This window comes from Tamandua tetradactyla, chromosome 8 (genome assembly GCF_023851605.1).
Source record: "Tamandua tetradactyla isolate mTamTet1 chromosome 8, mTamTet1.pri, whole genome shotgun sequence".
Classification (NCBI taxonomy): Eukaryota; Metazoa; Chordata; class Mammalia; order Pilosa; family Myrmecophagidae; genus Tamandua; species Tamandua tetradactyla.
In genome coordinates this window covers 98659230-98803408 of record NC_135334.1, presented here as the reverse complement: position 1 = coordinate 98803408, position 144179 = coordinate 98659230, and the positions used below count along the sequence as shown (strand labels likewise).

The 144179-nt window shown below is 35.8% G+C and overlaps 1 pseudogene; it reads left to right on the top strand.

Moving 5' to 3' along the window:
* Positions 1-77756: 77756 nt before the first annotated feature.
* On the top strand, positions 77757-136439 carry LOC143645253 (methylcytosine dioxygenase TET1 pseudogene; annotated as a pseudogene).
* The last annotated feature ends 7740 nt before the right edge of the window (positions 136440-144179 follow it).

Genomic DNA, 144179 nt, shown 5'->3' with positions numbered 1-144179 from the left:
ATTTCTGTTGGTATATTCAGCATTAGTTGTCTCAGCTCCTGTATCTCATTTGAACTATTGGTTTGTTCCTTTGACTGGGCCATATCTTCAATTTTCTGAGCGTGATCCGTTATTTTCTGCTGGTGTCTGGGCATTTGATCAGATTTCCCTGGGTGTGGGACCTGGCTGGTTGAAAGGTTTTTCTGTGAAATCTCTGGGCTCTGTTTTTCTTTTCCTGCCCAGTAGATGGCGCTCGTGGCACTCGTCTGTCTGCGGGTCCCACCAGTAAAAGATGCTGTGGCTCCTTTAACTTGCCAATCCGAATCTTGCAGTCGGCCCGGGAAACCGCGCGTGGAGGGGGGGTCGCCGGCCACCACGGCTTGGGGGAGTGCTGGTCCAAATTGCCCAGCTGGCCCGAGACGCCAAGCGTGGCGGGAGGGCCCCGCTATCCAACGTTCCCAGTCAGACCGGGAAGCCACGTGTGTGGAAGGGACCCCAGTTGCCAGCCTCCCCGGCCCAGGAAAGCATGCGCCCCTCAGGTATCTCACCGCAGCGGATTCTCCCTGCCCGTTCAGCCGTTCCAGAATGGGGTATGCTGTCTTTTTGGTCTCTGTCATGGCTCCGGGAGCTGTTTCATATTGTTTCTGTTTCTTTAGTTGCTGTTCTGGAGGAGGAACTAAGACCCGCACGTCTTACTAAGCCGCCATCTTCTCCAGAAGTCGACTATGATTTTTAAAGAATTTATTTTTCATTTCCTTCTTTTCCTTAAATATGGCATTATAACTATCATCTAAGCCTTTATTCTCTTTTTTTCATATCTAAGTTTAACTCCCATATAACAACTGCACTAACAACTGGTAGACAGATCTAGTCAGAGTTCAGCTATTACCAAGAATTTCCAATTAAGACACTTATGAGTTCATTGTGCTTTATAAGATTACAAATGCAATATCAGACCCTTTATTTGCTGGCTGTCCATCTGCTTCCACTATAATTCAAATCCAGAGGGGAATATAGTCTTGAGCTGGAAGAGATAAGTGCTATGAGGTGCTAAACACATATTTTTCTTATTATTATGGTTTAATCTCATCAGTGATATCGCTTTGATGCAGAGAGACCTACATAGAGGTGGGGGAAACAAAACGTTGAAAATTTTTTCTATGAAAATGACTAGAGAGAGGATGGAATCTTTCAGACTATATTTACTCAACAAAATAAAATGAAAATAGAAATAATGTGAAGGGAAACAGAGCTTATATTTTAAAAGCATTTGAAGATTAAAGAAAGGTTCCAAAATAGAAACCATTCTACAAATGACAGAATTGACAATTCATGGAGTATTTATTAAAATGGTTAACTTTACATTTTTGAAAAAGGTGAGTTTTCTATGAAATGAAGTAATTGGCTTTTGTCAATCCTACTTTAAGTGTGTTCCCTAAAGATGTGCAACTGTCATATGTGGTTTAATAATGATAGAATTCACTGTACTTTTAATTATCAGAATTTGTCAAATGCAGAGGATAGGGAACTTTTTTATAGTGTGCAAGAAGAATAACTGATACAAACATTTGCATATTTACCTTCAGTTTTCCATGATTGGAAAGAACACTGAGATAAAATAAAAATGAAGGTTTTCTCCTACCTGCTCTGCCACCATAATTTTATTAATCAGGGTTTAATCACAGAATCAGAACTATTAGAATACACGCACACACATATACAATTTGTTACAGGGATTTTATCTTCCACAGTTTAGAAAGGTGGTTAAATAGGGTGTGGAAGGTTGTTTATTCTCTTCCTGGTACTGTAGTCTAATGGCAGGCAGCAAGGAAAGGTGGAAACTAAGTGGGGAAAGCAAAGATTAAAAGGAAATTTACATTGTTGTCTAAATTTCTCCAAGTCTCCAACTTTGATGATATGCCTGCACTGCAGGAGAGGCTGGTGCCCTTCATTGCAGAGAAAAACACACACCTAGTGCAGGAGTCAACAAAGCTGCAGGAGGAGATGGAGCAGGAACTGGAGATGCTGCAGGCCCAGGTGCTATCCACACCAGCAGATAAACGTAACACACCCAAGTTGCCTTGTACCTGGTGATCTGCTTTGATGTCATGAGTGTAAAAAGAATGTGACTAGTATTCCACTACTGCCTTCCAGTTGTTGAACAAAATATCATGTTGGCTCACACTAACCTGGAAAGATGAAGGGAAGGTGTTTCTGGAAATGTAGATCTAGCCTAGCTAAGTTGACACCACAAATTTCACCACAATTCACCCTTTGTCAGCTTTCCATTTAAACATGCCTCTATCAGCCTTAATTAAAATAATTTATAAAGAAAACAGCAAAATCATACTTCCAAATGATATAATGCAGCACTGTCTTTTATGACCTTCTCCCCAAACTAATATATAAAATCCCTTCATCCATCCTTGGGATATATCCATTCCTTTTCTAGCAGTCACATTCCCTTTCTGATATCTTAGTAAATTAAATACTGAAGTATAAAATTAATTACTATGTATACTTAAGCTACATAGTAAGCAAATATAAGAGGGGAAGGAAAAAGTTAATATGCTGTATATGCATATCAAAATAAGGAAAAATACTCATCACTATTACAATTCTCATTTCTGTTATTTGTCATGTGGTCATACTTGGTATTTAGAACTACCTTGCTCTAACCCCCTTTACCTTCAGCAAGCACAATGGATAGTTATGATTTAGTTTAGGCCATTAGAGTCCCTCCTATACTAGCCTGCTTTCATTTTCCATTGACTTTAATCACTGGGTATGGGAGCACTAAGAGATACACACAGGATCTCCTGTATTTCGAACATATTACTCCTCACCCCTAATTTTGTCTAAGCTTCTCATGATAATCAGTCACCCCAGCAATAACACTAATGCTCTTCTTTGCCTCTTTATTCACTGGTGTGAGGAGCCCAGAGAAGCCAGATGGTAGTCTTCAGTTTAAAAGAACTATTGCTATAAACCCAAGTCAAAGCATTCCTCCCTTGGGAGCTGAGACTTCTAGAACAGCAGTGCTCAAAGGTGTGACAATGGGGAGGACAAGTGTTAGTAGATCTTTGGAGGTAATAGTGAGAAAGCTACTCCTTTTTCTTCCTTGTTTCCTGGACTCCTGAATCCTGAATATGAGTGATATAGCACCATATGCTATTTCATTGGTCAATGCTGGTCATTGATATGGACCATATACTACATCTTGGAGAACATCATACCAGTCCCACAAAGTATTACCACCCAAATGGCATGTCACAAGACTATTTGCCATTATGTCATGCCAGTTGCTTGAAGATAAGGCGAATCGTGATAATGGCCGTGATATCAAGATGGTGAATAATGTATTCCTTAAATCCATGACAAGAAGATTTGGCTGAAGCATTGCAGGCAAGGAAAATAAAATCCATATCTAGAGTAAGTATCTATTTCTTTGAGAACAAAGCACCATTTTTCCCCTGATGGAAGAATATAAGTGAATGTTCTGGCTGACTTTTCTGCAAAAATACTTTGTAGACACCATCCTGCCACCCACTGGTCTGTTGTTCTCATTATTCATGCAAAGACATTCATATTAAAATTGACTTCTCATGCATTGTGCGCTTATCTGCTGCTGACCTTGATGTCATACTAAAATCCTAATCTTTTTTCTGTTCCATGACATCTCAGTCGAGGACTGTAGAAATTCTTTTGACTGACACTAGAGAAGACACAATGAGAAGAGAAAGTTGTCCAGAAGTATATTTTCATGTAAATATGTTTGGCAGCACTGAAGATAAAAATAAATTTTGTCCATTCTCAGGTTTAACTTGAGGATTTAAGGAACTTGATTCCTTTAGATAGGCCAAATCCTATATCCTACCTAATTGCAGCAGCAGGTGAGTACACACAAGTTTATTGTTAAAATAATAATAAAAGGAAAATAACACAGATTGCAGTGGAACTATTATATTGTGATCAATATTTTAATTAGAACTCCATTTGTAACAGTGTAGCTGTTGTCATTAAGATATGTAAACCATTGTTTTTAGATCATGCTTTCTTTGTTTAAAAAGAGATGACAAAAATGTTTTAAGACAGTAAGGAAAAACAGAACTGCATAACTTTTTACCAGTGAACATTTTGGAAAGGTATTCAATGAGAAACAAACAAATGGTGCTTCTTCAAATATTTGTGTATAATCACAGAGCAATTTCATGTCCGTCTTTCTTCACTTTTCATTCAACTTTCTAACTGCCTTATAATCATTCATTCTTTGAGCAAACATTTATAAAGAAGTTACTCTGTACCAGTTGCTAATGCTAAAGAAAGAAAGGAATGTCATTCTTTCAAGAAATAAATGTTTGTTTTGAAAGAAAAGACTCTTGTAAGTATACATACATTAACGAAAAGGGCCTATTGAAACTATTTCAAGGCAAAACCCTGTACACACTAATGGCATTTTATTAGTGTTGATAATAAAAGAAAACTAAGTTCACCTAAAGCACTAAGGCAAATTGCATTTTCATCCGTGGGCCTGCAAACTATTCAACTCACCACCTCCTATCTTTAAAGTATAGGATCCAATTGTTTGAGAGTAGTGACTGGTGGTGGAGGATAATTGCTATGGTATTTCCTTTTAATATATGCTGCCCAGGCACGGAGCCCTGCTCAGCCACTGTGTATACATTTGATTGAAAATCATGTGGTTGAAATTGCTTGGTAGAGTATACGTGCAATCAGTATGCATTAAAAAGAATATACTGAAAATAATTTCTAAGCCAATATCCTCTTCAAATCCTGTCAACACAACTTCAAAGTATCTTCCTAATTAGTTTGCTCCTCTTTAACCAAATTGTCACTCTGAGTCAGTTTCCCTAATTCCATTCTTTCTCAAAGTTCATCACCCACACACGGATTATCTTTTCAAAGTACAGATCTAAATTTCCTTGTTATTCATATCTTCTTACTAAATACAGGAGGTCACCTACATTCCTTGGCAAAGTACATGAGGTCCTCCTCATGTCTAGAACTAGAACTCTAGGTTCCCTTTTGAATTTCTCTCTTCCTGCCCACTTGCTCTGAACTTTCTCCACCCTCCTGTAATAGTTGCTATTGCCAGAAAACATGGTGGCCTCATAGACCTTTGCCTCTGCATTTACTCCTTCCTTGCCTAGAACAGTATATGCCTTACCTTGTCCAGCTTGTAAACATCTAATCATTCTCCTTACCTTCATTCTATGATTTCTTCATTTATTAATCACCAACTATTAGTGGGTGAATCACGCCCCCCCTCAAAAAATAATCTGTTGAAGTCCTAAACCACAGGCCTGTGAGTGTGACCTTTTATGGACATTAAGTCATTTCATATGAAAGTACTTGAACTAAAATGATGCCAGATTAGATTAGGATGGGCCCTAATCCAGTATGCCTGGTGCCCTTGTAAGAAGAGAAAATTTGGACACACATACAGACCCAGAGAAAATACCATGTGAATATGGAGACACAGGGGAGAATGCCATGAGAGGACTGAGGCAGAGACTGAAGCCCAAGATTGCCAGCAATCCACAAGAAGCTAGGGAGAAGCAAGGAAGGATGATCACCTACAGATTTTGAACTTCTAGGCTCCAGAACTATGGGACAATAAATTTCTGTTGTTTTAAGCCATCACGTTTGTGGTACTGATGGTGGCCCTAGGAAATTAAAACACCAGCTAAGTCTTAATTAGTGGACTTGGAATGGAGGAAACCAAGATGATTACAACACATTTCCTACATTCAAGAGGATATGCAGGAAGATAAGTTTATAAATATAGAATTATAGCTTTATGGAAAAACTTGTATTAGAATCATGATAAAATGATATGTGACTAGAGGAAGAATGATGGAAAGTTCGAAAGAAGTGACTTTTGAGTTAAAATTTAAAATAGTATAAGACATGAGTGTGAGGAAAAATGAAGTTCAGAAAGTATGCCCCAGACAGAGGGAATACCTGCAAAAGTATAAGGGAAAGAACTGCAGAAATGGGGTAATCTGGCATGATATTTTTTTCAATTTGCTAAAGGTGCCAAAATGCAATATACCAGAAATGGGGTGGCTTTTACAATGGGGATTTAATAACTAACAATTTAAAGATGTTAGGCCATGAAAATGTCTAATTCAAGGCATCAATAGGGCAATATCTGGTCTCTGAAGAAAGGCTGCTGGCATCTGGGACACTTCTGTCACATGGAAAGTCATATGGCTGGCATCTGTGGGTCTTTCTCTCTTCATCGCTTCAGCTTCTGGCTTCAGTAGCTTCCTCTCTCAGCTTCTGTGAGTGTATCCTTATCTCTCAGCTTCTCTGAGCTCTTAATTTCATCTCTTAGCTTCTGTTTGTGTTTTAACCTCTTATAAAGGACTCCAGTAAGCAGTTTAAGATCCATCTTGAATGAGATGGGTCACAGCTCAATTGAAATAACCTAATCAAAGGTCCCACCTTCAATAGATTTGCAACCGAAGAAACAAAAGAATATGGCCTTGGATGGGCCACGGTGGCTCAGTGGCAGAGTTCTTGTCTGCCATGCTGGAGACCTGGTTTCAACTCCAGGTGCCTGCCCATGCAAAAAATAAAAAAAATAAAAGAAGGATATGGTCTTTTCTGGGGTGCATTTCAGCTTCAAGCACCACAACTTTACTGACAGTTAAATATGAAGTAGAGGCACTCAGAAAGGTATACAGGCTCAACTTTCTATTTCTAACTATCAAGATCCAATTTCTAAGGCACAATTTTGTAAGTTTCTTCAATTTTTCTTCTTTTTAAGCCAATAACACTCTCCAGACATATATGTTGCAATACCTGTCCTTGTTACTATAAGTATTTATTTAAATCTCTGCCTCCTTCACCAGCCAGTGAGGTACTACAGAAGAGGGACCCTGGCTTATTTCACTTTCTTAGTTCAGTATTAATGTAATGTCTGACCAAAAGTTAAAGTCCATTAGGAATTTGGTGAATTAATGGTGTATGAGAGGTAAAATGTTATATTTCAGAGTCTGTCCATCTTAAATCTGATATCGAGGCAACAATTTTTTCTATCTCTGTCATTTAAACTGTCATTTACAGCATGTTTTATGTATATAGACAAATAATATACTTTTGAGGTAGAAATTTTTATAATTACAGATATAAAATAATGTTAAAACCTGAACTCAAAAAGCTTGGAAAAACTCTCTAATTTTTTTGTAAAATATTACAAAATAATAAATATTTTTTAAATATTTTAGGATATCTCTAATTGCTTTCCTGCCTGTACCGATTAACTTGTGTTTGCTTCAAAAGTAAAGAAAGTGGAAATATTTTATTGTGGCTGATTTGAATTGCTAATTATAATTATATAATTATGAATGTTTTATTTCATAACTAAATAAAATAAATTCTAGGAAATTTGAGTTTACAGGGAATTTTATAAAATAAAACAAGTAATTCCACTCATTAATTAGAGTTCTTGTGAAATTTGTAAAAATAAATAAATAACATCCATGCTCTTTTGGAAGGACAAACTGAGTAAACAGTTGACAAATCACAAAATAATATATTAACTACGTAAACTTACAATGGAATTTCTATTTCAGATCCAGAAATCTGTCTTTATGTGAATATATTTGATATGTACCAACTGTACTTGTTTGATAAGCAAATACCTCTTCTTTACAACTCATTGGCTAAAAGCTTTTCATGAGACCTCTAGCCACAAAAATCTAATACGCAGACTTGTATCTACTGGAAATAAACAGAAGTCTCCCATATCAATTTCCCAATTTCACACATAAAGTTGAAAGAGCCCTGAAAATATGAATTGAATTTCAACTTAGGCATTAGAAAAATGCAAAAGTGGTTAGAAATCAGAAGCTGAGGTATGAGCATTACCTAACTCTACTAAAACTGTATATTCACTTCCCTCTGTTTTTTATCTTCTGTACATGAGCTGACCACAACCTCTCTCTCCAAACCTATATTCCTCCACCCCTCTTTCCACTGAATTTGCCCCCGTCTGCATTTACCTTCCCTTGTTGCCACTGGCTCATTGCTATGTGTGGTATTGCTAATGTGCTTATAAACTAGCAGGGAAGGGGTAGGAAATACTTGGAAAAGTTTGCACATGTTTGCATCATTCCAGCTTGTAAATAAAAATCTAGGATTTAGTTCTTTTGAGTTTGAATATCAGATAAAAAGAAATACAATCACAGCTAATGATAAGCATTCTTAGGTTTAAGTGTGCAGTACATACTAGTTTCCTGATGCAGTTTATTCTGCATCTTCTCCTTTCCAATCCTATGGATGTGAGTTCTTGCAATTTCATGTTGTGAGAGGGATATAAGTGGTAAAGAGGGATATGGATTTTTCTTTGCAATTTTGAGCTTACAAAATCTTGGTAAAACCTGTTTTTTGGCCCTGAGATATGTTCTACCTTCTTCGTGTGGAATATGCGATAAAATCTACTGTTTTAATCGATAATGGAGTCTTTCATAATTTTTGTTGCATAGGTCAGTAGGAGCTGTAGATACAGAGAAAAACGGATCCTGGAAGTCATAACACCTTATTCTACAATGGATCAAATATGTATTTATTAATTAATAGTAAATCCAACAATATATCTGTCTAGATAAAGCCATGCAAATAACTGGAAACACAACTCAAGTTATCAATGATGCACTAGTAATGTAGTTCCATGGGAAAATAAAACACTGTATCAAATAATATGAGCATAGGCAATGTGCAAAATGTAAGTTAACCTGCAATCCCACCGAGATCAGAAATGTTAATCTCTAAAGACCCAAGATCCCTGCAGGATCATTTCTAACTTACACTCTCCATCCAGGTACAAAAGACCAGGCTGTCATTTGTGCACCCACTGGAATTTTTGTCTATTTCTTTCATAATACCTAAAAAAAATTTGCTGAAGGTATGTTTTCATGTGTCATCTCCTCACCAGATGTCTTTTTTTTTTTATCTTATATGCTAAGACATAAGCATTTTAACTAGTGCATTGTAGGATTTCAGGAAAAAAATTAATTGTAAATCTTATTTGATTAAAGACCTGAGCAACTAAAAGCTCTGAAATGTCCATCTGCAGATTAGAAACAGTAGTCACATAAGGAACCCTAATATTGTTTCCTTTCTGACACTAATCATTCTCCAGCCTGTATAATGTACAATATCAAGGGTAAGTATGACTTTATTTTTGGTCAAGAATTACCATGTATTATTAATGACTGTTGCGTGGGTGGAGCAGACAACTTCTGTGATATTTGATCATTTTATGCCCTTCTTTCTCATGAAAGTAATGCTCAAGGAGAAGTCCCTGGCACCATGTTTGTGCTTCAGATCTCACTTCTCCCAGACCATAAATGATAGTGTCTTTGATTGGAGCCAGAGTTCTACATCTTTCTGGAATTTGAAATTGCCATAGGTCCTAACTAGTCTCTAGGAGGCACTAAATTGGGAAGAGATATAAGCCACAGTTTGGAACAGACATGTGTCCATGAAGTGGGAAAGATAATAAGTACAGTGAGAATGAATGAAGCAAAAAAAAAAACAGAGAAGAGAAAAGCACAGATGAAACAGAACATGGAAGCACAGAAATGTGGGAAGAAAATTTGCTGTTTTTTTTTCATCCATCCTTCCTGTTATGGAGCTATGTGATTTAAAGCCATAGACCATTGTAAAATTTCTTTTTATGTCTCCTTAAAGAGATTTTCTGTTGCTACCATAAACTCTCTTGGCTAACTAAGTGTCACATATCGCGGTGCATTTCAATAATACTTCAAATGAATTTCATGATGAAACTCATTGATAACTTTAGGGTTTTCAGTGTCATGAGACATATTTTAAAAAGAATGAACTAAGCTGATTCTGGAAAAGTTGGAAACCATTTCAAGGAGAATAACCCATAAGTTTTTTTTTTAATTTTTTTAAAACATAACAACACACAAACATGAACATTCTTATCATATGATCATTCCATTCTTGGTTTATAATCAATAACTCATAATATCATCACATAGTTGTATGTTTATCACCATGATCATTTCTCTGAAAATTTGCATCAATTCAGAGAAGAAATAAAAAGAAAACAGAAGGGCGGGCCGCGGTGGCTCAGCGGGCAAAGTGCTTGCCTGCTATGCCGGAGGACCTCGGTTCGATTCCCGGCCCCAGCCCATGTAACAAAAACGGAGAAACAGAATACAATAAAACAAGAAAATGTTTAAAAATGTTTCCCTTTCTTCCTTCCTTCCTTCCTTCTATCCTTCCTTCCTTCTCTCTGTCTTTCCTTTAAAAAAAAAAAAAAAAAAAAAAAGAAAACAGAAAAAGATTCATATGTACCATACCCCTTACTCCTCCCTCTCGGTGATTGCTAGTATTTCCATCTACCCAATATATTTTAGCCTTTGTTTCCTCTATTTTTCTTCTATACCCCTTACCACTCCCTTTCATTGATCACTAGCATTTCAGTCTACTAAATTTATTTTAACATTTGTTCCCCCTATTATTAACACATAAGATTTTAAAAGAAGAAGGAAAGTCTTAAATAAATTTTCTCATTGTGTGCATCAGTAAGATACAATAAAGGACAGATTTCTCCAATACTCATATATTCTTGTTAATAGGAGCCCAATTTTGTTCAAGGAAATATGCCCAGCCATAGAGCTAAATCAATTTTGATTTCTGTCTTTTGACAAAGACTATCATGCAAGAGAGATAGCCAAGCGACCAATTCTGAAGTAGGAGATGTAAGATGCTTCTTGGAAAGCCTTTTATCACTACTGTTGAAGAGGAACCCATTTTTTGTCTGCTGTCTTTCCTTTTATTTGTGATGCTGGTTGGAAGATATCATTGTGGGAGCTGTGATATCCATCTTGCACCGATGAGGGAAAGGTTGAGGGAAGCACCAATAATGTCAATCCAGAGTAGTGATATGACTGTCCCTCTGAAGGACCCCAGAAATACTTTCCTCTGAAGAGACTTTCATCTTTACCCCATATCCAGACCACTTACAATAGTCAATCAGAGTTTCAGCTACCATGTATTCCTAACTAGCACACAGAAACTAGGCAAACAACCTAAAATGAGAAAGAAGAAGGAAAGAAAATAGAAGGAAGAAATGAAAGAAGGGAGGAAGGGAGAGAAGAGAAGGAGGGAGGGAGGAAAGAAGAGGAATCCATTTTAAAGAGATCATAACACCAGTGACTCAAGGTTATTATAATTAGATGACCTGTTTACAAATCACTTAATAAAGTATCTGGCCTCTATTAAGCACTGTTTAAAAACCGTCAACAATATTTAAATGATAAATTATTGAATTTTTTATTCAAATAAATTGCCACGAGGCAGGGAGAAATTCTGCAAACAGTCCCTACAGTTACTTGAACCTCTGATTACTACAAGTCATTACATTTGGAGAGAACTGTTGATCTGCTTCAAATAATGTTCAGAGAACATCTAAAAAACAATTCAAGTTTTAACAGCTCTAGAAAAGCAGAGCTGTAGGCCTCAGTAAGTCAGCAAATCAAAGGAACAAGCTCAATTGACAGCATGTCCACGGAAGAAGGGGCAATGTTAATGCTCATTGCCAGGAGTCCTTCAGTCAGTGTTCAGCAGATGGCACAAATTAGAAAGCCAGACAAGGCCTCCTATGGTGAGCTAATGATGCAAGTGCTTCTTCCATCCTGTCACTCAACACACCAAAGATAAAAGCAACCCCTTATGCTTTTTCTCAGCAATGCTCTATGGTCTTTGAATTTCTAACGTAAGGAGAGTCGCATTCAATTAGTGCTTGCACACTAGTGAATGCTTCATTCAAGGGGTATATTCGTGTATCTCCCATTGCCGCTGAGGAGTTACTATCATCCCAATGTGAAAGACAAGCACGTATGTGATGGTTGATCTTTTAGAGATCATCTGGTCTACCTATCACTGTATGGCTTTTCGAAAAGACACAAAAATCTACAGGAAAAAAAGATTAAAAGTCAGTCTAATTAACAGCCCGCCCCTAAATAGATGGCAGAGGGAGAAATTTCATGGTTCTGTTCCCTCATAGAAGCTTTGGATAACCAGAAAAACCTGGCAGACACTTCTTTCTCAAAAGTCCAGAAACCAGTTAAAAGACTTTGTTAACAAGGCAAGTGATGACTCAAGAAGTCTACTTAAAAGAGGAAAGATCTTCTGGCACACAGGTCGGCTCCTCTTCTGTCCCACACTGGCTTGGCACAGAGTCACCCACACCTGATGGAGATCCCTGATTCTGATCTCAGAGGAATAGAGTAATCCCCATCCAGGTACTGGGAATAAGTATGTTTGGCCAGATCAGTCAGGTGGTAGCCTAAGGGACTCTCTGTCCCAGGACTTGTCCAATCTGTAGAAGGCAGCTCACCAAAATTTCCTACAGAATTCAGTAAGAGCAGACAAGTGGCTTCCTGAGGCAAGGGATTTCTGGTTGCAGGACGTACAGTGCAGTGCCCAATGAGAAAACTGTTTTCTAAGGAAAATGTGAAATTCATATTCATAAAGGGAGTTATGCCCAGGCCTATGTGCATATGTTAAGACAAGATGCATGTACAGAAAGCATCAGCTTAGATCCAATGCTTTGAATTGGAGCTAGTCTCTAACCTTTCCGCATGGATATTTCCTGAGGAGAGTAATGCACAGATCAGTTTCAAAGACTGAGAAAGATATTTTCTTTGCTTTTTGTTTATTTATTGTTGTTGTTGTTGTTGTTAGCCCCTGAAATTCAAGGAAAGCTGTCATAACACGATTTGGATACAAATTTAAGGAACAGACAATTTAGTATCTAAATTACAGTGATCACACATTAAAATATCGAAATGTCCCAGTTTCAACAAAAAAATTACAGAATATACAAAGAAATGGGAAATGATGGCTCAGGCAAATGAGAAAATTAAAACATTAGAAACTGTGATGAGGAGGCCAGACCTGAGACATACCACATAAAGACTCAGAAACAAATGGGAAAACAGGGACAAAGCACTAAAGGAAGTCAGAGAAAAGATAGATGAACAAAAGAGAATAACATAAGAGAGTTGGAAATTATGATAAGGAGCCAAACAGAGCTAAAGACCACAGTATCAGACATTAAAAATTCCTGGAGGGGTTCACCAGCAGATTGGAGCTGTCAGAAGAAAGAATCAATGAATTTGAAGACAAAGCAATTGAAATCATCCTATCTGAGAGCAGAAGTAAGAAAGAAGAAAAGTGAACAGAGTCTGAGGTACCTTTGGGTCACTATCAAGCATATCAATTCATGCTTTATAACAGTCCCAGAAAGAGAGAAACGAGCAGAGAGATAATGGCTCAGACATTCTCATATTTAATGAAAGACAGGAATGCACATATCCAAGATACTTGATAAACTTGATATAGGACAAACCTGAATAATCATATGCCACAGCATATTATAATCAAACTGTACAATGCCAAAGTAAAAAGAGAATTCTCAAAGCCACAAGAGAGAAGCAAGATGCCACATCCAAAGGGGTGTCAATAAGACTAAGTGCCAATTTCTCATCTGAAACCAGTGCCAATTTCTCATCTGAAACCGTGAGGGCAAAAAGGCAGTGAGATGTCATAGTCAAAGTGCTGAAAACAAAAAACTGCCAGCCAAGAATTCTATTTCCAGAAAAAATTTCAAAAATAAGGGCAAAATTAAGACGTTTCCACCTAGACAGAAGTTGAGGGAGTTCATCACCATTAGACTGGGCCTATAGGAGATGCTAATGAAAGTTCTACAGGCTAAAGGACAGGACAATAGATGATTGATGGAAGTCGCATCAAGAAATAAAGATCTCTTACTAAGGATTATGACAGGAATAAATATAAATGCCAGTACCATTTTATTTTTGGTCTACAACTCCACTTTTTACTTCCTATAGGATTTAAAAGGCAAACACACAAATTTTAATGAGAAATCAGAGGTTTGGGTCTTACATTGTATAAACATATAATGTATGACAAGAACTAACCTAAAGGTAGGGGAAAAGGAGGGGCATAGGAAACACGGTTTATGAATAATACTGAAGTTAAGTTGCTATCAAAACAAATGAGATTTTTTACAAATTTAGGATAATGACTTTAAGTCCCATGGTAAGTACAAAAGAAAATATTGTAGAATATATATGCTTGTAGACACAGAAATTAACATACAGGTTGCCAGGGGCTGGAGCAGGAGGAATGGGGAGTTAATGCAGAACAGTTGCAGCGTTTCTGTTTGGGGAGATGGGAAAATTTTACTAAGGGAACATGGTTTCGGTACCACAACATACTGGAAGAAATTAATCCTGCTGCATGGTATGTTTGGCAGTGGTTAGATGGGAGAAGTTATATTTGTACATATGTTAACACAGTAAAAAAGGGAAGGTAAAGAGACAATAACAATCAAAGGCAATACATGATCCTGGATGGCCTCCAACAAGGGCAGAGCCAAGACCCAAAAGGACATTATTAGGACAGATAAAAACTCTGGAAAATAAACTGTGAAGTTTATAACAATGCTAAATTTCTTGAACTTGGTAATCGCACTTAATGTGGATACATAGTATGGTGGATTGAAATTTGTACCGCAGTTTGGCCATGTTCTTAGTCTTGGTCCACATTTTGGTGGGTACGGACCCATTAGAAGTAAGAGTTCCTCATGGCATTACTTCAGTCAAGGTGTGGCCCAACTGCATCTCCTGGGCTTTAATCCAGGTTACAAGAGCCCTTTATAAGCAGAGTGAAAGCGAGAGGGAGACAGAAGCCACAGGGAACACTCAGAAGCCTTGAAGATATTATGTTGAATGAAATAACCCAGACACAAAAGGACAAATATTGTTTGAATACCGATATAGAATAATAATGATAGATATAAATAATTATAATTTAAAAATTCATAAAATCAAAACTAGAATCTAGTTACCAGGGGCTGGGATCGGGATAGGGAATGGGAAGTTAATTTTTAAATTTACAGAGCTTCTATTTGGGATGGTGGAAGAGTTTTGGTAATGGATGGTGATGATGGTAGCACAACATTGTGAATGGAATTAATAGCACTGAATCATATATTTGCAAGTGCTTAAAATGGGAAAATGTATGTTTGCATATATGTTACAAGAATAAAATTTTAAAAACAATCTTGGGACTGCATAACACAGTGAACCCTAATGTAGGCTGCAAACTGTAGTTAATAGTACAATTATAATATTATTTCATCAATTATAACCAATGTGCCCACTCATGCAAGATGTTAATAATGGAGGGGGGAGAGTATATGAGAACTCTGCATTTTCTGTAAACCTACAACTTCTCTAATAATAGAAAAATCAGCCTGATAATTTTCATCCAAAATTTTTTTAACATGCTGAGATTTTAAGCAGGAGGGGGTATTACAAATTTTAATATTGTCATAGAACAAAATTACAATTATATTCTTTTATCAATTGTAGCAAAAACTACGACACTAATGCAGAGTTATTAATAGGGGGGATATATGGGAACTCTGTATTTTCTGGCTGGTTTTTCTATAAACCCCAAGTTTTCCAATAGAAAAAAAAAAAGCCATAATAAAGACACACACACTTCATGTTGCGATGGAGAACTGACATCTTTTAACATTGAGTCTTGAATCCACTAATATGATATATATCCCTTTTCATATGTCTTCTTTAACTTCTCTCAGTAATATTTTGCAGTTTTCAATGTTAAATTCTTTCAAATCTTTGTTCAATTTTTTCTTAGGAAATATGTTTCTTCTTTCTACATTTTTGTGCTGATAAGTATGAATATAACTGTTTTTTTGTTGTTTGTTTGTTTGTTTGTTTTATTTTTTTATTAACGGAAAGAAAAAAAAAGAAATTAACACAACATTTAGAAATCATACCGTTCTACATATGCACTCAGTAATTCTTAACATTATCACATAGATGCATGATCATTGTTTCTTAGTACATTTGCATCGGTTTAGAGGAACTAGCAACACAACAGAAAAAGATATAAAATGTTAATATAAAGAAAAGAAATAAAAGTAGTAATAATAGTAAAAAACAACAACAACAAACAAACCAACAAGCAAACAAAAACAAAAAAAACCCTATAGCTCAGATGCAGCTTCATTCAGTGTTTTAACATGATTACTTTACAATTAGGTATTATTGTGCTGTCCATTTTTGAGTTTTTGTATCTAGTCCTGTTGCACAGTCTGTATCACTTCAGCTTCAATTACCCATTGTCTTACCCTGTTTCTAACTCCTGCTGAGTTCAACTCAACAACAAAAAGACAGCCAACCCAATTACAAAATGGGAAAAAGACTTGAACAGACACCTACCAGAAGAAGAAATACGGATGGCCAAGAGGCACATGAAGAGATGCTCAATGTCCCTGGCCATTAGAGAAATGCAAATCAAAACCACAATGAGATATCATCTCACACCCACCAGAATGGCCATTATCAACAAAACAGAAAATGACAAGTGCTGGAGAGGATGCGGAGAAAGAGGCACACTTATCCACTGTTGGTGGGAATGTCAAATGGTGCAACCACTGTGGAAGGCAGTTTGGCGGTTCCTCAAAAATCTGAATATAGAATTGCCATACAACCCAGCAATACCATTGCTAGGTATCTACTCAAAGGACTTAAGGGCAAAGACACAAACGGACATTTGCACACCAATGTTTATAGCAGCGTTATTTACAATTGCAAAGATTTGGAAACAGCCAAAATCTCCATCAACAGAAGAGTGGCTAAACAAACTGTGGTATATACATACGATGGAATACTATGCAGCTTTAAGACAAGATAAACTTATGAACCATGTAATAACATGGATGGACCTAGAGAATATTATGCTGAGTGAATCCAGCCAAAAACTAAAGGACAAATACTGTATGGTCCCACTGATGTGAACGGACATTCGAGTATAACTGTTTTTGAATCTATAAAATATTGAAATTCACTTACAAGTTCTGACGGCTCATCTGGGAATTACGACAGCTCAATTGTTCCCTTTCTAGTCCTTATACACTTGTTCTTTCTCTAGCCTTCTGCTGGGAAGGACCTTCAGGAACACGTGGATAGAAATTCCATTAATGAACATCCTTATCTCCTTTCTGATTTGGGGAGGAGAAAGACTTTTAAATATTTCCACTAAGAATGAGGCTGGTTTCGTTTTTTTGTAACTACTCTCTATCATATTAAGAAAAGATTCTGATTTCTAGTTCCTTATTTTTATCATGAATGGGTATTGACTTTTGTATTCTCTTTATTCATTCAGCAAGATCATTACAAGTTTTCTTCTTTGCTTTTGCACCTGTTATTGAGGATGGTCTGTTAATTTCTTCCACTGTAATTGTAGACATGTCTACATTTACTTTCGTTTCTGGCAATTATTTCCAATTTACTTGGGTGTAGAATTTTGATATTTTCCTGGTGGACTGACCTCTTTATCACTGTGAAATATTCCTCTTTATGTCAGCTAATACTTCATGCCTCAAAGTCTTCTTTGCCTGATCTTAGAATATTTTTACCAGTTTCTTTTGGTGGATTGTGCTGGGTTTATTATTTGCCATTATTTTATTTTCAATATTTCTGGGTCCTTGCAGTTAAAGTGTGCCTCTCATAAGCAGCATATATCTATATATATTGACTCTTTTAATTCATACGCCTGTCCATTTATATGTAATGTTATTATTGATAACTTTGTGTTCATAAATACCATATTTTTGCTCATGTTCTATTTGACACACCTATTTTGCATTAATTTCTATTGCCTTTCTTGACTTCTTTTGAACAATCAAAAGTCCTTCCCATTAATTTTTTACTATAAAGCCTATGTTTATTATTTTTATGTTTCAGTGCCCTAAGGATTACAACATGAATCTTTGATTTATTAAAATCCAATAAACATCTTTACTTTTCCTTGGTAATGCTAACAAATTAGAAAACTTTAAGTTGATTTACCCTCTCCTACATTTTAAAAATTATTGTTGCCATAAATAATAGCTGTACATGCATTTATTTAAAACTCCATAAAACACTGTTGTTTCTTGATACTTTTAATTCAGTCAGTATATATTTATTTTTGCCCACACATACACTCTTTCCTTTCTCTACTTCCTGTCTGCAGTCTGCATTTTGCCATACAGTCATTTTCCTTCACTCTGAAGTATTTTCTTTAATTATTATTTATTGCTTGAGTGATGGCAATAAATTATGTTTTTTATTTCTGGAAACATTTTTATTTGATGTTTATTTTTGATGGATAATTTTGCTTGCTACAAAATTCTACATTGGTCACTATTTTCTTTTAACATTTTAATGATGCCAATCCACTGTCTTCTGGTTTTCATATTTTCTTCAGAGAGTCAGTTATAAGTCTGTCAGTTGCTCCTTTAACATTATATTCCCTTCTCCCCAACAAATGATTTTAAGTATTTTGCTTATATTTGTTTTTCAACTGTCATCCTATGATGTAACTATGTGCGATATTCTTTACATTTGTTCAGCTTGATTACACAAAGCTTCTGGGAAAAAAATTGGGGTCATTATTTATTCAAATATTATTCCTGCCCTCTTTCTCTCTTCTCTTATTGGTAGGATTCCATTAGACATTTACATTTTTTCCTGCATATTTTTAAACTCATTTTTATGTTTTCCCTGTACTCTTTGTGCTTCAGTTTGGATATTTTCTATTGATTAGTTTTCTGTTCACTTATCCTGCCAACTGCTGCATTTAGTCTATTGCAATATCCAAACAATCTATCTTAAATTCAGGTGGTGTATCTTGCAATTCTATAATTTGAATTTGCCTCTTTATTATAAATTCCAATTCTCCAACTTACCACCTATTTATCCTATTATTTTTTCTATTTGCAATTTTACTTGATATTTAATAGATACCCATCTGTTATTTAAATTCACATCATTTGAAATTTTTAGTGTCTGTTTCTTTTCTTGGTTTACAGTGATATGCTCTTGTCTCCCTATGTTTGTAGTCATTTTTGATTGCCAGAAACTGGGTATAAGATAATTAGAAGGACCCTAGATGTTATATTCATCTAGAGAGGGTTCAGAATTCTCACTGGCAGGCCAATAGAGTAGTGGAAAATCATGTTTATCAGTTCAGGAATTATGTGTGAATGCCTGTTTGAAGCACTGATGACATTAGTCTGCATCTGGTTTAGCCCTAGCCTTTTATGATAGCCAAGTTATAGCCTAGCACAGTCTTTAGGGCTCTCCCTACAAAAAATTCCATCCTCTAACATTTGTCTTATATGAATATTTAAATTATAGTCTGTGTGTTCATGGCATTTGGTTAAATTTTGTTGGACTCTTCCTAACAGATTTCAGGAAATGTCCTAACAGGAAAACCAGAAATGTGCTTGAGAGAATTGTCTTCACAAAGCTCTGCTTGTTTTTCTGTACCACTTTCAGCTCCACGGTGACAAAGTCTGAATCTTCAGCCATTAGGTACTGGGACAATTGGCAAATTCTTCCAAGGAAAAGGTGGCTTCAGAAATAATCATACCTCTCATAGGTTCACACTGCTCCAGTGAACTAGATTCATTTCCTCAGAACTAATTATGACATTGAAATAAATAATTTCTCAATTTTATCCAAGTTTTGTTGTTGTTCTTGGTGGGAGTTACAGTCTAATGCTAGCTAGTCTATCCAACTCTGTAGGATAATTATAAATGAAAAAAATTATTTCTGATTAATTATTCTATTCTCTTAGTCAGAAAACTGAATCATGTAGCATAAAATACACTAAGGGGATCACTTCCAAGGTAACCATCAATATAAAATAATGGCAAGTAAGCCTTATTTAATTCTTATTGCTAAATCATATTATTCTGCCAAACTGATGCATGTATAAAGGACATGTCCATTCATAATATTAAGAATACTCAACCCAGCAATTACATTTCTAAAAGTGTATCTGTTTCTACAAACAAACCTAGAGCATATTTTGTTTTAAATAGAATGCACAGACTTCAACTAAATCTAAAAATATATTTTTATAATCATATGGAAAATGCTTTTGAGTATATATGAAAATGAAGATATTGAAAATAACCATCTATCTTTACAATTTTGAGGTAAAATGCTAACTTGGTACACAAGGATCCAGCTTTATAAACATTTGATACCTATTCAAATAAATTATACAAAATAAATATCCTTCCACACAGGAATTGAACATTATGCACTAAGTATGCTCCTAAGACGTAGGTTCCTAGTATATTAGATACATAAATCATTTTTAAAGTAACCATCCCTTTATGAAAACCTGATCATTTCTAAAGACTTCAATAGAACAATGAATATTTTATAAGCCCTGGCTATGTTTCTAAATAAAGGAGGAAAGAAAAACAGCATTTTAACATGAAGACACTGTGTTTCTAGTCTGCAATTCCCTTTTTCTTGTGGTGCATGCAAATTTTGATAGTGAATTCTTACTGAAGAAAAACAATGCAAATCAATAACTCCTCTATTTTTGTCTTAAACAGAAAAATGATGTTGGCAACTTGTGAAAGTAATTCTTGAAACATGTGTATGCAAATAGGGGAAAAGAGGAACTTTTTGGCTTCTCAGCTGCTAGAAAATAGTTTCAAGGCTTACTTCTCATACTGTCATACACAAACCTAATCAAAGCTGGGGTTTTTTGTCCAAAAAATGAGGATAAATATAGTTCTTGCACAATGCTGATTAATGAGATAATATATACATACATAAACTAACAGCACAATGGTTGGCTTTCAGTAAATAATTATATAATTCTCAACTACTTTTGTCATTATTTATTTCATACAGATTTGGCACATTTTTTCCCAAATATATTTGGTTCATAGGTCTTAGAAACAAAAGATTCTTTAAAGCATGTCTTTCATGTAAAAATGTCTTCATGCATAATTAACAATAAAGCATAGATTTTTTAATATTTTGTTAACTCTAAGACTGCCCATGTGGCATTTGCTATCACATGAATTAAAGTAAAAAAGAGCAAAATATGGTTATTCAGGACGTTAGCAGTTACTGGGGAATCTCTATATACACGCTTCTCAAGTTCATAGTATTTTTCTTCCTAACAGTTAGATATTCATTTATGAAGCTATTTGCAAGAAAAGGTTAGTAAGCTACTCTAAGAGCTTAAACCACCAATTGAACTTTTAGAATGTAAGACATTATATTAATCAGGGTTCTCTAGGAAAATAGAACCAACAGGAGATATCTGTAAATATGAAATTTTTATAAAAGTGTCTCATGCAACTGTAGGGATGCACAAGGGCAAATTCCAAAGGATATGCTGTGAGCTGACAGCTGCAATGAGGGTCTTAAATGAATTCCCCAGGACAGGCTGGCTGGCAGAAGTGGACAGAGAGATTCTTTGCTCTGACATCTCCTTTAAAGCCTTCAACTGATAAGAGTAAATACTGCTGATTGCAAAAGGCACTCCCCTTGGCTGACTGCAGATTTAAGCAGCCATACCTGCAATCAACACATTGATGATTCATGTCAAATTCAAAGTGTCCCATGTAATTTCATTTATTCCACACCCCATGAAATGTCCTGAAGTAACAGTTGGGCCAGTGCTTGTTTGACCAGACAACTGGGCACCATCACATAGCCAAATTGATACCTGAACCTAATCAGAGCAGACATGTTTAGCATACTGAGTATGTGACTCAAACTCATGGAATTCCCATCACCCTGTGTCCATTTATCTCCATTTTCTTCATCCTATTAATGATGCTTAACACTCTTTAATTACCTTATTAGTCTAAAGCAAAGGGGAAAAAACTCTAAATGCCACTTGGCTAGCTGCCACTTGGCTAGCATCTTAGTTTTAGTCATCAAAAAGGGTACAAACAAATGTTTACAAACCACTGTCTGAATATTCAAGTTTAATGAATTAGACAAGCCAGGCATTCTGATCTGTCTAAAAGCCTGATGTGTCAACTGCATTCTCCATGGTTATTAACCAGACATTTTCCCTCTCCATTTGTCTTTGAAAACATGGCCACTAGGCACAACATTTTAACATCTAATCTTATAGCAGTCTACTTTTCTCCTACACCTGGATTTACTAAAATTTCATCTGCTTCTTAAAAAGAGAACATGGTATTGAAAGAACAAAGAATTCAGCCTGCCTCCTATAATTACCTCCTCAGAAAAGCCATGCTTTAGTTTAACAAAGCAAAGTAAGATACTTAGTATGTGCAGGAGTTGTATCTATCTTGAGATTATGAAATTTTTCAAATTAAATAGTACATAAGTATTATATTTTCTACATAAAATGTCTTTCCTAATAACCACCAGTTTGCATTCATGTTTTTCTCTCTATTCATTCATTCAACAAATAGCCCTATAAGTTTACTGTGTTACAGGCACTGCTCAGTAATAAACATTTTAATAATAACATAAAACAAAAGGCATGGTCCCTTTAAGCCCAGTGGTTAACCAGAATGTCACTGAAAGTATATAAGACTAAAACTGTGATAAGTAATATCAAAATAGGCAGCAGTAGCTCAGTGGCAAAGTTCTCACCTGCCATGCTGGAGACCTGGGTTCAATTCCCGGTACCTGCCCATGTAAAAAAAAAAAAAGAAAGAAAAAAGATAAGAAAGAAAATCCTGGGTAAACTGATCTGGTCAAAGATCAAAGGAGATCACCTTGAAAAAGTGATAATTGGTCTGATAAATTAGATCTTTACACTTTATCTACATCTGCTGCTCGTTCTATAAGTTGCCTTCCTCTTTTGGGGATCTCCCACAAAGGATCACACTTTGTATTCTTTCACAGGAATTAAGAAACAGGCAGTGAAGAGTAGATAAAACAAAGCTATAGTGATATATGTATGCTGGGGGAGTGATATGTAGTGAGATACAGATAACTAAGGAAGTAAATTACATATATGGAGTGTTACCAGCCACTAGAACACTGAATCTCCACAACAACTCTGTTTGTAGTAGTAGCATTACCTCAAACTTATGAGAAAGTGTAATTTCAGACAGGTTGCTTAACTTATCTAAGGTGGCACAGCTAGTAAATGCTTAGGCTGAATTTTTAACCCAAGAACTTTTTCGTACTACACTCTTAATTACCTTCTCGCCTCCATTTCTAGTACAGTTCATTTCACTGGCTAAGTGTCTTCTGCATATGTTTTAAGCACACATGGTTCAAAACCTTAGAATAAAATAAAATTAATCATTGACCTGCAAAAACTACTATTTCATTCCATATAATTTGCTAAGAACTCATAAAGATAAAAAAGCGCTATTTGGAAATGAAAATGTAGTTAATATTGTAAGCAACGCATACAGTAAATCTGAAAGGAGAATTTTTTGTATCTATTTTTAATGTTTGATTATATTTAAAGGTATCTAAAGCATCAGTCCTTCTGCAATTCTTATGTCATGACATAATTTCCATTAATATATTTAATCTTAGAATAATTGAATGTTGCATTTATTTCCTAGAGTATCAGATAACCACTTGTTTTAGTTTGCTAGCTGCCAGAATGCAAAATACCAGAAACAGAGTGACTTTTAAAAGGGGGAATTTAATAAGTTGCTCATTTACAGTTATAAGGCTGAGAAAATGTCTGAATTAAAACAAATCTATAAAAATGTCCAATCAAAGGCATCCAAGGAAAGATACCTTGGTTCAAGAGGCCAGTGAAGTTCAATGTTTCTCTCTCAAGTGGAAGGGCACGTGGCGAACACAGTCAGAGTTTCTCTCTCATCTGGAAGGGCACATGGCAAACACGGCGTCATCTGCCAGTTTCTTCTCCTGGCTTCCTGTTTCATGAAGCTCCCTGGGAGGTGTTCTCCTTCTTCATCTCCAAAGGTCGCTGGCTTGCGGACTCTCTGCTTCGTGGTGCTGCAGCATTCTCTGCTCTCTCCAAATCTCTTTCTCCAAAATGTTCCCTCTTTCATAGGACTCCAGAATCTTATCAAGACCCACCCAAATGGGTGGAGACATGTCACCTAATCCAGTTTAATAACCGCTCTTGACTAAATCACTTTATCCAGGGAGATGATCTGATTACAGTTTCAAACATACAGTTTGAAACATATGTTTCAACATACCGTATTGAATAGGGATTATTCTACCTTTATGAAATGGGATTTTGATTAAAACATGGTTTTTCTAGGGTCCATACATCCTTTCAAACCAACCCATCACTATAGACATTCCATTTCAAAAAGGAAGAAAACTGAGGGATTAAAGGTTTTACTAGTCCCAAGCAAGTTTGTAAAACAGCAGCACAAACTCCCTGAGACTTCAATACCTGAGAATAATCTTCTGTAACTCATTACTCTGCCCTCTAGGACCAAGGTTCAGAACTCAGGGTCATTCATTTTTTCATGAAGAGTAGTGCATGTTTACAGCAGATTAGTTCCATTAGTCTATTTTCTGCTTGTAGAAGCTTGAGAGTCCAACAAACTTCTTTCATTCCATCTACTCTCTGTCCCTTTTAGTCCAAGTTGGCAGTGTTTCTACTGGGGCAACAACATTCTTAAAAGCCTGGAGGGCTCCTATGTATGTCATAAATATTCACACCAATAGACAAGTGATCCTCCACAGATCTCTCCTAAATAAACTCATCTCTATTCTGTGCTGAGATGGTTGAGTGCATCCATGAATCATTTTAGGTCTAGCAAAAGGATGTCCTGCCACATCCTCGGCCTTCTGTCCAGAAAACAATTTTCTAACAGTGAAATCTAATTTTAGTATCTTTTGCAATTGAGATAGGCTTAGAATTTCCAAGATCATCAAGTGCTGATTCCTTTTGGCTTAACAGTTCCTTCCTCAATTTATCTCTTTCCTCTTATATTTTACTAAAAGAGGCATGAAGAAACAGACAGCACCTTCAACACTTTGCTTGGAAATTACCTCAACTAAATATCCAAGTTCACTGCTTACAAATTCTGTTTTTCACACAACTATACGACACATTCATCCATTTTCTTTTTGCCACCATATAACAAAGATTAGCTTATCTCTGATTTCCAATAGTATGCTCCTCATTTCCTTCTGAGCCATTGCCAGAAATACCTTTAATGCCCATATTTCTAGCAATAGTATCTTTAAGCAATCTAAGATATTTTTATCATGCTTGTGAAAACTCTTCTAAGCACCACATATTATACAATTCCAAAGTGATTTCCACATTTTTAAAGTATATGCCACAACAGCATTTCACTTTCCAATATCAAAATCTAAATTAGTTTCCAAAGGGTTGCTGGAACAAATTGCCATAAACTGGGTAGCTTAAAACAACAGAGATTTACTTTCCGACAGGCCAGAAGGGTGAATAAAGGTGTGGGCTGGGATGTATTCCCTTCAATGGCTCTAGGAGAACATTTGTTCATTGCCTCTTCCAGCTTCTGGTGGCTCTAGGAATTCCTTGGTCTGGGTAGAATTACTTCAATCTCTGCCTCTATGGCCACATTGCCTCCTCCTCTTTTCTGTATGTCTTCTCCTCTGTGTATCTATCTTTCAATAATACATATGATTGCATATAAGGTGTAACCAGATAATCCAGGATGAATTCATCATCTCAAGATGATCACATTTTTTGCCATACAAGGCAATATTTACTTTTCTTTTCCATATAAGAATATATTTAAGCTTCCAAGGCTTAGTAATGGGACATATTTCTTTGGCAGCTACCATTCAATCCACGACAAAATTGCATGGCTTTCTTGATCATGCTATATCCGGATTTTATTCACCATTAATAAATCTCCCAATTTAGAAATAAAAGGTTCACATACAAAGATAGTTTCCACACTCAAGTTAAAGTGATGAGAAGAAAAACAAGATGCCATAAATATGGTTGATTGCTTTCTATTATTATGCTTTGAAATATGTGTTTATCAACCCCCCCATAGGGTACTTTGGAAATGTAGAATAAATTACATCATCATACTCAGCATAAAGTCATACATAAGTAAAACACATTGAAAAACACTGAGACAGAGACTCCCTCTACAGTTTGTCCATTTTATTATCTGAAAGTGGACATGTTTTCAATGTATATTGATTTAATGTTATTTTGAAATAGATAAATGTCATGTTATAATGTTGGCTTAGGATAACACTGTTAGCCATTGTTTCACTAAGCATCAGATTGAGCATGTATAAGCTGTGTGTTATCTAATTAACAAGTTTGTCCTTTCACAGAATGAGATACTTATTTCATTCACAAATAATCATTTGATTTTCAGAATATGCTGAGCAATAGAAAAACCATTAAGTAAATGCAACAATTACGTATTTTAAAAGACATCTGTGCTGGTTTGAATCCATTACGTGCCCCCAGAAAGACCACTTTCTTTTGATCCATTCTTGTGGTGGCACATCTATTCTGGGTGAGACCTTTTGATTAGGCTCTTTCAATAGAGATGTGACCCAGCCCATTCAAGGTAAGTCTAAGTTCTCTATAGGAGTCCTTTGTGAAGAGGATAAAAGATGGTAAAACCCCAGAGAGTTTAGCAAGAATTTCTCTAAGAGAAACACACAAGGACCCACAGGAACTGAGAGAGAAAGCCATTGAAACCAAAATCTAGGAGTGAAAGAACAGTAGACATCTCCATGTGCCTTCCGTTGTGACAGAGGAATCCCAGATACCAGCAGCCTTTCCTCAGGGAAAGTACCTTCCTCTAAATGCCTGAATTTGGATGTTTTCATGGATTTAGGATTGTAAATTTGTAAAGTAATAAATCCCCAATGAAAAAAAGCCAATTTCTGGTATATTGCTATCTGGCAGCTTTAAGTACTCAAAACAACATCCAGAATCATGGGTTTTTTCCAATGCAAAGATTTTCTTATTTTGTTTGTGCAGTGGCACTGAATTGAATCTCATTAAAAAAAATAAGATGTCAACCTTTTCTTCCCATAACTGTTTCTGTTAGTAAAATTCAAAAAGATTCCTTCTATGCCAGGACTATGTCTATAAGAAACTGATTTTCCCTCTGAAAAGGTAAATTTAGTGAAAAGTGTGGATGTGAGAGCTTTATGTCATTGTTTGTAACAAAACCAAAATTGATTTGGTACCTCTTGTTAATTTAGTTTATGTGAAAGCTGAGCGTAGTCTTTTTTCCATTTTTCGTTTGTTTTCCTAGAGGAATTTTGTGGCAGGAGAGGATGTGATGCAGAGCCAGAAAACGTGGGATACAGCCTTAATCTGGGTGAGGAATAACTCTGTGTTTGATTTCGTGTGCTTCACAACAACTTTTTGAGTTTAAATATCTCTTCAACATAACAGAGGGACAACTTATGTATTAGAAATATTCCAGTTCTAATTCAGGCTCTACCCCCCCCCCACTCTAACCTTTTCTGTGGCACTCTGCAAAATAACTTGTCTGTAACACTTTTCAACAAGGTTACTATGAGCATCATATACAATAAATTCCCTGACTACACATGCCCATAGCACCATTTACCTCCTTCTGTGAACACTCCCCTTCAATCAAATCTGAATCTCCAGTGGTTAGAATAATGCCTCACAAATAAGAGACATTCAATGAAATAATCATATGCTTAGTTCTGAGGGTTACATATAAAGTACTTAGTTTTGGGCATATAAGAGTTCATTAAATGGAGCTACTATTACTTTAATATTCCTCTATCAGTTATTATGTTTAGGCAAAATATGCTTCCAGAAATAAAGGTTGGTTGATGAGAAAAGATTTATTATTCTAAAGAGTTATTTATTCAAAAGTATTTCTTTAGCAATTCCTTTGTACTCTGAGCACTCTGCATAGAGTTGAAGGAAAACAGTAACAACAAACCATCACACTACATGTGGTTTTCATTCACTACTAGAGCTATTATCACTCTTCTGTGAATTACCTACTCCATAGATACATGGGTGATCTTCTAAGCAGTCAGATGATTACCCCATGATCCCACCTCTGCTTGTCAAAACTGATTAACAGGTGTGGACACATGGCCCAACTAGGCCAAGGAAATTCTCTCTCTCCACAGATGGTCAGTTAGTCTCTGTAGGAAATTGGGATGAGAGTGAGGAATACTTTGAGCCATTACTCAAATATCTTGACTCTTGCAGAGAAAGCCAGTTCTCAGAAGTAGAAGGATTAAGCCAGACAGAAAATGTAGAATAAAAAGAGACATTTGAAAGCATAAGAGAGGAATAACTGAGTTACCAAGGGACTTGCAACTCCTGCTTCCAACCACTTTGAAGACTGAATGCCTCTGTACTCTTGGGTTCCCTAACATACCTTTCACACTTAAAACCTTGTAATAGATTCCTATGGGGCCCAAGGAGAACACATCCATGGCTCTGGGGCTATTCCAATGAGTCCTTATTGGAGGAAAGCAATGAATGAGCGCTCACTACCCCATTCTATAGGATGGTGAAAACTGGGAAAGAGAACTTTGACTAATACAATGAGTGACCTGAGGGAAAGTGTCCTAGTTTGCTAGCTGCCAGAATGCAATATACCAGAAACAGAATGGCTCTTAAAAGGGGAATTTAATAAGTTGCAAGTTAATAGTTCTAAGGCCGAGAAAATGTCCCAATTAAAGCAAGTCTATAGAAATGTCCAATCAAAGGCATCCAAGCAAAGATACCTTGATTTAAGAAAGCCGATGATGTTCAGGGTTCCTCTCTCAAGTGGAAAGGCACATGGTGAACAGAGTCAGGGCTTCTCGCTCGTCTGGAAGGGCACATAGCGAACACGGCATCATCTGCTAGCTTCTCCTCCTGGCTTCCCATTTCATGAAGCTCCCAGGGAGGCATTTTCCTTCTTTATCTCCAGAGGTCGCTGGCTGGTGGACTCTGCTTCTCGTGGCTAGGTCATTCTCCTCTCTCTCAGAAATCTCTCTCTGAATATCCCCAAATGTTTCCTCTTTTATAGGACTTCAGAAACTAATCAAGAACCACCAAAATGGGTGGAGACACATCTCCCCTAATCCAGTTTAACAACCACTCTTGACTGGGTTAAATCTCCAGGGAGATGATATAATTACATACAGTATTGAATAGGGATTATCCTGCCTTTACAAAATGGTATTTAGATTAAGTCATGGCTTTTCTATGGGACATACAGCCTTTCAAACCAGTACAGAAAGGAACTCTGTGTATCTACCTGGATCAACATCTAGCATGTTAAGTGTGGAGTCATGGGCAAGGCAGAACATGAGAAATGTTGAGATCATACTTATCTGGTCGTGATTGAGAACCCAGAGTAAGACAGTTGCCTGCTAAGCTTTTGACAGTGCAACCACTGGAGTCAGTGAACTTGAAAGATGTAGTTACAGACTTCACCCAGGAAGAGTGGGTCCTGCTGGACATATCTGAGAGAAAGCTGTTCAGAGACGTGATACTGGAGATTATCAGTTATCTGCGTTCAGTGGGTAATTTTCCCTTGGCTGAACTTCAATGCATACCTTATTCTTCTTTGGTCACTATAGTAGTTTGAAGTTTATATGTAACACAGAAAAAATATGTTCTTAAATCTAATCCGTTCTTGTGCATGTGAACATAGGACCTTTTGATGAGGTTACTTCAGTTACGAAGGGTCTTCATCATATTACTGGAGTCTTTTTATAAAAGAATAAAATTTAGACAGACAAAGAAAAAGCCATAGGAAATAAGAAGCTGGAATCAATGAAACCTAGAAAAGAAGAAAGAGATCAGGAAACACCATAATGTACCTTGCCATGTGGCAAGGACAAATTAAAGACAAAGTGTTGTCAGCTGTGAGCCCCAGAATGCCAAAGTCTTGGGAAGAAAGTGTTCCATTAATGTTTCCTGGATTTAGACCTTTTCCCAGCCTCAAAACTGTAAGCTAATAAATTTCCATTGTTTCAGCTAATTCATTTCATGCTATGTGCTTAAGCAGCCTAGGAAACTAAAACAAATTTTGGAACCAGGCAAGTGGGCTGTTTCTATTGTATATTCAAAAAATGTGGAAATGGCTTTGGAATGGGGTAATTGGTTACGTGTGAAAGAACTGTGAGGTGCTTTATAGAAAAGGTCTAGATTGCTTTGAAGAGACCATTGGTAGAAATATGGATAATAAAGGAGCTTCCAGTGAGGCATTAGAATGAAATGATGAGGTATTATGGAAACAGGAGGAAAAGCCATGCCTGTTTTACAAATGGCAGAGCGTGGTAAAATTGAGCTCTGATGTTGGGTAGAAGGCCGAACTTCAGTGATGAGCTTCAATATTTAATTGAGACAATTCAAAGATAAGTGTGCAAAGTATAAACTAGTTTCCTCCCTGCAGCTTATAGAAAAATGCTAGAGGAATGGAATAAGCTGAGACCTGAAATCCTAAGCATTAAGAAACCAGAAACTGATCCCATGGTTTGGAAAATTCCAAGCTTCTGGAAAGCAAATCCCCAGAGAATAGAGCTCAATATGAGGATTTAATTAAACATGGAATCAGTCAGAAATTTCTATTCAAGTCAGGGTTGCAGGTGCCATTATCCAGGAAGGATCTGTAGAATGTCCTTCTGTCTGATGGTTTGGACCTCTGCTACTACATGCACAAGTGACAAGCTTTATGCAAAATCTGCATAAATGGAACCACCGCCATCCTGGATTAAAAAGGACAGAGAAGGGATGAATTGTAGGAAAAATCACTTCAAGGACAGAGCCATGCAAGCTGAGGTCTGAACCAAAGACATCTCAGGCAAGAAGGTGAGCCCACACGTAGGAAGGGTCTGTCTACTCTGATGCTTGGAGCAGGTTGGCCTCCACCCTACTGCTGAGGAAGAATGCTGCCACCCAACTGTTTTCAGAGGTTGTGAGTTAGTTAGATTCAGTTGTCAACTTGGCCAGGTGAGCATACCTAGTCTTGTTGCTGCGGACATAAGCCAATGGTATGTGAACCTCATCTGTTGCTAATTACATCTGCAGTCAGCTAGGAGGCATGCCTGCTGCAATGAGTGACATTTGACTTAATTGGCTGGTGCTTAAATGAGAGAGTACAACGTAGCACAGCCAAAGCAGTTCGGCATTCCTCATCTCAGCACTTGCAGCTCAGCCCAGGCCCTTGGAGATGCAGAAAGAAGTCACCCCGGGGAAAGTTGTTGAAACCCAGGGGCCTGGAGAGAAGACCAGTAGAGACCATCCTGTGCCTTCCACGTAAGAAAGAACCTCAGTGGAAGTTAGCTGCCTTTCCTCTGAAGAACAAAATAAATCCCCTTTTATTAAAAGCCAATCAATCTCTGGTGTGTTGCATTCCGGCAGCTAGCAAACTAGAACAGGTTGGAATCTGTAACCATGGAATTGCAGAGTTTCTGGCTGACACCCCACTGTTCTGAGACGGTTAAGCCTATTCCCCAGGGATTTCAGAGAGTCTGGCCACACACACCCTCCCCCAGTGCTCTGAAAGAGTGGAGGGTTCATCCCAGTGTTCACAGAAAGCATGACTGTTGCACAGGTACTTGGGAAGGAAAAGGTTTCCACTTCATCAGTCTCAGAAGACAAAATATGATTCCATATGTGTCTCTCAGACCTTGAAAAGTAATGAAGTATGCCTTGTAGGGTTTTGGAACCATGAACCACGCTTTTCTTTCAATTTCTCCCTATGGGAATAGACATGTTTATTCTATGATTTTCCCTCCATTGAACATTGGAAGCAGATCATTTACCCTTTAGATTTCACAAGTCCACAGACAGAGGGGAGTACTCTATCACAAAGCACACCCATAAGCAATTTTTCTTAAACTTTGTGCTAAGCATTGCTTCAGAAATGACTTAAGGCTTTTGGGATATTGTGATGGAATTAATGTATTTTGCCTATAAAAGGAGCATGCATTTGGGGGGTCCAGAGGGTGGAGTGTGGTGGTTTGAATCTGTGTGTAACCCAGAAAAACATTTTCTTAAATTTTGTACATTTGTGCCTGTTTACCTATTGTAAAGTATGAGCTTTTGATGAGAGTTCTTCAGTTAAGGTGTGTCCTTCTTCAATCAATGGGTTTTAATCCTATTATAAGTATCTTCTATAAGAGAATAAAATTCAGACACAGGGAATAAAAGTCATTGTTGCACGAAAAGCAACGTAATATTTGTGGCCATTCAATTTATAGGTTCGTGTTCGTGGACAACACAGACTTTAATGATATAAAAACAGATTTTATTAGGACAGTAATTTAAAAAAATAATTAAAAGATAGTAATTAAAAGAGTTTTTAAAAATAAAGCATAGTTACTGTGGTGGTTAGGTTCATATGTCAACTTGGCCAGGTGATGGTGCCTAGTTCTATTGCTGTGGAAATGAGCCAATGGTATGTGAACCTCATTTGTTTCTGATTACATCTTCAGTCTGCTAGGAGAGGCATGCCTGCTGCAATGAATGATGTTTGATTTAATTGGCTGGTGCTTAAATGAGAGACACCAATGTAGCACAGCCCAAGCAGCTCAGCATACCTCATCTCAGCACTCACAGCTCAGCCCAGGCCTTTGGAGATGCAGAAAGGAATCACCCCAGGGACAGTTGTTGGAACCCAGAGGCCTGGAAAGAAGGCCAGCAGAGATCACCCTGTGCCTTCCCATATAAGAAAGAACCTCAGTTGAAAGTTATCTGCCTTTCCTCTGAAGAACTATACATTTTTAGCTAAATAAATCCCCTTTTATTGAAAGCCAATCCGTTTCTGATGTGTTGCATTCCAGCAGCTAGCAAACTAGAACAGTTATATCACCAGATAAGACAGCACCAATACCTAAAGAGAAGTGCTGAAGAGTTTCAGAAGCAGAATTTCAAGTCTAATTAGTAAAAATCCACAACAATCTTCGAGACAGCATTCAGAGTCTCCTTAGTCAAAGAGCACAAGATTCTGATGAGGTACTCTCCCTCTCTCATAAGATTCTTTTCTCCCTTCTTCCTCTTCCCCTAAGTTTCTCCTCTCTCTCTCTAACTGCTTGCAGTTTTTATGATATCTTTGCACAATACTGGCTGAATTTCAATTAGCTTATGTGTGTGACTGGGCCCAGTTTGGTCCTTTGGGAACTGGCTGGGGACCAAGAGGAATTTCCTGGGGCCTAGACATCTTTATCAAAGTACACCTCCTTCTGGGAGGATAGCCAGTCCTCCCAGCTAGAGTGCACATTTCAACAGTTTTTTACCAAGGTCACACAATAGCAACATCATGTGCATGCAATGGCAGCATCAATTGAACAGAACAGACTCTACAAATTTACCTTTCCCTTATAGCCATCTGAGGTAAGAAGTTGAAAACAATGAAACCAAGAAGAGAAGGAAGAGAACAGGAGACACTGCCATATGTCTTACCATGTGACAGGCTAAGGACCCAGGGTCACCAACTGCCAGCCCCAGAATGGCACAGTCTTGGGGGAAAAGCTTTGCCTCAATTATGTGCTGATTTTGGCATTTTTCTGGCCACAAAGCCAACATCAGATCTGCAAATCAGATATATTTTCCAAACTGGATCAAGGAGAGGAACTATGGAAAGAAGGAATTGGATTTTTCAAAAGCCAAAATTCACCCAGGGAAAGTGGTCTTAAAAAAAAAGAAAAAGCTTCCCATGTAACACATCCACACAAAAGACACATCTACCATCATAGCACTGAAGCAGAATTCTTATACTCAGAAGAATGGCATTGTAAGTAGTGAATTGCCAGAAAATTTTACTCACAGTTGCCAAATGACTCAACATGTATTAACTCACAAGGGGAAGCAACCCTCTTCAGCAGTCTATTTGGAAAAGTCCTCAGTGACCAGTCATATTGTAATCAACAGAAGCATTTTCACACTAGAAATAAATCATAAGAAATGTTGCCTAATTGGTAAATCCTTTATCCAAAGCTCTGGCCTTGTACATTACAAGGAACTGACATTGGAGAGAAACCCTATGCATTCCATCTACATGAGAAAGGCTCCACTTGATGTTTTGTCCTTAAAGAACACGAGAACTCACGTTGGAGAGAAACCTTATCATTGTCATCTATGTTGAAAAGTCTTCACCTATTATTCTAACATTAGAAGACATGATAGGACTCACACTGGAGAGAAAACCTAACAATGTCTTCTATGTGGGAAAGCCTTCGCTCATTATGTTCACTTGAAAGAATATGAGAGAACTCACAGTAGAGAGAAATCTTATGAATGGCATCTGTGTGGAAAAGCCTTCACTCAATGTTCTGTCCTGTGACAGCATGAGAGAATTCATACTGGAGAGAAACTTTATGAATGTCATCTATTTGGGAAAATCTTCAATAGAGTTTCTAACCTTAGTGTACATGAGAGAATTTACAATGTTTAGAAATCCTATGAAAACCATTTATGTGGGAAAAAATTCACCCATTATTCTAGCCTTAGATAACATGAGAGAACTGACGCTGGAGAGAAACCTGTGGATGTCATCTATGTGGGTAAGTCTTTGTTCATTGTTCTGGATTTACAAAACATGAAAAAACTCACAGGGGATAGATAACATAAGAACATCACCTATGTGGGGGAACCTCAGTTTGTTTTTTAACCCTAGACAATATGAGAAAGCACAAACTGGAGTGAAACCCTATGAATGCCACATACATCATAGGCTTCAGTCAACATCCAGACATAAGATTACAGGAGAGAATGTATATAGTATAGATATTTTGAATATGGAAAAAAATTGCAATAAATTGTTAGTTTGGTTAGGATTTATTGTTTCTGATTTTTAAAATAATACTTTCAAGCTCACCTATTCATCTTTTAAAAAGTGGGTCGCCTGTAATTCAAGATTGAATATAACCATCCATTTTCTTCAGCACTTCAAATTGGAAAAAAAATCCAATTGACCAGCGACTATTATTGTTCTCATTACTAGATATGAGTCTTTGAAACACTAGGTGAAAATTTTACCTCTGTGATTCCATTTTATAATATTAATCATAGAGAATGTGTGAGTTTGAAATTGTTATGTACCTCAAAAAAGCCATATTACTTTCTTAATCCAATTTTGTGGAACCAGACCTATTGTTCAGAGTGAAACTTTTGATTAGATTGTTTCCAAGGAGATTGACCCATTCAAGTATGGGTTTAACATTTTTATTAGATTACTTCTATGGATATGTGACATACCCAGTTGGGGTTATGTGACACCACCCATTCAAGGTGGGTCTTGATTAGTTTACTGGAGTCCTTTAAAAGGAGAGACATTTTGGAGAAAACACAGTTGCTTTTGAACCGACACAGATGAAGATGCAGACACAAATGTTTGGAAATGCCAAAGCCCCAGGAGTCAGGGTCTGAGAGAGCTGCCAGAAGCTAGACAGGAAGCAAAGAACAGCAGTCACCACCATGTACCGTCCCATGAGATGCTAAGCAAGCCAGAACCTGGAGGGAGCCAACACAGATAGAGACATTTGGAGGTGCAAAAAGAAAATATCATTGGGAAAGCTGTTTGAAACCAGAAGCAAATGTCAGCCACATGCCTTCCCAACTGACAGAAGTGTTCCAGACACCATCAGCCTTTCTTGAGTCAAGACATCTTTCTCTGGAGCCTTAGTTTGGACATGTTTATGGCCTTAGAACTGTAAACTTGTAACTTAATAAATCTCCTTTATAGAAGCCAGCCTATTTCTGGTATATTGGATTACATCAGCATTAGCAAATTAAAACAGACAGTATTGGCTTTGCTGTAATAGAAGCCAGGCAATTTCTGGGTGTAACTGGAAAATTCAAAGTTAATGCAAGTCTTGTTAACCATTTAATTTCTTATGACAAATCAAGAACCCATTGCCCATTTAGTCAAACTCATTTTAAATAAAATAAAACCAAAGCCTAAAGAAATACAGTAACCTCCTATTCAGTAATTTTTGTACCACATTCACCATTTCCCTTACACTGTGAATATTTTTGGACATTTGTTAATCACTATAGGAGAGTTACATCTATTTTTCCATCTACAGGGGTTAGTCATTTTCACAGAGATTTCTGGGTTTGGGGAACAGAATGCCATATTGAAACCATTACTACTCTGAATAAAGTTAGTATGAAACTGATTTTATTTCTAATTAGAACAAACTCAGAGGATCAAAAGGAAGATGCATATTGCATACCATGAAATTCAACTGAAGTAGAACATTATTTTAATTGCATTTTATGTATAATTAAATATTTTTAAAAGAAAGGTTATGTGGTATATTCAGTAGAAAATTCATGAAAAGGAAACTGTAAGAGTTGTACTTCCATCTGGCAGTGCTGCCAAGTTGGTAGATGTGGAATGGATTGATTCACTGAGAAAAAAAATAGGTGATTTTGAATGTCACTTCCAACTCTTAAAGCCCTTTATATGATACCAGAAATAAAGCGCTGTGGAATTTCTACATTCCCAATGTCATATGTTTTATTTATCACTTTAAAACAAAAGCAATTCGACTATTTTAATTTCCATCCCACATTTTTGTTTCTAATATGTGCACTTTCACTGAAGCAGCTTTAAATTAGAACAAATGGCTTTAAAATGGCTGCTAATCAAATAATTAATTGCAGATGTGGTTTCATTGTACTGGAATTTATTTGCATACTGAACGAACTATTTATTGTTAATATAATAATGTATTAGCGATTAGACATTGAAATTTATCTGCATAGTTGAATACTATTTAGTTTACTCATTTTTCTTATCTTTCACATCTGTATTTTTAAATAGTGTAGTTTATTTTAACTGTAGCAATTAGTGTTCTAAATTTTAATTAACTTTAGGGTTCCCATGAGTAGCTGAGGAATATAATGTTAATTTGTTTGTGATTATATAGTTCAGATTTTCTTTAAGTAGTTTAGGGACGTTCCAAAGGAATCCATATAAAATGATGATATTTCTTGAAATTTCCCTAACTAACTAGATTTATTGGCTGCAGAGAAATATTTTAATTCAAAAGATAATTTTTCCTGGATTATTATACTCATTTAATTAAAATCACATAAATTCTTAATTTTAGTGGCACCCACTATATTGAAAGCCAACAAAAAACCAAACAGAATAATTCATTCGCATGTAATAAAATTTTCCTGTTAGGAAAGAAAAATGTCTTACTCATTTAATTACAAAACCAGCTCTTCTTCTTTTAAAAAGCATCATGAAATGATATACTAGAATACGTTTGCACAAACTATCTTCAGCAGTCTAATTTTATGGGGCTCAAATAATACACACAATCATCTGAGATGAAAAATTTCTAGTATAATGGCTCTATGAGACTGCACAGGAAGAAATTCTAAAGTCAAACCTTTTGTGAGAAATAAAACATTTGTAAATCATTTTCCTCCAACAATTTCTGACACTTAGCGGAACATTGTGGACCGATAAACCAATGTATGTATTTATAGACATTCTATGTTTATGTGGTGGTTATAGCATATCCCTATCTCAATCTCTTACTTTATTCTCATCCTGAAACTATATACAAAATGGTACCTAGACCCAGTCTAAAGTACTACGTTCTGCCTGAGTGGCCTTTTACCATTTGGAGGACAGAACTTATTGCTAATAATTCCTTTTTGTTAACACTAATATACATTCTTAGAGCCTAATATGATATTGAGATTTTTTTTATGTAAAATACTTAGTGACAGTGGCTCAGTGGCAGAATTCTTGCCTGCCATGCCAGAGACCCAGATTCGATTTCCGGTGCCTGCCCACGAAAAAAAAAATACTTAGAAAATAGCAAAGACCATCTTGAAACTTTGAAGTTATAAACTATTTTATATTCTAAAATCTCTTCCATTATATTTTACATGTGCTTGTGTTAAATAAGCATTTAATACATTGAAGGCATTTGAACAAAAAAAATATTTTGCTTTTGCCTTTATATTTTAAATTTTATTAATCACCCATTTTATCATCACATACATATGGGATGATTTTCCAAAATCATTTTATAAAACTTTTTTTTTTTCCTTTTTGAATAAACCATATGTGAAAATACTTTGGTTTTATAAAAACTCAACAGAAAACTTAAAGCTTTAATCACATAGTCAAAAAGGAACAATCACTGAAAATCTTTATCAAATTCAAAATTAGGTTTTATTTAACTTAAAAAAATTATCTAACTCCTATTTTCATGAAGTAGATAGCTCTCCTATTTAAAAGTATATTTCAACTATTTTCCATCTGTATACAAGTATATTTATATATTTTTATTTATATTCCTTCACTTTCTCCCAAATGATGTTTTTTGAAGGACAAGTACAAAAGGGTCTCAGGATAATGCACATTGATAAAATAAACTTTTGAGCCTTCTTCTGCAAAAAAGATGTTCCTTGTTAGTAATGTTTCTTAATATTTACTCTATGCAAATACCTCAAATAATTTATTCCATAGGACTTCCATTAGCATATCTAGCATTAGAGAAAAAAAGTATTCCTTTTAAAATAACCCATTCATATCAAATGTCTATCTCTATCTTACATCCTTGGCCTTTACAATCCTTAGGTGTGGAATCTCTGTACTTCAAGAAAATATTTTTTAAATGGTAGGTATTGCTTCCCTAAGACTATTGTCACTTAGATGTTTTCTCATTTGTATTTAAACAGCATAAATATAATTTCATTAAAGTTGGTTAGCTTCATAACAATATAGGAAACATGAACATCTTTGGAGGATAATATAAAAGTGAAAGAGTCCCAAGATACTCACGTGAAACATTTCAAATGATAAAAGAACATTCCATAATTTACAGATTGAATGCTAATGAGAACTGTGAAGAGACAAAAGGGGAGACTAGATATGAGAATATAACCCTGGAATAATATTGATATGGTTTATTTCAGGAAAGTCACATGGGCTCTATAACCATCAGAGATAACATGGGTCCATTGTTGAGAATGGTTTCAGCAATGCAAACTTGAAAAAATTAGCAGTTCAGTATAAAGTAATCTAAGATTAAAAAACAAAAAGTCACACCCATTGATGTGTGATATTGATGTGTCCCACCCAGATAGTCTAAAAAGTACCGTGCTAGGTATTTAATCTGTATTATATTTAGTTTCTTATTTAATCTACTCCACAGCCCCTTGAGATATGCAGTACTATCACCATTCCTTTTTCAGATTAGGAATTTATGAATAGAGGTTAAGTGAACAGCCCAAAATAATACAGCACATATAAGAATTCTGGTTTATCACTCTCAGTACATGCTAGTTTTTGAAGTGCCTTTCAAGATAAAGATTCAAGCTAATACAACCATAGACTCTCAAGCTTAATAAAGTGTTAATGATATCTGCGATGAGTAAGTTCTAGTGTCAACTTGGCCAAGTGATTATGCCCAGTTGTCTGGTCAGGCAAGCACTGGCTTGACTGTTGTTGCTACAAGGACAGTTTGTGGCTGGCTGATACACCGGAAGGCTGGTGCATTAAATCACCAGCTAATCTACTTCTTCAATACTTCCCTTAGGCCTAGTTAATAAACCACTTTCCATTCGTGAAATATAAACATCCCCCGAGCTAAAATTCATATTTGTGGCCACAACCCACACTGCACAAAGGCTTCACCCAAGATCTATAGAAACCCAGATGAAAAGCTACCCATCACCACTGCCCTTGCACTCCCAGTCTCCTTTCCTTTCCACGTTTGCTTTACAGTAATGTATCCTTGACTCCCACAAGACATCTACTAACCTCCGCCCCTGAACACAAGCCCATGGGTCCTTTTGCTCTGCTTCTGTGCTCCCACCCATGGTTGATCACCAGAGCCAATCACACTTCCAGTCAGCTCCTCATGGCACCCCTCTCTCCCTGGGAACTGTCAGGAATAAACTGTCTTTTCTCATATACATTGTCTCAGTCTTCTATTGTGTTTTACCCAAACTCCAACTGTACCCAATTTAAAATCCAACTTAATTAATTCCAACCATCTCTTGAAGACATGTATGCTAAAACAGGATGATGAGAGGAAGCGTAGCACGTGAAGACTAGGAAAAAGAATATTCAACAACCCAAACACATTCCTTAAGGCAGGTAATGATATGACTTATTTTAGGGACAGAAGTGATGCTTCTATGTGTGTAGCAAGGTAAGTGAAAGGAAGAATGGTATGGAAAAGCAAATTTTAGGGTAGTAAACAGGAAATAGAAATATACAGCCTTATAGCTTCAATTGAGAATTTACTTCTTTATTCTAAGAAGCAGTAAAAGTTTTTAATCAGGGAAAAGACATCATCTGATTTATACTTTTCAAAAGTAATAACTCTGAGTGGTTTGTGACATCAACTGTAAAAGGAACAGAATAGAAATAGGGAGACCAGCTATTTAGTTCTAGTGAGAGATGGTGACTTGGACAAGGGTCACACAAGAGGAGTTGGTAGAGACTGGATGGTGTCAGGATATGTTTGTGGGTTAGCACGGAATGACTGGGATATATATTAGGTGTAAAGAGGGAAAGAAAACAGCGATCAATAATTAATTTTAGGTTTTGGCTTGAACGAAGACTGTTGCCATTTATGGAGATGGAGACAACTTGAGAGGAAAGAAAGATTATAGGGTTGTGGCTTTGAGCCACTTCATATTAATCCATATCAGTCTGACCTGCTAGGTCTCTGGGAGGGTGGGGGTCCTGGAGATTGAGTTCAGTAACGTGGGCATTGACTCTATCAGTTGTGTCCACAAAATGAAACACCATATAAACTTGGGATGCTGGAAGCTCTCATGAGTTCCAGGGCTGGAAAAATATGTTGTCCTGCCAGGAGGGTGATGCATTCTGACTCCACCTGGCAAGGATACTGGAAGGTTGCGTTTGAGATCCTCCCAGATCTCACCTTATGCATCTGTTCTTTTGGTTTCTCTTTATTTTTATGCTTTCACTGTAATAAACTATAATTGTAAGTATGGTGCTTTCATGAATCCTGCGAATCATTCTAGCAAATTATTGAAACTTACTGGGTGGTGGGAATCCTAAATTTCTAGCCAGTTAGTCAGAAGTCTGGGAGCCTGGCCCCCAAACTTGCAACTGATGCCCAAATAGCAATTTAAGGAAATTGTCTTTAACCTGTGGAGTCTGACCTAACTTCAGGGAGATGATGTTACGAATTACTGAGTGCATATGTAGAATGGTATGATTTCTAAATGTTGTGTTAATTTCTTTTTTTTTTTTCTGTTAATAAAAAAAAATGAATTGACTGAGTTATGCTTAGAACACAAGTGAGAGAAAGAGGAGATGGGAGAAGCAACTTTCTTCTCTTTTCAAAGTTCAAAATATATGATGCCTTTCTTTTAATAAGTAACATTACACTATATTTTTAATCAAGCAAAAGCATTTGGGTGTTGGTAAGAGTTGAAATTGATAGACTCAGTTTTAAATCCATTCTTCCTATAAGGTTTCATTGAAGAACAAATATAGAGTTTCATGTTAGCCATCCCAGAGTTTACGCCTTTATTTATTTTTTATATTTTGAATAATTTTAAATATACAGGAAAGTTGTTAAAGTAGTACAGAGTTCCCTATACCCTTCGCCCAGTTTCAGTTCCCTCTGTTGCTAACACCTTACAATACATGTGTTTAAAACTAAGAAACCAACATTGGTACATTATTATTACATAAACTCCAGTTTATTTGGATTTTACCTGTTTTCCTGTTAATTTTCTTTTTCTGCACCATGATCCACTCTAGAATATCATAGTGCATTTAGTAGTCATATTTCCTTAGTCTCCTTTAGTCTGTGACATTTTTCTTGGTTTTCATGATCTTGTAAATTTTGAGGGGTTCTTGTCAAGGATTTTGTAGAATGTACCTCAAATAAGATTATCTGATGGTTTTCTCATGATTAGATTAAGATTATGGGTTTCTGAAAAGCATACCACAGAGATACAGTATCCTTCTTATTAAATCATGTCAGGGGTTACATGGCATCACTGATGACACTAACCACAATCATCATCTGTTAACAGTGGTGTTTATCAGGTTTCTTCACTAGAAACAAAATGTCTCTCTACACTCTAATTTGGAAATCAATAAATCCAACCCACACAAAAAGTGAAAAGGAGGAACTAGTTATACCTTGTTGTATTTATGTATATTATTATTTGGATTCTAACTTTTAAGAACTATTTTCATTGTTCAATTCTGTTTAAGAGGGAACTGGAAGACAATATTTCTGAAAATAAAATTAAGTGAAATACATTATCTTCTAACATTGAACACATAAGCTCAAAGGTTATACAATATTAAATATTCTCTCATGAAATTGCAAAGGAGCGTGAACTATATACATTCAAAAAATTTCATTTTCACAGATATTAAACTTATGTAGTTTATATTAAGAGTTCAATATGCACTATTTTTATGCAGAAACAACCTTTCCGGAATATGAAATACGTTATATTAAGCAGAAGTGTACATTTGGTTTTATTTTCATGTTAATGAAGACAATTTTAAAAATGATTTTATTCTGGAAATAGAAACCCAAAGTGTCTCCAAGATGTTACACACACACACACACACATACACAATCTGTTAATTTCATATACAATCATTGTCAGGTAACTGATTTGACAATGTAAATATAAGTCATTTGTAGTTAGTTCACTTCTTAAAAGATTTTTATGCAGCATGTGGAATTTTTAAAATTTTAGCCATCATAAGAACCCACTAAATCTTAATTTATTCTTTATATGATATCCAGAATAAAGCTGTAAGAATATAAATACAAAGAAAAATCTTTATAGGCCTTTAATTCTTCTAAGATATGATGAATATAAGAATTATATAAGCAAACTAATAGGCTTCAAAGAAGCCTACTAGAAATTTTGTTCATAGCGAAATGAATATTTAAGAAGTAAAATAAATCAGTATTTATTATCTAATAGCATAGAAGGAAAATAACATACTTTCTAGGAATTTATTATAGACAGCATATTTGTTGGATCTGCAGTAGAAGACAAAATAAAATGCTAAAGTAACGAGAACAAGATCATTTTGTATGTTTGTTAAACTGGGTTATAATCACTCTGAATGAAAAAGATGCTCCCCAAAACAATATGTGTTAGGAGTAAGAATTCATTTCAAAATAGTTAATGGAACTGCATTTAACATACACTGTATTTTGTGACTATCACTTTCAGATTGTCTGATGTCTTTCGATTTTAAATTATGGCTATAGGATTTGTTTTAGGAAATTGAGGTCAATTTTTCCCACTTTTAGTCATGACTTTTATCACTTGAGATATGGTTCAAACAGGTTTATCCGCTATAATTTTCCCTCTGTACGTAATCAGTAAAGTGTGGGGAGATACTTTCAGATTACTGAAGTCTCCCTTTTCCTCATTAAATTTTACAAACTAGTTTTAGCAAACACTGAAGTCTTAACTGAGTCAAGCTCTGCTAAAATGTTTGAAAATGGTGATTTTTTAACTGTATCTTTTGTTTATATCTTTTATTTGGTAGTTGATTATATGGAGGGCAGTTTCCTCTCTACTAGTTACTTGTTTATACATTTGAATATTTATATCATTGTGGAAAAATGGAGTATTTTATTCAATGAGTTATAATTTATTACTCATTTTTTATTTTGATGCTCATATTATCCCAGGCTGATCAGTGAGTAATTCCTTTAAGTTGAATCTGATGTTCTTTTAATATGTCCTCATCCTTTTTGAGCTTGCTTATATTTTGCCACAACAAAGTACTCGTGACTTTTCTTGTACTTAGCTGTAACTCCAAATTCAGCCAATTATCCCAGAAGCCCTGAGTCCTTTTAGTGGAAAGTGTATTTAAAGTCAAGACTTTGGTGATAGTTTTATTGCTGCTGCTGTATCATTGCTTCAAGGTCCTCTCTGTGGACACTGAGACTAGGAACACACACACACACACACATTAATCTTTCCATATATTCTATAATATCATCAGCATGATACACAAAAGGATAAATGTGATTGTTAGATTTATCACAATTTAACTTTTGCTTTACAAAAGACACCCTTTAGGTAATTAAATGACAAACTGCCAGCCAGAAGAAACCGCAAATCACAGATCTGATAAAGGATGTATACACAGAATATATGAAGAAAAATTAAAGCTCAACAATAGAAAATGGAAAACAATTTAAAAATCGGCAAAAATCTGAATAGACCTTCTTCATATTTATAAAATTGAAATTATGTAGCTTTTGAATCAGGTAAACAGACTACCTTAAGAAAAGCCATAATTTTGTTACTTTTAAGTGGTTATTGTTCATAAAATGATAAATATATGAAAGGAAGTAAGACAAGGCTGGTTCAATACTCAAAAATTGATCAATACACCATACTAGAGACTAAAGAAAAAAACATGCCATCATATCAATCAACATAGAAAGAGCATTTTTTTCAAATTTTAATTTTTCAAATTCGAAATCCATTCATGTTAGAAATACTCACAAAAATAATAATAGAGGGTGAATTTCCTTAACTTGATAAAAATATCTATAAAACCCCACAACTAACATCATGCTTGATAGTCAAAGAATGAATCATGTTTGCTAGAGAGCTCATAAACAAATTTGATGCCCTAAATATAGCAACAATATTTCCTTTCTATTTCATTAAATTTATTATAAAATCTTTAATATTTTTTAAGATGGGGAAAATAAAGATATTCCTATAATAACATTGTAAAAGAGTCAATATATTTTCACATTTAGAAATAAAAACAGAAACTTCCGATAAATGTTCATAAAGTTTAGAAGTATTCAATAATTTTATTTGATATACTCTTAATATATTTTATGAAAGTCTTATGTTTATAACATTATATTTCAGTTGGAAAGCTCCAGTCACAAACTAAATTCCTTGATGTTTTAGGTGGCTATACTAATAGAGCATTGATAACAATATTGAATTTTTTCTACCTCTGGATGATCTTTAGCTATTTTTAATAATTAGTAAATTGCTGAGTTTATTGTCTAAGAAATATAATTTAAATTGAGGACTTTAAGGAGCTTTTAGCTTTTTGTGGGTAGTCAATTGGAAGGAGACTTAACTAGCTTAACCAACTGTGAAATACAACTTCCTAAAGAGTCATGGAAAAGTACATGGCATTTATATTTATTAATCCAATTCTGATAGCATCACTAAGAAAGTTCAAAGCTCAGTTCAAAATTTGCAATAAAGGGGGTGGATATATCAGATGCTGCCTCAAAACTAAAATGATAGGAGAAAAATATTACAGTTATAATTCATCATTTAATTATGTGAATAGGGAACTCTTTATAAATAAAGTAATGTCTGAGCTAATTCACAAATAAGGAGGAACTATAAACAGATGTCTCAAAACTAAAATGAGAGGCAAAAAATATTAACAGTTATGATTCATTATTTAATTAGGTGAATAAGCAACTCTTCATGGAGAAAGAAATGTCTGAGCCAATTCTCAAATAAGGAGGAGCTATAAACCACTTAAAAATAAGAAAAGAAGATATTACAAGTACAACAGACACCATAAGAAAATGCATCATTGGTACATTCAATTGTGGAAGAAACAAAAACTGTTCTGAACTTGTTATAGTATTTCATTTCTTTAAGCAATTTCCCTTTCATGTGCTTCCTTGTTATCTTTAGAACTGTTTTGAATGAAATTTCTAGTGAAGTGGTATGGTAGTTTTCTGGTATGTACCCCAGAAAAGCTATGAACTTACACTTATAATGACAGAGGTTGAGGGCAAATACCTATGATTCAATTACCAACATTTCAACAATTGTGAGAGAGAGAAGATTGTTAGATGACATGATAAGAACAAAGAGGCATAAGTAGTATTATAAGGAGAAATCAAGAGCGTTAAAGAAGGAATGTTCTTTGTTGGCTTACTTGCTTTCAAAACAGCAGAAAAGTAATAGCCTGGACTCTCAATTTCAGTTCCAACTTATTAAAAGCATTTAAGTCATCATTCCCATTCTTATTAACAATAACAAAAATATATATATTGGCAGACTGAAAATCCGTGATTTTTCTTAGACCTATCAGAAAACTGAGATCACAAAAAAACCACCATCCTGATATCTGGAGAGACAAGCAAAGCTGGAGAGTTTCAGTGAAGGTTGCTTACTTATAACAGAAGTCACTAGAGCCACAAACTTATAGGGATACTTAAAAAGTAATAACTGATGTAGGCTGAGTATAAACGAGAGTAAGAGTGAGAAACTGTTGGCGGCTGTACTTTAGGGGACACCTCTCACTGTGTGTATATTACCCCCAGAAACTCTACCAGTTCTCAAGGTGAGGATTCAGGAAAGACTGGATGGTCTCAAGGGGAAAAGTCATTATTCCATTATAGCTCAGAGTCTTTACTATGGCAAAGGCCTGTTCTCTACCACACAAGTAAGACTCCAGTACAATAACAGTGGATTAGAGCTGAATGAGAAAACAGGTTCTCTTCGAGGAGGTGTACTTAGGGACAGCCAAAGGCAATGGGGGGACAAAAACAAGGACACTACAGGAATTTGAGGGCTATAGCACCTATAGCATAGCAAATATTAAATACAGCCTAACTCTTAGCCAGATTTACATAAATCCTCTCTACAAAGGTCTATATGCCCCAGTTCCTAATGCCAAATAGAAGCTGTCTGGCTTTCAACAAAAAATTAAAAGATATGCCAAAAGCATGGAAAGCTTTCTGAAGAGACAGTACAAGCATCAGGACCAGTTTCAGATATGACACAGAGGCTGGAATTATCAGATAGGAAATTCAAAATAACTATGATTATTATGTTAATGCTCTATTGAAAAAGTAGACAACATCCAAGAATAGATGAATAATGTAAACAGAGACATAGGAACTCTAAGAAAGGACCAAGAGGAAATGATAATAACCAAAATCACTGTAACAGAAATGAAAAAAGTTTAATGGGCTCATCAGTAGACCAGATATGACTGAGGAATAAATCACTGACTATGGAAATAGGTCAATCAAAACTTTCCAAATTGAAATATGCAGAGGAAAAAAATAGGGGAAAATTAAGAACAGAACATCCAAAAACTGTGGGACAATTTTTAAAATGTAATATAAGTGTAACTGTAACACTGGGAGGGGAAGAAAGAAAATGGAGCAGAATAAATATTTGAAATCATAATGGTCACGAATTTTCCAAATTTAATAGTAGACACCAAGCCACAAATCTAAGAATCTCAGAGAACACAAAACAGGAAAAATACCCTCAAAAAACAGCATATACATTTATCATGTCTGAACTCCAGAAAAACAAAAGCAAAGCAAAAATCTCAAAAGAAGTTAGGGTAGGGGATGGCGAAACACCTTACCAATAAAATACCAAGTATAAGAATTACCGAAGACATCTTTTCAGAACCAAACAATTGGGAAGAGAGTGGAGTAAAATATTTTAAATTGTTGAAAGCAGAAAAATAAAAATAAGACACCCTGCCAACCTAGTATTTTATATCCAATGAAATTATCAATTCAAAAGTGAAAGAGAGGGTGCCTGGGTAGTTCAGAGGTAAAATGCTCGCCTGCCACACAGGATTCAGGTTCAATTCCAAGTCTATGCACCAAAGAAGAAGTGAAAGATAGACTTTCTCAAGAAAAACACTGAAGAAATTTATCATCAGCAGGCCTGCCCTAAAAGAAATTATAGAAGTTCTGATATAGATCAGAAGTGTGGATGTACATAAACAAAGGAAGAATACTGAAGGACTATAAGAAGATAAAATGAAATCTTTTATTATTCTTAGTTGACCTAAAATATAATTGTTCTTTAAAGCAATAATAACAATGTATCAGGTGATTATGCATATAGATAAGAGAAATGAATGAAAGCAGCCACACAAAGGATGGAAGAGAAAAATTGGGACCACCAGTAATAGGGTGCCTGTAGCATACATGAAGCTATATAGTGGTATTTGAAAGTAGATTTAGATTAATTAAAAGTATACACTGTAAACTCTAAGGCAACCACATACACAAAAATGAAAATTAAAGTAGTATAATACTAAGACAGAGGGACTGGTAGGAAGTATTTGGAGAAAGGTCAAATTAAGAAAATACAAAAAATAAAATGCAAGAAACCTAACTAAATGAAAACAGAGTATCTTCAACACAACACAACACTGGGTCAGCTGAACAATATCAATGTATATTTAAGAAAGATTTTCATCAATACTTTAAAATAATTTTATATCACAGAGTTCAGTAAGAATCAAAAGCCATTTGTTTATTACAAGGAATTTCAGTGTAATATTTATCATAAAAGAGAAAAGACATCATATTTCTCAGACTAAAAAATAATTTCATTCCAGAAATACAATTTAAAGAAATTAAATTATCTGAATTTTTGTCAATGGTGAGAAAGATGTTCCTGTAAATAAAAGAAAAAGTGACATTCTTCTGCCATTTGTTGCTACTGCTTATACTTCATTTATCACAGAATGGTCACTGCCAAAAATTAAATAAACATTCATAACTACTTTGAACATATAATCTAATGGAAAAGATAAATGGCCAAAGAAGCAAGCTCATTTTCAAAAGTGGGAAAAAAATAATTTCCTTATAATTTTAGAATATAAAGAAAATGTGATGGGTTATTTCACCATTTCCCATATAAACACATCCAAACCCAATCTTATTTGGCCTAATTATATGTAAATGTAATTTTCAATATGGACCATGACATGGAAATCAATGCTGATGTTTTATATACTATTCTTGGATTGTCCTGAAACAGAAGCAGATCTGATTCTGTAGTTGATTAACCTGAATAGCTAAAACTCAGTTAAATTCATAAATTGCAGGTAATAGAAGAAAACATACCAAAATAATATTTTGTGGAGAGTAGAATAAAATAAGAATATAAATCATTTGGGAAAACTAAAACAATGCAACAATAGTGAAAGAAAGATTTTGGGTTTCGTCTGAACCAAGTCAATGTCCTCATTTATGGAAAACCATATTGATGAAGAGGCCATGTAGGTTATTTCATACAATCTTATGTGATGGACATGGGAATTGCATAGATTAAAATGCCCTTTATTAAAGTTCAAGAAGTAAGTTCTAGGTACTTTTACCTAAATAGGCATATGTAAAATGATTAATTTATTATCCAAAGGGGAACACTCTTGAGAGAGAAAAGTGACCGTAGTAATGAAAGTTCACCTACCAGCACTGTTCTGGGTGAACTCTGACATAAGTCACAATAAATGATGACAGCCACACTCCCACCGAGCCCATCCGCACTGCTATGGTGCACAATGACAAGGAGAAATTATCCACACTGCATTGTGCTCCAGAGGGCACCAACGACAGCAACTGTGAAGGGATTCTCCTGGAGCTAGGCAAAGTGGTAGACCTGTCCTTATTTTAAACCAAGCATTCCTCTAAGGGTATATATATATACATATAATTATATACATATATAATTAACCTACTTATTCTTCAAAGAATCCTGCACCAGATTCATATGCTACTTTATAGATGAAGAAACACTGAAAGAACGGTTGAATAACCTGCCAAGAATCACCCAGCTAGTAACTAGAAGAGCAGGGATTTGAATCCAGTCTGGTGTTCCAGTTCTTTACACTGCACTTATACTACCTTGTTAATACTTTTTCTCAAGTATCAATTTTCTTTAATAGTCAGCACAGTGCTCTGAGAGTATGAAACTTTAGGGATACATAACGCTCCCAGAAGTTATTCTATTCAAATAGTTTCCATTGCATTAATAAGATAATGCATGTAAAATTAACAATAGTGAGTTGGGAACACTCCCCAAGAATAGGTTAATGTGAAAATTTTCTAAGTCAGAGCTTTACCTGCAGCAATTTAGTTTGCATTATAATGTAAAATGGAACAAATCACCTATATATATATTTTTAGAATCGTATTCAACTATTCAATATTTCCAAGCCCAAAGAGAAAGAAGGGAGCAGTCATGTGAAAAATTCCTCTCCTGACAAAGTCACTAAGATGACAATACTTCATCCTAGTATGGCTCTCCATGTGATTAAAATGTGCTCTCAGCAAAATATTTCCCTAGAGGAAGACTACTGAACAACCTGACTTTTAAAAATCAGATCAAATGTGAAATAAAATGCATGTATAGTATTCCTGAACCCACAATACTTTTATACCTTGCTTGTTCTCTGACTAAAGCTAAATATGCACATTATCCCTAGAAAGAATGAGTGCATAATGAAGGAGAGATTTGGCGGTGGGAGGGAGTATTCATGAAATAGCAAGAGGAAAAGGAAATGTATAAGTTCAAACATTTTACAAGGAGAGGACTTCTTTCACTTTTGTCTCCTAGTTTTTCTACATTGAGTCAACCTCAGTGCAAAATCAATGTCGTGTCATAACTTGAACAATGAACTCTAAAATGGGTGCCATTTTATAAGAATTGACTTCAAAAAGTCATTATAATATTACATGGACATAAAGCCTAAAAGGAAACAAAATATCTTTGGGGATAAGGAATTTTTATATTTAATAGAACTTTATAAGATCACTCAATTTATTTTAAAACATTAATTTTCAGTCCATCTTTAAATGATCAAATTACCCCCATTTTTCCATCAGCAAATCAAATGAAAGTGGATAGGTGAATATTCACCGAATCTGAATATGTTTATGATGGTCTGGTTTCAGATTAGGTGAAATAGCAGAAAATTACTAAGGATTCCTGGGGAACTTCCATGCAGCCGCCAGAGGGATGAGCGACAGTGCTGAGAGACTCTGGAGCTACATGAAGAATATTTCAAAGAAATAGGCTGTCATCAATCCGAGAGGCCCTCAGTCTCTCAGAAGTATAAAGAAAAAGACCCATGAAGTTGCCAATTGGGAGACATATGAAGCATAATGCCTTGAACAGACAAAATAAACAGTGGTTTAGACTATGAGAGTCTCAATGAATTTGCACAAGAGTCAACAACTGGACTCATCAGCATTGATTTGCAACCAAATTACTTCCCACTTGGGCAAGCACTGTGTAGTGAGCGCTAAGCTGTGTGTGACCATAGTCAAGATCTACTCTTTAAGTAGTCTCCCCAGAAAAACCAAGGAGATCACCCAAGCTGCCCATAAAGCTCTGCTGGACAGCAGTGCTGCTTCCTCTACAGCAGGAACACCTGACTGCTTCTGGAAATTCTGAAAGTGAAGCATTTGAGATCTAACAGCCTCTGTTCTGTAAGATTTTTAAGATGTAATAGCCTATTTGAAATATGGAATGTCCATCAGAGGAATTCACAAATTATAAAACACACACACGTGCACACACAGAGAACTCTTTCTCTCTGGGAAAATTGGAATAATATGACCAGAATTGATATTTTTCAATATTTTTATTGTCCTCTTTCACTTTACAAAGCTTTTAGCAGCGTTCAAAAAGCCATAGCTGTAACTATAACAAGTAAAATTATGTATATAGCATGCCCCGCAGCAGCCGACCCGCCCGCCCTCCTTCTCCCCTCTCTTCCCCCCCCTGCTCCGGCTGCTCTCCAACCACCACGGTGCCCTCTTCCCCCGCCTTCACCGGCTCCTCCACCACCAGTCTCGACAGCCTTGCCGCCCTCACCTTTCCTCCTCCAGAACAGCTACTGGGGGAGTGGAGATAATACAGAGCAGCTCCCGGAGCCACGAGGGAGATCAAAGGGACGGCGTACCCCATCCTGGAACGGCTGACTATCTGGGAGAACCAGCTCCGGTGAGATCACCAAGGGGCACGGGCTTTCCTGGGTGGGACGGCAAGCGACCGGAGTCCCTCCCTTCCACCATCCCAGGCCAGCTGGTAGAATTGGACAGGCGGTCCCCTTAGGCCGCGGCGGCTGGTGCCCCCACCACACGAGGCCCCCCGGAACAACTGAGATAGTTGGGTCGGAAATCCCCAGACTGCGGAGAACAGTGACCGGGGGATCCCTTCCAAACACGTGACTCCCCCGTCCGGCTGGGAACAGTGCACTCTCCCGGGCTGCGACAGCTGGCGCCCTCCCGCCACGCTTGGTGCCCCGGGCCGACTAGCTAATTCGGCCGGATGCTCTCCCGTGCTGCGGCGGCCGGCGACCCTCCCCGCATTCGGAACCCCAGGCTGGCTGGCATTCTTCCAAGACGCTTCGGCTGCCGAACCTCCCCTACGGCGAGAATTTTCCAGAGTTAAAGGACCCACAGCAACTTTCACTGGTGGAACCCGTAGACAAACGTGTGCCACGAGCGCCACCTACTGGGCAGGATAAGAAAAACAAACCCAGAGATTGCACAGAAAAATCTTTCAACCTGTGGGGTCGAACACCCAGGGAAATTTGACTAAATGCCCAGACGCCAGCAGAAGATAACGGATCACGCTCAGAAAATTGAACATATGGCCCAGTCAAACGAAGAAACCAATAGTTCAAATGAGATACAGGAGCTGAAACAACTAATGCTGAATATATGAACAGAAATGGAAAACCTCTTCAAAAACGAAATCGATAAATTGAGGGAGGACATGAAGAAGACATGGGCTGAACATAAAGAAGAAATAGAAAAACTGAAAAAACAAATCACAGAACTTATGGAAGTGAAAGATAAAGTAGAAAAGATGGAAAAAACAATGGATACCTACAATGACAGATTTAAAGAGACAGAAGATAGAATTAGTGATTTGGAGGATGAAACATCTGAATTCCAAAAAGAAACAGAAACTATTGGGAAAAGAATGGAAAAATTTGAACAGGGTATCAGGGAACTCAAGGACAATATGAAGTGCATAAATATACGTGTTTTGGGTGTCCCAGAAGGAGAAGAGAAGGGAAAAGGAGGAGAAAAACTAATGGAAGAAATTATCACTGAAAATTTCCCAACTCTTATGAAAGACCTAAAATTACAGATCCAAGAAGTGCAGCGCACCCCAAAGAGATTAGACCCAAATAGGCGTTCTCCAAGACACTTACTAGTTAGAATGTCAGAGGTCAAAGAGAAAGAGAGGATCTTGAAAACAGCGAGAGAAAAACAATCTGTCACATACAAGGGAAACCCAATAAGACCATGTGTAGATTTCTCAGCAGAAACCATGGGAGCTAGAAGAGAGTGGGATGATATATTTAAGTTACTAAAAGAGAAAAACTGCCAACCAAGACTCCTATATCCAGGAAAATTGTCCTTCAAAAATGAGGGAGAAATTAAAACATTCTCAGACAAAAAGTCACTAAGAGAATTTGTGACCAAGTGACCAGCTCTGCAAGAAATACTAAAGGAAGCACTAGAGTCAGATACAAAAAGACAGAAGAGAGAGGCATGGAGAAAAGTGTAGAAAGAAGGAAAGTCAGATATGACATATATAATACAAAAGGCAAAATGGTAGAGGAAAATATTATCCAAACAGTAATAACTCTAAATGTTAATGGACCGAATTCCCCAATTAAAAGACATAGACTGGCAGAATGGATTAAAAAACAGGATCCTTCTATATGCTGTCTACAGGAAACACATCTTAGACCCAAAGATAAATATAGGTTGAAAGTGAAAGGTTGGGAAAAGATATTTCATGCAAATAACAACCAGAAAAGAGCAGGAGTGGCTATACTAATATCCAACAAATTAGACTTCAAATGTAAAACAGTTAAAAGAGACAAAGAAGGACACTATATACTATTAAAAGGAACAATTAAGCAAGAAGACATAACAAGCGTAAATATTTACGCACCGAACCAGAATGCCCCAAAATACGTGAGGAATACACTGCAAACACTGAAAAGGGAAATAGACACATATACCATAATAGTTGGAGACTTCAATTCACCACTCTCATCAATGGACAGAACATCTAGACAGAGGATCAATAAAGAAATAGAGAACCTGAATATTACTATAAATGAGCTTGACTTAACAGACATTTATAGGACATTACATCCCACAACAGCAGGATACACCTTTTTTTCAAGTGCTCATGGATCATTCTCAAAGATAGACGATATGCTGGGTCACAAAGCAAGTCTTAACAAATTTAAAAAGATTGAAATCATACACAACACTTTCTCGGATCATAAAGGAATGAAGTTGGAAATCAATAATAGGTGGAGTGCCAGAAAATTCATAAATACATGGAGGCTCAACAACACACTCTTAAACAACAAGTGGGTCAAAGAAGAAATTGCAAGAGAAATTAGTAAATACCTAGAGGCAAATGAAAATGAAGACACAACATATCAAAACTTATGGGACGCAGCAAAGGCAGTGCTAAGAAGGAAATTTATTGCCCTAAATGCCTTTATCAGAAAAGAAGAAAAGGCAAAAATGCAGGAATTAACTGTCCACTTGGAAGAACTGGAGAAAGAACAGCAAACTAATCCCAAAGCAAGCAAAAGGAAAGAAATAACAAAGATTAGAGCAGAAATAAATGAAATTGAAAACATGAAAACAATAGAGAAAATCAATAAGACCAGAAGTTGGTTCTATGAGAAAATCAACAAGATTGATGGGCCTTTAGCAAGATTGACAAAAAGAAGAAGAGAGAGGATGCAAATAAATAAGATTAGAAATGAAAGAGGAGACATAACTACTGACCTCACAGAAATAAAGGAGGTAATAACAGGATACTATGAACAACTTTACGCTAATAAATACAACAATTTAGATGAAATGGACAGGTTCCTGGAAAGACATGAACAACCAACTTTGACTCAAGAAGAAATAGATGACCTCAACAAACCAATCACAAGTAAAGAGATTGAATTAGTTATTCAAAAGCTCCCTAAAAAGAAAAGTCCAGGACCAGACGGCTTCACATCTGAATTCTATCAAACATTCCAGAAAGAATTAGTACCTACTCTCCTCAAACTCTTCAACATAATTGAAGTGGAGGGAAAACTACCTAATTCATTCTATGAAGCCAACATCACCCTCATACCAAAACCAGGCAAAGATATTACAAAAAAAGAAAACTACAGACCAATCTCTCTAATGAATACAGATGCAAAAATCCTCAATAAAATTCTAGCAAATCGTATCCAACAACACATTAAAAGAATTATACATCATGACCAAGTAGGATTCATCCCAGGTATGCAAGGATGGTTCAACATAAGAAAATCGATTAATGTAATACACCATATCAACAAATCAAAGCAGAAAAATCACATGATCATCTCAATTGATGCAGAGAAGGCATTTGACAAGATTTAACATCCTTTCCTGCTGAAAACACTTCAAAAGATAGGAATACAAGGGAACTTCCTTAAAATGATAGAGGGAATATATGAAAAACCCACAGCTAATATCATCCTCAATGGGGAAAAATTGAAAACTTTCCCCTAAGATCAGGAACAAGACAAGGATGTCCACTATCACCACTATTATTCAACATTGTGTTGGAAGTTCTAGCCAGAGCAATTAGGCAAGAAAAAGAAATACAAGGCATCAAAATTGGAAAGGAAGAAGTAAAACTATCACTGTTTGCAGACGATATGATACTATATGTAGAAAACCCAGAAAAATCCACAACAAAATTACTAGAGCTAATAAATGAGTACAGCAAAGTAGCAGGCTACAAGATCAACATTCAAAAATCTGTAGCTTTTCTATACACTAGTAATGAACAAGCTGAGGCGGAAATCAAGAAACGAATCCCATTTACAATCGCAACTAAAAGAATAAAATACCTAGGAATAAATTTAACCAAAGAGACAAAAAAACTATATAAAGAAAACTACAAAAAACTGCTAAAAGAAATCACAGAAGACCTAAATAGATGGAAGGGCATACCGTGTTCATGGATTGGAAGACTAAATATAATTAAGATGTCAATCCTACCTAAACTCATCTACAGATTCAATGCAATACCAATCAAAATCCCAACAACTTATTTTTCAGAATTAGAAAAACCAATAAGCAAATTTATCTGGAAGGGCAGGTTGCCCCGAATTGCTAAAAACATCTTGAGGAAAAAAAACTAAGCTGGAGGTCTAGCGATGCCGGACTTTAAGGCATATTATGAAGCCACAGTGGTCAAAACAGCATGGTATTGGCATAAAGATAGATATATCGACCAATGGAATCGAATAGAGTGCTCAGATATAGACCCTCTCATCTATGGACATTTGATCTTTGATAAGGCAGTCAAGCCAACTCACCTGGGACAGAACAGTCTCTTCAATAAATGGTGCCTAGAGAACTGGATATCCATAAGTAAAAGAATGAAAGAAGACCCGTATCTCACACCTTATACAAAAATTAACTCAAAATGGATCAAAGATCTAAACATTGGGTCTAGGACCATAAAACAGTTAGAGGAAAATATAGGGAGATATCTTACGAATCTTACAACTGGAGGCAGTTTTATGGACCTTAAACCTAAAGCAAGAGCACTGAAGAAAGAAATAAATAAATGGGAGCTCCTCAAAATTAAACACTTTTGTGCATCAAAGAACTTCATCAAGAAAGTAGAAAGACAGCCTACACAATGGGAGACAATATTTGGAAACGACATATCAGATAAAGGTCTAGTATCCAGAATTTATAAAGAGATTGTTCAACTCAACAACAAAAAGACAGCCAACCCAATTACAAAATGGGAAAAAGACTTGAACAGACACCTACCAGAAGAAGAAATACGGATGGCCAAGAGGCACATGAAGAGATGCTCAATGTCCCTGGCCATTAGAGAAATGCAAATCAAAACCACAATGAGATATCATCTCACACCCACCAGAATGGCCATTATCAACAAAACAGAAAATGACAAGTGCTGGAGAGGATGCGGAGAAAGAGGCACACTTATCCACTGTTGGTGGGAATGTCAAAGGGTGCAACCACTGTGGAAGGCAGTTTGGCGGTTCCTCAAAAAGCTGAATATAGAATTGCCATACGACCCAGCAATACCATTGCTGGGTATCTATTTAAAGGACTTAAGGGCAAAGACACAAACAGACATTTGCACACCAATGTTTATAGCAGCATTATTTACAATTGCAAAGATTTGGAAACAGCCAAAATCTCCATCAACAGAAGAGTGGCTAAACAAACTGTGGTATATACATACGATGGAATATTATGCAGCTTTAAGACAAGATAAACTTATGAACCATGTAATAACATGGATGGACCTAGAGAATATTATGCTGAGTGAATCCAGCCAAAAACTAAAGGACAAATATTGTATGGTCCCACTGATGTGAACGGACATTCGAGAATAAACTTGAAATATGTCATTGGTAACAGAGTTCAGCAGGAGTTAGAAATAGGGTAAGACAATGGGTAATTGAAGCTGAAGGGATACAGACTGTGCAACAGGACTAGATACAAAAACTCAAAAATGGACAGCACAATAATACCTAATTGTAAAGTAATCATGTTAAAACACTGAATGAAGCTGCATCTGAGCTATAGGGTTTTTTTTGTTTTTGTTTGCTTGTTGGTTTGTTTGTTGTTGTTGTTTTTTACTATTATTACTACTTTTATTTCTTTTCTTTATATTGGCGTTTTATATCTTTTTCTGTTGTGTTGCTAGTTCCTCTAAACCAATGCAAATGTACTGAGAAACGATGATCATGCATCTATGTGATGATGTTAAGAATTACTGAGTGCATATGTAGAACGGTATGATTTCTAAATGTTGTGTTAATTTCTTTTCTTTTTTTTTTCTTTCCGTTAATAAAAAAAATAAAATAAAAATAAAAATTATGTATATAGAAGTCTTAATGAGGTACATTTTTGCGTTTATTAAGTTAGATGCTCTAAAAATACAAAAATGACCTAATTTTTTTATTTTAAAAAATTAAAATTTAATCTATGTTTGGCAAGCTATTTATGTCTTAGTAACCCTCTACTGCATATTAGTATAAAATTCAAATAAAATATTAACTGGAAAACAAAAGAGTATAGGACATATGTGATAAACTGTTTAAATTTAAAAGCCAAAGAAAGTCATAGTTCTATTTTCTACAAAACCATATATAGAATTCTACATAGTATGGGATCCCATAACCATGCTCATGCTAATTATGATTCAAGGGGTAGTAATATATTTTCCAATAATGCTGAGCTATCTAATCAGGATTAATTAACGCTTTGCCTCAATAATCATTCTGAAGACAATTCTTTCAAGTTATATTTCAGAGGTAAACAGCTTGACAAGCATTCCAAAATATTTTGTCATGGTTACTTAAATTTATTTCAAGCAATCCAAAACTTCATAAATGTGCTATATTCCCAGATGTTTCTTCTAGACATAGAGAAACATCTCATTGCTGCATTTCCAATTGTATCTCAAGATCATATATTTTCAGCTCTATACATTTTCAACTCTGAAAGATAACATCTCACGTTAAGTCCGGGACATAGAGGACCACACTTCTGAATCCATCATTTTACTCAAACTTTATTGCCTTTATTGTGACAGTGAATTAAAACTACATCTGATATCTACTATATATATATGTATGTATGTATATATGTGTGTGTGTGTGTGTGTATATATATATACACACTGTATATATATATATACTATATATAGACCTTTCTGTTTGATATGTATATGAAAAAAATTTTCAGCCGAGTTTTCTGCCAGGGAGACAAGAGTCATAAGCATGCCCATTGCAGTAGCAGCAAATGTTAGTGCAAATAGAGAATAAACTCCCAGGTCAGATTTAAGAACTATTTTCTTAGCCTGGGTGTAGGTATGTATGAACAACAACAATGAAGCTGCCTGCAGGAGGCATCCAGGCCTGAGAGAAAGCTAGCAGACATCGCCATGTGCCTTCCCAGCTGACAGACGTGTTCCACACCCATCGGCCTTTCTTGAGACAAGGCATCTCTCTCTCTGGATGCCGTAGTTTGAACATTTTTATAGTCTTAGAACTGTAAACTTACAACTTAATAAATTTCTTTTTTTATTAAAAAATCATCCTACCCCCCCAAAAAAAAATCAGATGGGAAGGTGAGCCACAGCGGTTCAGTGGCAGAGTTCTCGCCACTGCTATGACAGAGACCTGGGGTGGATTTCCTACCCATGTAATTAAAAAAAAAAAAAAAGCCATCCCATTTCTGGTATAATGCATTCTGGCAGTTTAACAAACTAAAAACATTCACCAAAGAATATACTCAACTGCAGAATCTAAGAGTCTTATATTTCAGACTGCCCAGTCCACTCACCAGAAAATAGGTTAGCAGATCTGGACTATCATGCCCAACCTGGCTTAACGAATTGTGATGAAAGTAAACTAAGATAGTTAATAATATGACTTCTTAGGGTTTTCTCAACATGAGTATAGATTCACTTAAAAAGGATTGCTAAATGAGGACCTTATATTCTAACACTAAAAACAGAATATGATTTCATAGTAAAAAAATACTTAAAACCACATTTGCCATTATTTCTGCCATCTATTCAGCTTCTGAAAACTCATGAATGTTTTACAGAAAAAATCAATCCAACATGAAATCTTTCATCAGATTATTATGATGTACAGAAGATATACCTCACACATGTACAAGATACAAGATACAGTTAAGACTGAAAAAATTTCTTTGATAATTCCAACGATGTTGTGGTATGGTAAACATAAAAATGAAGCAATTCATTTTTCCTCTCTTAATGAATGAATAAGTAAAGTACTAGTCAATGTTCTACTATATTTATGCTTATTGTTTGGATCTCTGCTCTCCACATCCAAATCTGTTCCTCAGGGAATCTACCCTGCAATAAGCCATAAGAGCTTCAGCTACCCCAAGCCTTGGTGGCCAGCTCCAGAGACTGAAGAGCTCAATATGTTCACAGAACTCTAGCCCACATGTTAGCTAGAGGTAACTGCACTGAGGTTTCATCAGTGCATGAGGTACATCAGTTCTCTAGATAAGTTCTAGATAATCACTCATCAGAAAGTATCGGGGGGAGGTGGGCAGGGGTCAGTATGTAATTAAAGATTAGGATGCCAAAACCAATATCCGTCATGAATATAAAGCAAACATTTTTAAACAAAATACTAGCAAATAAAATCCAGCACTCTATTAAAAAGGTGATACATAATAGCCAAGTGGTTTTATCTCAAAACTGAAGGGTTTAACATTTGAATATTAATTGACTATAATCCACTATATTAGTAGACTAACTCAGCTGCTATGACAAATACCACACAATGGGTGGCTTAAACTACAGGAATTTAATAGGCTCGCAGTTTGGGAGGTTAGAAGACTCACTTCCTCACGAGTTCAGTAGCCTTCTGGCTAGATGATAATCCCTGGGTTCAGGTTTTTCCTGTCACATGCAGATGTCCTCTCCTTTCTCTTCCAGGTTTCCACTGATGTCTGGCTCTTAGCTTCTTCTGTGGTTTTCTTTGACTATGTCTGAATTTCTTCTGTTTACAAAGGTCTCCAGTAATCCGGGTTAAAATCCAATTTTATGCAGTTGGGCCACACATTAACTAAAAATCGTATCTTCAAGAGGTCCTATTTACAAAGGGATCACACCTACGAGAATGCAGATTTAAATTAAGAACGTGTAGAAATCAGGGTACATAATTCAATCTGCCATAAATGTGATCATCTCAATAGATGCAGAAAAATATTTGAGAAAATCAACACCCATTTGGATAAAAATAGTAGGAAGAAATTTCCTCAACCATATAAGTAGGATAAAATTTCCTCAACCATATAAGAATTACAAAAATGAATCCACAGCTACCATCTTAATGGTGAAGAAAATAATGCTTTCTCATGAAGAACAAGAGTTAGGTAATTTCTGCTCTTACTACTTCTATTGCATATTATTCTGGAGGTTCTAGCTAGCACAGTTAAAGAAATAAATAAAAGACACCCAAACAAGACAGGAAAAAGTACAACTACCATTTTTTCCTTCAGAGATTATTGTTTATGGAGAAAATCCTAGGACATCTACAAAAAGTACCTAGAAATAATGACTTAGTCTAACAACATCTCAGAATACAAGGTCATATAAAAGTTGGTTATATTTCTAAATATCAGTAACAATCAGAAAGTCAAATTTAATACATATATTATTTACAATAGCATAAAAACATTAAGTAACTAGGGAAAATTTAACAAAATATGTATGATACCTGTATTCAAAAAACTACAAAAAATTGCTAAGGGGTGTTCTGATGGTGGCTCAGTGGCAGAATTCTCACCTGCCATACAGGAGACCCGGATTCAATTTCCATGGCCTGCCCATGCAAAAAAGAAAAAAAAAATGCTGAGATAAATTAAAGAAAATCACAATAAAGGGAGAAATATTATATGCTCATGGTTTCAAACATTCAATAATTTTAAGATGTAAGATCTCTAGATGCAGATAATCCCAACTAAATCTTAAATTTTTTGTTGATATTGACAAGCTGATTGTAAAATTTATATGGGAATCAAAAGAATTTAGAATAGTCAAATAATGTTGAAAAAGAACAAAATTGGAGGACTAACACTACTTGATTTTAAGACTTACTGTAAAACAACAGTAATTAAGAATACTAAAACAATGATTCAGTGATACATGTTTTGTTAAAACAATGAATTCTTAGGCAGTAACTTAGGGAAATCTTTTTCGAAGCTACTTAGAAAAATAATTCTAGGTAACAGTAAGCAAAGAGTGTTATTCACAAAGCCTGAAAGACACCAGGAAAACCATTTTGAATATAGATATTTCATTGACTCAAGTTATAAACAGGAATTTATCCAAAGAATTACCCTTCTATACCAACTATTTTGGAAACACATCATTGATATGTCCACATAAACAAACATACTTTAACAGGAATAAATAACAAACTTCTAAATGTGAGTGAATGTTTGGATTTTTGCATGTGAAAATGTAAAAATACATCTTACCTAAATGTTGACCACATTCCCAGCACCTTGAGACTGTTGTTATTGATAATTATTTTGTGAGAAGCAGGATTTTCTTTCTTCTAAGACTTAGTTGCAGGATGATACAACTAACAGAGAAAGCAAGATAATACACAAGACAGTAGAGAAGTCATTGTGCTAGGACACTGTTTCCAAAGGGTTGTTTGTATTCTTCAGTTAACCTTCTTGTGTGCTATGTAAAGGTCCCTATACAACCCTCATCGTGCAAGCTCCAAACCCTCCAAGCAAATGCAAACCTTTGGCCGTACTTTCCCTCTTCAATCACCACACTGCAAATTATAAACACGATGATGTAATTTTTATACTACAGTAATTCAAATGTAAGTGCAAATGTTATGTTTTAATTGCAAACATGTGAGACTTTTGGTGACATAATTTCAAAGAAATAGAGAGTAAATTGCGTATCGGAAGTAAAGCATAAAAATGCCTGGCCTCTCTGGTGAAAAAGCCATAGCTACAAGTAAACCACATAAAGGGCGGATCCTCTCACCGAGGTAATAAGTAACATACACTTTATAAGCTGAGAAAATTGTTCTACAGAGAATTTTCTTCGCAGACTTATCAGCCATGTTGCATATATAACCTAATTTATTACATTTAAAGCTACTCCGTAGCATTTGGAATTTTCATCACTTAAGGGAACTGTACCCTTAAGTACTGGTAAATAAAAATTTTGTCCCCATTTTGATTCCTGCTTACTATTGATCATCTTCATTGTATCTCCTGGAGAAATAAGCTTGGAATGAAGATCAGCATAACTGGGTAACCAATGCTACACCCTTCCCGTTTGCACTAGTTATGAAGACATAATCACCAATTATGTCTTCTTGGCCAAGTGGAAAATATATTCAGGAGCATTCTTAGGTTATTTATTTTCCTAACTAATTTGATATTTCTCCAAGGTAATTATTCATTCCAAATCATCACATAACCATTCCATTATAGGCAAATCGTTTGGCATTTCTGCATAATTATACATATCTAAGAGTGAAACTGATTAACTGAGGATGAAAATATATGAGAACTCAATAAAACGTATACCCTAGGAGTTCTATAATTGTCTCTCACAAGTACCGCTGGAAAAAAAAAAAAACAGAATCATCATGCTTGGCAACTATTTCTGGCTGTTTTTCTGTTTTGGACATGTTTGCTTATTCATTATCTCTTCAGGTTCCAGGAAAACACAAGCTAATAAACAGAATTACTACAACAGCATGCTAATTGCCTTTGGGGGCAGATCACATTAACACTCTGGTGTGTGTCCCTGAGCTGGTCCTCCCCCCATGAAGTGAGATGATATAGAAGGGTAGATCATGTTCTCAGACTCCCAGAGAAAATGCATTTGATTTAAAAAAACATAAAGCAGAGATTTAACTTCTAATCAAGAATCACAATTTACTACATTCATGACCCAAAACTGATGGCAAATTTTCATCATCTTCTAATGAATAGAAATGGATCATTACTGATCTGACATAACCATAAAATATTGGATCATGTGGCAATATTTCCTAAAATTCACTTTATAGTAATATCTTCTTTAAAAGTTATGATTATATGAAGAATAGTTTTCTACAAATAAAACAATTATGACTATAACTATTTATATAAATATACCTAATTCTGGTGTGTTTTAAAACTTCAAAATGGTAGTTGGATGAACTAGCTTTATTATTCTTTCAGCTTATATTTTTAAATCTTAGTAAAACAATGATCCAATGCTTAAATTTGTCCAAAGATTCTTTATATATGTTTTTTAAGAAGTCACCTACAGCCTAAGAATCAAACATACTTTCTTCGGCTCTTACTTCTTGATAACACTCTACAAATACCTTAAAGATGTGTTTCAATGTCTATTTTCTGAGACCTAAGCACACGAAGTTAGAAGGAGCTTTTGCCTCAGATCCTCCTCAAACAAGATAAAAGACTCAACAATGCATCATTATAGGTGAGACTGCACAGCAGGCCACCTCCTCCGCTTTCTGAGTGCATCAGTTCCAAGAGCCACTAACTGCAGATCAATTATTAAGACAGAAAATGAGAACTCAGAAACAGAGAAAATGACAGTGGAGTACCCCATGAGGTAAATGGTTTGAAGTTTGAAAAAGCAAAATTATGGCAAAACTCCCTCCATCTTTCTTTTTCTTAGTGCAAACTCAGAAACAAAAAAGGCCTTCAAAAGAGAATTTCATCATTGATCTACTTTGCAGTATTTCTTGTGCTAAAATCAAGACTATGATCTCTTTATACTTCACATCACATCTTTGCAACTTTGAGGTGAAATGGTTAATTTCATGTGTCAGTTTACCTAGGTATCGTGTCCAGTTGTTTGGTTAAATGATGGCCTACTTGATACTGTGAAGATATTCCATAGATGGGATTGGAAACTATAATAAATTGATTGCATCTACAATAAAAAAGGAGATTAGCCTCAGCTATGTGGGTAATTTTATCCAATCCATTGGAAATCCTAAAAGCCAGAACTGAGGGTGTCAGAAGTCAGAAGAGAAAAATTCTGCCTCAACTTCGGCACTGGTGCTTACCAGAATTTCCAGTCAGGCAGCTTCCCTTGGAAAATTCAGATTAAGGATTTCAACATCACTTTTACCAGAGTTTCCAGCCTGTGACCGTGATTATAGATTTGTTCATTCCCTCAATCACATAAGCCAATTCCTTATAATAAATGCACATCCTATTGGCTGTTTTTCTCAGAATGCAGACTAATACAGGAGTGACAAAGAATTTTATTGCTTTTTAATACATCTTTTTTTTATTTCAGAAAGCTTGATCTTCTGAACATCATGATCAAGCCCTATACTCATTAATCAGAGGTTTGAATCAATTAGTATCTCTCCAGAGACAATGTATTCAGTCTGTGGATTTATCAGCCACTTGATTTGTTTCATAGACTTTTAAAATTCTCATTGGGGCTACTACCAAAGAAGTGAACAAGTTGAACGAAAGGAAGTGAAATGAAACTCCAATACATGATTAGCCAAATCACCTACAAAACGAACATTTTTGAGTAGATACTATTATAGTATGAGTTTTCCAGGAAGCATAACTTGAAACAGCATTTAGGGTTCAGTATGCTTATTAGAGAATGTCCTCGGGATCAATATCTGTGAAAGGAGAGGGAGAAAGCAGGATTAGGCAGAGGAGAAGCCCAACAGAGATGCAGGCACAACTACCTCAAATCTGCACAGTCTAGAGATGAAATGATCCACCAAAGATGTCCCACCGGTGGCCCAAATGACCCAGTCTTTATATTTTCATCTTGATCAGTTATTTGATATTGTCTACGCATATAAGGGCATGACCTTGGATAAAGTGGCAATCTCTGAAGAGGCTTGGAGTTGAAGGCTTTCCCCTGAGATCCCTTCCAGATGCTGAGGAACAGGTCCTTTCTTGAACTGGAATCTGATCAGTGCATCTTGATATCTACAACAGATGCTCTCCAAGGTCTTTTCTGTACTCCTCCATTTTTCCACATTTTAATAATGCCTCACTTCACTTCCCCTAAATTTCCAATCAATACAAGTGTTTCTTAAACTAAAAAATGATAAAAGTAATGGCAGTAATAATGGAAATAATAATGATAAAAGTATCTCAGAAGTAATGTCTTGATTTAAAGTAGTATGATCCTAATGACTTAAATGTTGGAAAGCTAAAACTAGATTTTAATTTGTTAAATGTATACATCATAAAATTATATATTAATCAAGTTTAAAAGAAAAATAAGCCAATTAATTCCAATTTGACATTAATATGTTAGATGATTCTCTCTTGGTTTAATAGATGGAAAAATGAAACCTCAAAACAGAGCTATTTCTCTATTCCATAATAATAGTAGTAGTAGAGCTAATGCAGAGAAGGCCAGTTGTAGTAAACAATTTGTGGAAAACGGTATCATACTTAAAATTCTTCTATAAAGCAATCCTTGAATGCTTTTTCCAATAAAGTTATATTTGTTAACACTCAAATATCTCATTTCTTTTGAAAATAAAGTTAGCGTTGAGGCATACTGAACTCTCCACTGAGCATTAGAACAGTAAAATTCATTATAATAATAACTCATGTCTATTTGCTTTATGTCAATCCCTATTTTAAGCACTTTGCTTATATTGGCTCCTTTCATTCTCATAGAAAATGTGTTTGGTAGGTTCTGAATTGAAGCGCAGAGAATTTCACAGGTCTGAGGTCTCAAAGCTTGGCTATGTTTAGTTTCTGCGGGTGTAGACGTATTTTATTTTTAAATTAAATAGTTACATTTTTTAATTTGACAAAGCTATACTATTATGTACCCTGTCACATACTATCATGTATTCTGTTACAAAATGGTTGTTGATTTCATTATATTTTAGTATAAATGGGACCATAAGCACAAAGTACCTATATTTTCTATCAACAGTGTATCAAATTACCTAGAGAGTATAAGCTTCTGGAAAAATATCATTCACTTATAAAATATTATCATTTTATAGATATTTTATAAGATGTCATGGAAATGAAATAACATGTAAAATATATTTTATAATAAGTGAAAAATAGTAATATATCAAATCCAAATAATAGGAAATCCAATGCATGAAAGAGGATTTAAAATCCCCTAATTTTATACTTTAGAGAAAGTGAGTCATAAAAGTTAATAACTTCTGTAGTAAGTGGTCACATCACGGGGGCTTTACAGAGGATATTTTTCTAGAAACTTATTTCAGCTCATCTGGGTTTTTTTGTTTGTCTGTTTGTTTTCTTGTTTCTTGCTAAGCTTATCTTGTGTGTAATACTATAAATAACAATTACTAATAGCATACAAGACTATTATATAGTATTTACTATGTGTCAGTAACTTTTCAAGTACTCTATTTCCATTATTCATTTAACCTACACAAGTCTATGAGGTAGTTGCATATATTACTCCTATTGTAAGGAGGATGGATTTGAGGTACAGAGAATGTAAGTAACTTGTCCAAGATCATACAGACAACAAGCAACAGAGTTGAGATTTTTTTCTTATCATATAATGGAACCAAAACAAATAGCAATGCTAGTGAAGAAATTAGATAATATGGTCAAAAAACTCTCAAATATCTAACAATATATTTCCAATCAACTCACTGTCTCAATATTTTTCACTAAGTCATAAACTAAGATATTAAAGAGACAGGTCTATATTTGACTATTTTCTATTTTTTAATTCCATCTGCCCATTTTTTGTATCAGTGTTAAAATAGTTTTAAAATGCATAAAACTTTGTATATTTTAATTGTACCAATATTCATGCATTCTTAATAGTCTTCATAATATCATTGCCTGTGCTTTCCCATGACCCAGACTAGAAAATTACCTTTAGTAATAATCAACATAAATCTGCTACATTTTACTCTCCTCTCCACTGTTCTGATCACTATCAAGTGCATCAAAAAACTTCACTGCCTTAGAGAGAGGCCACATCTGAGCAACAAAAGAGGTTATAGGGTGTGACTCAGGCACAGTCATAAGTAGGCTTATTTTCTCCTTTGCAGGGATAATCCTAAAAAGGGTAAGGCATGATAATGTATATATCAATAAAATTGCATTAAAAATTCCTCTGATCATTATATTGGTATGCATTTTAATTAAAGGAAGCAAGTGTGTGTGTTATATATCACTGAGATTTCTAAATGTTAAGTAAATTATTTAAATTAAAAACAATGTGAAAATAGTGGAGTATGAAGCTTCAGGAAACATTCCCTCCATCAGAACAGACATTAAATAGGCAAGAACTGACTGAATCAACTATTTTAAAACTCCAGAGTCCAGCAGAACACTGGGCAGCATCCAGGGAAAAGGGCAGAAAGAAGCTGGTAAATTGCATAAATATCAGTAATTGCACTCTCCATACAAGGCAACAGTCACCCATCCCCCAACCTCGCAGCAGGTAGCAATAAAGTAGTAGTGGAGCTTGCTAGTACCAACATGGAAAATTAAGACTCAGTTTCCCAAGATCTGGGGATATATGGTCAGAACAGTTATTACTGCCTTTGCTTAGCTACTTCAGATTGCTGGGAACCTGGCTGTGAGAGCAGCCATTGTTCTAACCCCCCCCCCCCCCCCCCCCCCCAGAAAGGCAGCAGAAGAGAATTGAAGGTGGTATACTTCCTCAGAGCTGCAGCAGGACTTCCTTTCAAAAATGAGGGAGAGAGGCAGGCAACAGTGGCTTAGTGGTAGAGTTCTCACCTGCCATGCCAGAGACCCTGGATTGATTCCTAGAGCCTGCCCATGCCAAAAAAATTTTTAAAGAGGGAGAGATTAAGACATTACCAGATAAACAAAGCTGAGGGAGTTCATCACCACTAGACCAGCCTTGTAAGCAGTGCTGAAGGGAATTTTTCAAACTGAAGCAAAAAGACACTAGTGGTTCAAAGTGGCATAAAGAAATAAAGAACCCTGGAAAAGGTAAATATATGGGTAGCCATAAATGCCAGTACTATTGCATCATATTTTTTGGCATGGAATGCCATTTATTAGAGGTGGTAAAATGCAGATGCATAAAAAGGAATGATAAATCTATGGTTTGGGACATACAGTGTACAAAGATGTAATTTCTAACTCAGTCACAAAAAGTGAGGCTACTGAAGTTGAGTTTGTAGCAAATTAAACATGATTGCTATATATTTTCTATAAATTTTAACCTTATTGTAAATGAAAAAAAGAAAGATATAAATGCAAAAAAAAGAAAAAAAGAAAAAGAAATACATCCAGAAGGAAGTGAGAAGGGACTCAATATGGTACAATACAAAAAAATCAAATAAATATGTAAGTAGGCACTAATGAAAGAACTGATAGACAAGAAAAGGTATAAAACTTACAAAGACGAAATAGCAAAATAGCAGAAGAAAGTCCTGCCTTACAGGTAGTGATTTTAAATGTAAATGGATTAAACTCTGCAGTCAAAAGGCAGAGATTGGCAGAATGTGTAGCAAAGCATGACCCAATTCTGTTATCTGCAAGAGACTCACTTTAAAATCAAAGATACAAAAAGGTTGAAAGTGAAAGGATGGAAAAAATCATACCAAGCAAGTAGTACCCAAAAGAGAACTGGGGTAGCTCTACTAATATCAAATAGAATTTAAGTCAAAATCAATAACAAGGGACAAAGTAAGTCATTATATATCAATAAAAGATCAATTCAATAAAAAGACAGTGAAAATTAGAAACATATATATGCATATAACAGCCAAATATATAAATCAAATATTTACAGATTTGAAGGGAGAAATAGAAGGATTGAAAATCAGAGACCTAACCTCACAACTGGAAGAACTAGAAAAGGAAGAGAAAGAGGGAAACAGTGAGTTGTGCTGCTATTGTTTTTGCTTTTTTAATTTTAGATAGAAGTCATGTTTTATTTTACTTTAGCCCTACAATTAGGCAATTTGGGAGGATTTTGTTTGTTTGCTTGCTTGCTTCATTTTAAAATGTGAGGGCATGTTTCGGAAACTTAGATTGGAATTTCTTGACTGCTCAGTTTAGTTATTTTTGCCACATTTTGTGACTATTTCTAGTTATTTGTACTTTCTTATATTTTCTGAAATTTTTACAATAAATAGGCAATCATCAACATGAGAATTAGATTAGGATTTAATAACTTTTACTTTAAAATGAAAATTTCATTTTTAGTTTGCAAAAATTGTTTTACCTTTAAATAGGTTAAATGTGAAAATAGTGTTAGCTGGTGGTGAAGTGTGATTTGTCAGACCATAATTCACAGGCCAGCTGATTAGTAGAAATATCTTCAAAGATCTGTGTATATTATAGTCCTGAGTCAAACAAAGTCTTTAAGTTATGATTCACCTGGCATTTATATCCATGAACAAAAAGCATCTTTTCAATGATGTTCCTTTACTATAACATCTTTAAAATATATTAAATGAATGAAGTATATGTCAGTTTTTATACTTGCTATAATGTTACCTATCATCCTAGATTTGTTGCTAGACCTTTGAATTTGAGGATGATGAAGGAAAGAACTGATAAGTCCTTAGGCACCAGATTTGCTCAACTGCAATAGAGTTGCCAAGGAGAGGGAGGAATGGGTAAGACTGTTTCAATCTTCCCCCACAATCTTCCCTCATTCATTAAATATCAATGCTGTACAAACATATTGACTAGGTCTTCACTGAAAACATTAAAAGAAAGATACAAGTGGTTTAGTCTGAATTCTCCAGCCAGATGCATCATTTGGACTCAAATGATATTCTTTTAGTCATTTAAAAAACATTTATGGATACTTCCTGTCAGGCACTGGGAATTGATTCAGCAGAGAAAATAAAATGATGCCCTGAATCTCCTGGAATTTACAATATTAATAAACAAAAATTGAGCAAATAAGTATATATGTGGTAATTGCTATGAAAAAGAATGGTAGATAACTATGAAAGCATACTGTAGGTACACCTAATTTAAAGTTACATATCAGCATAAGCTTCCCTCAGGAAAGGACATCTAAAAGTTTCAATTAGACTCATAATTGCACAGCACCATACTAAGTCATTTCTTTTTCTGTAAAAGAATGGCAACTAATTATTTATAACTAGGTTACAAAAATGTGTAACTATATTGATCTAGACATATAAATGTATTTGTATCTGATTTTCTCCTTAAATTATTATGTTTTTTAAAAAACTAACAACTTAAAGAGGAAAGAAAGTATAACTCCCTAGATGATAATGTCTTACTGTCTTCCATAAAAATTTTTCTAATGGCAAGATCATTCATTTATTTTTTATAAAAGTAGAAGTCAGATATTTTGAAGAACATAATTTAAAATTAATTTGGTATTTACTGTGCAGGCTTACTTGAGCTTTTGCTAGAAGGTCTTAAATTAATGAAATTTCAGACTTTGCAAACAGGATCAGAGTATGTCAGGAGGATAATTTATAGTTCATATGCTTAGGCTTTATCCATTTTTTTTAAAAAAAAAGGAAGCAAAATTTAGAAAGGAAATCAACAACACTTTTTGCTTCTAAGGAAGAAGAAAAATCTGTTTTGTTTGAAGATTGAGTCTTTTTCTTTTTTAAATATGAAGGTATCATAATCATCTCCATAGTTGAAGGTTTAAAAAGTTTTTAAAACCTTTTGAAACTGTCATCAACATGATAATATAAACAGCTAGTGAAAACATCTCCTCAGAGATTCAGCCTAAAAAAGGACAGTTCTCACTTGTTCAGATCTCTGGAGGAAGGTATAGACTGGAGAAGGGGCCCAAAAATGCTGACTCAACTATCGACAAAAAATCAGGTAGAAAACTTCCGTCCTGACTGGTTGAGCCTCTCCCCTCCCTCTCACTTGGTTCCACCTAGTTCAGGAAGTTCCCAGATGCAGTCACCAGGATCCTCCTCCTCACACCCAAAATCTCTCACAGCAGTGAGACATGTTCCCACCTATATCCAGACAGAGAGACCCAAACCCAAAGGGACCCAGGGCAGAATAGAGCCATGGGGGAGCGCAGAATACAGAAGGGTAGCAGGGATGAGCTTCCAAAATGGAGGATCAGGGAGGCAACCACAAAATCTTCTCTAATAGCAGCAAGTAGCAAGGCAGAAATTAAGCAAATCAACCATTTGGGGACTCAGGGCACAGCGTAGGACATTTCAAGGCCCAGAGCAGTGAGGGACTAAGAGTCTGAGAAAATCTGTACAGGAATGTGTTGGCAGCCCTGGGTCCTGGTGCCCATCCCCCACCCTTGAGGAAACACCAGCTGGAGGCCCAATCCTTGCCACAGAATGGGGCAGCTGGGGCACTCCTCTGCCACAAGTAATGTGGGGGTCACAGCCCCACATTGAGCTAGATTTTGGCTGGCAAAATGAAGGCAGAGGAACCCCACAATTTCAGCTCTGCCCAGTCAGATGCCGCCAGGACTCCAGAAGCAAAGTTTCTAAGGATCAAGTCAATGAACAGCACCTTCCATTGGACAAGCTGGAAGGTGCAGGGATACTTCAAACCTTTTCAGAGCCTCTCCAGACCCTATCAGAGGTATACTGGAGCTCGTCTACACCCCCTGCATGGGCACCAGGCCCTGTTTTGGCTGAGAAAAACAGACAACCCATCTGTCAAAGCAGAGCCCTAATACAAATTTAGATATCAGCAAAAAATCATAAGGCATACTAAAACTCAAGAACAAATGGCCCCAATGAAGGAACAGATCAAAGTATTTAAAGACATACAGAATCCTGAACAACTAATCAAGACGTGCAAATAAATCTCCCAAATCAATTCAGAGAAATGAAAGAAAATGTGTATGAAGAGGTAAAGGATATTAAGTAAACACTAGAAGAGCATAAAGAAGAATTTGAAAGAATTCAGAGAAGATTAAAATATATCATGGAAATAAAAGGCACTGTAGATGAAATTTAAAATATACTGGAGATACACAACAGCAGATTTGAAGAGGCAGAAGGAAGAATCAGCAAGCTAGATGACAGATCAACTGAATTTGAACAGAAAAAAGAACAAATGGAGAAAAAAATGGAAAAGTTTGAGGAAGGTCTCAGGGAAATGATTGACACCACAAAGTGAACAAACATATGCATCATAGGTGTCCCAGAGGAGAAGAGAATGGAAAAGAGCCAGAAGAATATTTGAAGAGCTAATAGCTGAAAATTCTCCAACCATTACATAAGACATAATATGTAAATCCAACAAGCCCAACAGACTCCAAACAGAGTAAAATCAAATAGCCCCACTCTAAGACACACAGTAATCAGACCTTCAAATGCCAAAGAGAAGGAGAAAATTCTGAAAGCAGCAAGAGAAAAATGTTTCAGCTTATACAGGGGAAGCCTGATAAGACCAAGTTCTGATTTCTTGCCAAGCCCCATGGAGGCAAGAAGGCAGTGGTATGGTATATTTAAGATACTGAAAGAGAAAAAATGCCAGTCAAGAATTCTCAATTCAGTAAAGCTGTCCTTCTAAAATGAAGAGTAGCATAAATATATTGAGATTGAACAATACACTCTTAAATAACCAGTGGGTCAAGGAAGAAATTGCTAGAGAAATCAGTAAATATCTAGAGATGAATGATAATGAGAATACAACATTGTAAAACTTATGGGATGTGGCAAAGGCAGTACTGAGAGGGAAATTTATTGCCCTAAATGCCTATATTAAAAAATAAGAATTAGCAAAATTTAAGGATTTAACTGCTCACCTGGAGAATTTAGAGAAAGAACAGTAAACTAATCCCAAAGCAAATAAAAGAAGCAAAACAATAAAGACTAAAGCAGAAATAAACTGGAGAGCAATAAAACAATAGAAAGAATCAACAAAACTGAAAGTTGGTTCTTTGAGAAAATTAATAAAATTGATGGCCCCTTAGCTAGACTAACAAAGAAGAAAAGAAAGAGGACACAAATAAAATAAGAAAGAGAGGGGGGTTGTTACCACAGAGCATGAAGAAATTTAAAAAATCATAAGAAAATATTATGAACAACTATATGTCAACAAACTAGGTAACTTAGATGAAATGGACAAATTCCTAAAAACACACAAATTTCTTATATTGACTTAAGAAGAAGTAGAAGATCTCAACCAGCCAATTACAAGTAAAGAGACCCAATCAGTCACCAAAAATCTCCCACACACACAAAAAAAAGCCCAAGACCGATGGCTTCACAGGAGAGCTTTATCAAACTTTTCAAAAAGAACTGACACCATTTCTGCTCAAACTCTTCCAAAAAAGTGAAGAAAAAGGAATGCTACCTAACTCATTTTATGAAGCTAACATTATTGTAATACCAAAATAGGACAGAAACGATACGAGAAAAGGAAACTAAAGACCAATCTCCCTAATGAACACAGATGTGAAAATTCTTAACAAAATACTGGTAAATCATATCTAACACCACACTAAAAGAATCATACATTATAATCAAGTGGGATTCATACCAGGAATGCAAGGGCAGGTCAACATAAGAAAATCAGTCAACATAATACAGTACATTAACAAATTGAAAGGGAAAAATCATATGATCGTATCAATTGATGCTGAAAAAGCATTTGACAAAATCCAGCATTTTCCTGATGCTTCCAAAGTTAGGCATTAAAGGAAACTTTCTCAATATTGTAAAGGGCATATATGAAAAACCCATAGCCAGCATCATACTTAATGGTGAAAAATTGAAAGCATTCCTCTTGAGATTGGGGATGAGACACCATTGTCACCACTATTATTCAACATTGTATTAGAAGTACTAGCTGGAGCAATTAGAAAGGAGAAAGAAATGAAAGGTATCCAAATAGGAAGGGAAGAAGCAAAACTCATTATGTGCAGATGACATGATCCTATACTTAGAAAACCAGGAGAAAACTACAGCAAAACTATGTGAGCTCATAAAATCAGCAAGTGGCAGGATACAAAATTAATGTACAAAAATGAGTAATTTTTTTATACACAAGCAATGACTTATCTGAGGTGACAACTAAGGAAAAAATTCCATCCAGAATAGCAACAAAAAGAATTAGGTATCAGGGAATAAGCCTAACCAGGGATGCCGAGTGCTTAACATGCAGAAAATTATAAAAATATGCTAAAATAAATAAAAAATGACCTAAATAGATAGAGAGATATTCCATGCTCATGGATAGGAAGGTTGAATATCATCTAAAGGTCAATTCTACCCAAACTGATCTACAGATTCAATGCAATACCAATAAAAATCCCAACAACTTACTTTGAAGACTTGGAAAAACTGGTTATCAAATTTATATGGAAGGGAAAGAAACTTCAAATAGCTAAAGATATCCTAAAAAAGAAGAGCAAAGTGAGAGGCCTATCACTTCCTGACTTTAAAGCTTACTGTAAAGCCACAATGGTCAAAACAGCATGGTACTGGCACAAAGATAAGACTGACCAGTGGAATAGAATCAAGAGTGCAGAGATTGACCGCCAAATTTATGGACATTTGATCTTGGATAATGCCCCCAAATCCCTACTGAATTAGGACAGAACAGTCTTTTCAATAAATGGGCATTTGAGAACTGGATTTCAATAACTGAAAGAATGAAAGAGGACCTCTACATTCCACCCTATACAGAAAATTAATTCAAAATGGATCAAAGACCTAAATGTAAGAGCCTGTACCATAAAACTTTTTGAAAAAAAAAAATGTGGGGAAACACCTTCAAGATCTAGTAATAGGAGGTAGCTTCTTAAACTTTACATGTAAGGCACAAGCTGTGAAAGTAAAAATAGACAAATGGGAACTCATTAAGATCAAGAACTTCTGTGCCTCAAAGGACTTTGTTAAAAAGGTGAAGAGGCAGCCAACTCAGTGGGAGAATATATGGAGGCTAAACAATAGGCTCTTCAGCAATTCGTAGGTCAGAGAAGAAATTGCAACAGAGATCAGCAAATATCTTGAGACAAATGAAAATAAGAACACAACATATTACAGCATATGGGATGCAGCAAAGGCAGTGTTAAGAGGGAAATTTATAGCCCTATATGCCTGCATTAAAAAGGAAGGAAGAATTAAAATCAACAACTTAACTGAACAACTGGAGAAACTGGAGAAAGAACAGCAAATTAATCAAAAAGCAAGGAGATAGAAATATAAAGATTAGAACAGAAATTAATGAACTGGAAAATAAAAAAACAATAGAGAGAATCAATAAAACCAAAAGGTTTTTTCTTTGAGAAGATCAATAAAATTGACAAACCCTGTATTAGTTGGCAAGCTGCCAGAATGGGAAATACCAGACTAGAATGACTTTTAAAAAGGGAAATTTAATAAGTTACAAGTCCACAGTTCTAAGCTTATAAAAATGTCCAAACTAAGGCATTCAGGGAAAGATATCTTAATTCAAGGAAGGCCAATGGGTCAGGAGCACCTCTGTCAGCTGGGTCATCACATAGCTGGCATCTGCTGGTCCCTGTCTCTTGGACTCTGTTGCTTTCAGCCTCTGTTCCTGAGGGGGTTCCTCACTTTACTTCTCCAGGGATGGCTTTCATCTCTTGGCTTCCCTTATCTCTCTCCAAGTTCTGGCTTGCTTAACATCACATGGCAATGTCTGCTGGGCTCCAAACATCCATGTCTCTTCCTTCAAGTGTCAGCATCTGTGTCAGCTCTGCTCTATCAGCTCTGCCTTGTCAACTCTAAGTTCTCTCCAAAATGTTTCCTCTTTTAAGGGCCCCAGTAAATTAATATAGACCAACCTTGAATGAGCAGAGTCACATCTCCATCTGTGGTAGTTAAATTCACTTGTCAACTTGGCCAGGTGAAGGCATCTAGTTCTGTTGCTGTGGACATGAGCCAATGGCACGTGAACCTCACCTGTTGCTGATTTACATCTGCAGTCGGCTAGGAGGCAGACCTGCTGCAATGAATGGCATTTGACTTAATTGGCTGGTGCTTAAACGAGAGAGCACAACGTAGCACAGCCAAGCAGCTCAGCATACCTCATCTCAGCATTCCTCATCTCAGCCCAGGCCTTTGGAGATACAGAAAGGAATCAACCCGGGGAAAGTTGTTAGAACCCAGAGGCCTGGAGAGAAGGCCAGCAGAGATTACCCTGAGCCTTCCCACATAAGAAAGAACCTCAGATGAAAGTTAGCTGCCTTTCCTCTGAAGAACTAACAAAATAAATCCCATTTTATTAAAAGCCTATCCATCTCTGGGGCGGGCCGCGGTGGCTCAGCGGGCAAAGTGCTTGCCTGCTATGCCGGAGGACCTCGGTTCGATTCCCGGCCCCAGCCCATGTAACAAAAACGGAGAAACAGAATACAATAAAACAAGAAAATGTTTAAAGATGTTTCCCTTTCTTCCTTCCTTCCTTCCTTCTATCCTTCCTTCCTTCTCTCTGTCTTTCCTTTAAAAAAAAAAAAAAAAAAAAAAAAGCCTATCCATCTCTGGTGTGTTGCATTCTGGAAGCTAGCAAACTAGAACACCATCTAATCAAAAGGTTACACCCACAACTGGGCATGACACATCTCTGTGGAGATAATCTAATCAAAAGTTTCTCCCCTACAGTATTGAATCAGGATTAAAAGAAATGGCTGCCCTCACAAGATTGAATCAGGATTAAAACATGGTTTTTCTGTAGTACATAATACTTTCAAACAGGCACAAACCCTTTGCTAGACTGAGAAAAGAAGAGGTGCAAATAAATAAAATCAGAAACAAGAGTGTGGGGCATTACTACAGACCCCGAAGAAATATAAAAGATCGTAAGTGGTTACTATAAACAACTGTATACTAACAAGCTAGGCAACTTAGATAAAATGGACAGAACCACATCCTACAAACACGCTGACAGCCTACACTGACTTGAGAAGAAATAGAAGACCTCACAAACCAATCACAAGTAAAGAGAGCCAATCAGTCACCAAAACCCTAACAACAAAGAAAAGCCCAGGACAGGATGCCTTCACAGGAAAGTTTTACCAAACATTCCAAAAAGAATTAAAACCATTCCTGTGCAAATTCTTCCAAAAAAACTGAAGAAGAGGGAACACAATATAATTCATTCTATGAAGCCAATGTTACCCTAATACCAAAGCTGGACAGAGATACTACAAAAATAGAAAACTTCAAACCATTCTTTCTAATGAATACAAATGCAAAAATCTTCAACAAAATACTTGTAAATAGAATCCATCGGTGTATTAAATAATTATATATCATAGAGGTCTGTCCTGGGGAGACACTGCTACTCCAGCGGGGCTAACCTGGCAGAAGCAGCTATGCAGTCTGCTCTGGCTCTGCTTTGTGCATGCAGCCGCTGGCCCCTCTGTTCCTGGGTCTGCAACCCCCTGCCAGGCCCCAGTCATGCAACTCTACCTGCCTCTCCTCCATGGACCCTTGGAAAGCAGCTGCCCACATGGGAGCTCAGGCCTTGACCATCCCAGGAGGTAACCAAAACCTGTGAATGAGCTCAACCATGGGACATCCAGATTCTCCTCAGAAATAAGATTTTCCAAAAGACCAATGATGCTGTGCCCCATGCCCAGTCATTTATTTCTACTCAGTAGCTATGTCTTGATCTAACCATGCAAAGTCTTCCTGATTAGTCAGGAGGGAAGAGCTAAACAAAAGAAAAACAGCCATCTGAAGAAGACTTCCAAGCTAGCCAACAAAAATGTGGCAACAGTCAAGACTGTATGCTCTGAAAAATTAAAGCAATTAGTTCAAGAAAGAGATATTAAGAAAAAAACAGAACCCAAACCACTCATGCCAGTCAGAAGCCTTCTGACTAGAAGAGAAGCAGCCCAAATGAACTTGGATAGGACTGAGGTTCTTTTTCAGTCCTTAACTTGCAATGGGTTTACAATAGCTCTGCAAAGCACCTCTCTTAGCAGGCAGCTCTCCCAACCCCCAGTGGTCACAGCCAAAACCAAGAAAGTTCCACCTTCTAAGAATTTACAAAGCAATATAAGTGTGATTATAAAGTACTCATTGATGTGGGAGTAAATCCTCAGAAAATGAATCACACCCAATGCAAGACCCTCTTATCCCCCTTGATATAGTAAATTTAATTGACATACAAAAAGCATCTTTAATTAAAGGTGAGGGCCAAGAGACAACCTAGTCTTGGTCCCAAAGGGTCAAAGATTCCAAAATAAATATCCCCACTCACCATGGTCCTGTAGCTGAGACTCATTCTGAGTCATTAGAAGGCACACTTGGTACTGAAGGACTGTTCTCTGGACAGACAGCAAATAATACCAGTGGTTCTACCATATGTGCTCCATTGCCCCAAAGAGAAGCCCACATGGTTACCTCTGAAAGACATCCCAACATTCAGTTGGAAGATTTGGGTTCATGAGTAGAATCTCTTAAGCTATCTGATTTTTAGCTAGATCCCATCAAAAGTGTACATAATTGTCCCACCTCCAGCTTTAATAAGGTGTACCTTAATTGGACCTGTAATGGTGGGTCCACCTCTTTAGTAAAACTCCTCTTGGCAGGCTCAGAATCACAAGAAATCCTTTGTGCTAACTCAGATCATCAAGAGACCCTCAAAGCTACTCCATTTCAATGGGAGCTTCCTGGTGCTACTCCAGATCAACAAGAAATTCCTGATACTACCCCTGTCTTAAGAAACACCTTCAGTGCTATCCCACAGCAACAGGAAGTTCCTGGTGCCAATCCATTCTATGGAGAGGCCCTGGATGAGAACCCAGACCCACCAGAGATTTTTGCTACTATTCCATTCCAATGAGAGTCCATTGGTGCTATCCTAGAAGAACAAGAAACCCCTGGTATGGGGGGTGGTGCTGCCTTAGCCCTGCCTATCTTCCTTCCTGCTCCTCTAAACCCAATTGCCACTTACAATGCTCTCCCAACATGGCCTGTCTCATATGCACTTGAGGCCCAGGGTGCTATGCACATTTTGCCTTTGGGCTCACATCACACTCCTCAATCATCATCAAACTCAGCGATAAATTCAGTACCTCCAGCAATGGCTATAAGCAATAAGGAAAATGAGGTTCATATAAGGTTCTGACAATAAATACTCAGGGGTTCATAGTAGCCCCTGAGAGTGAACTTTGCCAGTCTTTGCTGGGTGTTGCCCCACTCTCCCAGACAGGTCCCAACAAATCAGAAAGAGGAAGTCCCCAAGTCAGCACAACAACTAGGGTTGATCTTGCCAGCCCCACAGTGGGCTTTCTGTCAGTGTCACTTGTGCCTACCTCCTCTTCTTCCTACACAACTTTGCTACCTACTTTGGAAAAGAAGAAATGAAAGCAATGCGGCGTGTGCAAATCCTGCCAACAGAAAAACAACTATGGTGAATGTACTTACTGTAAGAATAGAAAGAACAGCCATCAGATCTGCAGGAAGAGGAAATGTGAGGAAACCATCCATCATTTTACTTTTGAAGGTAAGCAGCTAGCCAAGGAGCTGGGAGACACCTTTGTGGAATCAAATTTAAAAATTTTTTTTATTGTGGTAACACCTATACAACATAAAATTTTCCAGTTTATTTTTAAAAGTACAATTCAGTGGCATTAATTATAGTTACAATGTTGTGCTACCATCACCGCATCCATTTCCAAAATTTTTCATCAAATCAAACAGAAATTCTGTACCTATTAAGCATTAACTCCCCATTTTCTCCCTCCCCTCCAATCTATATTCTACTTTCTGTTCCTATGAATTTGCATATTCCAGTTATTTTATATAAGTGAAATTATACAGTACTTGTCCTCTTGTCTCTGATTTATTTCACTTAGCAGAATGTTTGCAAGGTTCACTCTTGTTTTAGCATGTATCAAAACTTGATTTACTTTTATGGCTGAGTAGGTATTACATTGTATTGTACTGCTTTTTTTTTTTTTTCTATTCACCTGTAGATGGATGCTTGGGTCATTACCACATTTTGGCTATTATGGATAATGCTGCTCTGAATACTGGTGTACTAGTAGCTGTTCAAGCCCCTATTTTCAGTCTTTTGGGTATCTACCTAGGAGTAGGAATTTCCAGGTCATATCTTAATTCTAGGTTTTAACTTTTTGAGGAATTGCCAAACCGTTCTCCACAGCTGCTGCTCCATTTTATATTCTCACCAGTAAGGCATGAGGATTCCAGTTTTTCCAATCCTTGCCAACACCTATTTTTTAAAAATAATAGTCATTCTAGTGGTTGTGAAGCGGTACCTTACTGTAGTTTTGATTTGCTTTTTGTGCTAAGACAATTTGCTTCAAGATTGCATTAACTTGGAAAAACGTTGCTTAAAGTTATCTATATGAATTTGGGAACTTAACTGAAATATGTCTTGTACAGTGATGCATTAGCTTATTTTTAGAATTTGTACTTAAAAGCTAAAAGTTTCCCCATTAGAGGATTTGATGGAGACATAAGGCAATCGTATGAATGATGGTGTTTCGAAGATTTCCATGATGTCTCATTTTGGACAGCTGTGTCTTTTTTGGAAGTTATAGATTAAAAATTAAGAGTGAAATGTATTAATTAACTCCATAACAACCAGAGGAATTAAACTTCTTTCCTTTTGAAGTAATAAAACTGCATCATTAGTCTGAAATCTTTGCCCTTGAGCATATAGGTTTTGCCTCAATCAAGGCAAATTTTTATCTCCTCTGTATATCTCACAAGGTTGTTGGAATTAAATGTTAATCAGAAGGTGAAGATGGTTTCTAAGCTTTTCCATGATATGCAAACATTTGTTCTTATTATTACAATTTGTGAACCAAAATAGTAAAACTATTGCTTAACCTAGAATTTGTTTAAAGGACTTAAAGGAGCTTGGTTAAAACTCAAAGTATTGCTTTTCAGACTTCTAAACACCTGTCCAATAAGACTTTTTATCATTTTAATGACTCCCTTAAGGTTGCATTTATACTGTGTCTAGTATAAATAGAAGTATAGTAGAATAGTTTGATTAAAAATTATTATGAACTTTAATTAAATCAACCTGTTTAATTTAAAAAAAAAAAAAAGAATTACACATCATGACAAAGGGGATTTTATTCCAAATATGCCAGGGCCATTCAACGCAAGAAAATCATTTAATGTAATATAACACATTTACGAATTAAAAGGGAAACACCATATGATCATCTCGACTGATGCAGATAAGGCATTTGATGAAATTCAGCAACCTTTCATGGTAAACATGCACACATACACACACACACACACACACACACACACACACACTTCAAAAGGTAGGAACTGAAAGAGACTTCCTCAATATGATAAAGGACAGATATGAAAAAAAAAAAAACCACCCAGCTAACATCATACTCAACAGTGAGAGACTGAAAGCTTCCCCTCTAAAAATTGGGAACATGAGAAGTATGCCCATTACCACCACTGCTATTCAGCATTGTGCTAGAATTTCTAGCCAGAGCAATTAGGCAAGAAAAAAAAACAAAAATAAAAGTCATCCAAATGGGAAAGGAAGAAGTAAGCCTGTTGCTATTTGCAGATAACATGATGCTATATTGAGAAAATCCAGAAAAAACAACAGCAAAGCTATAGGAGTTAATAAGTGAGTTCAGCAAAGAAGCAGGATGTATGATCAACATGCAAAGATCCATTGTATTCCCATACACTAGTAACAAGACATCCAAGGAGGTAATGAAGAAAAAAAAATTCCATTTACAATAGCTCCTAAAAGAATCAAATATGGAGAAACAAACCTAACCTAGGATGTAAAGAACTTGTACACAGAAAAGTAACAAAACATTGCTAAAAGAAATCAAAGAAAACCTGAATAAATGGAAAGACATTCAGTGTTCATGGATTGGAAAGCAAAATGTTGTTAAGATGTCAATTCTACTTAAATTGATCTACAGATTCAATGCAAGACCCATTACAATTCCAAGACTACTTTGCAGAAATTATGAGGCTAATTATCAATTTTATTTGAAAATGTAAGGGGCCTCAAATTGCCAAAAACATCTTGAAAAAGAAAAATGAAGTAAGAAGTATCATGTATCCTGACTTAAATTGGTCAGTGGTCAAAACAGCATGGTACTGGCATAAAGATAGACAAACTGATGAATGATATCAAATTGAGAGCTCAGGTATAGACCCCTAGCTCTTTAAGGTCAATTGGTTTTGATAAGTCTACCAAGCCAAACTATCTAGGAAAGAACAGTCTCTTCAATAAATCGTGTTTGAAAACTGGATATCCATAACCAAAAGAATGAAAAAGAACCCCTATCTCACACCCCTATTCAAAAATTAACTCAAACTATATAAAAAGACCTAAATATAAGAACAGGTATCATGAAACTTCTAGAATAAAATATAGGGAAACATCTTCAAGATCTTTCAATAGGTGGTAGTTTAGGCTTTATACCCAAAGCACAAAGAATGAAAGGAAAAATAAATAAATGGGAACTCTTCAAAACTGAATACTTCAGTACTTCAAAAAACTTTGTCAAATGGGTGAAAAAGCAACCGAGTCAATAGGAGCAAATACTTGGAAACCATATATCTGATAAGTATTTGATATCAAATGAAAATGAAGAAATTCTACATCTCAACAATAAAAAGGCAAACAACCCAATTAAAAATGGGCAAAGGACCTCAATAGATATGTATCTAAACAAGAAATACAAGATGGCTAAGAGACACAAAAAAAGATGCTCAGTTTCACTAGTTATTAGGGAAATGTAAACCAAAACCACAAGGAGATATCATTTCACACCTACTAGAATGGCTGCTATTAAACAAACAAGAAACCACAAGTGTTGTAGAGAATATGGAGAAACTGAAACACTTATTCACTACTGGTAAACATGTAAAATGGTACAACTGCTACACAAACCATGGAAGATGCTTTGATGGTTCCTCAGGAAGCTAAATATTGAGTGGCCCTACAACCTGGCAATCCCACTACTAGGGATATATCTGGAAGATCCAAAAGCAGGTATTTAAACAGATACTTGTACACTGTTGTTCATAGTGGTATCATTCACAATTGTCAAAATATGGAAAAACCCCAAGTATCCATCAACAGATGAGGGGATAAACAAAATGTGGTATATGCATACTATGGAATATTATACAGCAGTTAAGAAGAAATGAAATCCTGAAGCACTCAACAAAATGGTTGAACCTTAAAGACATTTTGTTAAGTGAATTAAGTCAGACACAAGCGGACAAATATTTTATGATCTCACTGATGAAATGATAACCAATTATAATCATAATATGCAAACTCATAGACATAAAATATATAATATACATTGCCAGGATATAGAGTGATGCTAAAAAATAGGGAGCAGTTGCTTAATATGTGCAGAATGTTTAACTAGGGTGGACTTAAATATTTGAAAATGGCAGTGGCATGTTACTGTAATTAATAGTGCTGAATGGTGTGTGAGTGTGGTGGAAAGGGGAAGTTTACAGTCGTATATGGAAACGGATGTTAAAGGAAAGTTGGATGTTAAAACATGGGAATGTACAACACAGTGAATACTGTGGTGTAAAAATGTCCATGATTAACTGTACAATAATAAAAAGTTATTTCATGAACTAGAGCCGATGTATAACATTATTGTAAGGAGTTAATAGTAGAAGAGTATATGGGGAAAATGTGCTTGTTGCAAATTAGATTCTAGTTAACCAGTAACACTTTAATTCTATTTCATCAACAGTAACAAATATACCACACCAATACTATGGGTAATTAATAGGAAGGGTGTAAGGAGTATGGAAGGATTAGCATTTCTTTTTTATTTTCTTTCTTTTCTGGAGTAATGAAAATGTTCTAAATTTGCTCATGGAGCTATATGCACAACTATGTGATGATAATGTGAACTAATGATTCACATTAGTTAGAAACTTTGGATAGTTTCTATGCTGTGTGAATATATCTCAATAAAATTGCATTTTAAAAAACCTTTTGATACTGATTATGTATGTTGTTCTATTTTGTTTATTTTTTAATTAATAAAAAAAAGACAGCAAAAAAAAAGAGAAAGAAGCCACAGGAAGACAAAAAAAAAAAACCTTTTGAAAATATGCAATGACATCTTGACACTCTTTCAGATAAGTGATGTTTCTATAAGCTATTAAAATTTTTATATAAATGTGTTTTTTGCAGCCTAAACTTTGTCTTCAAATGCCAATAAAATCAGAAAAGCCCCTTTATTGTAAGCATTAGTACAGGGAACCTTTATAGTTTTCTATAGCTTTGGAGTTAAGGGAGTTATTACAACTCAGTTTAAACTTGAATGGCAAATGTTATTCTCAGTGCAGCTGCACAAGAGCATTTAAATACTTAAATACTTAGCATTTCATTTTATAGAAATAAAAAATTTTACCTCCAACTTTAAGCATTAATCACACTGTATGTTGCACTTAGTGGTTCAAAGTGCAAGGCAAACATCCTAAATCCTAAAATATCCTAGCTGTGAATTTGAGCAAGTTACTAATCTCTGCAAGGCATAAGCTTTTTCACCTATAAAATGTAAAATGATAGCAAATAAAAGAAAGAAGCAAACAGCCTCTTACATATTTCTAAAATTGCCATGAACCCCAAAGTTTCACCCAAGGTTTATTTTTCAAGGCAACTGTGAATATATAAAGAATAAAGTCTTTTTTAAATTTATGATGTTAATGGATTTTATTACTTTGCATTTTGCACAGTGAAGTGAAAATAATGAAAAGGATACCTTTGTTATATCAATATCTACATTGATAGATATTGATGGGTAGGCAGATGATTAGATTGACGGGTAGGTAGGTAGGTAGGTAGGTAGGGAGATAGATAGATAGATACATAGACACATAGACTGATCGACCCAATGTGTGTGGTTAGTTACTGGTACTACATTACCCTGTTTGTTAAGTTTAAATTTAATCAAGATAATTTCTATATGTTGCAATTTAGAAGAGATTAAAATATATGTCCATAAAACGTTGGCATTATACCCTTATCATATCATTGTTTATATGAGAAATAGAATGAAATGATCTTTACATGTAGCAATTTTTTTCTCCAGGAAAGTAAACTGTCTAAGCTTGTAAATTGTCTGTATTGATCTAGCTTGATACTTTGTAGTAGCTGCATAAGAGCAGATAGGAGTTTAAGCTATCTGAGGAAATAATATAAGGTTGTGGAATAAATATAGACAATATTCTCCAAAGTTATGAAATTTTAAGCATTATCGTTAGCAGTAAATATTACTCAATTTTATTTGGATTGTATATCCTCCAACCTCCATTTTGAAACATTTTCTTAGTACAATATACTTCACACTATCACAAAAATAATGAAGAATGTTTATTTTTAACTTCATCAATAAGCCTGAAGTAAATTTAGAAAAAATAACTCTTAGCCATTGGTCTCTGTTCACAGACTGAAATAAACACTAAACCTTCCTTTAATTCAATGCTATAAATTTTCTCTCTCTCTATTTAGAATTTAATTCCCTATGTCCCCATAGCCGCTGGTGCCTGTGAGTTATGTGTATGAAATTCAAATACCCATCAACTGAGGAATATTAAAGAGTGAAACTATATCTAACATTCATATAATAATTAGTTTACCTAATTTTTCTTCTAATCCAAAACTGCTAGCACTGCAATTGCTTACTGAATAGCTTATAGATTTGTTCAACCAGTAGTTCTGTTTGAAGTGTTTACTCTTCCTGAGGTGTGGTTGTTAGAAAGATGTCTGAAAAACAGTTTCTTCCCTCAAGTGACTAGTAACTGGAATGTAGTTGTATTAATGACAATATTTTTGAGACCATAAAGTAACAAGTAAATAAGTACACCTAGGCTAGATAGAGCTGAAAAACAGGAACATAAACGAAATATTTTCCAAGTAGGCAATGTTTAAACTTCCTCTTGAATGAAAATGGACTGGTGGACAAGGAGAATAGTTTGGGCACTTGGGCAGTTAGTCTATGAACAGAAAATCACTCACAAAGACGAATGATAGATAAGAATCAGAATGCTGTGTTTAAGAAATTGTCAGTAGTCAAGTATGTGTACATCGCAGGGATGAAAGGAAATGGGTTGGAGAGAGCCAGAGATTAATTCAAGGAAGCAGGTTTGCCCTCAATATTTGCAAAGCATGGGGAAGAGTACAAATTAAGGCTTACATGGCATTCGAGTTTGCCAAAGCAACCAGAATGCCACACATCAGAGATGGGTTGGTTTTTAATAAAAGGGGATTTATTCAGTTAAAAACATTTAGCTCTTCAGAGGAAAGGCAGCTAACTTTCATCTGAGGTTCTCTCTTACATGGGAAGGTATTGGGCGATCTCTGCTGGCCTCCTCTCCAAGCTTCTGGGTTCCAACAGCTTTCCTAGGGTGCTTACTTTCTGCATCTCCAAAGGCCTGGACTGAGCTACGAGTGCTGACATAAGGTATGTTGAACTGCTTGGACTATGCTGCGTTGAGCTCTCTCATTTAAACATCCAGCCAATTAAATCAAACATTATTCATTGCAGCAGGCACGCCCCCTAGCCAACTGCAGATGCAATCAGCGACAGATGAGGTTCACATGCCATTGGCTCATGTCCGCAACAACAGACTAGGCACCTTCACTTGGTCAAGTTGACTTCTGAACCTAATGACCGCACGTGGTATATATAAGGAATTTTAGAAGTTAGAAATCACGTTAATAAAAAGATTAAATAAAATAAGTTTTAACACTTTACTATGACTTATACACCTCACAATGACTTGAAAGGCTGATTTCTAATTTAAAATTTGAAGACTTCTTAGAAAATTATAACTGAGAAATAAAGAATGACTAATTAGGATGACTGAATCACTATATAGATGCTTTTTTCTTACTTTGTAGTATACTGTAGAATAGCCAAAAGAAAATACCAGAAATTACTGAAATCCACTGAACTGTAACCCAAATGCCTTGATCTTCTTTGATAATGATTGTATAACTGTGCAACTTTTATCTTGTGATTGTAAAATCCTCATGACTGGCCCCACTTGTACCCCTTTTCTTGTATTACAGCTTTAGAAACTTACGATCACAAAAGCTAGCTCCTAATGTTTATGAAGGGACTTGCATCAGCCCAGAACTAACCCTCCCCAATATCTAAGTTATCTTACTAGACAGAGCTAGATCTAACCAAAATTGGCCCACCTGACATATGTGGTAGCTTACGAGGTATGGAATCAATCTGCACATGCTCAATAATTAGATCATCTCCAACTTCATCTCGCATACCATACTCATTATCCTAAAACTTGCACATAAAACAACCAGATATAGAAACCCCAACATAAACACTCACACCCTCCTTCCCAAACAGCTAACCCTTGACCACTCAGAGGGCATCAGGGTGCCCACATAGGCAATTATAGAGCCCCAGCTGCCCAGAGCATGGTCTGAATCAGCTACCTCCTCATCACTTATGAGCTCTGGGGGTACACCTGCCGTACTTTCCACTATCAGGAGAACAGGCCCAAGTGAGGCCTCACCATATCTGAAAGCAAAGCACCATCCAGCAAGGAATTCTAGAGCAAGGTCTGAAATGTAGGGGCTGGGAGCAAGGACTCCAAAGGGCATTCCCTTATCCCCATAGATTCCTTGTCCTGTGAGGAAGTGTGTAACCAGAGGAGGGCCACCTGGAGAACAGGACCAGAAACATCCATTGCACTCATTATCTCATAAAATTGTTATCTTGAGGGACAGAAGGAAAACATGAAAAGCCAATGCCTTCATCTCTTTGTTAGCATTGTGAGTCTAGAAAGGAATTATTTGACCCTTGGTAAGAGTAAATTTAAAAATAAGAATTTCCCTTTATGCCAAAAGAGACTTTTTCCCTCTTCCCTTTCTCTTTCTTAGAAACTTTCCTTGAGAAACCTAATGTTTATAAATACTTCCTCTGCTCATACAGATCATGTAAATCTTTTTGAAGGCTAAATAAGCCTCTTTCCAGTGTTTCAACTGAGAATTTTTTAAGAGATGGAGCCATCTCTTTGAAATGTAAACATCAAGGAAGGTAGAGTTCCTGCCTTCCCACCACCAGAATTTTATCCTAGCTGCCTTGTTCCAACCTGTAAACCACCTGTTCGTCATAAAGATACCAAAAGTTTTACTATTTCTTCAGAATTACCAATTACCAATTACCAGGTAAATTTAGAATGAATTGGGAAAGAATATATAGCAACAGTGCCATCAAGTCCTCTTACAAAAGGACAAATTGTTATTATATTGAGGACATGTATGTAATGGATTATATCTGCATGGCAGTACAAAAAGGGTGGGATCAAGTTCTCACTTTATAACCTCATTAGTAGATTATGTGTGTTGCATATCACTATCTGGTTTAAGGCTTCGTCAGTAATAAAACTGTGTTTTCTTTTTAGTTTACTTTCTGTATTTGTGAAGAGGATTTGGGGGGGCTGCAAGAGCTATAACTTTTAGTTTTCCCCTAGCACCTGGAACAAATTTCTGATACAAGTCAAAAACTAAAATAAAACAATGCTATCGTCAGTGCAAATGTTGCCAGTGGTTTTCCTGTTATTAGATTATTCCTGGAAATATAGTTGTAAAGCTAGATGACTCCCCATAGTGGAAAGGGTTACAGAAGTGGTTAGACTCAGTCTCTGGAATCCTCATTTGTGCAAAGGGGCTGTGAACAAAATCAAACTTTACAGTGCAATAAGGTTTGCCCCACCCACCCTCATGTGAACCCTGAATACTAAGGAGCTAACTTGAGGCATGCATGATGAAAGGACTCTTCTCACCTATAGCTAAATTGCCTTGCCCAATGAACTAGGTCTTCCTTAGTCCATTTTCCTCAGAGCAGTGGTTCTTAATCCATTCAGAAATGTCATAATTCTTGGAAACTCTGATGAACGCCTTCAATAACACATTCAATAAAGTACACATAACTTAAACTCAAAAATTTGCATGTAAATTCAGGAAAGATCTACCATCCTTGGGCTTGTCTCCTCCACGAATCATGAGACTTAGACATTTTCTGACACTGGATGATTTGCAAATGGTAGATCTTCAGTAAATATTGGTTGAATAAATCCTTCCTTGGAGAAGCAAATGATGTCTGTGATTAAAATTATAAACTACCATTATTTTTTGTTTTCCTATAAAAAACTGGGTTTCCAAATAAAGTCCTTAGGCATCCTATAATTTCAATTTAGCTTTACAGTGCTTCTAACAAGAACTCTTTTTGTATATACCACTACATCATAAAGACAAGATTGCTTTTTGAGAATTAAACAAGGTAAACACTGTGTTAAAACTTAGCAAATATTTAATATAGTAAATGCTCAACATGTTAGCTTTCATGGTTACAATAAAGTTTGATTTGAGTCATGCTATTTGAGGATATATCTCTCAGTAAACAACCATCCAAAAAGTTAGCATGCTAAGTAAAATAATATTTACTTTTGTACTTAAAAAGTAAAATTTTTAAAGAAGTATATCTGAAACCCATGCTGACCTCTTTTCTCTACTACTATGAATTAATTGCATCTAATACCCTGAATTTCCACCTTCAATCAGAATGGCAGGCACAGAAAGAAAATCAGAACAGTAGCTTGATTCAAATAAATGGATGACATGAAACTTAAGAACCAGTTCCATATCTGAAGCTTTAACATTGGAAAGAAGGACAGGCTACATACACAGTTCTTCCCCTTTGAGATACATCACATTTTCTGCTTATGGGTTCATAGACAATTTTAATGATTGGGTAAAGAAAAATGAATCTTACTGGCAAAGTTGTGAATGATATGGTAGAATGTAAATATAATGTAATTTGAGCATGATTGGAGAAAAAAGCTGATATCGACACTTGCTCTGCTCTTTCTTTTTAAAAAAGATACCTCATTTAGATTTTTGGTTTTCTGGTAGAAAGTTATGTTTTGAGAAAGTATAGTCACTATAAATTTGAATAGCCATTATTCATCTTTCAATACAATTGTACTGAATGTACAAGTCCATATCATTCAGCCCACCATTTGGGAATAGCTTGAAAATGCAGATAACAAGTTAATGCAGTTCCAGGCTTTTATCCTGCAATTCTGCTAGGCAGCCCGAAAGCAAAAACTTATTTATTTCCTGTTTCATCTCCATTGCATCCCAAAAGGGATGGGCCAAATCATCTTTCTTTTGCAGAATGTTCTAGGGGATCAAAGCTTCAAATACTGTCCAACACAAAATAATAATAACTTTTCATAGACAAAAAAGTCAAGGTGGATTTATTGTAGAGAAGCTCAATGTTGTACTTTTTTCTTCTGCTTCTGTAAATTAAGCATCTGTTAGATTGACCCATAGGAAGAGGAAGTCATCCTCTTTGTCTTGATTTGGCCTGAAAATCAAATTTTCATTACCTCAATTTCATGTAAGACTGTTAAGATAGCAGACATCATCATAAAATTGGCAACATCCCCAAAGTCACTATTTTGTGTTATTGTTTTTATGCCTTTCAGAAATTCTATGTAACAACTTCAAATTAACTGCATCTAATACATCGGATTTCTACCTTCTTATCTTTGCTCATGTTGTTTCCCACACTTGCAATGTTTTATCTACAAATAAACATATATAACTTCTCATTGTGGATCTAAGCTTTCATAAAGCTCCATCTCCTCCACAAAAATCCTCTCAGCCCACCCAAATTTAAAACTCTATCTCCTTCTCTTTAGAATATACTAGGAGATTTAGCTAATGTTTATAACTTGCTGGCTTTGTAAAATCACAGTTGGCTACTATATATGCAAATGGACATGCTGGATTCTCCCACTTAAGATTGTCAGTTTTTTCTGGACAGTCATACCTCACACTTGTGTGTGCATGCCACAGGAAACTAATTATTTATCCTCCAAGTTCCAGATCCCAGAGCACATTTACCGTGTAGCTGATGGTGCTTAACCTGCAGGGTCACTCTCTTACAAGGGACCCTTAGAAGATTCTGAGTATTCTCCTGCTGGGATATGGGGGAGAAGTCATGGGCTGGAGTCATGGAGAGCGGCCCCAGTGTGGAATGGCACCATTTGGGTGGTAGCTCCGGGATTGCAGGTGATGACCATGGTTCACTGAACTAGATCCACAACCCCTTCTCTGCACAACAACCTGCCTTTGGTGATGTCCTTAAGCATCTGGACCCCATTTCTGTACCCAAGAAAGATCAAATTTTTCACTTTTTCATTCCCTGCTTGGGGAGTGCCAAAACCCAGTCTTCATGAACATTTTGCCCACAAAGAATGTGGAGGTGGGGAGTGGCATGGGAGAATGCCACGTAACCGGCTGACCTTAACGGGGTCCCTGCCAAGTGAAAAAAGAAGGCAAGGGTTCTCTGGGGGCCTCCACACGTCAGGAGTACTGTCTAAGAAAAAACAGCAGAGGAAGTTATAGACCTGGCATTACTAATATGAAGATATAAAGCTGAAAGTCTTCTAAACTATAGTATTAAAAAATTGTTATTTTTGCTGGAGGAAACATGGATGTATCTCGCTATGCTCTCTATAAAAATGATTTTACAAAACATTTATCTTAAGAAATAGCAGTTGAGGATAGAAAGTAAAAAATCTAAGAATAAAAATATTACGGAGATATGTCTGGCAGGTAGATAATAATAAAAGTGATAATATTTTTCTGAAAGGATTTGTGATGCTTGTAGTACTAAACTTTTAAATTAGTCATCTGTTGCAAATTATTTTATCTAAGAATAAGGAAAACAAAGCACTTCTTTTTATTACTTTTTACCCCCTTAAATAAATCTTCTGAATGTTTTAAGATTTGGGTCTTATAAACCTTGGATGTGGCCTGCCAGAACCTCAGGCTGTCCCACATATCCCACATATCTCTCCCACTCAACTTGAGTTCATCAGCTTCTCCAGCCCTAAACCTTTCCCTCATTCTGAGTTTTTATGTTAATGAATGATTCTACCATTATCCTCTTGACTCTCAGGACTGAGATTAGAGGAATATTTTTCCAGGGAGAATTTTCTGAGCAGCTCATTCCTTGCTGAGTTACTTCATCCTCTTTTGATCCCATTATCTCTTGTGGCTTCCCTTAAAAAGCAGCCATCGGGTATGTCATGGTGGCTCAGTGGCAGAGTTCTCACCTGCCAGGCCCGAGGCCCAGTTTCAATTCCCGATGCCCACCCATGTAAAACACAAAACAAAAAACAAAAAAGCCGTCATCACCCTGTGCTGTGGATCCAACACTTCAGCTTCTGGTTATTTCTCCATCATCCTCTCTAAACTCTTAATTTTTTGAGGATAGAGTCTAAGTCTTCTCTGTTTCAGTGTCTTATTATTTAGCACAAGGCCAGACTTATAGTTAGTATTAACAGAATAATTATTAAATGGTTGAATAAAATCTTTCCTGAATGTCTCACAAAGGTTTTTTTCCCCTTTATTTCATCAATTAATTGATATATTTACTCAATAAACCAACTTTAATCATCTGTAACGTGCCAGGAACTCCGCTAGTTACTGGGCATACATGTTGAATAAGAATCAGAACCTGCTTTCACATTACTTTCAAGTTTAGAGGAAACCTAAATCAATAATTACAAAGAGGTTTCATATTGCTTGAGTACAGAAAGGCACAAAAGAACCTGTAGACACATCAGAGGAAGAGCAAGCACAGTCTGGGGTTGTCAAAGAAGGATGCTGTAGGAAACAAGACTAAAACGAGACTTGAAGAATGAACAGCTGTTAAACCAGGTGGCGACGTGTAAGGAACAGAAGAAATCCTCCAGGAAGAAGGGTGACCTCACGCGAAGGCACTAAGTGTGAGAGCACGCCTTATTAATGTCACCATAGTTGTTTTAGTATGAATGGCATGTATAAAGCATGGAATAGAATCAAAGAAAGTATGCATGCAGAGAGGGGAGGAGCCAGAATAGAAAACTCTCCTTTACCCATCACTCTATCTATGGCATTCTTTTGTTATCGCACTACATTTGTTCCTAAGTCCAGATCCGTTTCGAACTATTAGTTCTTTGAATCCATAACTACATCTGAACTGCATCTCTTTTTGTAACACCTAGAATAATATCTAGGGCTGTATTAAATAAAGATCTAATAAATTTGTTTGTGCATCGATGTCCAAATAAATGTTTTATGATACATGTGCAGGATTGATTCAGCATGTGTTTAAGGCCAATATCTGAATCAAAAACTCAAATTTAATACAAACCATAAACCAACATTTAGTTGGCTCGGTATGATTCCTTGATATATAAATATTGCTTTGTGCCTTTATAGACTTTATAACACACTAAATACATATTTGTATCTTTATATGTTACCTGTTATCATGACATGATGAAAATAGAGTTGGAAAGTAAAGATAATATTCTAGGTTTAAGGCAGAGTAAGATTGTATTTATTTTGATACTTTATTCTACTAACGTTTTGTGTTGCAAATTCAACATTTCAGCATCAGGAAATGTCTGCTTGAAAAGAGAGATGGATCTTCTGACCGATCACCACTATTAATTCACTGACCTTTGAAGAAGATTGAAGGAGTCCTAAAGTTTTCAATATGGCACCTGGAATTTATTAATCTTAAAAGCTACTGCCTTGAATAAATGATGGCAGAAATCATGACTTATCCATCTACACATCTCTCCAAATACTAAATCAGCTGCTTTAACAAGAGATACTGAACAAATATTCACTGTGTTGAATTAAATTGCATATCAAATAATTTTGGGTTCTTATGGACTACTGAGCTGCTCAAGGAAATACCATGAAATGAGTTGGCTTAAACAATGGGAATTTATTAGCTTATGGTTTTGAGATATTTACCATAAGAATAATATAATAATAATGCAGATTAAAATCATGAAAATAAAAAAAGAAATCCTGAAACCTATTACAAACAAATCATGTTTCTTATCGTCCCATGTTTTTTTTCTAGACCTTCTCAAATGCTTACACTCATTTTATATTTAAATTTTACCACTTATTTACATAATATGCCATCCAGGGCACAAAATATCCTTACTTATTATTTCAGTTTTAGATAATTAGGTAGTTCCTAAATTTCCATCATTAGAAATAATCCTGCAATGAACATTTCAAGGCACAAAATTTATCTCTTATCAGATAAATATGTCCTATGAAGCTAGCACCCACATGAAAATTTCTGTTATTGCAACAGCAAGTTTCTCACAAACTGAAAGTTTCATTTTGGTCTCCTTGGATTTAGTTGCCTTGTATCTTTAATCTCTTTTAGTATGGATCAGTTTTTTGGGTCACTTTTAATAGCCTTATTGATGTATAAATTACAAACTAAAAATTTCATCCATTTATATTATACAGTTCAATGATTTTAGCATATTTACAAAGCTATGCTTTTATATTAACAAGAATTTTCAGTAATGAAAGAAAGATTCACAATTTCATCTGAAAGACTTTTGGTTACTGAAAATGGTAAATTATAGCATTCACTCTACTCTGGCCAAAAGACACCATAGAAGGCATTTCTTCTGGTCTTTGATAAGTGCTTGATTATATTGATGACCACATACCCTCTTTCCAGAATGTTTAGTTCCTAACATACCATTAGAGTTGTCGGATTACATCATTTTATTCTTAGCTTTCATTTTTATTAAGACCATCTATAGTGTAGCAATGAGCACTTCCACTTTTAAAAAATGCTTGAACTCAGGAGAGGATGACTGGCTTTAAAACAGCTCTTCAGACCTGTCAAATGATGAATCAAGCCAAGTTTTGTGAAACTTTTATTTGACATTTTTAAGCCTTGTAACATATGTCTTCTAGTTGTGTCCTACTAAGTAGTAGTTATTCAAGGCACATCTTGCCAAGGAAACATATACTGGCATATTTAGACTTGCATTTCTCTATGCACGTTTTCTATAGGGCTTGTCTCAGCTGATGAAATTAGAAACATCAAGTTTTAAATTCCTTTACCTATAGCTACTTTGATGGATTACTCCACGATGCAGGAGAAGAGCTATAGCACTGTCGGAAATTGACTTGCCATTCCAGCACATTTCCTCAGCTAAAGTAACAGCACCATCATTTTTTTAAAAATATGTTCAACTTTTATATTTGACCTATGTTTTGGAGAAGGTGATTCTTTCTTTAAAAAAATATTTACTTTCTCTGGACTGGAAAAGAACCCCAGTAGTTTCTCATAAATATCCCATAAACTACAATAAAATTTATAGCAAAAGTTATAGCCTCCCTTTAATTTCCAAGAGTTTTTTTCCAACTTGGACATTATTTACGATCTCCTTGGCCACTAAATTATTTTTTTATCTCCCTGAATTCAACTGTTGTCAAATTAAAATTTCTAAAGTACAACAGTTAATCATGTTTTCTCTCACTGAAAATCTTCACTGGCTTCCTTTTTCCTGTAGAATAAAAGTGAAATACCTGTTTTGCTTGCTAAAGCTGCTGGAAGGCAATATACAGGAAATTGGTTGGCTTTTTTTTTTTTTTGCATGGCCAGACTCGAGGATTTGAACCCGTGTTTCTGGCATGGCAGGCGAGAATACTGCCACTGAACCACTGTTGCCTGTCCTGATTGGCTTTTACAAAGAGGATTTATTAGGTTACAAATTTATAGGTCTAAAACCATGAAAGTGTCCAAAGGGTAATACCTTTTGTGAGGAAAGAGCGTTGGCATCCAGGGTTCCTATTCCTCTGTTATGGAAAGGCACATGGTGACATTTGCTGGTCCTTCTCTCCTGGATTCTGGTTCTCAGCTCCTGGTCCTTCTTGTTTCTCCTGGGGTGTTTTCTTCCTCTGAGCTCTCTCCAAACCACATTTCCCTTGTATCCTTTCAGAAAAGACTCCAGCAAGGGGATTAAGACCCACTTGGAATTGGCTGGTTCATATCTCCATGGAAACAATCCAAGCAAAAGGTCTCACCCATAACGGCTCTGTACTCACAGCAATAGATTGAAAGAACATAGCCTTTTCTGGAGTAAGTAACAGATTTTAACCAGTATAATACCTTAGGCAATATGTAAAAGAGGAGTCATATGGAGATGTATGAGTTTGAATCCCTAATATATTTTAACATCATTGCATGTCTATGAAAGTTAAGTTTCTTTGACAAAATTGACTATCCCTTTCTTCAAAGTTATTGAGAAAGTTAATTAAGTTAATGTGTGCTCAGTTTCTGAGTAGGAGAGTGCATTAGTTAGATTCAGTTGTCAACTTGGCCAGGTGAAGGCACCTAGTTCTGTTGCTGTGGACATGAGCCAATGGTATGTGAACTTCATCTGTTAATGATTACATCTGCAGTTGGCTAAGAGGCGTGCCTGCTTCAGTGAATGATGTTTGACTTAATTGGCTGGTGCTTATATGAGAGAGAGCAAGGTAGCACAGCCCAAGCAGCTCAGCATACCTCATTTCAGCACTCGCAGCTCAGCCCAGGCCTTTGGAGATGCAGAAAGAAATCACCCCAGGGAAAGTTGTTGGAACCCAGAGGCCTAGAGAGAAGGCCAGCAGAGATTGTCCCGTGCCTTCCCACATAAGAAAGAACCTCAGTTGAAAGTTAGCTGCCTTTCCTCTGAAGAACTAATGAAATAAATCCCCTTTTATTAAAAGCCAATCCGTCTCTGGTGTGTTGCATTCTGGCAGCTAGCAAACTAGAACAGGGAGAAATAAATGTTTCCTGAATTCCTTGAGCTTCATTTTTAAGTATTTTCACTATCATGCCTAAACTTTTATTTAAAAATTCTTCTATCTACAATATACTATTGAACTTCTGTGAGGAATGTAATAAAAATAAATTTCTTGCCCTCCCCAAACTTGCTGTGTAAAGAAAATAAGTGCCAAGCAGTGAAAAGTGACATGGGGAGATGTGGATGGATTTATGAAAATATATGGGCATTAGATTTAACAAGACTTGGTAACTGAATGGAGACGGAGTAAAGGAAGACTGCAAGGTTTACAGTGCAACTCATATGTTAGACAGCAGCTCTTGTTTTATTGCTTTCAGATTCTCACTCTTTTTCTGTTCAATGCCTTCTGTATTAGGGTCCTCTAGAGAAACTATGAATGGAAGATATCTGTAAATATGAGCTTTACAAAGATGTCTCATGCAACCATGGAGATGCAAGAGTCCCAAATCCATAGGGTAGGCTGCAAGGCTGACAACTTCAATGAAGATACTCGACAAACTCCACAGGAGAGGCTGGCTCTCTGAAGAAGAAGTGAAAGTTCTCGTCTCCCTTAAAAGTCTTCAACTGATTTGGATTAAGTCCAACTGATTGGATTCTCTTATTGAGGAAGACATGCCCTTACTGATCATGGATGTAATCAGCCACAGATGCAATCAACTGACGATGATTTAATAATCCAGCTTCTGGCTTATCAGCTGACCATGAAATATCCTTGCAGCAATGGTCAGGCCAGTGCTTGCCTGACCAGACAATTGGGCATCATCACGGGGCCAAGTTGACACCTGAACCCAACCATCAAACCGTCTTTCCTCATATGGCCTGGAAGTTCCTAAAGCTCACTCACCATGGCATAGAATTATTTAAATCTCCAAAACAGGCACTCAATAAATGCTTCATGAATAAGTAAGTGCTTATAGAGAAGAAAGGGTAATGTGGGCTGTTGACGTACCCTAGGAACCAGCCACCTTCCCTTCTATTATCTAATTAACACAATATCATTGAACTGAGGATTATTCAATGGTGATTAAAATTGCTTTAAAAAATCACCAAAGACTGACACAGCTTCATTTTAGCCTAAATTTATTATTTCTCCTGGAGTTATTAAAAAGCCAAAAATGAGGGTGGGTAATGGTGGCTCAGTGGCAGAGTTCTTGCCTGCCATGCCGGAGACCCGGATTCAGTTCCTGGTGCCTGTCCATGTAAAAATAAATAAATAAATAAAATATTTAAATTACTCATTTCCGTTTAATTTTTATTTTTTTCTTTAATAGTAGCAAACTAAAAAAAATCACAAAATGTGGGCAGTTTTGGGGCGAGGGGAAAAAAAATCCAATAAATCCAGTTTATGTACTAAAGGGAAGTTTACTCTGAACTCAATACATTATATGACAAACTAAATAAATCTTTTATTAAGGTGCTTTAACTCATATAAAATATAAATTTATATATAATACTGCACAAATACAAAAATATATACATATTAATTATTTGATCTTCTTGAGGCTTAGAGGAAGTTTTTAAAAATCAAGTTATAGAGGTATTTTCTATGGATGATTTTAAGTGTTACACAATGTATTCCTGCAAGAGAATCCAAAAGACTGGAAATAAAATGCATTAATTATTGGTTAGGAATTCATAACAAGCCATTTAGAAAAATATGGGTTTGTGGAGGAATTAAAATAACTTTAGTTTCCTATTCAAGAGGCAGAATATTGTATGGAATCCCAGGGCGGTGACTTGGAGTGGTATTTTAGTAACTGCAATAGGCCTACCATGTGAAGGGAAAAAATACACTGATTACCACTTATGGTCTTTGCCACTCTGTGATAATGTCCGATAGGTAGTAAAGACCAGCCATTCAGTAACTATTAAAGAACTCCTGGGGACAGGTACTGTTTGTAAATGATGATAGCCAAAATGAATAAACTATTATTTCTGTTTTGTAGATGCTAATTCTTACAGGGACAGCCGTCTTATAAACAGATAATTATAATAGAATGTGATCATGTTGACCCAGAGAAGGACAGGCAGAAATTTGGAATTGAGTGTCCTCAATCAATCTCCATCAGTGGCCCACAGCAAGCATTTCCAAATGCACCAGAACTTGGTTGCAGTCATTCTCGATAGGACACTCCAGGCTGCTGCTCTGAATCTTTGGGAGTTGGCATGTATTTCAGTTACCCCAACTGCTCAAGCAAATACCGAATGCATTGGCATAAGCAATGGGAATTTAGTAGCTTACAGTTTTGAGGTCGGGAAAATGTCCAAATCAAGACATCTTCTAGGCAATGCTTTCTTCCCAATAGTGTGGCATTCTGGGGCTGCTCCCAGACCCTCGGTCCTCAGCGTGTCACAGAGCAACGTACATGACAGTGTCTGCTAGTCTTTTCTGGATTTCATTGATGTCAGCTTCTGGCTGCTCCATGTGTACCTTTCTCTGTGTCTGAATTGCACTCTCTTATAAAGAACCCCATTAACAGGATTGAGACCCACCCTGATTATAGTGGGCCACTTCTTAACTGAAGTAACCTCATCAAAAGGTCTTACTTACAATGGGTTCACACTCCCCAGAAATGGATCACATTTAAGAACATGTTTTTCTGGGGCACATACAGCTTTGAACCACCAAGGCATGTGAATTGAGGTTATATGCTACTAACAAGAGGTTCTAATTATAAAAGCATAGATCCTCTGGCAGATCTCAATGTGGCAACCAATTCAAACCAAGCTGTTTTTGACCCTTGATCCTCCTGTTTTGCAGATCGCATGCCAGTTGAATGAATAACGACTGGGATCCTGAGACACAGGTGGCAACATAAACACAAGCACTTTGGGGCCATCCTTAGTAACAGAATAAATCCTTTTATAAATGTGGGTTTCTTAGTAAGTAAGTTGGGGCACAAATGGCTCAGTGAGAATTTAGTATATTTATAGAGTGGTGTCTATTAAGTCACATTAACCACATAATCATCTTTTTTCTTTTTTCCCTCAGAATCTATATGAAGCCATTGACACTCCACTGAGCACTCCATGCTCTCCACTCCATTTGGAATTCCTGGGTCCCCTGCTTCTGAATTCTCCTCATAAATATCCATAACGGTTAAAATGTAAATAATCCAGAAATGATTTTCACAGATACCTGAGGGGCATGCAGTTCTGAGTGAAAGCTGAGAAAGACTCTCCACATTGCCTCGTGCTGGGCACAGATGGGCTCGGGTTATCAGTCAAGCTCAGAGATGCCCACAGGGCAGCAAGACACGAGCCTGTGTATAGGTCGTCCCCCTTCCCATATTTTTCTTATCTTAAGAAATACTTTTTGAATCAGAAGGAATATACCCTTCCATATGTGGAGTCCAAGGGCAAGAGAAGTAAGTGTTCGGGGCATTCAAGGAGGAAAGGAGCAAAATTAAAAGGGCAATAATTCTAGGGTGTCAGGGAACTGAAGAGAATAGTGTCTGGTCCCTAGTAGGCTCTCCATAATTTTTTTGCATGGCTGGGTGAAAACATAGTTGCAAATGAAATGCAAATTAAAAGCTTATCTTCCTTGAGGGTTGGATTCTAAATCACCACTACAGTCAAGAAGGAGGTAATGTTGGAATGGAGAAACTATACTTTTGTGCTAATCTTAATGCAGGATTCTGTAATTAAATCATATAACTGGCATTTGCTTTATTTTTGGTCAGTTTTCAACATAGTAAAGTGGGTTGTTTCTGTATCCACAATTTTTTTAAAAAGGTAAAATTCTCTAATTTAGTTGTTCTCCAATGATGTTTATAGACCAGTCTCATTGGACTCCCCCTGGGGGATGTTCAACATGAATTCTGAATCCCACCCTCTACACCCTTGGATTCATTAGATTTAAATTTGAGGCAAATTATCTGTATTTTTAAAATGCTCACCAAGTAATCTGATAAGACTTCTTTTGCTCAATCATCAACTTAATAGTCAGTGCCTTGAAGAAGTCTTCTATGATCATTTGGTTGAATGTTCTTAGACAGGGACTCACTACTCTACAAAACAATGCATTTATATTTTTTTATCAAAACATTTGACTTAGTAGTTTGGATAGTCATGGTGTCCACAAAACGGCAGAGAGCAAGAATGTCCATGTGCTAACTTTTTTCCAAACGCATAAAACATTAAACATGTTTGAAACATTGCCTTCAGCAAGATTAAGGAAAATACATACCTGATCATGCAACAAGTGCTTTTTTTCATTTATTGAGCATTCAAATGTGACAAATGCATGACTAGGATTTTATGTTCATTCTCTCATTAACGCTTGTAGAAATAAATGAAAATCAACTAAAAAGAACAAAGAGAGGATATGTGTTCAGTGCTTGATATATAGCAAGGGAGTCAGCCACCAGCATGTACATTTGGCAGACACTCAAAGAAGGCAGAAGAGTGGAAAAGCTTCAGAGTGAATTTTTTTTTTTAAAAAAAGGCAAATTTTCAGGTATATCTGATTGGAGCTGTTGGCATGGGGAAGCTGGAGACAGCTAACTATAAGTAAATCACAAAATCACATAAGTAATCACTCAAGATGTTATTTGTTCGGGGAAAATAATTGGTATTCTCTGTTGGTCCTGAGTTGGAAATGGGGACAAAAATTAGGGAAACTGGCAATCATTGACCAAATATGATTATCTTAGCAATTGGCATTGCTGCTGCAGTTGTGAACTGCGTCCTGGTTGGTTTTTGGTCAGTTTTATTGTCATATATGATCTGGTCCCTTGTATATACAATTTCTCAATCTTTAAAAGTAACTGCCAGATATGTTTTATTATGTCCACCTTAAATGGCAAAGAAACCAAGACAGAGAGAAATTATATAATTTCCCTAAGATCATATGTTTAAGTAATCAGAGTAACTGGCATTTGAAATAAGATTTATCTTTCAGGAAGTCCTTACCCTAGACAACACTTTACCTATTTTATAATAAATAATATTTAAAATAAAAAATTATAACACATTATGTCTATGTCTATGGATAGCTCCAAGGTTTTATATTTTGTCTTTCATAAAACCCTCAACAGCCTATATTACAATGCGTATATGGTTTGTGGTAGGAAGAATTATGTACCTCCCCCAAAAAACATATGTTCTTAATCTGCATTCCTGTGGATGTGAACCCATTGTAAATAAGACCTCTTGAAAATATTGTTTTTAGTTAAGGTGTGGTCCAAGTAAATGAGGGAGGGTCTTAATCAGATTACTTTAAGCTTTATATGTAGAAAAAAATTCAGACATAGTCAGATAAAGCCACAGGGAGGAGTCAGCAACAAGAAGTCAATGGAACCTGGAGGAGAAAAGAGAAGACATCACCATGTGACAGGAAAGCCAAGGAACCCAAAGATTGCTGGACAGCTGGAGCATTACCAACCCCAGGAGAAAGTGAGCCTGTCAGATATGTTTTATTATGTTCAGTTTGAAACTGTAAGATGATAAATTTCTACTGTTTAAGCCAACCCATGGTATGGTATTTGTCATAGCAGCTGGGAAACTTTATGACTCATGTAGGAATGACAGTAAGTACAAAAGTTATTAATTCAAGACTTGGAAAATTACAAATTTCTTTAAAAGCTTCTGAATTCTAAACTGAATGATATTTTTAGTTCAGTTTTTCTTAAATCAGTGTTTCTCAGAATTAAAGATTTTTTTAAAATTTTCTTAATTACCTGATATTTTTGTTTGGGATTAGGTTTTACCTAACTAATTACAGATAAACCTGCCAAATTTCAGATAGGCAAGTAGTTTTCTCTTTGGAAGATTGCCAGGTATACTAGGGAAAAGTAGCCTGCTAGAGTTCCAAAGAGTCTAGTAAGAAAAGAAGCTCCTCCCGTATTCTGCTAGTTTTTTTCTTTTCAGTGTGGCATTAGAAGAGTCTTCACTGAATCCTCTTTTTTGAATAGAAAAGAAGAAATTTTTACATATCTTTATGTAAGTGTACATGTCCTCACATCTATCATTCGATTCATTACTGAAAGTAATCACAGAGTATATTTTCTAAAACTATCTAAATTCTTTCCATAATATTTTTAAATGTCAGTCTTCATAGGTAAAGTAGAAATGCAGAGGAAAGGAAGAAATTTTGGTTCAATTCATCTTTTCTTATTGTGTCTTTGATAATAATAGCATTAACAAAAAAAGTTTAAGAAGATAATATGTTTAGTAAATGAATATAGTTTAAATCTGAAAAATTCACCAATTTCCTTTCAGTTGTACAGGTAACCTTTTCTTAGGCTTATGGGTTAAAATGGACCACAATATTTATATACTTTGATATAGAAGGGGAATTCAAGCATATTATTTTTTCCCCTCTGCATATATTTCTATGCTTGTAGTGAAAAAAACTTTAAGGCTTAAAATAAAGGATATTTTAAAAAGTATAGGTCCTTGCAATAATTCACATGGGTTTAGAGTAATTTTAGATATTCACCTCAGTAACCATAAAATGGTTCATTTCCCTCATCTGGCCATTCTTATATTAGCTTCATTAGCTGAGACAGAGCTTATTTGGATCCAGAGAACAACTTTCTTCAGCTTCTATAGTAGCGAAAGGTCTTTTTGCTCTTTTCTTTTAAAGAGGGTAAAGGGACAAATTTTTACAATAGTAAATTGAATTGAAATAAATTACCTACCAAAGAGACATCATCTAAATCATGAGATTTTCATAATTAAAATGGAAATGTATTAGAGTATAAGTTCTTTAGTTTAAAATGAATCATGGTAACCAATATGGGTAATATGTTTATAAGACCCGTTCTTTTTAAAAATAATTATTATTATAGTAATAATTAGTTTAATTATAATAGATGATATCATATGTCCTTCTTTTAAAATAATACTTGAAACCTTGGAATTATCAAAAATTATTATCAAAGATCTATTCTTATTTAAGAATAAACTTGAAAAAATAGTATTTACTTCAAAGAACTTTATAAGTTATTACTTATACATTAAAACAGATGTGTTTGAATATTGGGGACAAAAGTTTGAATATTGAGGTTCTCTTCATATAGTAGTATTTTAACATAAATGGAGGTAAATTAAAAATTCATTTTTCATTATTTGTATATAAAAATAATGTTGTTTTCAATGGGCTATCTAAAGGATTTTTATCCTCCTCTTTGAACATATATTTTATCATATGATACAAAAATGTATTGAGAGTGATGGTAGAGAATTGATGTTTGGGAAAAGAAAAGCAAGGGATTAGGATGACAAAACAGAAGTATTTTTTAAAAGCACCTTGAGGAAGTTCACATAAGTTCCAGAAAGTTCACTTTGCACTGAAGTGGGGAAGGTGTGATATTTATAGGAGAACTTGAAGGAGAAGGTCAAAAATTCTAAGGTACTTTTGCAATAAACTCTCTTAACGATTCATTCAAAAAAAAATTGGTACTGATTGTTAACTTAGTACATACAGTATACTCTGAAATAAGTAGAGGAAATAGATGTAATCAGAACACAGTCACTGTTCTGGGGTGAATACTATTACAAGCAATTTTTTCTCTGTGACATAAAGAAGGTTTAACTAGAGAAGTGTTTTGAGAAAAAATTAAAAACAATTAGGTTTACTTGGGTCATGAGCCCGTTAGAGAAAATCATAAATTGCAGATACCCAGGTCTGAAATTCTCCTCTATTGACTAATTTGGGTAAAACAGCATGATTGATCCCCAGTTTTCCATAAAAGAATAAATATAAACTCACCACCCATTTCAGAGTTCTTCCGTGAGAATTAACTATGAACATAGATAAAAATACTTAACATTATTCCAAGCAATATGCACCAGGCACGTTGTCCAGTATCAACAAAATATAATTATTTTTTTCCTTTCTTCATGGAATTTGAAAGCCGTGCTCTGTCTTGAATAATGGATATAAATTTCAAAGGAGGTGACAGTGGGAGAGGAAGAAAATTTGTTTTACTGAGCCAATGTAGGTTTATAATCTGAGTTTAAATTAATAGACGAATTTGTTTCTTCTTTTTCCAGCTGATATTTAATCAACCAAGATTGGCAAATTGGATGCATTCTCTTCTCTTACAGATGTTCTATCATAGTCACCTTTCTTAGGATCATGATCCAAATTTTATAGATAAAGCAAGTTTGAAAAGTGAATTTAAGTAAGTGCAGTATATTAGGTTGAACTATTATTCTGTACAATAGAAAAAATTTCAGAAGTTAAAACGGTACCTTTTTCATTATTAAATAAGAATTTTGATAATTTTCATTGTTGAGTGCTTAAATGTAATTTAATCTATGCCTTATTCTAAACAAATCTAAAAAGAAAATGTTGTCAAAAGCATTGAGATAATGTTCATTTTATTTCCTAAAATATTTACTTTGCTTATATTTCAATAATAAATACAGAAAGGAAAACTAAGCCGCATCTCTTTGAGACATTATTTCTGATAGTCTTGATAATTCTATTTTGCTAAATTTACTGAAATGCAGACACCAGCCATTTTCCAAAGGATGAACTGAACAACGGATATGGCAGAGGTGTAAAAACTATTGGCAAGAAAAAAAAAAAAAACTATTAGCAAATATTTAAAGCAACTCACCTAATCATTAATGGCATAAAATAAAGGTGTAAATAGTTTTTTAAAAAAATATTTAAAATACTGACCTTTCATAATCTGATTCAGCCCAAGATTATGTTGGAAGTACACAAATTTAGGAATAAAGCAAAAGAATTTATAAATCAGCTATATAAACATTAAGAACAATTAAAAATATAATAATAGCTAACAAGAAATTATGTATGAAGTACAATGTATCTGGCATTGTACTATACGTTTACATGTATCACTTCAAATTATATTATTAAAATTCTATTTTTAGCTATGTAACTTCTAGCGACTTTCTGCTACCATTGCACATTTCTACTGCTCTCTGGGTGCAACTCTAAGTTTGTTACCTTTATGTTGCTCTCAGTTTTTCTTCTGTTAGCATTCACATTTAAAGTTTCTGCATATTGCCAGAGGGCTGTGACTAGGATAAGGCAAGTAAAAAACTCATCTTGGGCACTAAATATAAAAGGAGGCCAAAAATTTAGTCATTGAGACAAATGGTATCACAACACTATTTTTTTTTAAATAAAACTTAATGCCAAAAATCCATGATCAACAAAATATCAAAATTTTAAATAGAAACAGATAAGTAACAGCACAGTACTGAGTCATACTGCAGCCTGAAGCTAGAGGAATAAATCAGTAATACTTGTGTTCATGATGGAATTTTTTGCATGTTTTTAAAAGAGTGTGTCAACATATTTTCTCAATTACTAAGATTTTTGGCATTCTCTTAAATTTTGCACCTGAGGCAAGTGTCTCATTTGCTTCACCCTAATTCCATCTCTGTTGGCAGTTACTATTTTTCAGTTGTAACTTTCCTTTATTATAAATAACATAGCAGTGCACAAACTTGTACAAGAATATCTTATTATTTCTGAAGGATAAGTTATTTTTCCATCTGGTTTATCAAAGTTTGCATGGTCTAAATATTTCTCAACTAAAGCCCTTTGACATATGAGGGACAAACGGCTAATTTCTCCAAAGAGTAATTTCAGAACACTGGTTCTTTAGTAGGGGAAGCTAGGTGTTTAGTTTCCTAAATGCTTAAGCAAATACCATGACATGGTTCAGCTTAAACAATGGAATATTATTTGCTCTGTTTTGAGGCTGGGACAAAGTACAAATCCAAGCATCATTAAGGAAATACTCTCTCCCCAAAGACTGTGTCATTCTAGGGCTCACTGCCAGCAAAACTTGGCTGCTCTTGCACACGTCAAGGCACATGGGTGCATGGCCTGGTCTCTGCCTTTTCTTTCAGGCTTCATTGGTTTGAGTTTCTTACCTCATGTGGCTTGCTCTGACTTATGTCTGAATTCATATCACTTATAAAGGACTCCAGTAATAGGATTAAAACCCACATGACTGAGGTGGGCTATACCTTAACTGAAGTAACCTCATCAAAAGATGCTATTTAAAATGAGTTCACACCCACAGGAATCAAAATTTAAGAACATATTTTTCAGAAAACAAACAGACTTCAATCCCATACTAGGTAAAAAATGGGATTTTATCTCGTAACTTACATATGTTAGTTATGCATCTACAAGCATTGTGGGTGATGATTTAGGGGTCACAGAAAACTTAGAGTATTCCTACATCACAACCACTATTTATGAATATATATTGTTGATTAAAAAGTAAAGATCAGAAAATTTAAATTATCATTTAAATCCTACTTGACTTTTTCAATGTTAGTCTTTCTAAGTTACTGATGGTATGAGCAATCCAAAGAGGACTCAAAAGAGGTTAATAATTTCAACAAAATCAGAAGTCTGGGTTTATTCAAATTGAAGAAGAAAAGTGATGGCATAAGGTTCTCAAGAATGCTAGTTATATATGAGATCATTTATGTGAATGTGCTTAAAAGAGGAAAATACATGTCATATATAAGTTTCTAGTAGAAAAACTAAAAGAAAAAGTATAGGATTATTCAACACAATGACCCCTATTTTAAACAATGAACTATAGTTAATAATATAATGGTAAATATATTCTTTCATGATTATAACAAATGAATTAATAAAAGGTCTTATATTATTGTGGTATATAGGAAGTCTATATTTTATATATTTTATGCATGATATTTCTGTAAACCTACAAGTTTCTAACAAACAATATCAATAAAAAATAAAAAATTTAATTTTTTAATTTAAATTTAATAAAAGGACATGGTTGAGATAATTGAAGAAAATGGAATATAAACTGTAGTTTGACGTTAATGTTAAATGTCTTGAACTTGATAACTGCACTTAAGATAGTTACATAAGGGAATATGCTTGTTCTTAAACATGATGCATGCAATCTACCCTCAAATGTTTAGAAAATAGATGCATATATAATAAATAGATAGGTAGGTAGGTAGATAGATAGAGAGATGGATGGATGGATAGATAGCAAATGGGGCAAAATTTCAAAGTTGATGATTCTTGGTACCAGGGTAGGGGATACATTGCATTAGTTTTGTATTAGTTCTGAAAGTTTTCTATAAGTTTGAAATTATTTCAAAATTAAATTTTTTTAAAAAAAATGAATGCTAGCGATAGAGACTGGGGACTATTTACTTTCTATTTCTAGCAATTTCTAAAAGCAAAAGATTTCAAAAAAAGTATCTTATATTCTTCCAGAAGTATTTACACTGGGAACAAAGGTAAATATGAGTTAGCCCCAGCTCCTGAAGAGTTTGTACCCTGATTTCATATACCTTGTTTTTTTTTTCAGGAGAAATCAGAATAGACTTTCATTTTAATACTGTTCTTGCTTGCTAACTTCCAGAAAGCAACATACCAGAAATGGAATGATTTTTAAAAGGGGGAATTTAATAAATTGCTAGTTTACAGTTCTAAGGCTGAGAAAATGTCCCAATTCAAACAAGTCTATAGAAATGTCCAATCTAAGGCATCCAGGGAAAGATACCTTGGTTCAAGAAGGGCACTGAAATTCAGGGTTTCTCTCTCTAGTGGAAAGGCACATGGTGAATGCGGCATCATCTGCTAGCTTTCTCTCTTGGCTTCCTGTTTCATGAAGCTCCCTGGGAGGTGTTTTCCTTCTTCCTCACCAAAGGCTGCTGGCTGGTAGACTCTCTGCTTCTCGTGGCTTTGTCATTCTCTGCTCTCTCAGAAATCTCTAGCTTTCTCCAAAATGTTTCCTCTTTTATAGGATTCCCATAAACTAATCAGACCCACCCAAATGGACGGAGACTTACCTCCACCTAATCCAGTTTAACAACCACTCTTGATTAAATCACATCTCCAGGGAGATGATCTGATTACAGTTTCAAACATACAATACTGAATAGGGATTAGAAGAAACAGCTGCCTTTACAAAATGGAATTAGGGTTAAAACGTGGCTTTTCTAGGGTCCATACATCCTTTCAAACTGGTACAAATGCATTTGAAATTAGTGTTACAAATGAAATCATGTAAACACTGTGGCTTGATGGATACCTTGAATGAAGACTATGTGTTGAAGCCTAATTTTGATAAGCATGGGCTAAAAATTCCCATTGGGTATTGGAATTCCAACTGTGGTTACCTATGTTTCTAGATTCATTTTAAAGATTTTTAATCCCGTATCTCCTCCCTGTGTACCTGGAAGGAAGTGTAATGGAAGTCATTATCATCCTCTTGTAATGTGAACATAAAGAAGAAACTCACATTCTCTTGATATCTAATATGGGCCGGGCACTGTGGTAGGGTAAGTCCATGCATTACACATCCCATATAATTCTCACAAGAATTCCAAAATTTACATATTATTATCTCCATTTTATATGCAAGGAAATTATGGTAAAAAGAATGAAGGGATTTGTCCAAGGTCATGTAGCTAATGTATTTTGGTTTCAATATAAACCTGTACCAAAGCTTATCACTACTATATTTTTGTGAAGACATAGTTTGACCATCTCTTCTCTCTCTCTAGCTTTCTACCTCTCTTTCTCACACTGCCTTTGAGCTATACATTTCTTTAATAGACAATGCAGTTATTATTATATAAACTTAATCTATTTAATGCTTTTATTTCCTGGAATGAATTATTGCTAATCATAGCATGTTGATAAGCTATTGCAAACATCTAATCAGTGTAAATTCTTTAGAGGCGTGGCCTCTCTATGACTCCATAAGAGAATACACGTCTCTTTTGTGTTGTTCTTAAGGGATGCATTCTCTTTCGGGAAAATTATTTCTTCACTGCTTTGAACACAGTGTAGTCCCTTTTGGCAATGAACATATAAAAGATAGTCAAGTCTTTCTTTTGACACTGAAGCACAAGAAAGGGAGATAGAATTCCTGAAGAAGAATTTTACATTGATCCCTGATTTCCCTTGCAACTCAATAATTATATGCCCATAAGCATATTGCTATTCATATTCCACTGTTGGTTTAGGTTCAGATAGTGCAAGCCATGTTTCTTTGTTTCATTTCCTCCAGATGTTGTTTATGGTTTTTCTGAGGCATCCAATAATTGGATTCATGCAGCCAGATGAGTTAATGAGAAATATGTTTATGAAGAGGCAATAAGCAGTTACTTTATTAGCCTATATCTGTCACTATTTGTGTGGGTTTGTGGCTTGGGGTAAGGACAGGCTCTGATTCTCTTCTCCTTCTCCATCAACTCTTTCTTCACTATTTGAAGATTTTAAACTTACATTCATGTTTTGATCCAAATATATCCTTTTTAAGATTATGGACAAGGAAAGTCTAGTACATTGATTTTTGTTTTATCCCAGTATTTACAGATATCTTCAGTCCTAAATAACAACGTTGCAAATACAGAGTCTCTTCATTCTTTCCTTCCAAGGAAACATTACGTATGGAAAAGCCATGGATGTTTACTCACCACCTGTCTGTGCAGTAGTGGTTTTTCTGGTTCATTCTCCCCCATCAGATTTTCTTATGGAATAACTCCTGTCTAGAGTGATAAACAGCCACTGATGAAGAATGCTGTCGTTGCTGTTTTTATCTGTTCTAGAGATTAACATAAAATCCTGCTTTATAAATCATTAAGTCTCTACTTACACTAAACAAATAAATTTGTTTGCTGTAAGAATTAAAATAAATAATGGGTAGAGTAGAAGTTACATTTGCAATGCTGCAACTAATAATTTAAAACACAATAGAGCATAAAGCATAAATATTTAAGATTTGTTTTTAAATAAGTAATGTGTTGAGAAGATAATATCACCCATTAATGAAGGCACTGTGGAATATCATTAGCAATATTTCTTTCTATTGGCATTTTTACTTTTGCAAATTATTCTCTAATATGGATAAAGAGCTCTAATTCACTCTTTCAGATTTGTTCTACTTCGAGATGAAATTGTCTTTAACAGCTAGTTAGTGTGAAGTAATCTAGTGATATTCACCCTTACCTGGATTTGTACTTCAAAATGAAGAAATTGAGAACAAGTTGGAGAAACATTTAAATTTAATTAGTTTTTTTTTATTCTCCTTTTAACTCTCTTAATAGAAAAGCACAAAAGACCATGTGCCTATATTCAAAGACCATATTTGGTTAGGAATACCTAAGATATAAATTTATTAAAATGTAAATATTACTCAATAATGAATGAAATCAGTTTAAGAGAAAGGATCTGCAAATGCATAATGAGTAGTGCAGACAAGAAATAATGACTTCAAAGAGGGAAAATTCCTCATGTGGAATTTTGGGCAACTCAACTCCTTGGTTAAAAACATTGCTTCTTGAATCCAAAGTTTTTCTTTGTCTTGGATTGTTTTTTAATTGGCCAGGGTATTTCTCAACTAATTATATGTAAAGAGAGAGAGAGAGAAAAAACTTCTGAGTCCATGAATGCTATAAATGTCTTAATTTTGTCCTCAAATTTGTTCTGAATATCATAATGGGGCTAGAATGCCTGTGTTCAAATTACTGATCTGCCACTTACTAACTGGATGGACTTGAGAATGCTATTTTTCCTCTCTGCTTCCATTTCTTCACCTGAAGTATGGTATTAAAATGTTGTCTACCAGAATAAAATCTCAGTGGCTGAGAGATTTCAGAGTTGAGAGGTTATTCTAGAAGTTATTCTTATGCATTATATAGTTATCCCTTTTCAGTTTATGGTGTATTGGAGTGGCTGGAGGTAAGTACCTGAAACTGTTGAATTGTATTCTAGTAGCTTTAATTCTTAAAGAAGACTGTATAACTATATAGCTTTTACAATGTGACTGTGTGAATGCAATTATGTATGATGCTCCTTTTATCCATAGCATGGACAGATGGTTGAAAAATAAATAAATAATAGGAGGACAGAAAGTAAAAACTGGGTAGATGAAATACTGTGGGTCAATGAGAGGGAGGAGTAAGGAATATAGGATGCATCTGTTTTTTCTTTTTTCTTTTTATTTCTTTTTCTGGAGTGTTCTAAAAATGATAATGGTGACGAATATACAGCTATGTGATGATATTGTGAGCCATTGATTGCATAAGATGGTTGGACTGTACATGTGTAGATATCTCTCAATAAAAATATTTTTAAAAGCATATATTACATATACATAGAACATTTCTATGAAACTATTTTTAAACTTATTCGTGATTACTACCAGGTGGTAGATGGAGTAGTAGTCAAAGCACATTGACTTTCTATTTTTTAAAAACATTTCAGTAATGCATTTTTTAAATTTTTGTTCAAATTGAGATATGTCATACAGCATAAAAGTTACCCTTTAAAAATATATAATTCACTGAATTTTAGTCTATTCAGAGTTGTGCAACCATTACCACTATTTATATCCAGAACATTTTTATCACTCCAAAAAAGACACCCTCTACCTATTAACAGTCACTTCTTATGCCCACTTCTCTCCAACCCCAGCAACTGCTAATCCCCTTTCTGTCTCTGCTGATTTAACTATTTTGGACATTTCACATTAATAGACTCATACAATATGTAGCTTTTCTTTCACTTAGCATGATTTTTCAAGGTCGATCCATGTTGAAGATATCAGTACTTCATTACACTTTATGACTGAATAGTATTCCACTGTATGTGTATACCACATTTTGCTTATTAAATCATCTGTTGAATTTGGCTTGCTTTCACTTTGGTGCTATTGTGAAGAATGCTTCTGTAAGCATTTTTGTTAAAAGAAAAAAAAAAGCTGTCTACCTGAGAATATTAAATCAGTTAGGACATTTGAAGCACCTGGCACTTCTTGAGAACAATTTAAGTATTAGCTGTTAATATTATTTGGGTATCACATTCTAGGCTCAAATCATTCTTTTCTCAAATTTAAAAGACACAACTCCTTTGTTGTTGACCAGAATTCTAGGCTTGGTTTAATTCTTTTATAGATAAGTGTTCCCTCCCCTTTAATTTTTAGGGTATCTTCTTTGTCTGCAATGTTCTCCAGCATCATGTGTATATGTGGAAGTGTGGAGCCTTTTCCATTTACCACGTCCAGCCCTTGGAGGGTCTTTTAATCTAAACATGTGTGTCTTTATTTTGCTTTGGAGAATTTTCTTCTATTTTTCTAGAATATTATTCTTAGATGATTTTTCTCCCTTCTAATTTCTGTCTTCTGTGTTTCTGCCCAAACATTGAGGTAAGAGATTGATATTTTCATATGCATAACAATAAAAAATATATTACCCATGTGATCTTTCTTAAATACTTCCTCTATGATGCTATCTAGTCAATTGCAAATCAAATTAGCAATACGTTTTGTAATTAATTCAGTACATACTATTTAGTACATTCTATGGCTCAGTAAAAATCTTCTAGGTTCTGGGAATAACGCTCTGAAAAGAAAAATAATAACTCCATTCTCATGAATATCATATTCTATTGAAAAAAATAACTGGTAGTGATAAATGCTTTCAAGAACTGAAACAGGATGATGTAAAGTAACAAAGCATAGTCCGCTTTCTTTAACTTGATATGTTAAATAGCAATCCGTATTATTAAAAAGTTTTCCTAAATATTGTTTTGATACCTTTATGGTATTTTATCCCATAAATCTGCCATAATATTTAAAATAATTTTCTGGGAAGGAATATTTTCCCTATTCTTCATGATCCTATTCATGAACATAAGCATCCATTATCGTAACACCCCTGAATGCAATCTACCCCTGTTCTTACCTCCCTTCCCCTTAGAATTAACACATCTAGATTGGTAAGTTTTGGAAGAGAAACTGGACATGCTTATCCCTACCCATTTCTCTACTTTTCCTCTTGGAAGCTAATCTGCCAAAAGAGAGTGTAGACTCTTTTTTTTTTTTAACTGTTTTCAAATGTATAGTATAACATATATGCAAAGCAAAGAAATAAAAAAGCAATAATTTTCAAAGCACTCTTCAATAAGTATTTACAGGACAGATTACAGAGTTTGTCATGGGCTACCATATGACCCTCTCATATTTTTCTTTCTAGCTGCTCCAGAATATAGGAGGCTAGAGGGCTTAAATATTTTTTTGTCACAAATGACTTTTTCTTCTTTTTTTTGTAAAAAAATGGCATATATATATATGTCATTATAGCAAAGTTATAAATTTCAAAGCAGAGCACTATAATTAGTTTTAGAACATATTTCAGAGTTTGACATGGGTTACAATTCCACAATTTTACATTTTTACTTCTAGCTGCTCTAAAATACTAGAGACTAAAAGAGATATCAATTTGATGATTCAGCATTCATATTCACTTGTTAAATCCTATCTTCTCTGTATAACTCCACCATCATCTTTGATCTTTCCATTCCTGGGGTGTTTGGCCTATGGCAATCCTAAATTTTTCATATTGGAAGGGTCTGTCACTAATACGGAGTAGGGAGATGGAACTTTCTGATGTTCTGGAGAGGCTGGGCTAGGTTTCAGGACTTATCTGGACTAGGGACTCATCTGGAGGCTGCAGGTTTCTGGAAAGTCACTCTAGTGCATGGAAACCTTGTGGAAGCTTCTATATTGCCCTAGGTGTTCTTTAGGATTGGCTGGAATGGTCCTGGTTGGGGGTTGGCTGGTTACGACAGGTAGCAACGTCTAACTGAAGCTTGCGTAAGAGCAATCTCCAGAGTAAACTATCAACTCTATTTGAACTCTCTCTCTCTCTGCCACTGATACTTTATTAATTATATTTCTTTTCATCCTTTTGGTCAGGATAGAATTGTTCATCCCACGGTGCCAGGTCTGGATTCATCACTGGGAGTCCTCTCCCACATTGCCAGGGAGACTTTCACCCTGGATGTCATGTTCCACATAGGGGAGGGCAATGATTTCACTTGCAGAGTTGAGCTTAGAGAGTGAGGCCATATCTGAGCACCAAAAGAGGTCCTCCAGAAGTAACTCTTAGGCATGCCTATAGGTGGTCTAGACTTCTCCATTGCCTACATAAGCTTCACAAAAATATGCCTCATGATTGAGGGCATAGCCTATTGATTTGGATGTCCCTAAGGTATGACACAGTATCAGAGGATTCCCTGGCTGTAAGGTTTAATAGTTCCATATTCTTTCTCCCATCCCTCAGGGGATTTTGCCAATACTTTTTGATTATCTGCTTAATATACTATAGGATGTATCCAGATATTACAACAATCTATACAGGATTAAAGGACTTCTTTCTTATTCTGGGCTCCCTGTGTTTCAATTGTTTAAATGAGCTATACAGATAGGTTGAATTAGGTTGTGCATTACAGAAAATTTCAGTTCCAGCCAAATAAACCTTTCTTCCATTGGTCTCAAAGAGTGTGTGTGGTTCTAAAATATAGACACTGTCTTCCTTACCCCAATGTTCTGCATTACATTAACCCCAACCTGTTCAGCTTCATTCTTATCTCTATATATCAGGTTATATATATAAAACAGCCTCTCAAAATCCAGAAATAATAGTCACCATTCCGGATTTAATGTGTCTGCTCTAAAAGCTAACAGTCTCGGCCCCTGTTTTCTTATAAGCATTTTCTAAAGGTGACCATACCATTGTTGTTTTTTTGTTTCTGGCTTATTTTGTCTCACCAAATGTCCCACATGTTCATTCACATCATTGCATGACTCATGACTTTGTTCTTTTCTGTAGCAGCACAACCTTCTTTCATAAGTATACACCATCGTTCACTAATCTACTTCTCTGTCAGTGCATCCTTCAGCCACCTGCATTCATTAGGCATCATGTATAGGTCCCAAAGTCCAAAGCCCATCAACATTCTCAATTTTAAATAATTTCATTGTTCCCAAGAGAAAGCAAACCAATAAACATACCCTTGCCAAATAGGAAATCTAAACCTCCTATTAACTCTTGTCCTTCCCATTATTTACCTGTGCTGTTGCTGCGGTAGTGCTGATGGTTTCCTTTTGAACATAGCTCATAGCATGCAACAGTAGTTTTCCCCCTGTACCCTGGACTTAAACACTCTTTGTACAAGAATCATATCTTTGAAGTAATTCTTGCAAGGACTAATTCGTATTTCTAGCATTAAACAGTGGGACACATAGGTCTATACAACCCCTTTCAATCTTGTTTATCTTCAATATGGTAATATTACTTATAGACCCACTAGAGAACCACCTTCACTCCTCTCTATTCCCTTATATTGGAGTTTAACCTCATTAGCTAACTGTTCACCCATCTCTAGCTTCTATGTATCTCTAAGCCCCCTATATTCTGTATCATAAGCCTCTGGTTATACCTTTATGCTGGTCATAAAAGTGGAATCATATAGTATCTTTCCTTTAGTGTCTGGTTGATTTCACTCAGCTTTATGTCCTCAAGGCTCATCTATCTTTTCATGTGCTTCAGGACATCATTTTATCTTACTGCTGCATAATATTCGATCATACGTATATACCACATTTTGTTGATCCACTCTTCTGTTGATGGGAATTGGGTTTGTTTCCATCTTTTTGTGATTGTGAATAATGCTGCTATGACCATTAGTGTGCAAATCTCTGTTGCTTTCAGCAATTCTGGGTTTATACCAAAGAGTGCTATTGCTGAGTCATAGGGCAACTCAAAGTTTAGTTTCCTAAGGAACCACCAAACAGTTTTCAGTAGTGGTTGTAACACTGTGCATTCCCACCAGCAGTGCATAAGTGTCCCAGTTTCTCCACATCCTCTTCAACATTTGTAATTTCCTGTTTGTTTAATAGCAGCCATTCTTGTAGGTGTGAAGCGGTATTTCATTGCAGTCTTGATCTGTATTTCCCTTACAGCCAGTGAAAATGAGCATTTCCTTCATGTGCTTTTGAGCCATCTAAATTTGCTCCTCAGAAAAATGCCTATTCATATCTTTAGCCCATTTTATAATTGGGTTGTTTGTTTTTTTGTTGTTAAGCTGTATGATTTATTTGTATCTACAGGAAATCAAACCTTTGTCTGATATGTGATTTCCAAATATTTTCTCCCTCAATCAAGATGACTTGATTGCCTCTTCGCCTTTTTGACAAAGTCTTTTGAGGTGCAGAAGCATTTGATTTTGAGGAGTTCCCATTTATCTACTTTTTCTTTTGTTGCTTTTGGGTATAAAGTTTAGGAAACTACCTCCTATTACTAGGTCTTGAAGATGTTTCCCTACATTTTCTTCCAGAAGATTTATGTTGCTAGTTCTAACATTTAAGTGTTTGGTCACTTCAAGTTAATTTTTGTGTTAGGTGTAAGATAGGGGTCCTCTGTCATTCTTTTGGCTATTGATATCCAGCTCTTCCATGCCCAATTATTGAAAAGACTATTTTGCAACAGTTTGGAGGATTTGGGGACCTTGTCAAAAATCAGTTGACTATAGATTTGGTAGTCTATTTCTGCACTCTTGATTTTATTTCATTGGTCAATGCTTCTGTCTTTGTGCCAGTACCATACTGTTTTGACCACCGTGATTTTGTAATAGGTTTTAAGTCAGGGACTGTGAATCTTCCCACTTCATTCTTCTTTTTTAGGAAGCTTTTAGTTATTCAGGGTCTCTTTCCCTTCCAGATGAATTTGGTAATTAGCTTTACCAAATCTTCAAAATAGGTTGTTGGTATTTAGATTGGTACTGTGTTAAATTTGGGATCATTGTGGGGAGAACTGACATCATAACTATATTTAGCCTTCCTATCCATGAGCAGGGAATGTCTTTCCACCTATTTAGATCTCCTTTGATTTATTTTAGCAGTGCTATGTACTTTTCTGTGTATAGGTCCTTAATATCCTTAGTTAACTTCATTCCTAAATACTTGATTCTTTTAGTTACTATTTTGAATGGAATCTGTCCTTAAATGTCTCCTCAGCTAGGTCATTGCTTGTGTATAGAAATTTTACTGATTTTTGCACATTAATCTTATATCCTGCCACTTTGCTTAATTTGTTTATTAGCTCAAGTAACTTCGCTGTAGATTTCTCAGGATCTTCCAAGTATAATATCATATCATTTGCAAATACGGAGAGTTTTACTTCTTCCTTTCCAATATTTCTTTGTCCTTCCTGATTGCTCTAGCTAGAACTTCTAGCACAGTGTTGAATAATAGTGCTGAGAGTGGACATCCTTGTCTTGTTCCTGATCATAGGGGGAAAACTTTCAATCTCTCTCCGTTGAGTATGATGCTGGCTATCGGTTTTTTATATATTCCCTTTATCATATTGAGGCAGTTACCTTTGATGCCTATCTTCTGGAGTGTTTTTATCAGAAAAGGATGCTGAATTTTGTCAAATGCTTTTTCAGCATCAATCGAGATGATCATGTGATTTTTCCCTTTCGATTTGTTAATGTGCTGTATTACATTAATTGGTTTTCTTGTGTTGAACCACCCTTGCATTTCTGGTATAAACCCTACTTGGTTATGGTGTATAATTCTTTTTTTTTTTTAATTTTTTTATTAACGGAAAGAAAGAAAAAAAAAAAGAAAGAAATTAACACAACATTTAGAAATCATACCGTTCTACATATGCACTCAGTAATTCTTAACATCATCACATAGGTGCATGATCATCATTTCTTAGTACATTTGCATCAGTTTAGAGGAACTAGCAACACAACAGAAAAAGATATAAAATGTTAATATAGAGAAAAGAAATAAAAGTAGTAATAATAGTAAAAAAAAACCCTATAGCTCAGATGCAGCTTCATTCAGTGTTTTAACATGATTACTTTACAATTAGGTATTATTGTGCTGTCCATTTTTGAGTTTTTGTATCTAGTCCTGTTGCACAGTCTGTATCCCTTCAGCTCCAATTATCCATTATCTTACCCTGTTTCTAACTCCTGCTGGACTCTGTTACCAAAGAACTTCATCAAGAAAGTAGAAAGACAGCCTACACAATGGGAGATAATATTTGGAAATGACATATCAGATAAGGGTCTAGTATCCAGAATATATAAAGAGATTGTTCAACTCAACAACAAAAAGACAGCCAACCCAATTACAAAATGGGAAAAAGACTTGAACAGACACCTACCAGAAGAGGAAATATGGATGGCCAAGAGGCACAGGAAGAGATGCTCAATGTCCCTGGCCATTAGAGAAATGCAAATCAAAACCACAATGAGATATCATCTCACACCCACCAGAATGGCCATTATCAACAAAACAGAAAATGACAAGTGCTGGAGAGGATGTGGAGAAAGAGGCACACTTATCCACTGTTGGTGGAAATGTGAAAGGGTGCAACCACTGTGGAAGGCAGTTTGGCGGTTCCTCAAAAAGCTGAATATAGAATTGCCATACGACCCAGCAATACCATTGCTAGGTATCTACTCAAAGGACTTAAGGGCAAAGACACAAACGGACATTTGCACACCAATGTTTATAGCAGCGTTATTTACAATTGCAAAGAGATGGAAACAGCCAAAATGTCCATCAACAGAAGAATGGCTAAATAAACTGTGGTATATACATACGATGGAATATTATGTAGCTTTAAGACAAAATAAACTTATGAAGCATGTAATAACATGGATGGACCTAGAGAATATTATGCTGAGTGAGTCCAGCCAAAAACTAAAGGACAAATACTGTATGGTCCCACTGATGTGAACGGACATTCGAGAATAAACTTGAAATACGTCATTGGTGTATAATTCTTTTAATGTGTTGTTGGATTCCATTTGCTAATATTTTATTGAGAATTTTTTGCTTCTATGTTCATTAGGGAGATTGGCCTGTAGTTTTTCTTTCTCATAGCATCTTTACCCAGTTTTTGTACTAAAATAATATTAGCTTCATAAAATGAGTTAGGTAGAGCTCCTTTTTCCTCAATTTTTTGGAAAAGTTTGAGCATGATTGGTATTAGATCTTTTTTGGAATGTTTGATAAAATTCCCCTGTGAAGCCATCTGGCTCTGGACTTTTATTTTTGTAGGGAGATTTTTGATGACTAATTGAATCTCTTTACTTGTGATTGGTTTGTTGAGATCTTCTATTTCTTCCTGAATCAGTGTAGCTTGTTTGTGTGTCTCCAGGAATTTGTCCATTTCATCTAAGTTCTCTAGTTTGTTAGCGTATAGTTGTTCATAGTACCCTCTTATGACTTCTTTTATTTCTTCAGGATCTGTGGTAAAGCATCCCTTCCTATTTCTGATTTTATTTATTTGCATCCTCTCTCTTTTTTTCTTTGTCAGTCTTGGTAGTGGCCCATCAATTTTATTGATTTTCTCGAAGAATCAACTTTTGGTTGATTTATCTCTGCTTTAATCCTGTTATTTCTTCTCTTCTATTTGCTTTAGGGTTAGTTTACTGTTCTTTCTCAAGTTCCTCCAGGAGTGCTGTTAAGTCCTCGATTTTTGCTCTTTCTTGTTTTTTAACATAGGCATTTAGGGCAGTAAATTTCCCCTCAGCGCAGCCTTTGTTGCACCCCATAAGTTCTGATAAGTTGTATTCTCATTTTCACTCATCTCCAGATCGCTACTGATTTCTCTAGCAATTTCTTCTTTGACCCACTGGTTGTTTAAGAGTGTGTTATTTAATCTCCATATATTTGTGAAAGTTCTCGTGAGATCTAGCTTCCTCCCGTTGTGATCAGAGAAAGTGCTTTGAATAATGTCAATGTTTTTAAATTTATAAAGACCTGTTTTGTGCTCCAGCATATGATCTATTCTGGAGAACGTTCCATGAGCACTAGAGAAGAATGTATATCCTTGTGCCTTTGGGTACAATGACCTATATATGTCTGTTAGGTCTAATTCATTTATCAAGTTATTTAACTTCTATATTTCCTTGTTGATCTTCTGTCTGGTTGTTCTATCTATAGAACAGAGTGATGTATTGAAGTCTCCTACTGTAATGTTGAAACATCTATCACTCCCTTCAGTTTTGCCAATGTCTGTCTCATGTATTTTGGAGCTCCTTAATGGGGAGCATAAACATTTATGATTGTTATATCTTCTTGGTGAATTGACCCTTTAATTATTAAATAGTGTCCTTCTTTGTCTCTGATGATGTCTTTACATTAAAAGTCTATTTTGTCCAATATTAGTATAGCTACTCCAGCTTTCTTTAGGTTACAACTTGCATGGAAAATCTTTTTTCCATCCTTTCACTTTCAATCTATTTGTATACTTGTGTCTAAGATGAGTCTCTTGTAAGCAGCATATAGATGGATTATGTTTATTAATCCATTCGGCCAATCTGCATCTTTTAATTGGTAAGCTTAGTCCATTTGCATTCAAAACTATTACTGAAAAGGAATTTCTTGATCCACCATCATATCTTTTTATTTTATTTGTCAGATCTATATATTCTTTTCCCTCTTTCTCTTTGTATTCTTTAAATTACCCTTAGTGGTACTCTTCAGTTCTGTGCACTCCTCCAGACCTCCCTATCCTGTCTTTTTTTTCAGCCAGCAGAACTCCTCTTAGTATCTCTTGTCAGACCAGCCTCTTGTTGACAAATGATTTCATGACCCTTTGTCTGTGAGAACTTTAATCTCCCTCTCATTTTTGAAAGACAATTTGGCTAAGTACCCGCTGGAATTCTTTCTCTTTCTTGGCTGGAAGTCTTTCTCTTTTAGGATCTTGAATATATGATACCACTGCCTTTTTGTCTCCAGGGTGCTAGTTGAGTAGTCTGAACTCTGTCTTATTTAGTTTCCCTTGTTTGTAGTAGATCATTTTTTTCTTGCTGCTTTCAGAATTTTCTGCTTCTCTTCAGCATTTGACAGACTGATTAGTATGTGCCTTGGGGAAGGCCTATTTGGATTTATTCTGTTTGGAGTTCATTGGGCTTCTTTGACTTGTATATTTATGTCCTTTATGAGGGTTGGGAAGTTTTCCCCCATTATATCCTGAACTATTCTTCCTAGCCCTTTACTCGTCTCTTCTCCTTCGGGGACACTGATTCTTATATTTGTGCACTTTGTTTTGTCTATCATTTCCCTGAGATCCAATTCAATTTTTTTCATATTTTTTGCCATTTGCTGTTTTGAGTCTTCAAAGTCAGTTATCCTGTCCACCCTGTCACTTATTCTTTCTTCTGTTTCTTCAAATATGGTGTTGTGTGCCTCTAGTATGTTTTTTGTTTGGTCAACAGAGTCTTTAATCTCTGTAATATCCTCTATTTTTCTATTTATTCTTTCAAATTCGTCTTTATGTTCTTCTACAGTCTTCTTGATCTCCGTTAAGTCACTTGCTATCCCACTTATTTTATTAAGTAGAGTTGTATGAACATCTTTGATTAGTTGTTCCAATGTCTGTGTCTCCTCTGGTGTTTTAATTTGGTCATTAGGCAGGGCTATATCTGTCTGCATTGTGATATGCTTAGTGATCTGCTGTCTTCATGACATGTAAATATCTTGATTGATTTACTTTGGTAGTTGATTTCTTTGAGTAGTCTAAGGCCTTGTGTTTGCAGGATGGTTGTATAGCAGGGAGCAGGGTACAGGGTGGGGCACTCAGTGCAATTATTTGTTTCAGGGCATGTATAGGCACAGGTTGGGGATGTTACATTGATGCTTGTGAATGTGGGTGCCCAGGGCCAGGGAGGATGTAGCTGTGCGGGTGCACCAGTCTGGGGGTGTAGTCCTGGTGTGCACTGGTCTAAGGCACAGGGCCCTTTGTGCACATGCGTAGAGCTGTAGCAGCAGTCAGTGTCATGTCTTCATGGATTGGGAACAGATGAGACCTGACTGCACAGGTCAGTACTTTCTTAGAGCTAGAAAGTGTGGCTGAGGGCTCTGCACATGCACAGTTCTAGAACTGCTGTAAAGTGCTGTTCCCAGAGCTCAATGACGTGATTGGGGGGCTGTGCACATGCATGGGCTTAGGAGTGCTCTAAACTGATGCGCAGAGCTCAGGGGTGGCGGGGTGAGGCTGTGTGACACTATGGGCGGGGTCAGGGGTAGCCTGGGTATGGAGGTTAGTGCCTGCAGCCTTTATGCACTGGCAGCAGCCTGCAGGGAGCAGGAGAGGGAGGTAGTACTCAGGAGGAGTTCAGGAGAGGTGGGTTGGGCTGCATTTGGGATGGGGGTGGGGGGCAGATACCTGGGCTGGTGGAGTGGGGCATCTGGAGCTTGGGAAATGAGAATGGGTGATGGGGTTCGGGTGCATGGGGTGTGGGGTGAATCACTAGTCATGGTGCTGCAGTGGTAAAGGTAAAGCACCCAAGGAACACGGCCTGGCTTATTTCCTAGTCCCAAGCTCCCATCTGTGCACTCCCACAGGCTCTGCACCTCCACACCAGGCACCAGTTTTCTGCCTCTCAGTTCCTCAGCCTCTGCAACCAGAGCTGCCCCATGTGGTGCAGAAGGCTCTCCAAGGTCAGCGGCACTCCCGAATCACCTCCTCAGTCGCCCTCCTATCCCTTCTCTAACTTTTCCGTGTAGCAGGGCTAATCCCAATCTACTGCATTTGGCCATCTTCCCATAAATCTATAGACTCTTGATTGCTTTCTTTCATGTAATACATTTGAAAGAAACTTTTCCTCCATGAGGGTGGGTCAGGGGCCTGCAGTATTGGAAGTGCAACCCCAAACACCTAAAACTATTATGAGAGCCAGGCACAAGTAATGAACAATTTAATACAACATGGGGAGGAAAACATCACATAGAAATTGCATACAGGAGGATGGGCAGCTCTAAGCTCTGCTGATGCCTTATAAAGCAAACCATGTAGTAGGTGTTTTACCTTACCAGTGCATAGTCTAGATTGTCCAAAAGAGCCATTTTTGTTAGTTTGATTTGTTTTGTTTTTAATTGGTTCTGAGCTCATATGGCAGTTTGACCATAGTAGGTGAGAGCCTCCTATGGCAGCTTTGTTTTCAGGTCGGTGGATGCTTTTATACAGCCTGGGCTGCAAGTATTAGGGGTAGCATTTCTTTCTCACTCCTGTTATTCAAACCATGAGGAGATATATTTATTATTGTAGTCATCTTAGAGTTTTTCTACCCTTTTAGGAGTGACTTAAGTCAGAGCTTATCTTTGAAAAGAGAAACTCGATATAAATGAACCAGCTACTCCCTCTTAACTTTCTTTTCAATGAGAGCTGCCCATAAAGAGCGCAGATTCACTCCCTATAGAAATCCATTCCATACACTTTGCAAGACATTATTTTTTGACTGGATTAGACAACAAAGCTGTCCAGTTCTGGGGTTCTATAACATGGAAATGTCCTGTCTACAGATTTACATGACATTCTATAATATTAACTTTATCAATAATGAATCTGATTATTTTATCACTATATACATTATTCCTTAGTCTTATCTCCATTATATCTGAATTCAGGCAAGGAGAAGGAGTGCGATTCATTGAGCATCCTTAGAAGAAGCAAATATTTGTTTCCAAAGGTTTTGTATTATAATAAGGTTTCAAGGAAGATTGCTACAATAAAATGATTTCTATATTTTATATTTTATATTTACATTTAGGATAGATTCCTTGAAATAGTATTACTGGCTCAAGTCTCTTGATGTATGCAGGAAATTCATTCTTATAAGTGATTAAGACTCATGAAAAATTGACATCTTTGTATAAAATTAATTTTATCATAAGAAAAAATGGCATGCTAAGAAAATGCAAATCTGCTTAGGTCTTATCATAATGTCTTAATGTGAGAACATTGGTGGTGAGCATTTGGCTCATTTAATTATGAAATTAAGTCTAAATAAAGACGGTACATTTAGTTACACATTACATAAATGTTAATGAATACTGGTAAAATGTTTACATGATATCAAAATGATACATTTAAACTATAATAGAAAGAATGCACTTTAACATTATGTTAAAACATTAGGAAGGCTTCTCCTCTTTTGGACATCTTCCTTCCAACCTGTACTTTTGCTATGCATTAAAGTTTTAAGCTACGGAAAAACAAACAAACATTGGGGAGATGGAATAGGTAATAAAAATGAGAAGAAACTTAAGTACATGAAATTCCTCAACTGTGGGAAAACAGGAATAAATAAATTCTGTTATGTTACCTGATTTGATATGATAAATAGAAGATGAATATGATACTTTAAACCTCATCTCTTAAAAAAAGGCATGTGTTAGTAAAATAAAAACATGTGAGTATTATCAAAGTTAATATGAGGTAATAAATAAACATATAACAAAATAAAGACTGCAAGCTGAAAAGCAAAGTATAAAACATACAGAATGTAAAATGTATATTATAATAAATACATAAATCTAATACAACTTGTCAAATAAAAATCTAATTACACATTATACAGACATATCTATTCTGAAGTGGCCATGAGAGATATGAAGATACAAATCATATTCATTTGTATATATTATACTTGCAAGAGCCAGGTAAGCCTAGGGATTTTTCTCAGATCCCCCTCACTCACCTGGACCCATCCTCAGAGGGCTCAGAAAAGTAACTAATCTCAGTGGAATGTGAAAGAGAAAAGGAACCAACCACACCTCCTTTGTCTTCTTCAGGCTTGTAAGCCTTTGGAAAGCTCAAATTGAAGGAGATAATTTTAATTATATAAAATATTAAAGTTTTGTTTATTAAATTAGACTACATTTTTTATAAGTCAGACAGTTTAATCTCTGAGAATAATTGGAAACCTATTGGATCTACACAAGACAACACCAAGGTCAGGGGAGGGAGGCTAAACTAAGCTCACAGAAAGGGCATTATAAATAAAGTTGCTTTCTGCTTACACCCTACTAATTCTAGATCATTGTATACACAGGTACACACACCTGCATGTATCTACATATTACATATGTTCTGAATTAGTTAAATTGGATTTCATTTTTGGGTCCAGTAGAGGTCAGATGCAACACAAAGGGAAACTGAGGCCAAAATACAAGAAAAGCTAGTTCGTTACTCACAGGTCCCAGACAGAAAGAGGGGTGCCATGAGGGGTTGATGGGAAGTGCAATCAGCTTAGGTGGCTCAATCAGCAGAAGGGGAGCACAAAAGCAGAGCGAAAGTGGCCCAGGGCTTGTGCTTTATAAGTGGTTCAGGGATAAACGTTAGTAAATATCCAACTGGAGGCAGTGATTAGTTCATTTAAATCAAATGCATGAAGAGAAAGGGACTAGAAGTCCAAGGGTGATGCCTTGGCCAACTAACTTTGGCCAAGTTAGTTTATCATTTAGGATCAGCTGTGGGTTTGGGGTAAGGTATGTGGGAGGTGGCTGAAGATGTGGGTTTGGTCTCTGGAGAAGTTTATGCCCCAGGGACTGAAAAATGCTAATTAACTAGACCTAACTAGGCCAAAGGTCAGCTTTGAAGCAAGGGGCTTAGCCAAAGTAAGCACCACAAAAAATTTTAGTAGTTATAAAATACGTATACAAATGTAAATAGTAAAGATCAAAACAGAAAACAATGAAATGGAATATGGACAAAAATAGAAAAAAATCAAATGACCACAAATGTAATCCCTTGAAAGATTAATAGAATTGATCAAGTTTTAGCTTAATGATAAATAAAAATATTTTTAAAACACAAATTATCAATATCAGGAATGACAAAGGAAATATCACTATAGATTAGGCTTCCAACCAAAATAAATCATTATCTTAAATGTCTTTGTATAAATAAATTCAGCAACTCAGACGAAATGGATGATTTCCTTAAAAGACACAGTTACCAAACTGATTCAAGAAGTAGAAAAGCTGCATTTGTTGACGTGTGGCTCGTCTTAATCCTTTCAAAGCAGTGTGCAAGTTGTGTCGGGGTCAGTATAGAGCAGGTGTTCCCTAGAGCTAGCATACCCCAGCTCCTAAGGTATGACCTTTCTTTGGTATCTATTAATGCATCGGATTTTTAAGGAAACATCTGTGCTCTAATTCATCAAGAAACCTGTTCAATCTCCAGGACTTCTCAGCTTGCAGATCCCTTAGTATTTGATGGTTCCCAAGTAACTGTTCTTTGCCACCTTGTGAGTCGTGCCTTTTTCATTCAGTTTTGTATTTGGCTATAGATTTAAGGGACACTATTCTAATTTGCTAGCTGCCAGAATGCAATATACCAGAAACGGAATGGCTTTTTAAAGGGGGAATTTAATAAGTTGATAGTTTACAGTTGTAAGGCTGAGAAAATGTCCCAATTAAAGCAAGTCTATAGAAATTTCCCATCAAAGGCATCCAGGGAAAGGTACCTTGGTTCAAGAAGGCCGATGAAGTTCAGGGTCTCTCTCTCTCAAGTGAGAAGACACATGGCGAACACAGTCTGGGTTTCTCTGTCAGCTGGAAAGGCACATGGCGAACACAGCATCATCTGCTAGCTTTCTCTCCTGGCTTCCTGTTTCATGACGCTCCCCAGGAGACATTTTCTTTCTTCATCTCCAAATGTTGCTGACTGGTGGACTCTGCTTCTCGTGGCTATGTCATTCTGCAATGCTCTCTCTGAATCGTTCATTCTTCAAAATATTCCCTCTTTTACAGGACTTCAGAAACTAATCAAGACCCACCCAAATGGGTAGAGACATGCCTCCAACTAATCCAGTTTAACCACCACTCTTAACTAAATCATATCTCCAGGGAGATGATCTGATTACAGTTTCAAACATACAATAACGGCTGCCTTTACAAAATGGGATTAGGATTAAAACATGGCTTTTCTAGTGTACATGCATCATTTCAAACCAGCACAGATGCCTATGCAGGTTTCTGGATCTTCTTCCCTATAAATGGTACTGCACAAATTCCAGCCACTTCAGTAAACCTGAATACCAATTTCCCTCTCCTTGGCTCAGCTGGTCTACGATTTTGTTTGCCTCCCTATTCTGGCACTGTGGAATGGAAAGTGCTTCCAAGCAGATAGACAAGGCAATCTTATCTCCATACCTTCGTGGATCACAGTCCTATGCTGCATCTTATCCAATATCTCAATACTGACTATTTCATTTTTTTCAGTGTTATAGTTGTTTACAGTGAGAGGGTTTTCCCAGGACCAGCTGCCCACATCCTGGTGAAACAGAAACCTCAATAAAATATTTTTTCATGTTCACAGGTTAGGAAATGTTTTTCAAAAAGTTTGAAAAATGCTATTCATCTTTTTTCTGAGAAAGCGTTATGGGTATAAGGGAAGGGGAAGCACAAAATATATGCAGATTTTAATATACAGCAATATTATAAACCAATGTATAAACATATGAACATTAACATAATTAGATTCCAGAATTGCTTCTTGCTTTTTTACTTTACATGTTAATTACTTCATTTCCATTTAGTTATAGTTATTTTAACACATTCAAAATTAGCTTAGTTGATGAATCTGTGACTAGTCTTACATTTACAGTTGGTGAAAAATTGGAATAGTTTTGCTACTGAATAAACCAGAAATAACCGCCACTGCACCTTCTATTATATTTTGCTTTTAGAATCTTTATTAACATAACTTGTGCATCGCATCATGTCTCTGAAAAATAATGACATCACTTAGGTGAATCCTAATTTATCAAAGTAATTATTGATTTTTAGTTTTATATTCCTATAAAAGTGAAATAAATGGATCCTAAACAATTAATGAATTTTGAGAAAAAAAATCTGATTGCACATCTTTCTATCCCTGAGGGCAAGGGTTTATATTTTTCATAGTGTACATGGCTTTCTTTATTTAGTTATTTGTTTTTCTTTGTTAGAGAAGTGGTTGATTTACAGAACAATTGGGCATAAACTACGGGATTCCCATACACCACCCTACCACCGACACCTTGCATTGGTGTGGAATTTTTGTTACAATTAATGATAGCATGTTTTTTTTAACTGTACTATTAATGAGAGTGCATGGTTTAACTTGGGGGTTACTGTCTGTGTAGTTTAGTTCCAAGGATTCTTTTTTATTTTGTATTCTGTTACCATATATACACTCCAACTCTTCCCTCTTTTATCGTATTCAGATATACATTCCAATGCTGTTAACTGTGCTACCGTCACCGCCATTCATTACCAGAGCATTCCCATCGTTCCAAAAAGGAGCCCAGTACATGTGACGCCTGAGCTTCCAATTCCTTACCCCTACCCCATCCCCTGGTAACCTATATTCTAGATCCTAATTCTATCAGTTTGATTATTCCACTTGTTCAAATCAGTGAGATTATACAATATCTGTGCTTTGTGTGTGGCTTGTTTCACTCAGCATGTTGTCTTTAAGGTTCATCCACATTGTCACATCTAACACAACCTCATTCCTTTTGAAAGCTGAATAATATTCCAAACTGTGTTTCTAACACGTTTTATTTATTTTCTCATCAGTTGATGGATACTTGGGTTGCTTCCATCTTTTGGCAATTGCAGTTAATGCCACTTTGAGGATTGGTGTGCAAGCATCTGTTCATGCCTCTGCTTTCGATTCTCTTGTAATGGAATTGCCTTATCTTTCTGAGGAACTGCCAAACTGTCTTCCACAGCAGCTGCACTGTTTTACATTGTGACCAGCAATGAATGAGTCTTGCTATTTCACCACATCTTCTCCAAGACACATATTTCCCATTTTTTTTGTACAGCAGCCTTTCTAGTGAGTGTGAAATGGTATCTCATTGTGGTTTAGATTTGCATTTCCCTGATAACTAATGATGTTGAGCATCTTTTCATGTACTTTCTGGCCATTTGTCTATCTTCTTTGAAGAGATGCCTATTCAAATATTTGGCCCATTTTTTAAATTAGGTTGTTTGTCTTTTTGTTCTTAATGAAGGATTTCATTATATATACTGAATATTAATCCTTTATCAGATAGGGGTTTCAAAATATTTTCTCCTATTGTGTACATTTTTAAAATTATTTTCATGGTAAAGTCTTCCGAGGAACAAAAGGTTTCTTTTTATTTTGATGATGTCTCATTTGTCTATTTTTTCTTTTGTTACTTGAGCTTTGGTTGTAAAATCTAAGAATCCAATACTTAGCACAACTGAAGATTCTTCTCTACATTTTCTTCTAAGAGTCTGATAGTTCTAGCTATTATATTTAGGTGTTTGGCCAATTTTGAACTGATTTTTTTATATAGTATTAGGGAGTGGTTCTCCTTCTTTTATTTTTGCAAATGGATATTCAGTTTTCCTAGCACCATTTGTTGAAAAGAATTTTTTTTTTCCAATTCCCTGGTCTTTACCACCTTGTGAAATATCTGTTGGCCATAAATGTGAGCTCTCAATTCTGTTTCATTGGTCTATATATCTGTCCTTGTTCCCATAGCATGCAGTTATGATTACTGTGGACTTGTGGTAAATTTTAAGATGAGTAAGTGTGAGTCTTCTAATGTTTTGGTTTGCTAAGATGCTGGAATACAATATACCAGAGATGGATTGGCTTTTACAAGGAGATTTATCAGGTTACAAATGTACAATGCTAAAGCCAAAAAATATGCAAATTAAGGCATCCAGAGGAAGATACTTTGACACTGAAGAAGGGCTGCCAGTGTCTGGGACACTTCTGTCACATGGGAATACACATGGCCACCATCTGTTGGTCCTTGCTCCCAATTCTGTTGTCTTCAGCTTCTGATTCCAGTGGCCTTCTCGCTTTAAGCACATGTGGGTCTTTTCTTAGCTTCTTCAGGATAAATCCTCAATTTCATCTCTCAGCTGAACATCTCCTGGGGCATTTTTCTGTCTGCATCTCCAAGTGTCTGTGTCTTCTCCAAAATATTTTCCTTTTAAAGACTCCAGTAATCTGATTAAGATCCACCTTAATAGGTGGTGTCAGATCTCCACGAAAACAGCCTAATCAAAAAATCCCACCCACAATTGGGTGGGTCACATCTTCATGGAAACAACCTAATCAAAAGGTCCCACCCAACAATGGGTCTGTTCCCATAAAACTAGATTAAAAGAACATTTTTTTCTGGAGTACATAATAGTTTCAAATCAGCACATCCAATTTCGTTCTTCTTTCTCAGGATGGCTTTAGCTATTTAGCACCCTTTACCCTTCCATATAAATTTGATGATTTTCTTCTCCACCGCTGAAAGAAGATTATTGATATTTTGACTAAGATTACATTGATTCTTCCTGGAACATGCACCGCCCCCCAAAACAAAAAGAAAAGATTACGTTGAATCTAAAAATTGCTTTGTGTAGTATTGACATCTTAATGATACTTAGTGTTCTAATCCATGAAGTTGGAATATTCTTCCATTTATTCCAGTCTTCTTTAATATCTTTTAGCAATGTTTTGTAGTTTTTTGTGCACAATTCCTTTACATCCTTTGTTAGATTTATTCCCAGATATTTGATTCTTTTAGCTTCTAATGTGAATGGAAATTTTAAAAATGTCTTCTTCCCATCGTTCACTGCTTCTGTGTTTTGAGGGTGTTAATCTCGTATACTGACACTTTACTGAATTCAGATATTAGCTCTAGGAAATTTAGTGTGGACGTTTCAGGATTTTCTGTATACAGGAGCTTATCATCTGGAAATAGGAAAAGTTTTGCTTCTTCCTTTCCAATTTGGGTGGCTTATAATTCTTTTTCTTGACTAATTGTTCTGGCAAAAATATCTAGTACAATATTTAGTAACAGTGGACATCCTTATCTTATTCCTGATCTCAGAGGGAAAACTTTCAGTCTTTCATGATGAAGTAGGATGTTAGGTACAGGCTTTACATATAAGTCCTTTACCATGTTGAGGAAGTTTCCTTTTGTTTCTAGTATTCTAAGTGTTTTTATTAAGAAAGTGTGCTGTATTTTGTCAAATGCCTTTTCGGCATCCATTGAGATAACTGTAATTTTTCCCTCATTCTATTAATGTGATGTGTTCCATTAATTGATTTTCTTATGTTGAAACAACTTTGATTACCTGGAATAAATCCCACTTGATTATGGTGTATGATTCTTTTAATATGCTGGTATATTTGGTTTGCTAGTATTTTGTTGAGGACATTTGTATCTATATTCATTAGAGATAGTCTGTAATTTCTTTTCTTGTGGTATCTTTATCGAGCTTTGGTCTGAGGGTGATGTTGGCTACATAGAATGAGGTAGGGAGTGTTCCCTTCTCTTCAATGTTTTGGAAGAGTTTGAATAAGAATGCTCTTAATGGGTCTTAGAATGTTTGGTAGAATTCCCCTATAAAGCCATTTGGGCATGGGCTTTTCTTTTTGTTAGGAGTGTTTTTTTTTTAATTATTATTATTACTGCTTCAATCTCTTTACTAGTAATTGATTTGTTGAGATCTTCTATTTCTTCTTGAGGTAATTTAGGTAGTTTATGTATTTCTAAGAATTTGCCCATTTCATCTAGGTTATCTACTTTACTGGTGTCATACTATCCCTTTCAGACTTTTTATTTAGGTCAGCAATAATGTCCCCCTTTACATTTCTGATTTTTGTTAGCTATATCCTCTCTCTTTTTCTTTGTCAATTTAGCTGTTTGTCAATTTTCTTGATCTTTTCAAAGAACCACATTTTGGCTTTTTGATTCTATTGTTTTTTTCTTTCCTATTTCATTTTTCTGCACTTCAATTTTTGTTGGGTTTAGTTTGCTCTTCTTTTTGTAATTCTTCCAGTTTTGAGGCAGTTCTCTGATTTCCAGTCTTTCTTCTTTCATAATGTAAACATTTAGAGCTATAAAATTCCCTCTCAGCGCTTCCTGCACTACATCCCTTAAGATTTATTATGTTGCATTTTCATTTTTTTGTTTCAAGATATTTTCTAATTTAGCTTCGATTTCCTCTTTAACCCATTGGTTGTTTATGAGTATGTTTTTTAATTTCCACATGTTTGTGAATTTTCCCTTTCTCCCTCTGTTAGTAATTTCTAGCTTCATTCTGTTGTAGTCAAAGAATATACATTGTACATTTCACCATCTTTTAATTTGTTGAGATTTTTGTTGTAACCTAATATATGATCCATCCTGGAGAATGTGTATTCTGCTTTGTTGAGTTGAAGTGTTCCAATATGTCTGTGAGACCTAGTTGATTTAGGATATCATTCAAGTCCTGTACTCCCTTTTTAATCTTCTGACTAGAAGTTCTATCCATTTTTGAGAGTGATGCATTTAATTTCCCTACTACTAATGTAGAACCATCGATTTCTCCCTTCAGATCTGTGAGTATTTGCTTCATATTTTGGGGCTCTGCTATTAGGTACATATACATTTTAAATTGTTACATCTTCCTGTTAAACTGTTTCCTTTAGCAGTATGTAATGACCATCTTTGCCCTTCATAACTGCTTTTGACTTAAGGTGTACTTTATCTAGTATCACCACCACAGCTCTCTTTTCCTTAGTATTTGCATGTAATATTTTCTTCTGTCCTTTCACTATCAACCTACTTGTATCTTTGACTTTAAGGTGAGTCTTTTGCAAAAGGCATATAGTTGGATCATGCTTTTTATCCATTCTGCCAATCTCTACCATTTGACTGGAGAGTTTAATCTATTTATATTTAAAGTCATATGGATAATACAGGTTGTTTTTCTGCCATTTTGCTATTTAACTTTTTAAGTTTTCTAACTTTTTTTGTCCCTAACTTCTGTTGAAGCCAACTTTCATAATTATTTGTGTTCTGGTGTTGTAACTATTGAGTACATTCTTATTTCTATCTGGATATATTTTTTATCTGTTTTCCTGTGGTTACCATAAGTTTAAAATTTATCATCCTAAATATATAACAATTATATTTGGTTTGTTACCAACTTAACTTTAATAGCATGCTCATATACTTTTCCTATACCCCTACGTCCCCACCATTTTTTTCTACTTGTTATGACATATATCTTTGTACATTGTATATTCAAAAACATGGACTTGTCTTTAGTTTTTATGCATTTGCATTTTAGCAACTCTAGGAAGTAAGAAATGGAGTTGTATATCAAACAACACAATATAATAATACTGGCATTTATCATTACTCAAATGATTACTTTACTGCAGTTCTTTATTTCTTTAAGCTGCTTTGAAACACTGTCTAGTGTCCTTTAACATTACTTCTAGGGCGGGTTTTGTGATTTTATTCATGTGAGAATGTCTTTACTTCCCCTCATGTTTTAAAAAGAGTTTTATCAGCTATAAAATTCTTGCTTGGTAGTTTTTTCTTTTAGCAGTTTAAGAAGTTCGACCCACTGTCTTCATGCATCCATGATTTCTGATGAGAAATCCATACCAATCTCAATGGGACTCCCTTGTATGTAACACATTGCTTTTCTCTTACAGCTTTCAGAACTCTCTCCGTCCTCTGCATTTGATAGTGTAATCTATTTATGACAGGTGCATTTGTCTTCATGTTTATCCTGTTTGGTTTTCTCTGAGTTTCTTGGATGTTCATATTCATGTCTTTTGTTAAGTTTGTGAAGTTCTCTACCATTATTTTTTTCAGTATTCCTTCTGCCCCTTTCTTTCCTCTCCTGTTCAGAATCCCATAGCATGCATATTGCTTGGTGGTATCCCATAGCTATTTTCACTTTTAATGTTTCTTTTATTTTTCTGCTTTTCAACTTGACTCATTTCAAGTGCATTGTCTTCAAGTTCACTGCTTCTTTTTCTTCTGCCAGCACCAGTCTGTTGTTTTTTGTTTTTTGTTTGTTTTTTTTTTTACATGGGCAGGCACTGGGAACCGAGCCCGGCTCTCTGGCATGGCAGGCAAGACCTCTGCCACTGAGCCACCACTGCCCACCCACCAGTCTTCTTTTGAAACCCTCCTGGGCATTTTTCATTTCAGTTACTGTGTGGTCTTCAGCTCCAATAGTTCTGTTTGGTTCCTTTTTAAAATTTCTATCTCTTTATTTAAATTGTTATATTGTTCTTTCATTGTTTTCCTAATATCCTATAATTCTTTCTCTGTACTTTCCTTCATCTCCGTGAGAATTTTTAAGATCATTTTTTCTAAAGGTTTTGTTTGTATGTCCACATTCTCATTTTCTTGGTTGGTGTTTTCTGTAATTTTGTCCTCTTCCTCTGGATGGGCCATCATTTCCTGTGTCTTTGTCTTATACTCTTTTGTAGCACACTACAGCACACTGAACATTTTAATAGTTTCAAATGTTAACTCTGGAATTTACTCTCTGGAATATATGGGTATTTTCTGTTTTGTAACCAACTGGTGGTAAGACAAAGATGTTCTTGAACATTAGCTGTCCTATCAAGAAGGTCTGCCCAAGGTGAATGCAGTGGGCAAAGTTTTCCCTGTCTTATTAGGCCACTGTCTTGTCCTGAGATTTTGTTTGTTAGTTGTTTGGTTTCCCAGGAAAGACCTCCCTCTATCAGGTATCTGAATCTGGCAGGCCTTTGTCCCAGACTGTTGGTCTCTACAGATTTTTATACCCCTTTTGTTCCCTGGCGGGCAAATACTGGGAGGAAGGTCACCTCAGGGAGAACTTTCTCAATTTGATCTTTCACAGCCAAAACAGTGCCAGGGGGCGGGCCACAGTGGCTCAGCAGGCAAGGTTTGCCTGCCATGCCAGAGGACCCGGGTTCGATTCCCGGTGCCTGCCATGTAAAAAATAAAATAAAATAAATAAAATTAAAAAAAAAAAACAGGGCCAGGGACCCACAAACAGGGCACACACCAGCTCCAAAGTGCCTTGTAGAAGGAGTCTGGAAGGGTGCCAAAATCTTCTCTGACAGCTCCCTAGAATTAAGCTTTCTTTGGCCTACATTGCAAATATAGCCCTTCAGCTAACTTTTCTCCTCAGCCCTGAGGAAGACTTGAGTCTTTAAATCTCTACACCTCCTCTGTTCCTTCTCAGGAGGGCTGGAAACAATGGCAGCCCTGCCTTATGGAAGGATGAAACAATGATGCCTCAGAGCCAAGACTGCAATCCTAATTCGCTAATCAACATCCATGATCAAGGATCTGCCCTGCATGCCCTTGTTCTTATGGAAGAGGATTTTTATGTCCCTTTCTGTCATCAGCCACTAGCCAGGGACTGTACCCCAAGGCAGCCTGCCATGAAGTGGGGGATTGGCACCAGTACCCTTTGCATGAAGAGAGCAATTTATAGTTCTTTAACCTAATTTATCAGCCTCGTCCTCCTGCTCTTCCCCTGGGTGCTGTGGTTTATGTCCTTCTGGCTTCTGGAGTTTCTAAACAGTTGTTTCAGATGGTTGCTCTCTGTTTAATAATTGTTTGGGTGGCAGGACTGAGTCCTGGAGCTCTCTGTTCTGCCATCTGCCCCCTATAGATTCCTTTCTAAAGCCATAGACATATTAGACCAGGCAGAGGTTTATGGTTAAAAAAAAAAATGTTTTGGAAAAGAAGAAAGATGTTAGGAACACTAGATAAGAGAGGAGCCAAAGATCCGCATTACTGGCCATAACAAACTAAAGGACTCGCATGTATTTATTTTTGTTTGTTTATTTTTTTGTTTACCTTTTTTTTTTTTCGTTTTTACTCGCATATATTTTTAACCAAACTTGTTCTACTGCAACTCAGACAAAGAAAATCACAGGCATGATTATCCAAGACATCATCCCCCACCAGAATTAACAGCTCAGTTAAACAGGAACAGCAATTTTAATGACAATTCTCATTCCATAGGCAACAGCCTCTCCCTCATGTGGAACCATGACTGAGAGAGCTCTGGATCCGCTCTGTTCCTCCCATGTGGGGAGTAACAGGAAAAGAAGGCATCCTAAAGCACCAAAGCCATCTGTGAGCCTGGTAGTTGGCCCAAGTGCACCTCCTCTGCCTCCACGAGTCAGCGATGGTTCACTTAATGACTCCACATATGCCCACTCCTTCCAGCTCAGCACACCAACTGAATAACTTTCCAGCTTATTATTCTTCTCGTTACTTTCTGACTTCTGATTTGTTTTTCACTGGTATAATGTTTAAAGAAGTGATTTACTTGTAAAGGATTCTGCTATAGTAAAGCCTAGGAACCTCTAACTTCTATGTGATGCTTTTAAGCACTAGGTCCAACAGAGTAGGATTTCAAGCTTCTTTGAAGTATATATAAGAAATTCAGTTCCAAGCTTTTGTTTAATACTGTGGGCCTTAAGTTGTAAAACATTAATATCAAAATAGCTGTATGAAATCCATTTTACTGTTTTTGTTTTTAATAAAGCAAAATGTCCCAATGATCCACTAATAAAAAGACTTGTGATGGGTTGTTACAAAGATATATAGCTGAGTGAGAATATTTGCCATTGAGGTACTGCTTCCCTTATGTGCTGGTTTGAACATATTATGTACTCCAGAAAAACCATGTTTTAATCCAGATTCAATCTTGGAGGTATAGCCATTTCTTTTAATCCTGATTCAATACTGCAGGTGGAAACTTTTGATTCGATCATTTCCACAGAGATATGACACACTCAATGACCCAAAAGGTGTGTGTGACCTTTTGATTAATAGAGATATAATGCCACCCAATTCCAAGTGGGTCCTGCTTAGTTTACTGGAGTCTTTTAAAAGAGGAAGCACTTTGGAGAGAGTAGAGCTGACACAGATTCTGACACCTGAGGAAGAGAGAGACAGATATCTGGAGATGCCTGAAGCCCAGCAGACGTCACAATGAGATGTTAAGCAAGCCAGAACCTGGAGAGAGCCAACAGAAACCGAAAGATGAAAACTAGCCCCAGAGAGACAAAGTGAGGAATCCCCACAGGAACAGAGGCTGAAAGCAAGGGAGCCCAGGAGCAAGGGACCAGCAGATAACAGCTACATGACTTCCCAGTTGATAGAGGTGTTCCATCAGCCTTTCTTAAATTAAGGTTTCTTTTCATGGATGCCTTAATTTGGACATTTTTATAGACTTGGAACTGTAAACTTGTAACTTATTAAATTCCACTTTTTAAAAGTCATTCCAGATCTGGTATATTGCATTCTGACAGCTTATAAACCAATACACCTTATATTTAAGTCTACAACCAATTTTATTTAGTATTTATTATGCTTAGAACAAATTTTGACTTCAGCTTAACATTTAAAAATCTGTTATTTGATTTCAGCTTTAGACTTGGCCTTTTAAAAACAAATTAGTATCATTTCTGGCATCTCTGAATTTGATGTATTCAATGATCATATAACAAGGGAGGATACCAACACATCTAATTACTATAATATGAATAAGGCAAATCTTCTATGTTTATTTCCTATTTCTGAACATTCACTTGTGGACTAGATAATCATTATAAATATAATTTGGAATTTAAAATTCCCTTGTGTGCAATATATGTTGAAATTCTCTCAGTTGAAGTACAGAAATACATTTATAATTATAGAATAGAATTTTTCCTTTTTCATAAAAAATAACGATGAATTAATTTGAATTATAGGTCTAAATTTCCAAATGTGGGGGTTTTTAGTTTGTTTTATATTTTCAAAGTTACTGTGCTGGGCATGTATAAAAGAATATTATAATATAAACTAATTACAATATGTAAACTCATCAACATAAAAGCCAGAGTATAGGCTTCCAGGAGATAGAATGAGGCTAGAAAATGGGAAGAGATTACACAAAATGTGCAAAATTTTAACTAGGGTAAATTTAAATGAGTGACAATGGATAGAGATAATGGTAGCACATTATCACTAGTATAATTAACAGTGCTAAATTGTGTGAGTGTAGTTTGAAGGGGAATTTTAGAGGTATATATGTCAACTGAAGGAAAGCCAGAGGTTAGAACATGGGACTATATGACTGCATTAGTCAGCGTTCTTTAGAGAAATAGAACCAAGAGGTGTTATCTGTAAACATAAGAGTTATAAAGATATCTCATGCAACCATGGTAATGTAAGAATCCAAAATCTGTAGGGCAGGCAGTGAAGCTGATGGTTCTGATGAAGACTCTCAACAAACTCCACAGGAGAGGCTCACTGGCTGAATAATCAGTAAAAATTCTCTCTCATTCTTTAAATGTCTTCAATCAATTTGAATCAAATCCAACTGATTGATTATCTCATTTGTGGGAGATGTGCCCTGAGTTGATCGTAGATGTAATTAACCACAGCTGCAACCACTGTCTGAAGATTTAATAAACCACTATTCTGGTTTATCCACCAGCCATAAAATATCCTTGTAGCAATGGTTAGTCCTTTGTTTCCTTGACCAGATAACTGGGCATCAACACCTGGCCAAGTTGATATCAGAACCTAACCATCACAATAACTCAGTAAATCTTCTGGTGGATGTATTAGTTAGGGTTCTCTAGAGAAACAGAATCAACACGGAACACTTGCAAATATAAATTTTATAAAAGTGACTCACCTGACCGCGGGAACGCAGAGTCCAAAATCCGCAGGGCAAACTGTGAAGCCGACGATTCCGATGGAGGGTCTGGATGAACTCCACAGGAGAGGTTCACCAGCCGAAGCAGGAATAGAACCTTTCTCTTCTGAATCCTCCTTAAAAGGCTTCCCTGATTAGATTAAGCATCACTCATTGCAGAAGACACTCCCCTTTGGCTGATTACAAATGGAATCAGCTGTGGATGCAACTGACATGATTATGATTTAATTCTATGAAATATCCTCATTGCAACAGACAGGCCAGCATTTGCTCAACCAGACAAACAGGTTTCACCACTTGGCCAAGTTGACACATGAACCTGACCATGACAGTGGAAGATAACTAAGTACAAATATAAATAACTTCCTCCATGCACTAGAGCAAATGTATGAAACTATTACAAGGAGTTAATGATAGAGTGGTGTATGGGGGAAAATGCACCACTGCAAACTGTGGACCACAGTTAATAATATCTTAGTATTCTTTCACCAACAGTAACTAATGTACCACACCAAAGCTAAGGGTCACTGACAGGTGGAATAAGGGGTACAAGATGTTTTTTTGTTTTCTTTTCTTTTTTTTTTTTTGTTGCTTCCTGGAGTAATGAAAATATTTGAAAATTGTGGTGATGAACACATAACTATATGATTATACCATGATCCATTGATTGGATACTTTGGATGGTTTATATACTGTGTGAATATATCTCAATAAAATTGCATTTTAAAAAATCAGAAGCAATCTAAGAAAGCAAAAGCAAAATGAAGTAAATGGATTTGTGTACTAAATTGGTGTCTTCATCATGCAAAGAAGAATTATTACAAGTAATTTTTAATAATTTGAATTATTAATTAAATTGAATATTGATTCAATTGAATTATTAATTAAATTGAATAATTTAAATTTAATAAAATTTAAAATTTTCTTAATAATTTGGTTGTACATCACTAGTAGGATATATATTGTGAGGGCAAAAAGAATGCAAGCAAATCACAACGTGTTTTCAGTAATCTTATTGCTAGTACTACCATTTTTTACAATATTACTTATAGAGGGGGGTATGAAGTTAAAGAAAATGAATCACGTTAATATTAGGAAGCAAGTTTTTAATATTAGAGAAAAGAGATACAGATTTAAAGTCAAAGAGCCTAAATAAATCCCTAGGTCTTATTTAAAACATCAGTATGAACTCATGATGTTTATTTTCATATGAAAAAAGTGTATTTCCCAGCTTTGCACATTTAAAAGGCCTAGAAGCAATGACCAGCCAAGCAGCATTGAGCACTCTTAGTACCCAGATTTGTGGTCTCTAGATACCATTTTTCAAAAAAGGAGCCATCACTTCTTGGAGAAATAGCCGCTTCAGGCCTGGGTCAGAAAATGCACAAGACGAACACGTACATCTTATCACACGTCAGATGGTCAGGAAGTTATTGGAGACCGTTAGGGTCATGACAAAAGAACTCAAGTGTCAATTGAAGAGGCCCCCATTGGCCAAAGGTGGCACTGTCCGTGTGATAACAAGGATAATACCTGAAATGGATTGAAACACAGCAAATGTTTAAAAGACTTATGAGATGATACAAGAAAACACAAACAAACAGAAATTTCATGGGTCACTTTTGGAGAATGTGAGAGAATCACCTCATTATTCTGAGAACTGCTTAAGCATTAAGCATTTATCCTACCTTTCCTAAGCAAACTGTACCTCCAAGAAATCAAATAATTGATGAAAGAAGTTTCTCTCCAGATAATAAAAGATGAAAGAATAAAAAATTAAAATATCACTGTTTGACAAATCTCTAATGAAATAATAGATATAGGCAATGAGCATCAAAGGCTACTAACTTCACAAAAATAGAGACAACCTGTTGAACCTTTCCCTAGGACAAAATATTGGGTAGAGCCTACAAAGGTGATGAGAGTAGATAAGTCTACTATGTGCTTCCTGAGGAAAGTATATTTCTATGAAGTACTCTTTCCAAAACTTTGAATCCATTAGGTTAAGACATGCAAATGAAGTTATTCCTTGCTGCAATTGTACTCTGTTCCAAGTATGGAGAGAAAATTTGGATACTCTAAGAAAATCAGTGAAGGAATATCCAAGAGTCTTCAGCAGATCCAGCCCCCTTTTAAAGAAATAAGCTACAGCTACAAACCAATCTAAGTGACGAATTGGAAGTGACTTTACGTACTTAATGCATGCTGTCAAGACCAAGACTTCCAGTCCCTTTGAGGAAATACAATTCAATAAAATCAAACATACTAAGCTACTTTTCTAAAATTGGAGCATTCATTGGCGCATAACAGAATTGGTTATTGTAAATAGCTCTTTGGTTTCAATGAACATCTGTGTGCAGATCTAAATGTACTGGATCATGGAAAAGGAGATTGCAATAAAATGGTAACATCTGTCTTCTGAAGATTTACATTTTATAGGTAATACACAACACACAGCTTTCCATCGATACTTAAACATTTGCCCTGAAAAGTATTCCCTGTTTAAAAATGTAAGAAAGAATAATCATGTGTAGTCTTGAGCAGTTACTATATTGTCATTCTTCAGAAAGTTGCCTGTGAGTAATATAGAAATATAAGATAATAGGTCTGCCCTTAGAGAGTTTATAAAATATTTAGAAAGTTAAAGCTAAATGCCTAAACAAACAAACAAAAAATTAACAGTTCAATACAGAGCTGTTTGCAAAGGCTTTTTGAGTGCAAAAGATGAGCAATTTTGAGTTAGGAGAGCTAAGTGGAAGTGACAAGATGAACTTGAGCTAATTAATTTATCTGAGTATAGGTTTCCCCTGTAGTTGTTACTTCTACATACTTTATTATAGACTGCATCTTGAAATACCCATTAAGCACTTCATGTGCAGGCAGCAATGAAGTTGCTATCATCCACCCTGGTAAGCTTAAGGTGCATTTATCTCCTATTTGCAGCAAAAGGAAGCCTATTGTGTCTCCTCAGTAAGAAGTGCTCCTGTTATGGAAACATGAGTACTCCAGGTAGTCACAGAAGATTGATAAGCCATGGCAGCTGTAAGCTCCTAAAAAGGCAGAGATCTTCACTGATGAATCCAAAGATCCTGATAATAGTAGATGGCCAATAAATATTTCTTAAAGAATAAATTAAAGCATCACCAGAAATTCAGTATAGATTCCTGGTTACCATCCTAGACAAATGTCAAAACATTGCACCAGGAACCACAGGACAACAGCAAGAAAAGTGGTAGGAGCTAAAGAAAAAGGAAACTCTATCAAGGGATAATGTTAGTGGAGATAAGAGAGAAGAGAAGTATTTAACAGCAGTATTAAATGCCGTGTTGAAGAAATAAGACAATAAATAAATAAATAAGAAAATAAATGACGTGTTGAGTGATACATTGCAAGCCCTGTTAGAATTCATTGAAGAGGAAGGAGCCCTATAAAAGGAGTAAATGAAATGTTGAACCTTTCCCTAGGACAAAATATCGGGTAGAGCCTACAAAGGTGAGGAGACTAGATAAATCTATTAATTTGTAGTAAATAGACTAAACAGAGCAGAAATTCCCATAGCTTTGCTCAAAGCACCTGTTTTAGTTTCCTAGACTGCTCAAGCAAATAATATGCAAAGGGTTGGCTTAAACAATGGGAATTTTTTAGCTTATTGTTTTGAGACTAATAAAAGGTCTAATTATGCACATCATCAAGGTGATGCTTTCTCACCAAAGACTAGGGCATTGTAGAACTAGCTGCCTTAGTTTGTCGCATGGCAAGGTACACGGCGGCATCTGCTGGTCCCTCCCTTCACTTCTAGATTCTGTTGATTTCAGCTTCTTGCTGCTTCTTCTGTGGCTTTCTCTCCCTCTGTCTGAATTCTATTCCACTTATAAAGTACTCCAGTAATAGGATTAAGACCCATCTGATTCAGGTGGATCACACCTTAACTGAGGTAGCTTCATCAAAAGGTCATACTCAAAATGGGTTCACACCCACAGGAATGGATTAACTTTAAGAATATGTTTTGCTAAGGTACATACAGTTCCAAACCATCACAGGTACCTACTTAAATTTGAATTTCAGATAAACCATGAATAATTTTTTTAGTATAACTACTTTCTAAATGTTTCAAGTATTTAGTGTACTTTATTTAGTCTGGCAATCCTATTCTTGACATGTAATTTTTTCAACTAAAGAAGAACAAACAAAATTACTGAGTATCTTTTGTGTTTTTGTGTTGTTGTGTTTTTCAGAGACCTCAGATCTAGCTTTGATTTTCTCATCCCTGAAGTCATCATGACATTAAAAATGAGAAGATTCATGCAGGTAAAAAAAAAAAAAAAAAAAGCCTGAGTTGATCTCTGGACTGAACTAAGGATGTATGATCAAATCACACCTTTAAAGAAAGATATACGAGTAAAAATACTTAGTAATTTGGGGACACCCTCTGTTTGGATGAATAAAGAAATGTATCTGCCATGTCCACCCACTCAGTGATTCCGGAGAGGACAGGGAAGCTTTTGTGAAGAAAATACTCCCCTTCCTTCCGGCTGACCTAGCTCTACCCCTAGGTACATGGCTAGGCCAGCAGATCAGAGGTCGGCTTTCTGACCCCACTTGCCAGATATCTTTGCGCAGTGTACAAGATGCAACACCACCCTAGGTGATGGTGCACCCATTGTGGGCTCCTCTGAACAGGTTCTCACTTTCATATTGCTTTCCCAAGAGTTCAGTTTAATCAAACTGGCCTTCTTGTTTTCCGGTAGTGGTAGATAAGCCTTCAGAAAATGTCAGTAATTATTTTCTATCACTATGATCTTCTTCCCTCTTTTTCTGAATACCGCTTCCCCAACATCTCATGTGCTGGCCTTTTTAATATTAATGCCTTATTCCTGAAATAAAACTTTAAATTTATGCAACATAATATGTCTGCTTCTCCTCAATGATATTGAACAGTTATCAACCAATGGTTTTGACCCAAACCTCTGCTATCCTGTTTTCATTCATCTACATTTAATTATATCATAGCATCACATTTATATCATGTACATACATGATTTTCATGATTAATCCTGTGCTTAAAGTTTTCAACTTGTACTAAAAGAATCCGTTAAACTACTTCATACAAATTAACGTATTAGTAGCTTATTTTAACTTAATCAGAATTTAGTTCTTGCTTTTAGATTATTTTATAGCTTTCTGGAGGTATCATTTACACCTCCTGTGAAACTAAATCTATTTTCTCTCCTTCTGGGAATGCAGCTATAATACATGCCAAAGAAACTTCTTAT